General features: G+C 35.9%; 13 protein-coding genes across 14 annotated transcripts in view; 6 read left to right on the plus strand and 7 right to left on the minus strand.

Moving 5' to 3' along the window:
- The first annotated feature begins 8,348 nt into the window (after nt 1-8,348).
- On the plus strand, nt 8,349-12,230 carry LOC110922708 (replication protein A 70 kDa DNA-binding subunit A). The gene is made up of 3 exons (XM_022166937.2): nt 8,349-8,732; nt 9,681-11,850; nt 11,970-12,230. Exons 1-2 carry the CDS (start codon nt 8,449-8,451, stop codon nt 11,845-11,847), a joined length of 2,451 nt encoding a protein of 816 aa, XP_022022629.1. The 5' UTR covers nt 8,349-8,448; the 3' UTR covers nt 11,848-11,850; nt 11,970-12,230.
- Nucleotides 12,231-13,534: 1,304 nt separating this feature from the next.
- LOC110922709 (telomere repeat-binding factor 4) lies at nt 13,535-19,805 on the plus strand. Its single transcript, XM_022166938.2, has 7 exons — nt 13,535-14,139; nt 14,522-14,576; nt 18,426-18,520; nt 18,688-18,778; nt 18,873-18,956; nt 19,128-19,371; nt 19,458-19,805. The coding sequence occupies exons 2-7, from the start codon at nt 14,523-14,525 to the stop codon at nt 19,493-19,495; spliced, it is 606 nt and encodes a 201-aa protein (XP_022022630.1). The 5' UTR covers nt 13,535-14,139; nt 14,522; the 3' UTR covers nt 19,496-19,805.
- Nucleotides 19,806-44,755: 24,950 nt separating this feature from the next.
- LOC110922932 (probable methyltransferase PMT21) lies at nt 44,756-49,651 on the plus strand. 2 transcript variants are annotated; one of them, XM_022167122.2, is made up of 8 exons: nt 44,756-44,909; nt 46,198-46,482; nt 46,960-47,108; nt 47,217-47,412; nt 47,858-48,068; nt 48,235-48,910; nt 48,994-49,071; nt 49,155-49,651. In XM_022167122.2, exons 2-8 carry the CDS (start codon nt 46,213-46,215, stop codon nt 49,366-49,368), a joined length of 1,794 nt encoding a protein of 597 aa, XP_022022814.1. In that variant the 5' UTR covers nt 44,756-44,909; nt 46,198-46,212; the 3' UTR covers nt 49,369-49,651. The 2 variants fall into 2 exon arrangements, with proteins under 2 accessions (XP_022022814.1, XP_022022816.1); XM_022167124.2 differs by having other exon boundaries at nt 44,777-44,909; nt 46,207-46,482.
- Nucleotides 49,652-49,680: 29 nt separating this feature from the next.
- LOC110922933 (receptor-like cytosolic serine/threonine-protein kinase RBK2) lies at nt 49,681-53,255 on the minus strand. Its single transcript, XM_022167125.2, has 9 exons — nt 53,157-53,255; nt 52,535-52,644; nt 51,982-52,383; nt 51,614-51,865; nt 51,374-51,528; nt 51,200-51,279; nt 50,539-50,674; nt 50,310-50,459; nt 49,681-50,229 (listed from the first exon to the last, which is right to left on the minus strand). Exons 2-9 carry the CDS (start codon nt 52,626-52,628, stop codon nt 50,056-50,058), a joined length of 1,443 nt encoding a protein of 480 aa, XP_022022817.1. The 5' UTR covers nt 52,629-52,644; nt 53,157-53,255; the 3' UTR covers nt 49,681-50,055.
- A 4,959-nt stretch (nt 53,256-58,214) lies between these two features.
- LOC110923371 (vesicle-associated protein 1-2) lies at nt 58,215-61,254 on the plus strand. Its single transcript, XM_022167480.2, has 9 exons — nt 58,215-58,371; nt 58,555-58,616; nt 59,283-59,353; nt 59,434-59,515; nt 59,640-59,755; nt 59,826-60,323; nt 60,398-60,613; nt 60,763-60,840; nt 60,973-61,254. The coding sequence occupies exons 2-9, from the start codon at nt 58,568-58,570 to the stop codon at nt 61,060-61,062; spliced, it is 1,200 nt and encodes a 399-aa protein (XP_022023172.1). The 5' UTR covers nt 58,215-58,371; nt 58,555-58,567; the 3' UTR covers nt 61,063-61,254.
- Nucleotides 61,255-61,360: 106 nt separating this feature from the next.
- On the minus strand, nt 61,361-63,947 carry LOC110923372 (trihelix transcription factor ASR3). Its single transcript, XM_022167481.2, has 2 exons — nt 63,007-63,947; nt 61,361-61,854 (listed from the first exon to the last, which is right to left on the minus strand). Exons 1-2 carry the CDS (start codon nt 63,398-63,400, stop codon nt 61,484-61,486), a joined length of 765 nt encoding a protein of 254 aa, XP_022023173.1. The 5' UTR covers nt 63,401-63,947; the 3' UTR covers nt 61,361-61,483.
- Nucleotides 63,948-64,658: 711 nt separating this feature from the next.
- On the minus strand, nt 64,659-74,712 carry LOC110925596 (receptor-like cytosolic serine/threonine-protein kinase RBK2). The gene is made up of 6 exons (XM_022169513.2): nt 74,614-74,712; nt 66,059-66,168; nt 65,506-65,907; nt 65,138-65,389; nt 64,900-65,054; nt 64,659-64,820 (listed from the first exon to the last, which is right to left on the minus strand). The coding sequence occupies exons 2-6, from the start codon at nt 66,150-66,152 to the stop codon at nt 64,719-64,721; spliced, it is 1,005 nt and encodes a 334-aa protein (XP_022025205.2). The 5' UTR covers nt 66,153-66,168; nt 74,614-74,712; the 3' UTR covers nt 64,659-64,718.
- A 4,962-nt stretch (nt 74,713-79,674) lies between these two features.
- LOC110925938 (vesicle-associated protein 1-2) lies at nt 79,675-83,038 on the plus strand. Its single transcript, XM_022169729.2, has 9 exons — nt 79,675-79,831; nt 80,015-80,076; nt 80,743-80,813; nt 80,894-80,975; nt 81,100-81,215; nt 81,286-81,783; nt 81,858-82,073; nt 82,561-82,638; nt 82,786-83,038. Exons 2-9 carry the CDS (start codon nt 80,028-80,030, stop codon nt 82,873-82,875), a joined length of 1,200 nt encoding a protein of 399 aa, XP_022025421.1. The 5' UTR covers nt 79,675-79,831; nt 80,015-80,027; the 3' UTR covers nt 82,876-83,038.
- Nucleotides 83,039-83,289: 251 nt separating this feature from the next.
- On the minus strand, nt 83,290-85,477 carry LOC110925735 (trihelix transcription factor GTL1-like). The gene is made up of 2 exons (XM_022169595.2): nt 84,963-85,477; nt 83,290-83,806 (listed from the first exon to the last, which is right to left on the minus strand). The coding sequence occupies exons 1-2, from the start codon at nt 85,348-85,350 to the stop codon at nt 83,436-83,438; spliced, it is 759 nt and encodes a 252-aa protein (XP_022025287.1). The 5' UTR covers nt 85,351-85,477; the 3' UTR covers nt 83,290-83,435.
- Nucleotides 85,478-86,623: 1,146 nt separating this feature from the next.
- On the minus strand, nt 86,624-87,385 carry LOC110922988. Its single transcript, XM_022167184.2, has 3 exons — nt 87,232-87,385; nt 86,965-87,105; nt 86,624-86,882 (listed from the first exon to the last, which is right to left on the minus strand). Exons 1-3 carry the CDS (start codon nt 87,331-87,333, stop codon nt 86,799-86,801), a joined length of 327 nt encoding a protein of 108 aa, XP_022022876.1. The 5' UTR covers nt 87,334-87,385; the 3' UTR covers nt 86,624-86,798.
- A 1,378-nt stretch (nt 87,386-88,763) lies between these two features.
- On the minus strand, nt 88,764-92,525 carry LOC110922975 (AIG2-like protein D). Its single transcript, XM_022167173.2, has 5 exons — nt 92,232-92,525; nt 90,536-90,608; nt 89,461-89,553; nt 89,174-89,257; nt 88,764-89,072 (listed from the first exon to the last, which is right to left on the minus strand). The coding sequence occupies exons 1-5, from the start codon at nt 92,354-92,356 to the stop codon at nt 88,983-88,985; spliced, it is 465 nt and encodes a 154-aa protein (XP_022022865.1). The 5' UTR covers nt 92,357-92,525; the 3' UTR covers nt 88,764-88,982.
- Nucleotides 92,526-95,550: 3,025 nt separating this feature from the next.
- LOC110925875 (L-arabinokinase) lies at nt 95,551-107,863 on the minus strand. Its single transcript, XM_022169687.2, has 29 exons — nt 107,599-107,863; nt 105,890-105,997; nt 105,725-105,793; nt 105,534-105,617; nt 105,353-105,429; nt 105,140-105,206; nt 104,942-104,999; nt 104,761-104,828; nt 104,437-104,499; nt 104,300-104,353; nt 102,975-103,074; nt 102,738-102,847; nt 102,547-102,666; nt 101,642-101,698; nt 101,378-101,550; nt 100,918-101,086; nt 100,289-100,372; nt 100,079-100,204; nt 99,267-99,397; nt 99,109-99,190; nt 98,924-99,011; nt 98,771-98,814; nt 98,588-98,683; nt 98,371-98,447; nt 97,146-97,343; nt 96,894-97,059; nt 96,372-96,443; nt 96,095-96,298; nt 95,551-95,808 (listed from the first exon to the last, which is right to left on the minus strand). The coding sequence occupies exons 1-29, from the start codon at nt 107,704-107,706 to the stop codon at nt 95,686-95,688; spliced, it is 2,976 nt and encodes a 991-aa protein (XP_022025379.1). The 5' UTR covers nt 107,707-107,863; the 3' UTR covers nt 95,551-95,685.
- Nucleotides 107,864-140,407: 32,544 nt separating this feature from the next.
- The window catches only part of LOC110923602, a 4,316-nt gene continuing 1,147 nt past the window's right edge, over nt 140,408-143,576 (plus strand). The window contains exon 1 of the mRNA XM_022167669.2: nt 140,408-140,859. Coding sequence (XP_022023361.1) covers nt 140,503-140,859 — 357 coding nt within the window. The 5' untranslated portion in view covers nt 140,408-140,502. The remainder of the gene's footprint in view (nt 140,860-143,576) is intronic.

The raw sequence follows: 143,576 nt of genomic DNA on the forward strand, positions 1-143,576 counted from the left end.
AACTAAGCTAAAACGAATTTAGAAGGTTTAAGGACACTTACAAGAGTCCTAATTATGCTTAGGGACCACTAGGAATGTTGCTTGCTGTCCAGAAGGCTCCAGGAGTGAACTTGAGAGAAGTTGTGAATGCAAGTGAGAATGGTTACAACTTCCCTTCTCTTATAGTGAATTCAAGTCCCTTAGATGATGCCAAACAAGTCTATGCATGTCCCCTGATCATCACAACTGTCCCTAGTGCATGAAAACTGGTTGGGGCAGCCCCTGGTATGCAAAACAAGCCTTTAAAGTCGGTTAACAGGTCTGACTGGCAGTTGTGCACATTTTTCTGTTACTGGCACTCTGACGCGGCCCGTGTAAGGTCATAGGGGACCTTTACGTGGGTCGCCTGGACCTGCAAAACCTGCAAAACAAGTTTCACAATTTGCATTTTCGGTCCCTGGTCCTTTGTAACGTGGTTTTAAGCCCTTAATTTGCATTTCCAGCCTTCTAACTTGATTTTTAAGGGCCTTGGGACTTTTACTAACTTGGTTAAGTCCTTGACTAACCTTGTAACCACTCATAAGGCCTTAGAATTCAACGTTGACGCTTTTAACCCCTCGTACACGAATTTGATCATAACTTTCTCATACGATAACGAAACTTTATGAAATTTTAACCACATATTCTAGTGAGTACATTTTATCGTTACAAAGCTTCGAGCTGCCAAAAGGTCACTCAGAGGTATACTTTGCACATGTTGACACATTTAACCCCTGTAGTTTGTAATTCCTCACTTTCTTTCATATTTAGCTTCGTATGATCCATGATTTATTCGTTTGAAGGTATAAACATTGTGTGGGGCTATTTTTGAATATAATTATCCATCGTTGACACTTTGGACCCTTACATTTACATAGTTTCCCCGTTTGTCAACATTAGTCCCTCTAAAGTATTCTTTCACACGTTCAGAGCTTATGACACGTGTTCATACATTATTGGACATAAATTTTCAAGGTGTTACAGGGGTCTAGCTGCCTTGACTACATGCCTAATCTCTCCGATTAATCCCCAGATGTAACGAGAGATTAATACCGGCTCAGGTGATGCAAGGGTTGGCACTATCCTAGCATATTCAAAGAATGTAGTACTATAACCCTTACTATCTACCCCGGTCATTCTAAGATTCAGAAACTTGTTTGCTATCTGTTCCTTTTCATTGGGAGGGCAGAATTTCCTTTCTACCATTTTTTGAACTCCTCCCATTCCATGTTATATATCCTATCACTTCCTCTTGACTGGAGGATAGTGTTCCACCATTCTAGAGCTGAATTCTTAAATAAATTAGAAGCAAACATTATCTTATCCTCTTCAGCACATTTGCTTATTTTTAGAACCGCCTCAGTTTTCTCTATCCAGCGTAGAGCTGCAATGGGTCCTTCATTGCCCGAGAATTCTATTGGTTTACAGGACCAGAATTCTTTGTAAGAACAACCATATGGCATGGTTCCTCTTCTTTTGGGAATGCGCACTTGAAGTACCGGTCCATTGTTCACGCTGTGTTCTGGTTCAGTTGGTCGCTTACTGCTATGCTTACTTTTATTATTCGCTTCTTGAACCGTTTGAATAATAAATGGCATTGCATCTATAATTCCTTGTGCCACTATATGCTGAATGACACTATTATCCATTTGATTTCCATTGTTGTTCGGATTCTCATTATTCAGATTATCATTATTTGAGTGGTTGTCGTTCTGGATATTATCATTCTGGTTTTCCTGATTCACTTCGTTGTCCATCTGAATTTTAAACATTTACCAAATACTAATATCACAATTAATATTTGAATATAGCCAATCACATGACATGCACTTTTGGTCAAAAGCGTCGAGCATTGCGACTTTTACTCTATTCATATATTATGCATCTATTACACACCAGTACTGAAATTAAAATTACAATACCGACTGAAATGTAAAGCTACAATACTAATAGTATGCATCCGTAGTGTTTTTTTCTAACACATACACACATATATTATATTATATTATATTATATTATATTATATTATATTATATTATATTATATTATATTATATTATATTATATTATATTATATTATATTATATTATATTATATTATATTATATTATATTATATTATATTATATTATATTATATTATATTATATTATATTATTATTACTACCGTTTCTACCATCACATTCATGGATATGGATTCATCCAAAAATCCATATTGCGTTCGTCGTATTTCCATACGAGACGCTCTCCCACCTGTCGCATTCTCTCACTGCTTTCTAAAATTTCCTCACCGAAAGTCCTAAGTTCTTGTACGTTTTCTGCACTCATTGGGGGTGCAGGTTCTAGGACTGGGTTTGGAATCTGGGGTGCGGGTTCCTGGTACGGAGGTATAGGGGCTTGGTATGGGTAAGGATTTTCTAAGATCTCCCTAATGTAGGCATCACTATCGTAATAAGGATCTTGAGGATCTAATCCTGGGTAGGCTCCTAAGTTGGGTATTGGCACATTTCCTGTATCGGGTAACGTTGCACATAATCCCTAACATCATCCCACCAGGGATCGTAATTTGGGTCTAGGGGATTTGGTGCAGGTACCCTAGGTATCTCCTCCGGGTTGAAATCAGGCATTTCTATTTGGTTTTCAGGGTTTTCTATTTCCATGGGTTGATCAGGAATTGGTGGTTGTGGTTGGGGTGCTAGCATTTGTTCCAGGTTTGGGTCAGCTGCAGTGGTTGCTAAAATATGGATATTAGCTATACCCCTATTAAGCATATCCTGGGCATAGGCATCAGTTTCTCTTTTAGCTGCGGCTAACACTCGCTGTTCCTGTAACTTTTTCATACGTTTCCAACGTTCGTGTGCTCCCCTACTGAACCATCCCCTCTTTTTCTGGGGAAATGGCTCTTCAGATTGAGCCTTAAACACAAAGATTCCTTCTTCCGTATCAGCAGAGTACCCTGAGAGGGCAGGCTGAGAAGAGGAGGTGCCTTTGCTCCTAGGCGAACCAGACAATTGACGATACGCGTCAGATGGTCCTTGGTCGCTCATACGCGATTACATTTGTTTCCAAGAGATAACAATTAACATCAGTGGTACTGTCATACTCAACTTGTGGAATGTTACCACGCCAGTAACAAATTTTGTATACAAAACCCCAACATACCCACTATAATTGTATTCTTACAAATACTCAATAACTGCTTTGTATATATTTAATTTAGGGAGGTTTTGTAAAAACAGTTAACAAAAAGATTTACAAAAAGTGGATCAACTCACATTGCTGTTTTAGGGTTTTCAGTATGGATTTCCTGGGAATAATCTATAAATTACACAAATGCACGTGTGTTAGTATAATAACCCATTTTAACATTAGTAATACCCTCCCCGAGACGGCATTCCAACGACTACGTCGGGCAGAACCACGACAGCCGTTACGGAACCCTAGATCAATCGGGCAGCGTATCTAATACGTATCCAGGGGTTATAATACTTACATCGTAGCAGAACCTCGCTATTTAAGGGGTATAATACCCGAGTATTATAACTTTCCTACAGAAATTGTGATTCGAGATTGAAATTGTGAACGAACTGAAATGAAATCCGATGCCATCTATTTATACTTGCTGAATTCGACTTTCAGGCGGCCCGCGTAAGGTAAGGCGAAGCCTTACGCGGCCCGCGTCAACACCCAGTCAACATGTAGCTTAGCTGGGTCAGCGTATAGGTCCGCCAGGATGTCGACACGTGTCGGCTCAGGGTGTCTCCGCGTTTAATGATCTCTAGTGGCCCGCGTAAGATTTAAGGTGAGCTTACGCGGCCCGCCTTAACTTAAAATTTCACCGGACTAAGTTTCAGCCTTGATACCGCCCGCGTAAGGTTGAGGTGGGATCCTACGCGGCCCGCCTCAACTTAAATAAACTTGTTTTTAATTAGTTTTAATGTTATGTTATATTTCGGGCTCGGTTTTCACATACGGGGTGTATTTAAAGACATTTTGGGATATTTAAGATATAATAGGGTGTCGGAAAAGTTATAAGGGTGTCGGTTTACGTTAGGGCTGTTATAAAAAGTGGCCCACATAGGACCAGTCTAGAATTTTTAGAAGGGCCGTGAGACAGGCTCGAATTTGAATTTGATTTAATTTATTGATTATGTTTGATTTGTTTATTAAAATAAAAATGATAATCAAAACTAATTAAACAAAATTAAAACCAAATAACTAAATAAATGCGTGAATTTATTACGCTTAGGACATTTTTACGATCGAAAGAAACCAAATTAATTCACTACAATTTAGGAAACCTTGAATATTTCTGGGTTCAAGTAAAAAAAAAACTTGATAGTTTGAGCAAATCACCTATTTATATATTTATTTTACTTATGTATAAATGCACAAAGTTGTTCATACAAACAAATTTTAAGTTGATAAGTGCAATAAATCACGTAAACACATCTTATCTCTCTCATTACATCTTGTAAGCACCACATACAAATGGTTATGCAATTATTACAGTTTCGTATTTAAAATTATTTGCTTACTGAAAAAAATTCATATCTTTTATCTAATAAATGATTCTATAAAATGCACGTGTAGAAACCACGTTCTCCCCCACCCAACTTTTCCCGCTTAAGTATCATATCGGTTACATATTTACATATCTGATTACTTATTAAAACTTATTATCAAAATCAAATTTGTAACTTATTTCCAAATTCATAGATTTAAGTGCAAATTTTAAGATTTCATTAGTTTCTATTTTTTGATACTTTCCAAAAAAAAAAAAAAAATCTCAATCACATTAGTTTCAAATTTCCCACATTTTATTAGAAATCAAATTTGTAATCTATTTCTAAATTTATAGATATAAGTTCAAATTTTTTAAATTTTACGATTTCATTGGTTCTTAATTTATGATACTTTCAAAAAATTTTCTCAATCACATCAATTTCAAATTTCTCATGTTTTTACGATCGAAATAAACTAAATTATTTCACTACAATTTGGGAAATCTTGAATATAAAAATTTGGGCTCTAGTAAACAAACTTGGTAGTTTGAGCAAACCACCTATTTATATATTTATTTTACTTATGTATACATGCATAAAGTTATTTATTACAAAAAAAAAATTAAGTTGATAAGTGCAATAGATCATGTAAACACATCCTATCTCTCCCATTAGATATTGTAAACACGACACACAAATGGTTATGAAATTATTAAAGTTTCGTATTTAAAATTATTTGCTTATTGAAAAAATTCATATCTTTTATCTAATAAATGATTCTATAAAATGCATGTGTTGAAACCACATTCTCCGCCACACAACTTTTCCTGCTCAAGTATCATATCGGTTACATATTTGATTACCTATTAAATTTATTATCAAAATCAAATTTGTAACTTATTTTTAAATTTATAGATACAAGTTAAAATTTTAAAAATTTAAAAATTTCGTTATTTCCTAATTTGTGATACTTTCCAAAAAAATTCTCAATCACATTAATTTGAAATTTCTGACATTTTATTAGAAATTAAATTTGTAACTCATTTTCAAATTTATAGATATAGGTTCTATTTTTAAAAAGTTTAAGATCTCATTAGTTTTTAGTTTGTTATACTTTCAATAAAAAAAAACTCAATCACATTAATTTCAAATTTTCACATTTTATTAGAAATCAAATTTGTAACTTAATTCTAAATTTATAGATCCACGCCATAATAAATTATATATCTGACAAACAAAAAACGTGATTTTCAAAAGGGGGTGGCGGCGCAACTTGTTGCCCGACTACCTGCCATTGCTTTGTAATTGTCCTTTTTTGTGTGGAATGATATTATATTTTTGTTTGGTTAAAAAAAAATTTTATAGATACAGTTTAAATTTTTAAAATTTTAAGATTTCATTGGTTCCTAATTTGTTATACTTTCCAAACATTTTACTAGAAATAAAATTTGTAACTTCTTCCTAGTTTTATAGATATAAGTTCAAATTTTTCAAATCTTAAGATATCATTGGTTTCTAATTTTGTGATACTTTCCAAAAAAAATTTCAATCATATTAATTTCAAATTTTATTTCTCACATTTTATTAGAAAGTTATTTATTAGTTATTTCAAAAAAAAAAAAAGATTTTATTAGTTCTTAGTTGTGATACTTCCAGAAAGTTTTTTTCAATCACATTAATTTCAAATTCCTCACATTTTATTAGAAATTAAATTTTGTAACTTATTTTCAAATTTATAGATATAAGTTCTAATTTTAAAAATTTTAAGATTTCATTAGTTCTTAGTTTGTGACATTTTCCTGAAAAAAATTTCTCAATCACATTAATTTCAAATTTCTCACATTTTATTAGAAATTAAATTTGTAACTTATTTTCAAATTTATAGATAGAAGTCCATATTTTTTAAAATTTTAAGATTTCATTGGTTCTTAATTTGGGATACTTTACAAATATTTCATTTGAAATCAAATTTGTAACTTATTTCCAATTTTATAGATATAAGTTCAAATTTTCAAATTTTAAGATTTCATTGGTTCCTAATTTGTGATACTTTCCAAAAAAATTATCAATCACATTATTTTTAAATTTCTCACATTTTATTAGAAAGTTATTTATTTATTAGTTATTTCAAATTAAAAAAATTAAGGTTTTATTAGTTCTTAGTTTGTGATACTTTACAAAAAAAAAAAAAAAAAAAAAAAACTTAATCACATTAATTTCAAATTTCATACATTTTATTAGAAATCAAATTTGTAACTTATTTCCAATTTTATAGATGTAAGTTCAAATTTTCAAATTTTCATTTGTTTCTAATTTGTGATACTTTCTAAAAAATTTCTCAATCATATTAGTTTCAAATTTCTCACATTTTATTAGAAAGTTATTTATTAGTTATTTCAAATTTCAAATTGAAACATTTATAGTCTTTTGGTGAAGATAATATTAAAAATTCATTAGACGAATTTTTTAAATCAACTAAAACATACTAAAAGTATATTTAATAACATTGAAAATAAAATCAACTTTATGAAGTTCGGCAGAACTTATTAAAAGTATTTTTAATAACATTGTAAATGAATTAAAGATAAATATGAGTTATTCTAGAGTCATGTTGAATTTTTGTTCTTAGTATTTTTCAATCGAATTTTATTTTATAAACCTTTAAATTTTAAGCTAAATTAATGTTGAATTTTGTTTCTTACTATTTTTCAATCGAAATTTCTTTTATAAAACTTTAAATTTTAAGCTAAATTAGTGAGTTTATGCGTTCTAATTTGCAGTGAAGATCCTTATATGATGGTACTAACAATGACGTTATCTTTGTTTTGGAAATATAGCATTTTAGAGGGTTATTATTGAATGATTCTTTTTTTAATTGTATTAAACTTTTTTTTCTCTAAAACCTTGGTCATATCTTTTAATCAGTCTTTCTTAAATATAGTCTTTATTATTTTCGAGGTATACTAACTTATATACACAAAGTATCAAATACAAATACGTTTATCGTACAAAACGTATGAATAGCGTGGAAAAATAAAACAAAGCACGGTGATATTTTCGTAATTATTTTACTCGTAGAGTAATTATTAAAATTACTTTACAAATGATCTTGTAGGGTAATTTTATAAAATGATCTTTTAGGATAATTTGATCTTGTAGGGTAATTTTGATCTTTTAAGGTAATTTTGTAGAGTATTATAATTACTCTACAAATGATCTTTTAGGGTAATTTTGATTTTGTACGGTAACATAAATACTTTACAAATGATCTTGTAGGGTAATTTTGATAATTACCCTACGAGTAAAATAATTACGAAAATTTCACCGTGTTTGTTTTACTTTTCCATGCCATTTGTACGTTTTATACGATAAGGTTATTTGTACAAGATCTTTACTCAACTTATATATAGTAGTTAATAAAAAATAGTTTTTGATAAATTATTATTATTACTACTATTATTTTTTATTTTTATTGTTTTACACAATAAAAATATCTAAGTTATGAAACTTCTTATACACGCTATTGAATTATATAATTTCTAATATACTAACTTAGTGTAAAACAGAGGTTATATCACATATCCATAACCTCTATATTTTTTCTTTCTTTAAATAAAAGATAGTTTTTATAATTAAAATAACTCGAAATTATACATTATTATTATCTCTCTATTGAATAAAAGCTAATTTTTATAACAAAAAAACAATACAAGTGCAAAAAAGAAAAAAGATACGGGGGTTAGTTTTAGCAGATTTAGATACTACAGGTAGGCTAAGTGCAATATTCAGCCACTATAAAATAGAGAAGTTGGCGCTCACAAAACAAAAAAAAGATTCATTTCCTGTTTTCCCTCTCTCATACTTTCTCTCTCTAGGGTTTCCAGAATTCCAAATCTTCTTACACACACAACTGCAATTAACCTCCATCAATGGCGGTGAGACTAACGGCAGGCGCAATATCGGCGATATGTAGCGGAAATTGGCAAACGACGGACGCGAAACCGGTGATTCAGGTGTTGGATGTTCGGCAAGTTCAGGTGCAAACTGTTTCCGCAGAGAAGGAAAAGTACAGAGTTCGGATATCTGACGGATTGTTTCATCAGCAAGGGATGCTTGCTACTCAACTCAACGATTTGGTTAAAACTCAGCAGATACAGAGAGGCTCTGTTGTTCAATTGAACCAGTTTGTCGCGAATACGATCCGTGACCGCATGTATGTTATATTTTACTTACTTTGGTTTTGATTGATTATGTTGGTTTGAAATTAGTGTGATTGGTAGAATTGAATTAAATATTTGCTCTTAGTTAGTATGTTTATGCATGTGGTAGATTGCAATTAGGGATGAGATCAGTACTTCTACCGGTATGGAATATGAACAAATCTGCGTCCCTACTGAATATATCAGTACGGTACCAATACCAATACCGGTATCTTGGTACCTTATTCGTTTCGGTACCACTTTGTTTTTTTATTTTATCTTTTTGGCACTCTTACGTGTACAAAACAGGTAAAATTGGTACGGGTACCAATACAATAGCACGGGTAAGGTAAAATCGGAATGAGTACTAAATAGGTAAAATCAATATGAGTTCATAATACCATATGGAAATAAAGTATAGTATCAAATTCATTCCAAAATATAACTGTTGGAATTCCTTGTTTAAGTTCTGTACCAATTCCATATACTACCGAAAAAGTACCCATACGCGTAAGTATTGAATACCAAAATACGAATAACTTGGTACTGATGCATGTACCAAACAGGAAAAATCCGTACCTGTACCGGTACAGGTATGTACGCGTACCGGGTATTCAGGAAAAAAAATATCATCGCTAGATTACATTGATAAAAGCATTATGAAGAGATTCACATGTTAATTCCTGTTTGATTACTTTGCATGTTAATCGTCAAGCCACCTGCAAGAAAATTTTGGATTTGTGTGTTTTTAGTGAGGGTTGAATGATGTAACACATAATGATAAAGCATAAACATTTAAATTTGAAACAAAAAAACTGTTTATATATATGAAATAAAGCGTAAAAGTTACAATTGGTAGCCAAGATTCTGACTGTTAAATTTGGATTCCACCATTCCAGTATGAACTTGTCACAGGTCTGCAGTATATAATTTCTTCTGACATTTTTTATTTACTTTTTCAGGATTATTATAATCCTTAATGTTGATGTGATTCTGCAAAGTTGTGATATTATCGGTGATGCGAAACCATTCTTATCTACTCCTGGCAGTGACCCATCTACATTAAGGTCTCCTGCACCTATGCAGTCTAACAATCAACCAACCGCAACTATGGGTGGGCCGCAGAACTTCATGGGCTCTGTTCCACGGCCGAATCTTGCTCTAAGTTCTCCAAATTATCCACCTCGACAGGAACATAATGCAGGTGTACAATCTTATGCTATGTCACATGCACCTACAATGCTTTCACGCCCACCTGCAAACAGTTACATGCGTCCAGTTCAACCCGTTCAACCCACACATAATCAGCCTCCTCCAATGTATATGAACAGAGGGCCCACAGCAAGAAACGAGGCGCCACCTAGGATTATCCCCATTGCTGCTTTGAACCCGTATCAAGGTAGGTGGACTATCAAGGCCCGCGTGACTGCAAAAGCCGAACTTAGACATTACAACAATGCAAAAGGAGATGGCAAAGTTTTCTCTTTCGATCTTCTCGACTCCGATGGTGGTGAAATAAGAACAACATGCTTTAATGCTGTAGCCGACCAGTTTTATGACCAAGTTGAAGTTGGTAAAGTTTATTTCATTTCGAAAGGTAACATTAAACCGGCTCAAAAAGCTTTCAATCATTTGAAAAACGACCACGAAATTACACTGGATCATATGTCAACAATACAGCCGTGTTTAGATGATGACCGGTCAATTCCGCAACAACAATATCATTTCCGTTCTATTGCAGAAATTGAAAACGTGGAGAACAATACTATTTTGGATATCATCGGTGTGGTTTATAGCATAAAACCTTCGGTATCCATAACAAGAAAAAACAACACTGAAACGTTAAAGAGAAGCCTAGGTTTGAAGGACATGTCTGGAAGAAGCGTTGAGTTGACTTTATGGGGTAACTTTTGTAATCAAGAAGGTCAGAGTCTTCAAAACATTTGTGATTCCGGAACATACCCTGTTTTGGCTGTGAAATCCGCTAGAGTCGGTGAGTTTAACGGTAAAAACGTTGGGACCATATCTACAAGCCAGTTATGCATAGAACCGGATTTTCCAGAGGCCCATGAGCTCAAAACATGGTACGAGAGTGTCGGAAAAAACACTCCATCGGTTCCTTTATCGCATGATACTATAGGCCGAACCGATGTACGGAAAGTTATTTCCCAAATTAAAGATGAGAAACTCGGGACAAATGAGAAGCCGGATTGGATCACAGTCAGCGCCACTATAACGTTTATAAAAGTTGACAACTTTTATTACACAGCATGTCCGCTCATGTTGGGTGAACGAAAATGCAGTAAAAAAGTTGTAAATAATGGTGATGGAAAATGGCAGTGTGACAGATGTGATCGGGCGGTTGACGAATGCGACTACCGATATATACTTCAGTTAAATATACAAGACCAGACTGGTTTTACATGGGCAACTGCGTTTCAAGAAACCGGTGAGGACATAATGGGAATTTCTGCCAAAGAGTTGTATGACATAAAAGAGCAAGACGATGAGAGATTTGCAGAAATTATTAGGAGTGTTCAGTATGAGAAGTATAACTTCAAGTTAAAGGTGAAAGAAGAGAGCTTCGGTGATGAACAGCGTGTGAAGTCAACTGTTTCGAAAGTCGAGAAGATAAAATTTTCGTCAGACACCAGCTTTCTTCTGGATTTGATTAAAAAGGAGGACCTGAAGTTTGAAACCCCAATTGGTGCATCAGCACCTTTGAACAGTGTTGTTACTGCTAGAGGCATTGGTCAACAAGCCGGTTTACCAGCAAGTTCAACCGGTCAATTTGGGAATCATTATCAACAAAGCAGTTTACCAGCAAGTCAAATGGGTCAATATGGGAATCAATATGGTGGTTCTAGGCATGGTGTTAGCTGCAACAGCTGTGGTGGTGTGGGTCATAGCTCGATGAACTGTCCAAGTGCGGTAAATGGTTCGAGTGGAAGATTTAACAGTATGTCATCTACAGGTGGAAACAGTTCGAATTGTTATAAATGTCATCAACCGGGACATTGGGCTAAAGATTGTCCTGGTGTGAATAATGTTTCTACAGTCTATGGTGGTGGAAATGTGGCACCGGGACGATATGGGAGTGCGTCTGGTCAATATGTTGGTGGTTATTGACAGGTATAAACTCACACACAGACACTAATGATGTAGTTAGTGCTTTATTAGTGATATTTTTCTCTTATAATTGCAGTTTATTGTTGAATTTTGATGTAAGTTTGTTGACATGAATATTGCAGATTGCTGTAGCAATAGAAGGTCAACTGTCTCAGTTTTGGGTTTGACTTTTTTTTATATTAGTTTAGTGAAGAACCGTACAGTTGGATCCTTGAACATGTTTATTCTCAAGTACTGTTTTTCTTTTCTTGTTTTCGGACTCAATAATTGACTAACCGTTGTGTACATAGATCGTTTAAGCTATGTAAGTTATGGTATGTGGTTTGTATTTAACTTCTATGTTTAGTTACGGTGATTATGGGAGAAATGGTGTTCTTGGAGCTTAACTTTTATATCAGAATGTTTTGAATCTTTTTATGTTCTTGCTTGCTTCCTATTATGTCTCGCGGCATGGTCTACAGGTGTACAACCCGACAACCATACCAGATTCGGATCCTAATTCTAAATCGATCTGAATCCAAAATTTGAAACCAGTTTGGATCCAATTCGCCGATTTGAAACTGGGTAGCAGCATATGAAGTTTGAATCCAGTTTAAGAGTAGCAGCATATGAAGTTTGAATCCAGTTTGAGAGAACCGCAAATTATATAAAACAAATGATTTTCAAACTGATCCTATCGGGTAATGGTTATTCTTAGAAACCGATTCTCAAACTGAACCGCGATTTTGGTTGTTCCAGTTTTGACTTGATTGACTTGATCTGCACCGGTTATAAAAGTGATACAACTTCAACTATCAAAAGCTTATTGGTGACACCTAGTCTCAAAGGGATCAATTCTCATGGTTGCATTGTCCGGGAGTGTTGAGAGAGATGCCGACAAAGATGTCCTCGGTTGGTATAAAAAGCCCCCTTGAAGAAGAACAACATAATGAAAACATAGATCAAATACCGAGATTAAAGTAAAGAAATAATTTAATGGATTTGATTTGAACTTCTTTACGTGTGCTCACTTAGGCCCGGGTATTATACGCCGCAACACCGCCACATACTACTCCCATTGGTGCCGAACGGTATTGGACTCATATTTGTCCATTCTCCTCACGCGGTGCCGGCACCTCACTCAAGCGTATTTCACATCTTTCATCCGGCTCATGTTACATCAGATTTAGCCACGTTAAACATCCCGCGAGTATAACACATGGACTTATAAAAGTGAGATTTCATACGTAGACTCTTTTAGTTGCTCCTTAAGCAATGGCGAGCTCACCTCGGAAACTCTCACACTTAATGGTTTTATAAACAATTAAATTAAAGAGTAAAATGCCCGGATAGTCCCTGTGGTTTTGTAAAATAACACCTATAGTCCCCAACTTTTGGAAATTACATCAGTGCTCCTTGTGGTTTGACAGTTTGTTACTCGGATAGTCCCTAGAGTGGATGTCCGTTAGTTTTTTCCGTTAACTCCATGTAAAATGACCAAATTACCCCTTGCTTTATTAAAATATAAAAAAAAATAATTAATCATTTAAAATATCAATTGGGCCCCACAATTAATTATTAATTATTAAATATAATATATATAACACCTCACCCCACTCTCTCTCTCTCTCTCTCTAGTAGTCCGGCGATGGAGGTTGTGAACGGTGGTGGCCTTCAACGGATCTGGAAACGATGTGGTCTCCGGTGGTTGTAAGCGGTGGCGGCTTTCAACAGATCTAGATACGAGGTAGAACAGGGTTAGGTGACGGGGGTGTAGTGGTTGTGAGCGGCGACGACTGGTAGTTTTCTAGGTTCCGATCCCGGGTGGTGGGTGATGGCGGTTAGAGGTGGTGGAGTGTTTCTGGTGGGCGATGGAGGTTAGAGGTGGTGGTGGATGTTATCCGGTGAAGGGTGACATTGATGGCGGTTCATAAGTGGTGGTGGGTGTTTGTTATCCGGTGAAGGGTGACAGTGATGGCGGTTCATAAGGATGCCACAAATTCAAGTCAAAACTCGAGACACCAACAGTCTCCATACTCCCACTAGCACCATTTATGGACTCAACTCCACCTCCGTTCAAGATCTCATCAAATTGTGTTGCAAAAAGTTAAACCTGCTATATGTTGTAAAATGTTAAAAAGCTCTTAAAGAATTATTGTTATAGAAATTCTTGTTCCTGTGGATGCTAATTGCTAATTATTGCAGTAGGCAACTAGATGGTGCCCTTTTTCTGGCGAGCGGATCTTGGCCGGCCGGAGGATAATGTTTGGTGTTGCCGGAGAAACAGAACAGGTGGAGATGGAAATCAAAGAGGTGGGCCCACATGAATTTTTTAAAGATTAATTAAGTTTTTTTATTGCTTAAAATGTTTTGTTTTCATTAGTAAGGGCATATATGTAATTTTACAGAGACTTAACTGAATAATTTAACGTCCATCCAGTGTAAGGACTACCCGAGTAACAAGTAAATAAACCACAGAGAGTACCGGTGTAATTTCCAAAAGTTGGGGACTATAGGTGTTATTTTACAAAACCACAGGGACTATCCGGGCATTTTAGTCTAAATTAAAATTAAAATAGTTTCCTTTCATATATAAAATAGTTTCGAAAAGATGTTTGATATAAAATGAAAACAAAAAAATTTACAACTCCTAATTTCTTTGTTCAACTCCTAACTTGCTCAATATCTGCAACAGAATGCGCGGCGCCGGTGGAAGAATATTCAGACGGATCACCGTTTCTACTCTCAAGGTCTATCTCTATATATTATTAATATTATATCTTCTTTCTTTTTGCATCATGTCTTCTCGCAAGTTGCAAACCCTAGCATTCACAATTCATTTGATTGATAAACTTCTGCCGATTTTCATGCCTTTGTATGCTTGCACTATGTTATCAGTCCAATGACATCATATAATTTTGTTGATGGATGGATGCTGTGTTTTTATAGGATCATCATTCATCTATCCATTCAAGATATGAATGGACCTGAAGTTGAGGCAATTCTTGACTTATTGATATATATATTTTTAGGTTAAATATGTTAGATTCTTTGTTTTAAAAGGCGCGTCTAGGCGCAGGGGTTGTCGTTTCAGGCTACGTAAGGCGAGCGTTTTACATAAAGCGCAGGCGAGACGCGATTTTCAGGAAAAAAATGGCGTAAGGTGCAGGAGTGGCGTTCACCTCATGTGCGTGGCATTTTTTGTGCAGCAAGATGTTGTACAACAGGCTGTTTAGGTTGTAGGTAATTAATGTATTAAAACATATATAAAGCTTATTTATAGCTAATTTTTTGGTAGGGGATGCTAAAAAGTAAAAACACATGAGATACATACAAAAAAAAGTATTATAAGCACTTTGCGCCTTGTGTACCAAAAGTCGAAAAGCGTGCTGCTTTTGCGCCTCAGTTTTAGACCTTGTCGCCTCGTTGCCCTTCTCGCTTTTATAACCGAAGTTGGAATGTGTCTGTCCTGTTAGGATCAGCTCCTATTTTCCCTTTGGGTGTTATTTCTGATAATGATGAGTTGTCTGGATGCCCTACCCTCCAAAGGAGATGATGAAGTTCCTCATGAAATGCATGATTCTTAACAACTAATTATTATTATTTGAGCATTTGGAATTGAGCTACATTATTCACATGAAGTGCTTGCAAGTTTTGGCTTATCAGTGAGCGCAAACTCTTTTATAGAAATTTAAGGATCTAGAGCCTAACTATTAATCTCAGTCACGAATTGCTCCTTAACCCGCCGCAGCTTGAGTTTTAGCAAATTATGTTCCGTCTTTATCTTGTAGATGGACTTAAGAGTATCACGTGTGCAATATATATGTAGCATTTCATCGTTAAATAGAGGCATGCCTTTGAGAATAGTTGTATTGGTTCACTATTATTTAAAATGTGTTCTAAGATTCAGGCGTAAATCACTCAAGTTCTTACCCAATTCTTTATTGGTTTTCTCGTCGTCTTCCACCACTATAAAACTATAGAAAGAATTCTTTACTAGATGATGTTCTCTTATAATCCGTTTATTACTAAGGTGGTTAATAACCAGGATTCCCTACCATATACATCCACTTAGTAGTTATGGTGTTTAAGTTTGCTATACGTATGTATATATGCTATAGAAAACAAAATGTGTAATAGAATATGTGAATGATGGAGTTCGGGATGGATTACGATACATAGGGCGAAAGCTTAATTTTTATTCTTCTTATTGTTGAAATAAACAATATGCTTCCCATTAAATACAGTGTTTGGTGAAATATGAAATATATTAGCACAATGTAATACGATAGCTTAATAAATTGTAACTATTTTGCAGACAGGGGATGTAGTATCTTTATTTAATTAAACTATATCCTGTAAATTTGGAAACAGTAATCAAAACAAGAGTTATTCGACACGGTTTATGGGTGAAAAAGTTGAAAAAGGATAGTTACTGAATTGAGGATATGTCGGTGATTTTTTCATTTTTATCAATTTCATACTATTGTAGTGTTGATCTAATGGTCTGGAATGAGTCCGGAATCTAGGATAAAAAGGAGATCAACTCCGACCCTTGAATGTGGTTCTTTTTGATCCATTTCATTTATTTTGTTTGTTAGACCAAAACAATTAAAATTGTCGAAACAAGAGTCATTTGACACGGTTGTTGGGTGAAAAAAAGGGAATACCATGGTATTGGATTTGAGGATATGGTGGTGATCCGTAGCTGTCATGGAACCAGTGGTTTTTTATTTGATCAGTTTCATATGAATGTTGATCTGACGGTTGGAATAAATCCGGAATTTAGGATCCAAAGGTGATCAATTCCGATCCTTAAATGTGGTGCTTTTGATCCTCCATTACACGTCAAGCCCTTGGATTGTTAAACCACCTGCTATGGAGCCACGCCCCGTCCAGGTGGCATGGATGGCGGCGTGGTGGGGCGGGGAACACCGGCGGAAGGGGCAGAGAAGGGGCATGGGAGGGGGTCGGCGTGGAGGAGTTCACGGCGTGAAGATGAAGGGTGTTGGTGGGGCCCATGCTCATCAACCAATCAGATTTTTTTTTTATTTTACTTTTTTAGATTTTGATATTATTATAATAGGGCGTGAAAGGGGGTGTAACCATAGTAGGGGTTGGTGAAGGAAAGTGTGGTGATGTGTCAGTGAGGTGACAGTTACTTTATGATGTGGCAGTGGTGTGGAGCATAGTCACATAAATCGCTCAATAGGTCACGATATACGATCCGGAACGAGCGTACCGATTCGCGGTACGAACGCGTTCCGGGAACGCTCCAAATCGCGAATTTGACAGTGAAATTAGCATTCCGAACAATTAATTGAGTCATACCTGTTGATATAGGAATCATGAATTCCTAATTTGCGAAACACGTTTCTTGAGTATTCTGACTAGTGACTTCCCTCATTCCCATTCTCAATTCGCAATTCCGATTTTTTATTGAAATGTTGAACCATTGTATTTGGAAAGAAAACCAAAAGGTGGAATGTGGAAGGCGATGAAAGTGACGGCAGTTGTTTTTTTAGGGTTTACAATGCATCCTATCATTTCCTTTATGTTACAGTTTAATCCTTAATGTTACAGTTTTGGTCAAATTTAACCCTGATATTTTCTAATTTGTTTATTTTCTTCTTTTTTGAGTTTATTTATTGTACATATAGCTTGGTTAGTTGTACATTGAATGTTTAAAAGAGTTTTAGTGCTTCTTTATGTTGTAACCGTACCACATTATATGCTACATCGTACCGAAGCGATCCGAAATGAGCCTACCCCTCCTCGTACCGAATTTTAGGGACCTAGCGAATTGCGATCCCGTTTTACGTTCCCGTACCGGAGCGTACCGCGAACCATGTGACTATGGCGTGGAGTGAAAGGGCGTGAAACCATAGCGGATGGTCTTATTGACCCATGGTAGAATGACTTGTAGCCCTCTAGTGAGGTATTAAATAAGGGTATTCCACGACAAGAAACAGAATCCGATTTTATACGTGGTGACTATCAGACGAAAGAGAAAACCCTAGGGATTTATGGCGCCGAAGAAGTGGTGGACATCTAAGGAAGAAGAAGCCTTGAGAGCTGGTGTTAAAGAATATAAAGCAGGAAACTGGAAAGATATTCTTAAAGATCCACGATTTGCTTCTATACTGGCTAATCGAACGAATATCGATCTCAAGGTTTTTCTTTTTGTTTTTGTTACTTGCAAGCCCTTGTATATCATCGATCGTGAATCTGATCCTGCTTGTTTCTTTTTATGTGATCAAATTTGTTACTCGTGATAAATGTTGATAAGGATTGTGTAGGAAAGAGTTTCAAATTGTGATTATTCCTTTTCTGAAACCTATATTGATTTCATGATACCGATAAAAACAGATCTGGATCTACATACATCTACGTACAAACAATGAATTTTTGAGTTATTACTTATATGAGCTCTGTCTAAAGAGGGCTTAAGATACATCTTTTATAAACTTCTCAATATATAGATTTTGTAATGCATATACACATATCATGTATTTATACCTCTAAATTGTATTTAGGGCATTTGTTATACCTGTGTTTTCACATGGTATGGTTTAATTTTGTTATCATTCTATGTGCAGGACAAATGGCGAAATATGAATGGAGGTGGTTGTGTGTCTGGCGGCAGAAGCAAAGCTAGTACTTCTCGCCCGCCGGTTAAGAGAATAGACCGAAAGTATGTTTCTTTTGAACTGCTTTAATTGTATGTTTGTGTTAGTTGCACTAGCTAATTATTAGTTAATATAATTAAATATACTGTTATGAATTTATCGATCTCTATGACATAATATTGTTTTAGTTGATTGATAATATCTATTTCCATCTTTAACGCTCTTCGACCAGGTACAAGTACAATACAATGATTTACGAGTCTCTCAGATACATTGAAGATCCCAATGGAACTGATGTCGATACGATGATTAACTTTCTTGAGGTCAGAATATATTCTTTTCGTTTGTATATGTTTCAATTGGTTTGTGCAGAGGGTGATCATTTTTTAAGTTTATTGACGTTTACACTTGTTGCAGTCAAAGTATGAGCTACACAGTAACTTTAGAAAATCATTTATTGCAGCGCTTGAAGCACTTGAGGTGAAAGGATACCTTAAGAAGGTTGGTAACTCATATCCTAAGTTATATGTTTGGTTCTGTCACCGTTACTTTTACCATCTATTTTAGCATCTGCAGCTTGTAGTATTTGAGTACTTTTATTATTATAGTGCTATGACCTGTAGAAACTACTACTACTTTTTTGCAATCATATTTGATATTAATTACATGCAGGTGAATGACCGCTACAAGGTGAAGAAGGGTAGGTCTTCGGGTGCTAAAACATCCCGACAAGAGGATGTTAGGACAAATACTGTTGATACTCGAGAACATCCTGCAAGTGTTGCCATTAGGGTGGCGTTAGCTGAAACCTATGAATACAAGGTAACCAAACTTTGTGAAGATAAAAATAAGCTTGAAGAGCTGCTGGATGAAAGCGTAGCAATGTTAATGCTTGCGGAAGGACTCTATGAACAATGTAAATCACCTTACATTACCTTAAATTATTTATTTTAAAAAATCTTCTTCTTTGAAATATGACCATATATCTATTCTATACCACAGGCAAAAAATACGGATCGGTTACTTATAGTGCTGTTTAAAAGACTGGTTCCAGTGGTACTGGTAATCTGGTGGTAAAGGTTAATGATGCTGAGTTGGTGATCATGTTGCTTAATCTTTTTTTCCTTCAAGGAGAGATGTATTGTTGTTGTTTTCAACTCTTGTGGATTAGGCAAACTCAAAACTTTAGTTCATGTTTTCTCTCTTTTTTTTTTTTTTTTTTTTTTTTTTTTTTTTTTTTTTTTTTTTGGTGCTCTTATCTGGTGAATCAATGTGAAAATGTTGCAACATGGAAATTTCCCATATTTGAATAATTGGGTCAATGTAGATCACCTTATGTAGTCTTTATCACATAATTTGTTTGAACCATGACTATAATTGGGTCAATGTAGATCACCTTATGTAGTCATTGGCTTGGTTTATGGGTTCCTCGGGTTTTGCAGTCCGGTAATCCAAACTGCAAAACCCAGAAGGAAGAAAAAAATCATCATCATATATATCCAACACCTTTTAGCATTCTTGTTGGTCATTTCAAAGTTGTGTTGTTGCTTGAGGCTTGAGATATGTTTGCGTTCAAGGGTATTTATGTAAACTGGTCACTTCAAAGTTGTGTTATTGCTTGAGGCATGAGATATGTTTGGGTATTTATTTATGTTAATAAAGATAAAAATGAAAACTTAATAAATAAATATTTTGTTGCAAATTTAACAAAGACAATTTAATAGTTCAATTGTTTAAAGCCTTTTAACTTTTTAATCAGAAGGTCACAAAATATAAGAAGCCTAAAAATCAAAATAAAATATAGGAAAAAAGGTTCTGGTCCTGAACATAATAACTGCTCAGAACCCATTGGATCAAATAAGAGACTTGTTCCAAGCAACAAAGTTTTTCAAGAACTTACATTGATCGATTCGTGTCTATCAATATTGTTATCTCTAGACTAGAATAACGTTTAGCAATTAATAAAAAGAAAATCAAAATAAATATTATGAACACAAGAAATGTAATAATGAACAAAACGTGACATGTTTTTTTTTTTAGCAAAGGGAAAATGAATTTAACATAAAGGAAATATAGATAATGTTTCTTAAGTGACATCTCTATCCATGACCATCACATTCACATGAGGATGTTAATTGTTAACATGGGTTCAGGCCTACATTTGACCCATGTCACCATTACTTTTGACACTCGAATCGATACTCCTCATCTTTTTTTATTACTAAGGTTACTGGATTTTAGTAATCCTAAGCTTCATCTGTTGGTCGATAATAATCTCAACTTTAAAAATTTCTCCAAACGATCACAATTTGTAAGAATTTGGCCTCCATCAATCCTTTTCTAACTGCAGTGCACTTGAATCTATTAAAGAGCCTACACGTGCACTTGAATCTATTGAGGAGATCAAATTCTTATATGTTAGAAAAGGATCGATGAGGGCCAAATTCTTACAAGTTGGGATCGTTAGAGAGAATTTTTAAAGTTGAGATTATTATCGGCTAACAGGTGAAACTTGGGATTATTACAATCCAATAACCCTTATTATTATAATAGTTCTGGTATTTCTACCGCATAAAAACTAAAGAAATCATCATCATCATCATCATACTCAGTAAATCCCACCAATAGCAAAGCAAAGGTAGGGTCTGAGGAGGGTAAGATGTAGACAGCCTTACCTCTATCCCGTAGGAATAGAGAGGCTGCTTCCAGTGAGACCCCCGGCTCGATAGTAGTTTTGCATCAAGCCTTGGACATAAGGCACATAAAAACTAAAGAAAACTGCGTGGTTTGCCAATTATATTGAGTCACTTGTTGATATAACTTCGATGATATATGGTCGGTCACAATGTAGTCAGAAATTTTTTCCTACGGGTTCGGAAATTTTCCAGTGTTCTATTTAAAGGATTCTACGGGTTCAATGATGAAATTTCTACAGGTACGATTTCAAAATACACCTATATATAACACTAACAATTTTTTGGTATAGGTTTGGTCAAACCCATACCCTTCTATGTAGCTACGCCCGTGAGCCACATACTTGTCCAGTTAAAAAAGTTTTATAATATTTAAAAATTCATCGGATACCTTTTATTTAAGATACTAACTTGAAAGATATCGTTACATAGGACATGTCAATTTACTATATTTTAATAGAATTATTTAATTTATAGGGTTAGGATATAATAGAAAGTTTATTTGGCTAGTAAGTAATCTTGATCATCCATTTATTTAATCAAGTACTAAGATTAAATGATGGAAATTGAAGCTAAAAAAAGAGCCGCGTGGGTTTGTTTAGGGCATTCTAGTCAATCCAAGGCAATAATTTCTCTCTCCTCCAATTCCCTCCCCATTTTTTAAACGCTAATAACTCTTTCATACGACATTATTTTTTTTTTAAAAATTGCACCAAAAAACAAGCGTTTTTTATCTTTAAAAAGAGTATACTATTGCAATATTTTCGAAATTTTTTTTTGAAAACCAAATTGCATAAAACGCAATGGAAAAACCCAGTTGCGTAAAATGCAATGGAAAAAAAAACCTAAAAATGACATTTTTTCAAAAACGCAATACACCAAAAACACAAGGAAATGCCTTATTTGTAAAACGTGATGGCCAGAAAACACAAAGAAATGTCTTATTTCTAAATTTCTAAAACGCAATAGCCTAAAAACACAAAAGAAAGTGTACTTTCTAAAACGCAATGAACTGAAAACACATAAAAATGTGTTTTACCTAAAACGCAATGCACCAAAAACACAAACAAATGTTTTATTTCTAAAACGCAATGGCCAGCAAAACACTTAAAATGTCTGTTTTCTAAAACGCAATGGACTGAAAACACATAAAAATGTGTTTTACCTAAAACGCAATGCACAAAAAACACAAAGAAATGTCTTATTTATAAAACGCAATGGTCAGAAAACACTTAAAAATGTCTCCTTTCTAAAACGCAATGGCCTAAAAAACAAAAGAAAGTGTTCTCTCTAAAACGCAATAGACTGAAAACACCTAAAAATGTGTTTACATAAAATGTAATGACTAAAAACACTTCAAAAATGTGGTTTTCTAAAACGCAATTGCCAGAAAACACATAAAAATGTCTTAGTTCTAAAACGCAATGGCCTAAAAACACCAAAGAAAGTGTTCTCTTTAAAATGCATTGAACTAAGACAATAGTTTTGTCTGTGAATTGTCTGAACCAGTAAGTAGGAGATCAAAAACTGTCTACGAATGCAGTTTTCCAGAGGCAATTTACAGAAAAATAAATTTTCTGATGCATTTCTCTGCCCCTTGGATCCCGCCAGGGGTTGCCGCCCCTGGGACCCTGCTAGTCTGCTACCAGGGGCGCTGCCCCCGGACCCCCGTCAATATCGTAAAACGCAATGACTAAATCAAAAACCCAGATCCATAAAAATGAAATTAAAGAATTTCTTACATGGATCAAAGTCGGTTTCTTCAACGATTGACAAATTTTGAATGATAGAAACACTTATCAGCGATCGAATCGAACGGATCGAGTGATTATCTTCAAAATCACAGGAAAAACGAGATTTTGTATGAAATTAAACTGGGTTTTCTTCAAAAAAGTTGAAGAACACGTTGATCGGGTGTTTGATTCAATGATTGGTGACGAAAATCGCACTATAATGTAGTGATTATTGAGATAAAATAATTTTTTTATTTGATTCTCACCCTTAATTTATATTTGAACGATGTATTAGGTCGGTTGTGTGAAAATGATGATACGGACATTTGGCCATTCCAAATATATTTTAAGAAAAAGATCTTAATTTATAACATAAAAGCAAAATGTGTTCATTGATGTAGTGAGTTCAAAATAAATTAATAGCATCTATAAATTTTATTTAAATATAATTTTATCTGTAAAAGATTAAGTAATACATTTAGTAAAATATTATTTTGTTTATAAAATAGTAAAGCTAATACTGCCTCTATTTTCTAAATCCTGATTTTGATGGGTATGTTTTCTAAATATGTTTTATTTGTATATAAGTATATTTATGTATTTATATAATGTTCATGTTGAACATGATATACAAATTAATTCAATGGATATCATATGAATGTCTTTTATTATATAACTTATAGTTTTGTTATTTGTTACGCTTCACAAAATAGTTTTTGCTTCATTTTGTGTTATTAATAATAATATAATACATATATTATTTATAGCTTTGTTTTTTATTCCTTTTGGACCATGCGTAGTGGTAAGGGTGAATAATGCCTCCACCATTGGATGTTTTCCGTCAGTGGCAATATAGTCAGCAAAAGGTATTATTGGGCGTTTTTTCTAAAATGGATGTAGTGGGGATATGTACATTATGTTAAAAGGGTGTAGAGAGTTAAATAAAAATAAAAAAACCAACCAAAAAAGCTATTGGCCCAAAAAAATGAAGCTTCAATGTGATTGGTCAAACTTTTGTCCCAACGATGTGATTTAAAACACGCCAAACCAAAACAATTGGTCAAACACGCCCAGGAGGCGGTGTATGGGCGGGATCGGGCGTTTTTTTTTTGGGCAAATTTTGGAAAAACCATGCCCACTACGGGTGGTCTTAAAAGTATTCGTTCGTGATAAAGTCATTGAATCTAATTTATAATAAAAAACTCCAAATAATGCCATATGTCATTCTCTCATTCAACCTCATAAATTTTATTCATATTTATTTAATATATTTCTTTTAATATTAACAATTAATATATAAATATCACTTATCTTAATCTTTATCCTTATCTTGATCTAAGATTAATCAATAACTTCAATATATCACATGACATTTTCTCCTCCAATCTTTTAATAATATTATTAATATCTAAATCCCATATCTAATAAATTATTAATATCTCTTGAACCAATATGAAAATAATTAATTCACAAATATTAAACTAATCAAAGAATAATAAATAAACTGAAACAAATCGTGTATTATGCTGATAATAAATAAATATTTAACCATTAACTAGAGTTTACTCTATTAATATATAATATATAGTTTATTCAAGTTTTACAAATAAAATGTTTAACATTTTTTTTTTGTAATTTATGGTGTTATACATCATGTATAGGTTTTTTTTTCTTTTTTCATTTCTAACCCAAAAATTTTTTCTTTTGCAATTTAGACGCTTTTTTTTTTTTTTACTTCCAACGCAAAGTTTTTCATCTTTTGCAATTTAATCTCAACTCTTTTTTGTTTTCAATTTTGATCCACAATATTTTTCATCTTTCCCAAGTTTTTCATTTCGTTCTAAACTTTGTGAGTTAACGCACCACAACGTGCGTGTGAGGTTCAACATTTTTTTGTATATTTTTTTCCCATTTGACTAGTCCGTCACAACACATCTATTTTTCTCCATTTGACAAGTTTGTCGCAATGCGCGGGTCCTGAATTGACTTGGTTATTTTTTCTATGTTTTACGTTTCGGTTTAATTTCTCTGCAACGAGCGTGCGTGATTCAAAGATTTTACCTCTGCTTTTCGCTCGGCGTTATGTTTTTCCGTTTTTATTTATTTTGTTTTTACGGGCATTTCTGATGTTAGTGGTCGTTGATAGTGGTATAACATTGATACTACTTGACACAGTTTTACGATAACCGCTGCAACGCAAGGGCTTAATACTAGTACATTATAAACGAATCATCTAGAAGGAATTGTCACATGTTCTAAGCAAAATTGATATAATTAATATAATCATAAATATATAGATTATTAACATTTTAGTTAAAAAAAAAAATCTAAGAGTAGTGATAATGGTGATGGGTGTAGACTGGTAGTTGAGGAATGAGGATTCAATATTAAATCATCAATTCAGCTAAAGTATATATTAACTCTTGTTGGCAACTTATCATATTTTAATGTTGAATTAATTTTAGGATAATAATGTGAAACCGCATTCAGATTTAGAGTCGAAGACAAGGTGCTCAGAATCTCTGTGAAGAGCTAGGGTTGTTTGACAACTATTAAGTGCTAGTGCTGAACTAGTAAGAAGTCTGAATCATTAAGAGCTAGTATAATATTTAACTGTTCAGGGACAAATGTCTGGCCAATTCAGATTAGAAGTCTTAACCATTCAGAGGCAAATGTCTGAACCATTCAGACATTTGCTCGCGAAACAAACAGGCTGAACCATTAAGTGCTGAACCAATAAGAGGTCAGAATCATTAAGAACCCCATTAAAAAATAAACAAATAGCCCCTTAGACATCTAATAGCTTTAAAACAAGCTAGCTTTTATATTCCAGTATTCCACTCAAAACTAATCATCCAACTTGTTTATAAGTATGTCTCATTGCATGTGTAGCGACATAGAAATAGATTATTCATATATTAATTTCTACACCATATCATTGATTTTGAAGAAAAAAACAGCTGTATTTGTAATTCAGTCTTGAGAAAAACTATACACCAAAAATTACTTATTACAAAATTATAAATGAATTAATTATAGTTATTATTGATTGTATTGAAATTCTTGTAAATCAATCTTAAAAAAAAATTATAAACTAAGGTCAAAGTACTGGTAGAGATGGTGTCATACCTGTATATTTATAAAAGACTAAATTACAATTTTTGTCAAGCATAATTACGTATCAAGTCATTTAAAAGTTTTACTTCGAATCGCTATCTTTACTAATTTACCAATTCACAAAAATTCAGTTTTTATTTTTTAATTTACTTTTAATCGCTATTTTTTTATTTACCATTATATAAAAAGTTAAAAAGTACGAACTCGTATTACCTAAGTAAATTAAAAAAAATAATAAAAACTGAATGTTTGTGAATTAGTAAATTAGTTTTGTTACTAAATACAAAAGAAAATATTCACGGATATATGGGTGTGTATGTTCAAGGTAATTGGGTCGTGTATAGCCTAATATATACCCGTGAAAATTTCTAAAACTAATCTTGAATATTTCGAGGTACAAATTTTACCCATCAGGTTAAGTTTCAGTTACCATAACAGTAAGGTAACGGTAAACATAGCTAAACGAATGCATGAGAGTTTTTATAGTAGAAAACATTGTCAAAATCTTTTGAAAGTATTTTAAATTAAAGTTAGGGTATGAGATTGGTTTAGTTAATTAAAAAGCTTACTACTGTGACTTGCACTATATAAAATAAAAAAAATTGAAAAAAATGTGGTACAAAGTCTTTTAAAAAGGCCCACACGCATTCTACTTTCATATAATTCATCATTAAAGAAGTAGCAATATAATTAGGAGTAAATGGCTGTGAGCAAAAGCAATAATACAAGTTAAAAATGTTGCATTGCATCTTGACGGTACATTGTACTCATTTTGTGTGAGCAACTAGGAAATTTTCTCCCGTGGTACGGCGGTTCTTAATATAAACTAACTCGGATTTGTATGGTAAAAAAAGAATTATTTTTGAACAAAAGTTACGTCAAAACGTAGATAAACTGAAGATGTACATAAAAATAAGCACGGAAACATATTATATAATTATTTGCGAAAGAAATTTCCATCGAACACCAATCTGAACTTAGACCGACACGTACATAAAATTAGGTAAATAATTATGTTTTTTTAAGTTAAAAATGGCACCGCGCATTGTGGTAGCGCCGAAACGTAAAGTAAGTCGAATTTATAAAGTCTAATGAAAATATATTATATTTGACCTGACTTGTTGTAAATCAAAATTTATGCCAAGACGTAGATCAACTGAAAACGTACAAAAAAAAAAAAAAAAAAAAAAAAACAAACAAAAAAACATATTATATCTGAGCCTACCCATTTAAAAAAAAACGTAGTCAACTTTAATATATACCGACATGTACATAAATATAAGCACGTAAAAAATGATTGTAAAGTTTTTAGAAAATCGAAAGAATGCAAATGTCAAACTGTCAAACTGTCAATACTAAATGTTAAAGAGTAAAGGCTAAAAAAACTTGCTAAAAGACAAAAAAAAAAAATATTTAAAAAAGTTGACTAATGGCCAGCTCTCATGCAGAAGCATGGTACTAGTCATTATTCACAATAAAAATATCTAAAAACACCTAAAAACGTATCTGGTCATCCTCCACATCACAAAAACATTCATTATTCAAAAACACAAAAACTCACCTAATAATAAAAACCCAAAAAAACATAAAAAGCCATTGTCACATTGGCCCCACCACCCCACCTTTTCATATACTTCCAACCCCATAGGCCCCATCACCTGCCACTTTTTCATATTTTTTCTAGTTCTTTAGTAAAAATGTCGTTTAAAAATGGATTCAAAAAAAGGGGAAATCACCAAAATAGCCGACATTTGGTCAAAATTTCAAAAATAGCCTGTTGACACCCCATAAAATGCCGTTTCACAAATCCCCACCCGGCTCAAAAAATCCTTTCAAGCAACCAACCGTTTTTTGCCACGTATCCATTGTCCCCTAGTCTCTGAAACCTCAGTGTGTGTTTGTGTGTACTATTTGAAATTTCTGGCAATGTTTTCAGAACCGGACCGGACATCGAACCGGTTTGGTCACTGGTCCACTGGTCCGACCAGTTCAACCGGTTTGACCGGATGTAAGAACCGGCAGGTGTCTTAAAATTAATAGGGTGAAATTTGAAAAAAAAAAAATCTGAAATCCGGTTCAATCCCTTAATAACCCGGTTCAACCGGCCGGTTTTCCGGTCCGACCGCCTGTTCACCGGTTCAACCCCGGTTCGATGTAAATCCGGTCCAATATACTGAACCGGACTGGTCAGACCTCCGGTTCCCGGTCCAACCGGTCCGACCGGCCGGTCCGATCCGGTTTTCAAAACATTGATTTCTAGGACCACTTGTAAATAAAATCACGAAACTCAATCTTCTCTCTCTATTTTCTCTGAAATGGCACAAGCTTCAGTGTGTGTTTGTGTGTGAGAGAGAAACACATTCATCTCCACCGCCACCATCACCTCGACCACCACTGCTCCGCCTCCTTAACCCATACCCACCTCCACCAAAACCACCATAACACTACGAGCCGTTTCAGAGAGATCTATTAAATCGATGGTTTGCTGTTAAAATTGATAATAAAGAAGTTAAATCGAGGGTCTGAAAGGAACAGAAGCTTCTGTTGGGCTAGCCGTTTCAGAGAGATCTTAACCCATACCCACCACCACCATCACCTCCACCGCCACCATCACCGCCACCATAACCTGCAATTTAACTTCTTTATTATATCAATTTTAATAGAAACACCTACACGAGCCGGCACAGGTATGCTACGAGCCGGCACAACACAAGGTTCGAGCCGGTTCAGGTATGCTACGAGCCGGCACAACACAAGGTTCGAGTCGGTTCACCTGCTCGGAGCCGTTTCAGCTGATCCGAGCAGTTTGTCGGACACGTGTCTCCATCAGATTGGTCATCGTTGAAGGAACTCCTTGAGCCGGCACAACACAAGGTTCGAGCCGGTTCAGTTGACGGTGCCGGCTCGTGGAGCCGGGTCAGTTGGCCAAAATTGAAAAAACGGCGTGGTCAAGGCTAGTTTCGTGATTTTCCCTTCAAAAAATGAGATCCACAATAGCAAAGAATGAATGTGGTGTCCACCTAGACTTCAAAAATGAGAAAAAATAGCCTATTGGTCATGCTCTTATGTAAAGTTCTTTTTCTTACAAAAAAAAAATGTTTATAAAAATAATGAAAATAAACATTCCTCCTTGCCGGGTTTTATCTTTTTAATTCTGAAGAAGTATGCCACATCTTAGCTTCCTCAACATTAGAGTTAAGCCACTAATATCACCAAGAGAACAACAAACATAATTGTATATGAAAACCACATTGGCTCGTAGGGTGCAGATGAGTGTTGGGATATCGTACGCTCGAGAGCAGACCCACATATTAAACACCGATGAAACATGCGGCATTTGTGTGTGTTGTAAAGACTGATACTCATTTTCTAGCATCTCGTTTTAGTGAAACAAAAGTAACCATCCAATTCTAGCTAATCTTGATATAAAGTTTGATCCAAAATAGAAAGTAGACATGCACATGAATGAAAGTGAGAATCAAAGAAAATTCAACTTTATGGTCAATTATTATTTCATAAATTATCATTTCATGTATATATATTCAAATATCTTTATTTACACTTTCAATGGAAAATTCAACAAATTTAAATCACACCATAATGTCCACTCTATTTAGAGGATTTTCGCTCTATTTTTTATCCAAAGAAATGTATTTGTTATGACATCATCCAAGATTTTTTAAATTCGATGTCGATTTACTGTTAAATAACTTAATGTTATGTGCTTTCCGTATAAACCATAACGTCATCAGAAAATTACCGGTCTTCCTATTTGAGTCAGGGATTAGAAACAAAGCTTGTTCAACAATACACGTGATGGGAGGGAATTTACATGTGTTTGCAAATGGACAAGTTATTCACATGTGTTTGCTCTAACTCATGACCAAATTACTCGTTATCAAGGATAAAAGAATATCTGTAAAAATTCCAAAAAGGTTCAGGAGTTAATATTTATTTCTTTACTATATATCTTTCTAAATTGAATTAATGGATTTTAATAATCTCAACTATTAGTCATTGGTCGGAAACGGTCCTAACTTCAAAAATAACTGGTGGTGAACCCACCTTTTCACATATTGTAAACCAATGGACCTTTGCTAACAGAAAAGAAAAAAGAGACAAAAAGATCTGTTAGCAAAGGTCCATTGATTTACAAATTACAATATGTGAAAATGTAGGACTATCATTGGTTATTTTTTAAGTTGGAACTGTTGCCGGCCAGCAACTAATAGTTGAGATTATTAAAATTCATTATTCCTTCTAATTTTGTTAAGATGTTTTGGGTTATTATGTTTAGCATGTTTATTTGTTTGTATTTAGTATGTAGTTTCATTTTTAAATTTTAAAACGTTTACCTACTTTAAAAAAATACAAAATAAAATAATTAAAATGTTTAAAAGGTAATTTTGAAAATCATTACATTTCTAAAAAGGTAAAATACTAAAAATGCAAGAAATTTCAAAATCAAAACTATACCAATAAACTAGCAAATTATGACCTATAAACCTTTAACTTACTTGTCCCCTAGGAATGTCTCGCGGGCTGGCCAACATTCCGGCCAAAATCCTATCAAGAATTACTAAGGTGTTTATTTCTAACTTGCCAGAAAAATGTAGTGGCAATGATCTCTCGGGTTTTATTCGTTCGTATGGTGTTATTTATGATCTCTACATCGCTAGGAAACGTGACAAGGCTGGTAATCGGTTTGGTTTTGTTTCGTTTCTTGACGTTAAAGATAGCAATGAGTTGGTTAGATTGATTTGCAAAACTCGCATTGGAGATTGCTGGTTGAGGGCAAACATTGCTAGATTTACATTGGAGGAAGGCGAAATACGAGCGGATCAACATTTGTCTTCTAGGCAGAATGATAATATCAACAAGAACCAGAAGAACGGTGGCAGACCCCCTGTGTGGAACCCTACGTCGTTTTACAATGGGTCCAAATCCTTCACGGATACCCTTACGGGTAAGTCTAGTTCGGTGGGTAACCAGAAGTCCTTGGTGGTCAAAAACGAGGTTGAAGCATTCCGGGATTTGCATGGTAGGGCGGTGGTGGCTCGTATGATCGACCTGGATGCCCTCAAGAGTATTCATGTCATTATGAACGATCTCTGTCCAGGCATGTACAAGATTCAGTATCTAGGAGGTCTCTCCACGTTGATTTCCTTTGAAGATGAACAGAAGGCTCATTCTGTCCTTGCTGCGGCAAGGGAGGTTATTGGTAGGTTTGCAAGTTTAGACGTTTGGATGGGCCAGTCATTCAGCTTCGAACGTTTGGCTTGGCTTAAACTTACGGGAATTCCTTTGCAACTTATCTCTAATGAAGTTATTGATGTGATTGGAGGCTCTTTTGGTAAGATTGTCCATAGGACGTCTAGGTCCGATTTTGACGATGATCTTTCTTATGATTATGTAGGGGTGTTAGTGGTGAGGAGAAGAGGATTGGTGAATCGGTTTCGCTGGTCTGGAGGGATAAAAAGTTCACTATTTGGGTTGAAGAAAATGCCGGGGTGTGGATGCCTGAATTTTACAAAATCCCGTCTAAATCGGATACGGATTCAGTGCATGAGAATATGGACGTCGAGAAGGATTGTCATGACAAAGAGGAGTTTCATCCGGTGGAGTCGGATGCCGGAAATTCTGTTCCGGTAACGGAGGAGCCGGTGGAAGACGTCAACGTTCCGATGAATAGGGAGGAGGAGGTTTTTTTTGGTAACTCCCAATCAACTTAATGCTATTAATGAGATTCCTAATTTGTTAGAAAGGAATGAGGAAGTCATTAATGGGATGGAAGACTTTGTGCCTGGCAATCAATTTGATTTCGGAGAAAATATAGTAACTGAAGCAGATAATGTGGACCAATCGGGCTTGATTAACAAAAGGAAAAAGAAATCTGGGCTAGGAACTTTGGGCCGGCCCAATCCGGCATATTCTAGCAGCCTTGAAAAAACTAAGGTTGGTAAAAAGCCCAAATGCCAAGATGACTTATTTGGGTTGGATCCGTTGTTGGGCCTGGACCAAGATGGTGGAGGTGAGATGAGTGCAGCCCAGCTTAGGTCTGAACACATTGACCTTAATACTCAACCAGGAAGTGGCGATGATGTTGGGGAGGACAGTGGAGGCCAACATATGGATAATAGATCGGATTCCTCTTATAATGAAGTTGAAGTCACAATCCTTTTGGGTACCAAACTCGGCGTTAATCTTCACAACTCCAACAAGTTAATCCAGGACTCGATTGTTTTTGAAGGTGTACAAGGAGGTAAGGAATGAATTTTCTTTCAATTAATATTCGTGGGTTTGGGGGTAGAGGTAAAGCGGGTTGTATTAAGCAGCTTAAAAACGTTCATGGGATTTCTTTTATTGGAATGCAAGAGACGATGGTTAGCAATATTTCCTCCTCTTTGGTTTCTAATTATTGGGGAGGGATGGGTTTTGAATATTGTGACACCTGGGTCACTGCGACCATCAAACAAATACCAAACCAATGAGATATTGTATTTCATATTTGGGATTTGTACAAATATGTGTATCATTTGCACATATCAAGTCTTGTTCGATTTCAAACTCTACATCGCTTTCTGGAGAATTATACGCAAACTGGTGCGTAAACGTACTCAGTTTAATGCGACAAATACTCCGGAACATCAACATATACTCAACATACCTTAAATAACCTTTACATAACTTAGAAATAAGTTTTGAAGGCTTTGGTATGACAAAAACAAGTTAATTCGCTTACAGGTACTAAACTTGACAAACTACGAAAGTATGCCAATTTGAACTGTAACAAACATTCCGGAACATGTCCATAAGTTAAACATACCATAAATATCCTTTACTTAGCTTAGAAATAGGCTTTGAGGGGTTTGGTATGCTAAAACAAACTTTTGGATCATTCAGGGACTAAAAGTGTCAAAAAGTGCATAAGTTTGCACTTTCGCGCATAACTTACGTTCTGAATACATCAGGACGTCCAAAAATTTATGTAAGCATCCTTATATTATGCCTTAGTGTTTGGCATGAGAAAAATCCATTCGTCACGCATTTTGGATCGTTTTTCGCGCTTATGCGCATTCCGTCGTAATTAACCGAACATCGCATTCGTACGGCCAAACGAACCAACATCCGACATATTTTTGAGCATGTTTCATGTCCACAATGTTTAGGCATCATTTTAGGGCCTTAAAGTTGGCTTTACGGGCCTTAGAAGTGTCGGAAATAGCTTAAACATGCAACAGGGACCAAAACTGCCAATTCTGAAACTTTGTGCAGATCAGACATAGCCAGGCGGCCCGCCTGAGTTTTGTCTAATCCTGATGCGGGCCGCATGGCCCCTTCAGTAACAGAAATTTTGTTTTCTTGCTAAGATTGGCCTTTCAAACACTCCAAAGGGCAATGCCCTTTCACCATCTCAGGAGTTAAGGGCCATTTTGAGCTACCACAACTTTGTGACAAGTGTACGCATAGGATCGTGGCACGATATTCAAGAAACAATCCTAACGGCTTTACTTTTCCTATAAATACACCCCCCTTTTGGTTAAAACCCACAAAAATCTGATCAAAAGCTCTAAGTTGGAACCTTTGTTTCATACCTGAGCCATTTTGATCTAGATTAGCATTCGGGGACCCTCCGTAAGTGTTCTTTCGTTCTTTTATTCGCTTTTCGAGTCCGAAAGTCAACGTTTTGTTGACTTTCTGCGTTGACCAGCCTATGGTCAACACGAAGTTCATTGGAACTTCATAACGTGAGCGTGATCACGATGGTTATAGTCCATGGCGACTATACCTACTGATTACCACGTTATCTAGGCTCAGTGACGAGTCATAGTTTCGGCCAAAATGCGCATTCTTGCGTATTTTGTAACCAAACTACTCGTGAGCATCAAAGCCGTTTGTTTTGATGCCAAACCTGTTTTCTAAACTTAGTTAAGCATGTTCTAACATGCTTAGCTCGTCACTTTTAGTATAGTGCTTATATAGGGTCGTAAGGTAAGCGATCTAAACCATCGCTTATACTTTCGAACCCGACCCATTTGGTCGATCTTTAGGATCCGACCAAACACATTAGGTGACCATGGCTGTAACCTTCCGAGGTTCTACCTTGTGGTCACGATGTTAGGCGTTCCAAACGCGTTCTACGCGAACGACGCGTTAAGGTAGCATAAGCTACCTAAACGGGTCGTAATGGGCCGTAAGCACTTAGGTTAGGTTTCATTTTAGTATGTAGGCTTTGTTAAACCATATTACACGAGTCTCCATACTCGTTTGGTTTACGAACCCGCATACTATCCGATCCTTCCGAATTTGGTCCGGTATATTAATATAGCTACATATTAGGTACCGTTTGATATTCCGTGATCTCTAGCATTGTGTGATTATTACACAAGGACTTCTAAGCAATCTCAGGTGAGTACATTGAACCCCTCTTTTACTGTTTTCCAAACTGTGTTGGGGTGAAACACATGTGCCTACTTGTTACTTTCATGCTTTCCCGTTTTCACATTCATATACTTGCTATGTTCATTAGTACATTTATAGTACATGATTTCATTACATTTCATGCTATGTATGCCCATTATGTGCATACTTAGTACATTGTTTCACATTTCATTTTCATGCTATTTATGCCTATTGTGTGCATACTTAGTACAAATTGTTTACATCACATGCCTTCATTTTGGTATAACATTTGGTTTGTTTAACATGGAACAATACATTCATTAACATTAGCTACGCCGTTCGTTAGTAGGTAGTGGTACCATAGGAATTGACAACTCCCGTTCCTGAAATCCTGGGTTTGATTGGATTGGAAGGAATGACCGAATTCGATATACATAACTTAGATAAACCTTTAATTTATTTAAGGGTTTATCGCCACAGTCTCAAGGCTTGGATGTATGCATTTTCACAATACCGCATAAATGTTTATATCAGTAGAGCATGCATTGTTCCACAAAACATAACGTTGATTTAAACCATGTTTTACTTCAACACCTTGTTTTGTGCATTTTACATATGGTTTAGTTGATACATCTCACTTACCATACAAGATATATTTTGGGTACACATTACATGATCTACATTAAACATAAACATTTTGACATTGATATACATACTTGGTGGTTTACATTGAACATAGACATTTCGATATGGTTTACACAATAACACTTGACAATTGATTTATACATGAACAATTTACATGGTGATTGGTTTGGGCAAATGGTTTGAGTAACATGGCGTATGTAATATGGTACAAACATGGTGGATACGTCGCTGGTACTTCCTATATATAAATGCTTGTATAATATTACATATCTTCGCGTTATCTAAATCATTTCAGTTTGGACATATTACGTTTTACACAAATAACATATTCCTCACCAGACATTGTTTTTACAAACAACTATATTATGCAAACTCATTTTACTAGGTTATTCATTTAACCTTGCATTTAATTATACATATCACCTGATCTCATCGTTTTTCAAATGATTTACAAGACGAAGCAAATTACAAGGTTCATGACTAAACATTTTCTTAAACATACGTCATGAATTCTATTTTCACAAAACCTATGTATCTCACAGGCATTTTTATGCTGACGTACCTATTTTCACATGTGTTTTCAGGAGATGATGCATAGGACTTATCAAGATATATTCAGGCGGACCTGTGCCTTAGTGACTTAAAACGAGACAAGAACTAGTTAAATTATGTTATGTACTCTTTGGACCTTGTTTAATACAATGTAAACTTTCATGTTTGATTAATAAAACGAAACTTCAATTGCCATGGATTTGAAACAATTGATTCTGTTACAACACTCCCCGATGTTTCCGCCACGTTTTATATGTTCTACGTGGTCGGGGTGTGACAAATATGAGGATGTTAACGCTTGTGGTAAATCGGGTGGTATAATAAGTATGTGGGATCCAAAAGTTTTTTCTAAAGAGATGGTGAATAAAGACCGGAATTTTTTACATGTGGCGGGTACTATCTTGGCTAGGTCGATTCGTATTAATATTGTCAACATTTATGCTCCACAATCGAATGAAGGTAAGAGGACGTTGTGGTCTAAAATTTATAATTTGATGTGTGGGCATCTAGGGTGGTGGATTGTGTTCGGAGATTTCAACGCGGTTAGAGAAAGGGATGAAAGAAAAAATTCGGTTTTTGACCCGGTTTGTGCCCGTGATTTTAATAGTTTTATAGATGAAGCCGGTTTACGTGAATATTATCTGAAAGGGCTAAAGTTTACATGCATGACCACTAGAAAAGGTGTGTGTAAATTTAGTCGGATCGATCGGGTGTTGGTATGTGACAACGTTTTTAATAAATGGCCTAACGCGTGTGTCCGGGCCATTGGTAGACAGTGTTCGGATCATTCACCTTTGGTATTTTCTGTTAAAGATTCTAACTTTGGGCCCAAGCCTTTTAGGCTTTTTGACTCTTGGTTGGATAGACCGGGTTGTGTGCAGGTTATTCAATCAGTTTTTGAAGAATGGAGAGATGGAGGGAAGCCGGATTCTAATCTGCTCAACAAATTAAAAAGGCTTAGAGGATGTTTACGGGCTTGGTTCAAGAATTATAGTGCAAAAGAATTGGAGGAAGAGACTCGCCTTAGAAAAGAGAAAGATGAAATAGAAATTCAAATGGAGAATAATGCTTTGGAAGATGAAGACGTGTGGATCTGGACAGAATGCAAAAAAGTGTTGGAAGAAATCGAGTTTCTAAAGGCCCGCGACATCAAACAGAAATCCCGTGTTAAATGGGTTGCTTTGGGGGACGAAAATTCCAACTTTTTTCATAACGTGGTTAATGGGAGAAAGGCCAGAAATTCTATTCCGGGTATTATGATTAATGGGGAGTGGGTTACTAAGCCGACCTTAGTCAAAAAGGAGGTGATGCGATTCTTCAGGTGCCACTTTAAAGAAGACAATTATGATCGGCCTACCCTTGTTTGTTCGAACATTGGTTCGCTGGTTCAGCAGGAAAGCGAAGATTTGGTGGCTCCTTTTTCTAGACAAGAAATTAAAAACGCTGTTTTTGAGTGTGGCTCCAATAAGGCTCCGGGTCCGGATGGTTTTAATTTTCGATTCGTGAAAAGATTTTGGAATTATCTTGAAGGAGATTTTGAAAAGATTTTGTTGGATTTTCACGGCTCAGGTTCCATTAGTCCGGGGTGCGGTTCGTCTTTCATTACTTTGATCCCTAAGACTAAAACGCCCTTGGGTCTTAGAGATTACAGGCCTATTACTTTGATAGGTTTGATTAGTAAGGTGATTTCCAAAATCCTTGCTACTCGTCTTAAAAAAGTTATGGGTCGTATTATTTCTGAATCCCAATCCGCTTTTATTTCGGGTCGGTTCATTTTAGACGGCCCTTTAATGGTAAATGAAGTTATTGATTGTTTGAAGAAGCGAAAGAAAAAGGCGTTTTTGTTAAAAATAGATTTCGAAAAGGCATACGACAATGTCAATTGGAATTTTTTGCTTTCTACTATGTCTCAAATGGGGTTTCATCCTCGATGGTGCGAGTGGATTAATGGGATTTGTCACTCTTCTAGAGCCGCGGTTCTAGTAAATGGTTCGCCTACTTTCGATTTTAGGTGTGAAAAGGGGCTAAGGCAAGGGGATCCATTATCGCCGTTTCTTTTTTTGATAGTGATGGAAGCCCTCTCGTGGCTCCTTGATAAAGCTAAGTCTCTTGGTGTCATTAAAGGTGTTGATTTTTCGAGTGGAGATATGGAGCTAACCCATCTCTTCTATGCGGATGACGCGTTGATTATGGGAGAGTGGTCTAAAGATAATATCCAAGGTATTGCTAGAGTTCTTCGTATTTTTTACATTTGCTCCGGGCTTCGCATTAATCTCCATAAATCAAATATATATGGAGTTGGTGTGGGGAATTCCGAAGTGGACGACATGATGGGTTTTCTTGGGTGTAAAAGAGGTGGTTTTCCGTTTACCTACCTAGGTATCCAAGTGGGAGCAAAGATGTCCCGGGTTTGTAATTGGGATCCGGTTGTTGATATCATCAGTAAGCGGCTTGTTTCATGGAAAGCTAAGAATCTGTCGATTGGAGGTCGCCTTATCCTCATTAAAGCGGTTTTAGAAAGCCTTCCCGTCTACTACTTTTCTCTTTATAAGGCACCAAAGGCCGTTATTGAGTCGATTGAAGCTATAATGCGTCGCTTCCTCTGGGCGGGCGCTAGCATAGAGAAGAAGATCCATTGGGTTTCTTGGGATATTGTTACATCTCCTAAAAAGATTGGAGGTTTGGGAATATCTAGATTGCAAGATGTTAACGACGCGTTCCTTTTAAAATGGACTTGGCGATTCAAAAATGAAGATAATGGATTGTGGAAGAAGATTATTATGGGGTGTCATGGCAATAGTAGACCATGGGCGTTACTACCGTGTAGTGCTTCTTCGAGTGGGTGTTGGAAACGTATAGTTAAAATTGGAGAAAAAAAAACACCAAACGGGTCTACTTTTAATTCGCATTTCGGTGGTGATCTTGGAAACGGAAATTCTATTAGTTTCTGGGGTGACCCGTGGCTAAGAGACGAACCACTTCGATTGGCATACCCTAATCTTTTTAAAATCGAAAGAAATAAATGGGTGAAAGTGGGAGATAGAATTTCGGTTACTGGTAACGTCAAGAACTTGTCTTGGGATTGGATTTCGATACCAAATACAGCTGCAGAAGTCAATGATCTTTTTCAGATCCTTTCGGAGATCCATGATTTTAATGGAGAGGCGGTGCTGATCGATGGAAATGGAAGATTGCCGCTGATGGTCAGTTCAGTGTGAAGTCTGCAAAAAGTTTGTCGTTTGATACCAACACGGCTGGCCAAGTTCGGAAGATAAAATGGAAGGTTTGGGTGCCGCTCAAGTGTAAAGTTATGGTGTGGAGAGCGGTCTTAAATCGCTTACCTACTATTGCAGAACTGATTAAACGAGGGGTGCGACCTCAACATACAACCTGCACATTCTGCAAAGATGAAGTAGAAACGGATCTGCACTTGTTCACGGGGTGTTGGTTCGCGCAAGAAGTTTGGCATAGAATCGAGAATTGGTGCCGGTTACCTCCATCTATTCTCTTTGATGTTATGGATATTCTGCAGATCCCGGAGGCTCATATGATGTCCAAGAATGATAAGAAAGTTTTGCGAGGAATAGTATACACGACCATGTGGGTTATTTGGAACGAGCGCAACAACCGTATCTTCAACAACAAGCTTCGGAGACCAATAGAGATTGTTGAAACTATCAAGTATACGACTTTCTTTTGGATTTGTAATAGATCTAGATTGATAGATGTAGAGTGGTCTAGTTGGTATGTGTATCCTTTGGGTTGATTTGGTTTTGCAGTTCGCCTTTTGGCCCTTGTTTTGAGGACCAATTGTGCGCCTCTTGTTGAATGAAATTTTCCTTTAAAAAAAAATTTATAACAATTAAGTGTTTTTTTCAAAGTGTAAGACTTCCGTAATGCATGTCTACGCTTAAGTGAAAGAATCAGGGAAAAGTGTTAATTGACTTTGCAAACGTGGGTAGGTCCGTAGAGAAGAGATTAACTATCTGTGAGACCACCCGTAGTGGGGCGTGATTTTTAAAAAAATTTGAAAAAAAAACGCCCTAAAACGCCCTCCCCCCCATTACATGGGGCGTTTTCTAAAAAAAAATCAAAAACTTGAAGTTGGCGTTATGATAAAAACGCTGCATGGGGTTTGACTTGGAGTGCATGTGGCCAATGGGAGTGCATGTGGCAAATGGTAGTGGGTCCAAGGTGGGGGCATGGCCAATGATAAATACTTTGTTTTTTTTTTTGTTTTTTTTATTATTCTTTTTAATGATTGGAAGGGGCATTATTCCCACTACGCCACTTTTGCTATAATGTCCAACGCTGACTGGGATGCCACGTGTCGGATAATGCCCCATAGTATGGGCATTATTTTTGTTCACCACTACACATGGTGTCACACCCCAAATTTCCACGTGTCACCGGTAGGCCCGGTGGGGGTATGGTGACGTAGTTGGCATCATCATAGACAAACAACACAATATAATAATAATGCACAGCGGAAGCAGGGATAGATTCATTTCAACTTTAAATAAAATGTAATATTAAATATCACGAGTAGTTGAAACGGATCCACAGGCGGATCAAATAAAATAAGATAATTGTTTAACAGTTTTATTGTCGTCCAAGCTTGCGAGACTTATTGTGGACGCTCTAGAAGACAGCCAGCCTAGTACGTGTAGTACCTGCACTTAACCATTTGGGAAAATACGTCAGTTTACACTGGTAAATACAAATTAACTGACTCATTTTGAAAATGATTGAAAATTGATTTAAATGCACATGGCATAAAATATTTTTATAACTTGGGATAATTATGCAGTATAATCTTGTGAACGAATTACATGTTACTTGTGCGTTCAGTAGCCCGGATCTTGTCCGGGTTAAAGATCAATAGACACACCACATTAAAGAGTTATACACTGACAGGTGTACGCCTACACCTCGTGCTCTGGTCGTGGCCATCTCGTAAGATGATGCCAAGGATATCCGGGACATGGTCATTAACCCCCCAAAGGCTTAAAGTAAAACAAGACTGTTTAAACGAGCCGATCAAATTATTCAATTGAACACCCAAGGGTGCAAGATTTGTACGCTCGATCAAGCGGTATTCTATATACCGTAACCCAAGCCCGTATAGGGAAAATAAGTTAAAAGTATTTACCTGAGTAAGTATGAATCACAATTGGCAAGTGAGGGTAGCTTTTACTGGGCCTCCTATTCTGGAACAAAGGTTTATAATAACCTATTAGATTCCTAACGGGTCTTTTATTTAAGCCTAAGCTTGACCGGTTAGTTTTTAAGGACGATACGGTTCAAGCGCACGATTAAGCGAAGACCGGATAGAATGTGATTTAGACCCGACAAGTTTGAATACTTGTATAACATGGGTATACTAAATACATTCTGGATTTTGAGACAAAAATGATAACGTTTGACCCGTTTCGGTCAATTTATGCAAACTAGTTACATAAACCGAACCGAGCGCTAAAAGAGCGTTACGGGTAGCCAAAAGAGTCATATGCAAGTTCCCTGAGATAATATGCTTTAAATATGTTATAATATCAGTAAGTTATGTTCTATTATGCCCCGAATGAATTTAAACTCAATTTATGCCTTATAAGGGCATTTTGGTCATTTAAAAGATTATAAAAGAGTTAAATTGGAAATCTGAGTTACAGGTCTGGTTTATATAGTAAATACACTTAATTTGATATATTATAACAGTAGGGTATGACCCATATACAAAACTTATCATTTAAAATCAAACTATGCACCGTAGGGGTATTTTAGTAATTTCACAAGGGCTAAAAATGTCAAAACTGGAAACCTGAGTTCAAAAACTTATACTTACTGTTATTTTATAAAAATATGCTAAATACATCAGTAGGTATAATCCTTATATGTTTAATATGGGTATAACGCATACTATGCGTTAAAAACGCTTAGAAAGGCGATTTAGAGCCGTTTCCGGGTTTTCAAAAGAAAGCTGAGATTTTTATATTTCCAGAATGCTCAAAATAATTTATTTAACAAATAAAATCAGTAGAAAAAGGTTTGGGGTCAAAAGGATTTATAAAACTCATTTTATGGCTTAAAAGGTCAAAACCGGTATTAACCGAATCAACTTAGAGACCTATGATACGATCAGCCAAAAATTAAATAAAAATCTTCAAAAATCCCAAAATATTATATAACATCAGTTGGTAAAAAGTTTGGTATCAAAAAGTGGGCTTAAATAGGTTATATGCTATTTACGCCGTTTATTCAACATAAAGCTCTATATTTACGATATCGAACATAACTCTAAATCTGGACCTCCAACTGATATCAATTTTTCGGTGCAAGTTTATAAATCAGTAATAAAGGTTTCTACTCTTTCATTTTTCCAAAAATCACGTTTTATAACAAAAAGGGCAAAATAGTCAACTTTAAGCATAAATCGGAAACATGCATATGAATCGGTTAAGCATGGAATCAAGTTGTAAAATTCCAGAGAGTTAAACATAAATATAAATGGTTCAAAATAAGCTCTAATGCAGATCTCAAACATGCATGCACGGATCCGAATCGAGAGTCAAAGAAAAAGTCATTTTATAAGACTTTCGGTTCCAATCCGGGTTTATACTAAAAATTGTCGAGTTGATCATGATAAAACATATTCTTACATTCATTATAAAGTTATTTTTGATGATCAAACTGATTGCATGTTATCTACATTACCATTTATGCTAGATTTTACAAAAACAAGTTCTGTTGACTTTTTAAGAACAACTTTGACTCGACAAATAGCATGCTTAGAGTGGGAATCAAAGAATACCCTTTGAGGGTTTGTTTCCCACATAAATACCAACTTGTAGGTACTTTCAATTTGAGAAATGACTGAGCCATTTTCGTTTAATCGAAAAGTCAAACTATAACTATGACGGATTGACTTTTGGCTAATAATCAAAGCTAGAACGAATTAGAGAAGGTTATGAATGCTTACAAGAGTCCTAATGAAGCTTAGTTATCACTATGAAGGTGCCTTGTCGTCGAGGAAGCTCCAGAAGTTGCCTTGTGAATTTTTGAAGTTTCAAGTGTTCTTGTTTTCTAACTCAAGAACTCAATTGTGAAGCTTTTGATCTGATTTTATGGTGATTCAGAGGTTATGAGAGGCTCACAGGTGTCCTTACATGCATGTAAGATGATTGGTGCATTTGGGAGGTGATGCAAGCTGTCCTCAACTCAAAAATCGGACTTAAACAGCCACTGTTCGCGAATTCTGCAGCTGGGCACGGGTCGCGGCCCGCTTAAGGCTGCCCAGGCAGGCCGCCTGGGGTCTGCAGGCCCAAAATTTTGTTTAAACTTTGCAGTTTGGTCCCTGTTCTTCGTATACGATGTTTTGGCCATTAATCTTGACCCTTAGACCCTCAAATCTGATTTTTAGGAACCTTGGGACATTTACCAACATGGTAATGTCCTCGGTTAACTTTGCGCTCACCCGAAAAGTCATGAAATTCGACGTTGACGCTTTTAACCCCTCAAGTACGGTTTTGGCCATAACTTTCTCATACGATAACGAAACTTCATGAAATTTTTACCACATAGTCTAGTGAGTATATTTTAGCATTACAAAGCTTCGGGGCTGCCAAAAGATCACTCAGAGGTATAAATTCAACATGTTGACACTTTTAGTCCCTGTAGTTTGTAATTCCTCACTTTCGTGCATTTTTCGCTTCGTATGATCCATGATCTACCCGTTTAGAGTTATAAACACCATGTAGGGTTATTATAGAGTCTATTTATCCATTGTTGACACTTCGGACCCTTATATTCCATAGTTTTCACTTTTTGTCAACTTTAGTCCCTCTAAAGTATATTTTCACATATGCAAAGTCTATGACACGTGTCAATACATTATTGGACGTAAATTTCCGAGGTGTTACACATGGTCTGAGTGTAGAGTTGGTGTAACTTGTAAGGTCAATACGTTGATCCTTTTTCCTGTTAAAGATATTGTTGAATCATGTGAGCATTTTAATTTGGTGAATGAGGATAAAGCGGCTCTCCTAGGTATTAAGTTCGTGGTGGTGTATTTAGAAAGCAAGAAATAACAAGAGGTTCTCTAATATAGAAGCTAGACCAGAAGATACTTTTCAGGATATTAATCGTTCTAGAGATAAGAATTTAAGTTGGGATAGATAATGTAAATTTGATGTTTAGTTTTTTATGTGTTGTAGTTGTCTGCTGTTGCCGCCCTTGGTTTGAGGGTTTTGGCGTTGTCAATAGAAGTTTACCTTTAAAAAAAAAAAAAACCTATCTGTGAGTGAGTGAGGGGGGTCTTTGACGATTGTTAGAGGTGGTCTCCTCTTGATATGCCCAAAACTTGATATGCCCAAAACGATACCGATTATCGACACATATATTACGTTGATCGAAAACCATAAACATATCAGTAATCGATATACAAAATCACATAATTGAATATCGATACCATATTGATTTTTTCAAACGATATAATTTCAGTCCGGTAAAAGTGAAATGTCTAAAAGAATATCAAGACATGTTTTACATAAATTGAAAATGATAGAAAACGAATACTAGTACCTGTACCGATGACACGGATACCAGCAGTGATGTTGTTAGATTGGTATCGGTATCCACTATAGATTTTGATACTAAAAATACTTTGTTATGAATATAAATGTTAAGAAAAAAACTAATGAATGAAAAAAATATCAAAGAAGTCGTAGTTGAAAATTAAATATGTATACTATTAATAAAATAAGCGATGAAATTAAAACTTAAACACAACGCATCTTTTTTTAACAACTTAAATTACATTAAATTCGTCTTAAACGGGTTTCAAACCTTAAACTTAAAGGGACCAACATTTTAGCTTCAATAACTTTACGAGTTGAATCCAACCCTCACCTAATGACATCTTTTTGCGGGTCACTGTTTGTCCTTTTTATTTTGTATATGTGTGAATAAATAAATATGTATTTTTAACATTTTAATATACTCTAAATAATAATTGTAATTATTTTATCCTAAAGTAACCGTACAAAGTTAAATACTTAAATTACATCTGGGACCGGAGTCAGAAAAGTGTTTCGTAAGGTGATCATCTCTCACACATACCGACATACGTGTGTATACACATACATTCCCATCAAAACACACACTCTCACACACACATATATATATTATTATATTGCATGTGTCCATATATATCTCTTTACACCCCATCTTCATCACTCTCTCTATCTCTTCGTGTTTGCTAATAAACCCTGTCCATTCATTCAGATTCTCACAACTTCTTGCATACATCTTTCCAGGTAATATTTCAAGTTTCAACCCCTCTGTTCTGTTCTGTTCTTAATATTTCTCAAAAATCAAAACACTTTCAAAATCCCAAATGGGCTTTGTTTTTTTTGTTTTGTTTTTATTTCTAGTTGCAGATCTGGAACCAAACAATGGGTTCTCTCATTTTTAGCTCCAATATTTGTGGAACTTCTTGAAATAGAATGAATCTTTCTGTATTAACTATTATTAACCACTGATATTGTGCTTTTCCAGCTCAACTTTGAGTGGACATTGTTTGGAACTTTGTGTTTTTTTTTTTCATTTTTTTTTCATTTTATTGGATATATAATGTGCAGAACAACAAACCTGTTGATTGGGTGAATAAGGGCAACTTTTCCCTTTGTTTTATCATGAAAAAAGTAAAAAAGAAAAGTGTGAAATGAACCATCTTTCTCTCTCTTTTAGTCACTGGGTTAAATAATAATAATAATAATAATAATAATAATAATAATAATAATAATAATAATAATAATAATAATAATAAGGGTCCTCAAACCAAAAAATTTGTGAAATTGGACCAAAAGTTTGAGCAACTGCCAATGATCTCTAGATCAAGTGGTGGAGGTGATCTCTAGATCAAGTGGTGGAGGGCTTGCATTTTTCTTGAGAGATGCAAGTTCGACTCCCACTTGGTGCAGAGTGAGGCATTGGTGGGCAATGATAGGAGACCCAGGGAAACCTGGGTTGGATCCTTGAGCCAAACGGGTTTTACCGGTAATTTCACCGTCGTGCCTACGGGCGGGTGGGTTACCGGGTTTTCCCCGGAATTGGTGGTGGACTCGGGTTACTCTCGGAGTAATCCGTTTGTCCAGTGGGTGCCCCGAGAGTATTCGGGATTGAGTTTGTTGGCCGTTCAAAAAAAAAAAAAAAGTTTGAGCAACTGTTTGACTACAGTCTCAGTATGACTGTAAAGGGGTCCAATTTGCATTGTCGGCAGTATCTATTAGCTAATACTTGATTTGCCATCAGATTTTGACAAACTTTTATTTATTTTTCCACATTTTATGGCATCAGATCCGCACTGATTTTTTTTTTTTTTTTTTTTTTTGTATTTTTATAAAACTGTTTTGACCATGGTTTGTGCTCTTTAAAGTTTAAATCATATTGATCTGTTTTTCAAACTCAAGATTACAGTTTCAGTCTTCAGTAAGCTGTCTGTCTTTGAACTTGGTTTGTGTAAAAAAGAAGTAAAAATCTTTACTTTTTTACTTTAATCTTTGATGAATGCAATCAACATAATTTGAACATATTGTGCATTAGTTTGTGAAGGTAAGAATGAAGTACAAAGATGATAAACCGGGAAGACAGCCCGAAAAGAGTTCAAGGGTGGTGCCTATAGGAGTAATGTTTGTGGTGCTATGCGGGTTATCGTTTTATCTTGGTGGGATATTTTGTTCTGAAAGGAACAGAATTTCTACTGACCAGGTTTCTAAAGCGGTTGATTCGGTAGAGTCAACTGTTTCTGGCCCGATTCAGGTGAAATCGGTCTTGTTTCCTGAATGCAGTGCTGATTTACAGGATTACACGCCCTGCACGGATCCAAAGGTATGTGTTTGTTTGGTTTTTATGGTTGTTTTTGTTCAGTAGATGCATCTTTATACGCGTTTCTTGGGCTTGTTGATATTGCTTTTGTGGGTAAACAGCATAGTTGTTAATAGCGCTCATAGTGAGCGCTATAGCGAATAGCGTCGCGAAGTGGTCATTCATCGCTATTTGATTTTGGCGCCTCCATAGCGAGTAAATAGCTGGATTTTAGGGTTTTTTTTTTTTTTTTTTTTTTTTTTTTTTTTTTTTTTTTTTTTTTTAAATATACGTATGGAAACACCTATTTGGATATAACATACATATACAAAATTTCTAAAACTTTCTTCTAGTGTATCGCTATACATAAAATAGCGCCTGCTATTTCATCGATATCGCTACGTAGCGTATAGGTTGCTTGTCGCTATCGTCCACTATGCGCTAATAACAACTATGGTAAACAACACGTCTGACGATTAATTCAATTATTATTGTTAACAGAGATGGATGAAATACGGGCGATACAGGCTTACATTTATGGAGCGCCATTGCCCGCCCGTATTTGACAGGAAGGAGTGTTTGATACCGCCACCTGATGGCTACAAGGAGCCTATCAGATGGCCAAAGAGCAAAGATGAATGTTGGTACAGGTAAATGAACTGTTAGTTTTTGGTATGGGGAAACGGGTCAAGTCGGGTGGACAGTAAATCGGTATTCTGTTGGTTTTTTTTCTAACATTTTCGAATTGAACTGTCTAGGAATGTCCCATATGACTGGATCAACAAACAGAAGTCAAACCAGCATTGGCTAAGAAAAGAAGGCGAGAAGTTTTACTTCCCGGGTGGCGGTACAATGTTCCCCAATGGCGTTAGCGCTTACGTTGATCAAATGCAAAATCTAATCCCGGGAATGACAGATGGCACTCTTCGCACCGCCATTGATACGGGATGCGGGGTTAGTTTCTCAATTTATTAGAGTAAAGTACACGGATGGTACTGTGGTTTATCAAAATTTTGCATTTGGTCCCTAGCTTTCCAAAAATACACGGATGGTCCTTGTGGTTTGCATTTTGTAACGCATTTAGTCCCTAATGTTTTCCAAATGTACGTGGATGGTCCTTGTGGTTTGCACTTTGTAACACATTTAGTCCTTAACTTGGACCTGCTGAAACCTTTGGATTTATTGGTCAGGGACTAAATGCGTTACACAGTGCAAACCACATGGACCATCCACGTACATTTGGAAAACGTTAGGGACTAAATGCGTTACAAAATGCAAACCACAAGGACCATCCGTGTATTTTTGGAAAGCTAGCGACCAAATACAAAATTTTGATAAACACCAAAAGAGGTTAAGTTTTGGTGATGTAAACTTATTTCTTGAAATTTTAAATTTTCAGGTTGCTAGCTGGGGAGGTGACTTACTTGATCGCGGCATCCTAACGGTTTCTCTCGCCCCTAGAGATAACCATGAGGCTCAAGTACAATTTGCTTTAGAACGCGGGATTCCCGCCATTCTTGGAATCATATCTACACAACGTCTTCCATTCCCGTCAAATTCATTCGATATGGCTCATTGCTCAAGATGCCTTATCCCATGGACCGAATTCGGTATTTTTGTTAAATCTCTCAAATAAGTGATGCCATCATAGAGGTGACAAAATGGGCGGGTTGGATTATGGATCAGACGGGCCAGGGTCAATATAGGTCATTTTGAGCGGGTTAAAATGGGTCGGGTCAAATATTTATATGACAATTCTGATTGATTTCTTTTCAGGTGGAATTTACCTTCTAGAAGTACACCGAATCCTACGGCCAGGCGGCTTTTGGGTTCTCTCGGGCCCACCTATAAACTACAAGAGACGATGGAGGGGTTGGAACACGACAATAGAAGATCAAAAATCGGATTACGAAAAGTTAAAAAAACTTTTAACTTCAATGTGCTTTAAACTATATAACATGAAAGAAGATATAGCAGTTTGGCAGAAAACATCAGATAACAACTGTTACAAACAGCTTGATGTTCCGGATACCTACCCACCAAAATGCGATGACGGGACTGAGCCCGATTCTGCGTGGTACACCCCATTGAGACCGTGTGTGGTTGTGCCTAACCCAAAGCACAAGAAACTGAGCTTGCAGTCTGTCGCAAAATGGCCCGAGAGATTACACGAGGCCCCAGACCGGATCGGTGATATTAAAGGTAGCAGTGCGGGTGACTTTAATCGGGATGATAGTATGTGGAAAAATAGAGTGGCGCATTACAAGACGTTGCTTTCGATTCTTGGAACCGATAAGATTCGAAATGTGATGGATATGAATACCCGTTATGGAGGTTTTGCTGCTAGTTTGATTAAAGATCCACTTTGGGTTATGAATGTCGTTTCGTCTTACGCTCCAAATACACTCCCTGTGGTGTATGATAGGGGGTTAATCGGAACTTACCATGATTGGTAAGACAAACAAGCTTTAACGTTTTTTTTCCATTTTTCGTATTGTTTTCTAACAGCGTTAACGTTTTTCCATTTTTTGATAGGTGTGAGGCATTTTCGACGTATCCTAGAACATATGATCTTCTTCATGTTGACAGCCTCTTTACATTGGAAAGCCATAGGTAAAGAACTAAAAACCGTCCTTATTTCAAGTCGAATATATTGAAACGCGACATTTTGGTCATCTGAATTTGATTTTGTATAGGTGTGAGATGAAATATGTGTTGTTGGAAATGGATCGGATCTTGAGACCAAACGGGCACGCGTTGATTAGAGAATCGGGCTATTTCGCAGACGCGGTTGCTACCATCGCTAAAGGGTTGAGATGGGATTGTCATGTAAACGACACTGAAGACGGTAATAGTAAGGAAAAGATTTTGGTTTGCCGGAAAAAGCTTTGGTATTCACAGAGCTCATAGCAAGAACAAAGATGAGAAAACGCTGTCGATTTTTTCAAGAAACCAGCAGATAGTTGCAGAATCATTAAGTTGGTATTTCATAATTATATATATGACATCAAGTTCCTAAAAAAGGTAAAAAAAAAAAAAAAAAAAAAAAACTAAATTTATGTAGTATAGTGATGGACTGGTGTCTGTATTGTAGTAGAAACATGTGTTCATTTCTATTTATGTTTGTGACAAGAACCAGATGTACCTTTCATGTCTTAGTTTTGTGATATGATGTTGGTCTTGAGTAACGCTACCGAATGATATATATATATATGAAACCGATTTTGTAGCAAGAGTATCATCAGACTTCTAGTAACGAATATTTACAGGGTCTCGACTACAAACATTTACCCGTTCTATAAGAAACAGAAACATAATACAGATATCAATGATCACCTAAGAGCAACAATGATCCATAATTACATCATATTTTACCATTTTCTTCATCATAGACAATTAAACAAAGCATATAGGTGCCATGTGACAGAACAAACTGGTGATTTTTTGCCAGTTTCTCCTGACCCCGAGAGCCAACACGTACGTGCTGTACATTCTATTGTTCGAAAACGTGTGGGTCCCTCAAAGGAACTAACAGATAACCCAAGTCAACAGTATCCCACTATCCGCATGGGTTAGTATTATCCAGCAAAACAAATTCTAAAGCTCCAACGCAATTTCGTTTTGCTGAGTCAAATCATCTTGCAGCAAGTCGTCTGGATCGTAGTCTGAATCGTATAACTCAACTGATTTCCCCTTCCTAAAGGCGAGCCTCTTTTGAAACTTTTTGCTTCCATCAAGTATGGATTCTTCGCCTATTAGCATTCTGTAAACCTGCATCACATGCATACAAAAATATGATTTATAATAGATTTATTATAAGTTTTTTTTTTCCAAAAAGAAACAGATATTACCTGACTCATCTTCGGGCGTTCAGTTGGAATATGATTTATACATAACGAAGCAACTGACACAATGCAATGCAGTTGTTCCAAGTCACATGAACCAGAAAGTTGCGGGTCCAGAAGTTCATCAAACTTTTTTGAAGTGATTAAAGGTTTAGCCTGCAAATATTAAATCATAAATTTCATTTTTTTGTCATCAAAGTTTTCTACTGTTTGGTCAATATATAAAAAAACTCACCCACATAACCAGACTTTTTTGTGATTCATCTAAAGCAGGACGGCCCGTAATAATCTCCAACAATAGCACCCCATAAGCATACACATCCGTTTTCTCATCGATCAAACCGTTCATAAAAATCTCGGGAGCAAGGTAGCTATTTTTTTTGCAAAAAAAGGGGGGTCAACCAGATATAAGCATAACATGTTTAATTTATAGATGAGTAAATTGCCATTTTCGTCCCTGAGGTTTGGTCAGTTTTGTGACTTTCGTCCAAAGGTTTGTTTTTTCGCATCTGGATCCAAAAGGTTTGAATCTTGCCATTTTCATCCGGCTCGTTAACTCCATCAATTTTTCTCCGTTAAGTCACGGGAATTTCGGCCTTTTTTGTTAACTAAAGGGCATTTCGGTCTTTTTCACTTTATGTACAAGCATTTAGCATAAAGTACAAGTATTCAAAAGACCGAATTGTCCTTTAAGTTAACAAAAAAGATGAAAATACCCTTGACTTAACGGAGAAAAATGGATGGAGTTAACGAGCCGAATGAAAATGGCAAGATTTCAAACCTTTTGGATCCAGATGGAAAAAACAAACCTTTGGACGAAAGTCTCAAAACTCAGGGACGAAAATGGCATTTTACTCTTTATAGATTTATAAGCTTAATATTGTTCAAATATATACCCGAATGTCCCTTCAAATTGAGATACAGTGAGGTTCAACCATTGATCTGGAAGCCATTTTGCCAACCCAAAATCGGAAATCTACAAATTGATTACAAAATGGTTATAGATAAACAGCTAGCAGATACCATATTCTGAACATACTTAATTTATATAATTATATATTATATAATACCTTGGGTTCAAAATCTTCTGAAAGCAAAATATTAGCCGCCTTGATATCCCTATGAATAATTCTCCTTTGACAAGCTTCATGAAGATAAGAAAGACCTGAAGCAGTGCCTATGGCAATATTATATCGCGTTCCCCATTCTAAATTTCCTTTCTGACCTGAAACAAGTAAACAAATATGAACAAACAACGTTTAAAAATACGAAACGATATCATTAAAACGACAATTTGTTTAACGACTAACCACTAAGAAGGGACGCTAGGCTCCCATGTTGAGACAAAGGAAGAACAAGATGCATGCCACCTTCAACTCCGTAGCCAATAACATGAGAAATATTCGGATGTTTGACGTGAACGAGAATTCCCAGTTCCGATAAAAAATCCGAAGTCATTTCTTCGGGTGTACCCCTGATTAATCGTTTAACCGCGATAAATTGCCCATCCGGCAAATGACCCTTGTAAACTTCGGAATACCCTCCTTCTCCGATTAAGTTTTCTTCATGCCATCACAAAAGATATATATGATTATTAGTTAACCAGTAACACATGTAACTCTTTCATAAGACTTCAAAGTATGAAAGTAACATATTTAGACGATACAAAGTTACAAACCACGGCTAAAGTTGTTGGTTGCATGTTTGAGTTCTGCAAGTGAGAAATTTGTCCATGATGCTTCGAAACAATGCAATTCGGCGTCTAAATCATGAGGTAGTGCGGGTATGGTTTCGGCTATTTTCCTGCTTCTTCTTCTGGTCAGCCTTTTGATGGAATGGAGGGTGGGATGGAATCCGTGTAAGGTTGAAGTGGACCCCCTTTTGATTTTTCTTAAAAACCCATGCCATTGATGGGGATTTGGGTCGGAAACAGAATCAGGATCCATATCTCTCGGTTTGTAAGATGGTGAGCATGAACTTTCGGGTGAAGATGATCTACCGGTGTCTTTAGGTGAAGATGGTTTAGGATCAATTTCATCCTCGTCGTGATGGTCTTCATCTTTGTCTAACGACCCAAGTTCTACCATTACGATAAACAAAATACTTAAGTATATATAAGTACCAATAAGCAATAAATAATTATGACAGAATATATACAAGCGGGTGAATGAACCATATCAGGTTTTAGACATCATTATAAAAGAACTTTGTAGAGAAGAATGTCATGTTACCTTCGGCAGAAATGGGAACCGATGGATCGGAGAAAATAATTTTGTTATTCCCAACTGCGAAAACAACACTTTTCTTTGTTTCTTCTTCAGCCATCTTTTTGTCACAGGTTCTGAAGATCACCATAAACAAAAAGAATAATTAGGATATCAACATGACGCTGGAGAAGATTTCAAACGCAAACAAATATCCAAGACATTATATCATCTAAATATTATGTAGCCACGCATCTGAACCACACAAACATAAAATTTTAAAATGATCCAACCAAAATCATGCTATATTGGCCCTTTGTAAATACAGTTTGCATCACCTACATGTTATGTAGCCTTGAATCTCAACCACACAAACATATATAACGATTTAAGCAAAATCATACTATAATCTAAAACCACATAATAATATAAGCAAAATCATTAAAATATTAAATCATGCTATATTGGCTATTTGAAATAACAATTTGCATCATCGTAATTAAAAAAATGTTAATTGTGAAACAAACACTGAAATGAACGATGAATACTGAAACCAAACCCTAGAATATAGATAACGAAAGTGACGAAGATTGTGCAAATAGATCGTGACGGAACAAATTAACAATTGCAGATAGAGTAACGGAGATACCTTGAGGAATTTGAAGGTTTTGAGGCAGTGAACTGTTACGTCACGGATATTCAATACGGTAGATTCAGAATCCTGTGTTTCTGATGACGATGATGATGATGAAGATTGAAGAAGAACAAACAGAGAAAGAGAGGGAAAGAAGCAGTTAGAGAATATGGTTTTTTTCTGTAATTGTATTGTCTACGGTTTTTTTCTTTGTTTTTTATATCCCCGATTTTCATGCGCTAAAATAGGCATTTAATCCAAGCCCAAACAGCCAAGCCCAGCCTAGTCTAGCCCAACTGAGTACATCGGGTCGGGTTTTGTTTTTTCTTTTACGAGTTGTCCGGTCTGTGGTTCGGGATCATATTGTTATTTTTGTCTACCTTCTTGCTGGTTGGATTTTCTTTTTTAATAAAATAAGTATTAAGCACCTTCGTATTGTGGCGGGGCCATCAACACTTAACTTACGCATGTTAATGCGAATAACTTAGAGCGAAACGTAAAACATAGAAAAAAAATAGCTAAGTTGATCTAGGACTCGCCGCTTTGCGACGAACCTGTCAACAGGAAAAGACGGCGTAAAACGTTTAACCACACACGCGTTGCGCCGCGTTAACTCACAAAATTTAGAACGGAGCGTAGAACGCAAAAAAATTGCGTAAGATGAAAAGTATAGGAGACCAAAGAATAAAACTTTTACTTTCATTTTAACTAATTAGATTCCGTAATAGGTTTATTCATTTGAAAGTACAAAAGTTGTGAGGTTAAATTGTAAAGGATGAAAATTTGGTGTTATAAGTAAAAAAAAAAAAAACAAATAGCTTTGGGTTAAAAGTGAAACATCAATTTTTTCTCTCGAAAACCTCCCAAAGCATGAGGTACATACACATCTCGTAGGGTTGTAAACGAACCGAACGTTCAGCGAACAGTTCGTGAACCGTTAGGCGGGAAGTTCGTTTATGTTCGTTCGATTAGCTTAACGAACGAACACGAACAAAAAAATTCAATTCGGTTAGCTTAGCGAACGAACACGAACATAGGTCTCGTTCGTTCGACTGCGTTCGTGAACGTTCGGTTACGTTCGTCCGTGTTCGTTTGATTATATTAAAAAATAATAAATAATAAACCTTTTATCTAAACATATTGAAAACTTGAAGCCATATTTTTTTCTAAGTTAGCTAAAATTTCGACATGCTAATACATTTTTGGGGATAATTATGTATACGTTAGTTATGTTGATTCATCGTTTGGTGGTGTATTAGACTTTTTGTGTTTTGATTTATCATTTGATGGTTGTATTTAACTACTTATATCCAATGTTTAAAGATAACCGTATTTTTTTTCAAGTTAAATGTTCGTTTGTGTTCTTTTTTATTTGCTTGCATTCGTTTGTGTTCGCTTGCGTTTGTTTGTGTTCACTTGCATTCGTTTGTGTTCGAGACCAGTGTTCATGAACTGTTCGTGAACAACTAAATTTCCTTAACGAATGAACATGAACATAAATTTATGTTCGGTATGCGTTCGTGAACAGTTCACGAACATGTTAATTTCCTTAACAAACGAACACGAATATCGCCTTGTTCGTGTTCGTTAGGGTCGTTTACAGCCCCGATTCTCTGTGCACACAAATGTTGTAAACTAGTAATGGAACCCACACTTCGCTATGGTTTGGCTAGTTAGGAGTCAAGTGGTTATCTATTGCGAAATACGATTTCCCAAAAACAATAATTAGTTCGTGTATATACCCTTCACTCTAAGAAAAAAAAATTATGACGAAAGCTTGAATCAAATATGAGTATGACCTTTGTATGTTCTTGCGCACCAAATGAAAATAGCAACAAAGATAAAGTAGAGTGTAAAAAGTAAAATTGAAGCGGAAAAAAGACAGTGAATTCTATATAAACACGTAGCGTTGGTAAAAAAGATTTTTATAATCTTATAACTTAAAAAGGCAAACAAAATTAACAATAAGAAAGCTTCAACTAACTCGTAGTGGCGCGTTAAACTTTATAAATAAATATAATATAATGTATTCAAAACTAAAAGAAAAATCATAAAAAATATTTAGAGAAATAATACATTGTATTTATCTCTAAAAAATAATTATATAGTTTTTCTCTTATTTTAATCAAATCATATAAAATCAGGGGCGGAAACACAATGCTAGGAGCCCTAGCACGGGCTACGGCTCAACCTGTATTTGTAGTGTTTTTTCCGGTTTTATACAAAGGATACCCCTAAAAAATACGAGGATACTCCTAACCAAAAAATAGGATACTTGATATTACTAAAATCTCATTTTTGTATAAGCCCAAACATTTTACAACCCGAAAACTTCTATAATAATTAAGCCCGAATGATAAAATAAGCAAGAATTAACAATAATAAAATTGAAAGAATGCCCTAAATATAATTGATAAAGTTAGCCCAAGACCCAAAATAACATTATAATTGCATAAATGATCTTGCTTGTTTTATGGTGGAAACCGGAACACATAGTTCTTGTCCTTTAATTTATTGGGCAGTGAAGCTAGCTTTGGTTTTACAACCGCAACCGTTGAAAGATGTTTGTTTTTCTAAATTGAAACTTGTTAAGACGGATTTACGCAATCGAATGGGCCCGGAATATTTGAACAATATTATGGTTTGTGAGGTTGAAAAAGAAACTTTTGATAAAGCAAAAGACGACGATGTAATGGAACGATTTCAAGCTATGAAAAAAAAGAGAACAAATCTATGAGGTATTTGTTCTAATTTATTGATTATCGTTTTTTATTGTATGATAGATTGCACGGCAAAAAAATTCAGGATACCCATAAATTAGTGGGCTAGCTCCGTCACTGTATAAAATGACTGGTATATTGAGAGAAAATGAAAAGAGAAATGGAATAAGATAATATCATAATATTACTATAATAAAGCAGAAAACAGAAATTGTTTTATATACTTACATGATAATTAGTTTATCTTAAATTAAACATTACCTCTATATTAATTAACAAAATTAAGCCCCCTCACAATATTACTATTCAATTTCTACTTTTTTTCTATTGGTCATAACTTAATTTCTCTTTCTTTTTATTGGTGTTGGTGTTAGGATTTAATAAATGATATGATTTAGTGATATTGCACTTATATGTAAGTTGAACTGGAATTATATTTAGTTTTGGTATTGTACATGCTTACAGCTTACAAAGTGTGAATGTATTTTCGTTACTAATTATATAGAGTAAATTACTTTTTGAATCCTTGTTAATAATATGTTATAGTTAGTATATAAGTAAAAAATAGCAAATGGGAGATTGCCACCTTGTAGTTAATGTAAACTTTGACTTTTGTCAAGCTTCTTGATAGTCAGATTTTTGGTTTTTAATAAAATTTTGACCGTTCTAAAAAAATCTAAACAAATGACTTAAAACAAAATTTGAATAGCTGAAATCAAATTTGAAATGTAAGAACTTTATAAACTATTCAAATAGATAATAGTAAGCAATTACAACTACGTAACAACCCAAATAAAATTACAAGAATCACATTATCATTACATATCTATAACTCGGTTTTCACTTATATATGTGGGGTTAAGTTAATGTAGAAATGGGTCTAAACATACAAAATAATTTTAACTAGAATTACGACCCGCCGCAATGCGGCGGGGATTCTTTAGTTATAACTAAGTTAATTTAGGACCTGCACGTTTTGTTGAACATGTCAAACGGTAAAAAATAGACGATGTAAAAACGTTCACCCACACACGCACGTTGCGTCGTGTTAACTCGCAAAATTTAGAACGAAACGTAAAAACGTTAAACCAAAGACACACGTTGCAATGTGTTAAGTCATAAAATTTAGAACGAAGCATAATGCGGAAAATTTGCGGAAAATGAAAACTATAAAGGAGCGAAGTTGAAAGAAAAAAAAGTTGTGAGGATAAATTGCAAAAGATTAAAAGTTTTGGGTTAAATGTAAAAAAACAAATAGTTTTGGGTTAAAAGTAATTTATCAAATACTTTTGGGTGAAAAGTAAAAAGATCAATTTTTTTAAACCCCCAAAGCCATGGTTACAACAACCATATGCATAACCATTTTTTCTTTGAAAAACCCCCAAAGCCAAGATTACAACACTTCGCGAAAGATGAAAAGTATAAGGGACCGAAGTTGCAAAAGATGAAAAGCTTTGAGTTAAAAGTAAAAAAATCAAAGTGGTTAAATCGCAAAAGATGGAAAATTTTGAATTAGAAGTGAAAAATCAAATTAATCAAAGGGTTGAAATTGTATAAATGGAAACTTTTGAATTAGAAGTGAAAAAACAAATTAATCAAAGCGGTTAAATTACCAAAGATTAAAACTTTAAACTTAAATTGTCAAAGATTAAAACTTTAGGGTTAAAAAGGAAACAAAGATTAAAATTTTAAACTTAACTTGCCAAAATTGAAACTTTAGGGTTAGAAATGAAAATTTCAAATTTATTTTGAAAAACTCCCAAAGCCAATTGTATAAGTATGATATGCATAAGATAGTTGGTTATTAATAAGGTTTTAATGTAAGAAGTGAATGAGGGTACTCTTTTTTTTTTTTTTTTTTTTTGAATTTTCCCCTTACTTATTAAGCACGTATTTGGGGGATGTGGGGGGTTAGGTGTTTTTTGAGTTTTTTGGTAAGGTATAGTTTTTTTAGCGGGGTGGGGGTGTTTACGTTTTTGGGTTGTGGTGGGGTGCGGGTGGGTGTTTATGTTTTGGGTGGCCGTCGTGGGTGAGTTTATTTTGTTGTGTTATCTCAAATGTTTGGCTAGTCGTTTCGGTTCAGTTATTTTCGGTTTTAAATATATGATTAACCGAAACCGAAAATTCGGTTATTCAAAAAACAAAAACCGAACCATCGGTTGTTGTTTCGGTTCGATTATTCGGTTTCGATTCCAGTTTCGGTTAATTGGTTTTATGCACACCCCTTACCAGTTGTAGATAATTATATATTTACATAAATTCAGAGGGTGTAATGTGTAAAATATCATTAACGGCTGGTTACAAAATCAGGGACTAGAACGGGAATCAGGGTCAAAATGGAGGACCAAACTGTACAACATAAAAAGGGAGAACCATGCAACAAGAACATCAACGAGACGATACAAAACGAGAAAATGGTGAAACCGATTAAATTCAAATCACCAAAGAAGAATCCAATGAAAACCGGACTTTAGATTCGTTTTCTAACAATCATCTCTATCACTTAATCGGTAATTTCACTCATTTCTGTACAAATTTCCGTTAATTCTTATTGAATTTGCTCATTTGAAACCTCCTAATCTGGATTTGATTCGATCGATTTTCAATTTTCAATTTATTCCTTCTGGATCTGAAATCATTTGTTTATGCTTTTAAACTGATAATCTGAATGCTTTATGAACCTGTGTTTACAGCCGAGAAGGAAGCATGGGTGCAAAATTATTGGAAATTAATGCTACAGCAATCACGTTCATATGTAAGGACAGTTTATTTTCGGTTTGCAGTTATGAAAACAAAGTGTTGATTTACATTTTTTATTCGCCTTTTTCGGTATTGGTTTATAGGCTATAGCATCCTAGTTCAACAAGGTTATTTTCCCCAATTAGTTTGATACTTTAACATAAGAATATGAACTCCTAGGGTTTGGTAGTTAACATCTTAGAACAAGGAATGAATTTCTTAATCCCTAGATTTCGAGCTAAACGAGTGTTTATATCGCGGTCAGGGAGTATGTATGCATTTAGAGTTATGGTGTATGCATGTATTAGTGAAATTGATAATGGATTTAGGATTTTTAATATCTGAAGCTTATAGATTGAGGAGGTTGCATATTTTAAAATTATATATTGAAGTAGCTGACTCAGACGGCTTCTATAGTTCTAATACGCACACAGTTTCAGCTTATCGTATCCTATTTCTTAAATTGTCTTAATCTTCTATTGTTGTATACTTTGGCTCTGATACCAGAAACGAAACATGAGTTACAGAATATAACATGTTATTGAGAAATATGAAACCATATAGAGTGAAAGTGCTGAGTGGCGAAGATAGAGATTAGAGATCGTTAAAGAGGCAACACCAACACGATAATATCTTGTATTTCTTACACAAGAACCTAACAAGTTCCTCGTCCTCCTTGCAGGTGAGGTGAAGAAACAAAGTACATCTTCAGTTCACCTCTCTAATATATCTGATGAATATGTTGCTTTTAAGGTGCTTCCTGCTTGTTTGGTCCATCTGTCATGGTGTCATAATAACTTTTTGTCATATATACAACGTTTTTCGTGAAGCAGGTGAAGACCACATCACCAAAGAGGTTCTGTGTAAGACCCAATTCAGGCATAATTAGCCCAAAGTCAGCATGCGAGTTCACAGGTAGATGTTAACTCTACATCGAAATGTTACTGTAAATATTTTCATCAATATACACGCCTAAAATCATCGACTCGTTCCTTTTATATTCTTCAATCTTTCTGGAATAGATATTCTTTTGGTGCAGTTACTATGCAAGGTCTAAGGTCACCTCCATCTGAGGTGGAGTGCAAGGATAAATTCCTGATACAGAGCACGGTTGTTGATGCTGCGACAAAAGAAGAAGACGTGACTCTTGAATTGGTAAGTATTTTGATTTTCAGTCAAAAAATATTCGTTACTGATGCTCATTGTTGCCACCTGGCACTGGCAGTTCTCTAAAAGAAGTGGTAAGTATGTTGAAGAGAAGAAGCTCAGGGTTGTTCTAGTTGGTAAGGAAGATTCTTCATCAGAGGAACATCGAAACGAAGTATCGGGGAAAGAACCATCGAATAAATCTTCGGTTAAAGAAGAGAATGTGGTGAAGAACGAAAAGCGGGGTAAAGAACAATCTAATGAATCTTCAGTTAAAGAAGAGAATGCGATGAAAAAGGAAAAGCTCGGTAAAGAACAATCTAGTGAATCTTCGATTAAAGAAGAGAATGCGGTGAAAAACGAAAAGCTTGGTAAAGAACAACAGAATGAACCTTCAGTTAAAAAAGAGAGTGCGGTGAAAACGAAAGCGTTGGGGAAAGAACCATCTAATGAGTCTTCAGTTAAAGAAGAGAATGTGGTGAAAACGAAAGCGTTAGGGAAAGAACCATCTAATGAATCTTCAACTAAAGAAGAGAATGCGGTGAAAAAGGACGAAAATGCCCTCCAACCGCATACAGTGAGTAATAGATGTTTCCTCTTTACAAGAAATTTGCTTCAGTCTTCTTGATGGGAACATTGTTTTTCTTGCAGCAAAATGAAGACAGCAGGGAAGTCAAAGATGGTTTGACTACAAAGAACCTGAAGGCATCTGGTGATCTTGACGGGAATGAAGAGAATCTTTCCAAAAATTTAAAATCTGACCCTGTAAAAGTTGTGAAAGAGGATCCAGAAAGGAAGTTGAGGTTGTGTAATCAACTCAAGGAGTTAAAACTGAAGGAAACTGCATTAGAAAATCAACTGAAAGAGGTTAGATTGTCCGCAAATATCTTATCGTATACGAAGGGCATTTTAGTCATTGACTGACAATCCAATAAGTATATAAAACCATGTGTCAAGTAAATTGTTTAGTAATGTATTTAACTTATGATCTATTCTGGTTTAAAATCTTTTTGCAGGCCAAATCCACAATATCTAGCTTAACCTGTCAGAACAGCATTATGATTGAAGCAAAAGAGTCACTTAAGCTAGAATTGGTGAGTGCATTTCATCCCTTGTGTTAGATCCTTGTTGGTTAACTAAAAAAGGGTGTTAGTTAATAATCAAGGAAAATTATTTTCTTTTATTTGTATTTATATTATTTTATAGTTTGTTTGCTTATTTTGCAGGCTAGGAGAAGTAAGAAAGGTTACCCATTTGCATTTGTTTGCATTGTGTCACTCATCGGTTTGATAAGCGGATACATCTCAGATCCTTGAACTACATTTACATATTGTCCCAATAAATGAATGGTTGCAAAGTGCAAACCACTAGTAAATGTATATATACCGACGACAGTATATTGCATTAGGATATTCGGGATGATGTCAAAGACTTAAAGCACATTATCCTTTTACGAGAACACTTTATATACAATACATGTATGTGAGCGCAAGGGGACATTTTTTGTATCGGCCAAAAAGGTACATGGTCACAGGATGGATTGACCCAAAACACTTTTGACCCGTTCAACCCATTTGACACATGTTTGCTGAACTATTTTCTTTATTTAACCAGTCTGACATTAATATCTTACATAAAAGTTTCATAGTCAAACCAACAAGTACAGATCATTCCAAGAAAACACATCAAACTAACCTAACAAGACCGCGGACACAAAACTAGACTTCAAAATAAACCCTACACTACTGAATCAGTTTGCAATCTGCAAAGCTCATCAAGGGCGGCTGCTAGATTATCGAGACAAATACTAATCTTATCACCATTGATCCTAGTTAAATCATTTGCTCCATTGCCATTGTTAACTATAGCTTCGATCATTTCCGCATTTTCCCTCAGTTTCTCACCCATGTTATGTTCATGATCCAACTTACTAACTTCAACAAACCTTTTACTTTCATTTAACCTATGTGTGTGATGATCCACTTGGTGCTCTGAACTGCATTCCTCAATATCATTCTTCTCACTTTTCAGACTTCTTGTTGGCTTTGATTTCACTTCTGCTATATGTTTCTGAGGTGCTGTCATCTTGGACCTTTGATTCAATAGATCTAAAAGCACAGCAACATTCTAATCAAATTCAAATTGAAATTTCTGATTGTCAAATTAAAGGTAAAAGTGCAAGCTTAGAGCATAAAATAGGGTCCTACTATACGTAGTTACGTACACCCAATTAAATCTTTTGACAACCAATATACGACTCGTGTATGTGTATACAAGTCGTATAGATATGATTCGTACAGTTCATGTAAAGAAAATATAATATATGACTCGTATACTAGGGCGTCAAAAGATCCGTCTGGGGTGTGCGGTGTGCCATTATCCTGAGCCATTAAATACCAGATTGTATAATAAAAGCAAGCGGCGGCTCAGGCGGCTCCTCGGTATCAGTATCCAATATACTATATAAGTCTTGTATATGAGTCGTTAGGGTGTGCAAAAAAATGAATTAACCGACCCATAACCAAATTAACGATAAAACCGAACCAAATAAAAAACTAGTGGGCCGGTTAATTGTTTTGCTGAAAACCAAAAGTAGCGAGTCGGTTATGGTTATCAATGTTTCCATGCCCGCCTTAACCGAACCGAACCAAACCGACATATACTGAAATCTTTGTCGGATTTGAACTTTTCAACATTTGATCTTTTTGATTGAACAATTGTTTAATTTTATGGGTTATATCATATGTTTTTCATAAAAGTTTGTTTAAATTTATGAACTATATCACATCGTTTGTTTAAATATTCATAATAATCGGTATTAATATATATATATATATTGATTATATGTATTGTTTTCGTGTAATATAGTAATATATAGAAATGTGTAATAACAAATTATTCCATGGTCACAAATTTCAAGCCCAAACTTTCAAACTCAAATAATGCACAATTATTTTGTTTTCAGATAGTTTTAGCTAGGCTCAAACTCACGGTTAACCGACCCGCTTTAACCATCAAAATCAAATAACCAAAACCGCCGTAACCGATCAGTTATGGTTATGGTTTTAAGCCAAAACCCACCCATGCACACCCCTATGAGTCGTATATGCTTTGTTGGTGAGATGTCTGTGTACGACTCGTACAGAAACATACAAGTCGTACACAGTTCATGTAAAAAAAATTATACATTATACATGCCGTATGGTTCATGCCATACGGCTCGTATACAGGGTGTGCCATTATCCCGAGCTGTAAAATACCGGATTGTAGAACAAAAACAGGCGGTGCATCGGTATCGGTATCAGTATCCGCCTCAGTGTCATAACCACCGCACTCGAATTCCCTAACGTAGCGTTCGATCCCTTTGAACAATTCAGAATTGAAGCTGGCTTTCTTGGAACCGGACTGTTTAATTTTTTTGTAATCGGAGAGCAACGAGTCCCATTTTCTCCGGCAGTGGTTGAGGTTGCGATTGACGCCCAATGCATTGCAATTCTCCACTATGATCTTCCATTTCTGGAAAGAGGATAGTGTGTCGCGACAATCAGCTTCAATGGCGGTAACCTCGTTGACTAGAATTAGGGATTCCTCTACGGTCCAATCCGGTGCTGCTTTAGATCGAGTGTGGAGGCTGCTGCCGCCATCGTGGTCCATGGTTATGGTGGCTGATTTCGATCTTAATGTAGCTACAATGGTGGATTACTGGATTTCCGATTTGCATGCGAGAGGTACGGAGATTCAGTTTCTCATTTTTTTTAATGCGAGTGTCAGGGGTGGGGTGGTCACTAGTGATAGAATTTCATCACTCACACGCACCTAATCAAGTTCCGTCATGTCATCAACCATTTTTCCATCGCTCACAACTTTTTTTGGTGGCAATGGTCATCACTCACAACACCCAACAATAAACCCCCACACCCCCTCACATCCACACCCCATGACGCGTTGATTTTATCACGGAATTGAGCCTATCACGCGTTGAAGTTTTGGTGGCGGTGGTCAAATGTTTTCTCCACGCGTGAACATTCCTTTATCACGGAAAAATAACGCACCACCCCTCCTCCTCTTAGAGCCTTTCTTAAGGTTGGCGATAGGCTGGTTCAGGTCGAGTATTGGTATTTTCATATTCATACCTAGTTGTAAAATCGAGGTCTATACCTAGGTTAATACCCGTCAACTATCGGGTATACTCGTTAATTTGTTAAAAGGTACCGATTGGGATTTCTGAATACATTCTTTTTATTATTATAATTATTGTATATTTTTTTATTTATTTATATAATAATTTTTTGTTATCCTCAACTGAAGAAACACGTAACTAATTTTAGAGTTAATTAGTTTGTTTATGTTTCAACCATAAGGGTTAATCTTCTTATAACTTCCTGAGCTCCTTAATGATCCGATAATCCTGCAAAACAGAACACCGTTATCTCGTTAAGAGGGGAATATGGAGGTTTCCCTCTTAACCAGACTCCGGCGTGAGAATAAGTAACTGTTTTGAGGAGATAATTGTGTGTTAAGAGTGAGAGTAGAGAGAATAGAATGAATCAACCTGTGCATGAAGGTCTCTATTTATAGCCGGAGAGGTGTAAGAGGAGTTGGGCTGATGGGCCTTGGGCCGGAATGTGATAACTTAGAGGATATGCTCTTTGTCTCAGTGGTGTCGACCATTAGTGTTATCTAGAAGATATCCGGTGCTGGCGCACCGTGATTGGAGCCACGTGTCTCAGTTGTCGGCCTTGTTGTCCCTCTGCCATCAGCAAGTATTCAAAAGACTGAATTGCCCTTTAAGTTAACAAAAAAGACGGAAATACCCTTGACTTAATGGAGAAAAATGGATGGAGTTAACGAGCCAAATGAAAATGGCAAGATTTCAAACCTTTTGAATCCAGATGGAAAAAATAAACCTTTGGACGAAAGTCTCAAAACTCAGGGACGAAAATGGCATTTTACTCTTTATAGATTTATAAGCTTAATATTGTTCAAATATATACCCGAATGTCCCTTCAAATTGAGATACAGTGAGGTTCAACCATTGATCTGGAAGCCATTTTGCCAACCCAAAATCGGAAATCTACAAATTGATTACAAAATGGTTATAGATAAACAACTCGCATATACCATATTCTGAACATACTTAACTTATATAATACCTTGGGTTCAAAATCTTCTGAAAGCAAAATATTAGCCGCCTTGATATCCCTATGAATAATTCTCCTTTGACAAGCTTCATGAAGATAAGAAAGACCTGAAGCAGTGCCTATGGCAATATTATATCGCGTTCCCCATTCTAACTTTCCTTTCTGACCTGAAACAAGTAAACAATATGAACAAACAACGTTTAAAAATACGAAACGATATCATTAAACGACAATTTGTTTAACGACTAACCACTAAGAAGGGACGCTAGGCTCCCATGTTGAGACAAAGGAAGCACAAGATGCATGCCACCTTCAACTCCGTAGCCAATAACATGAGAAATATTCGGATGTTTGACGTGAACGAGAATTCCCAGTTCCGATAAAAAATCTGAAGTCATTTCTTCGGGTGTACCCCTGATTAATCGTTTAACCGCGATAAATTGCCCATCCGGTAAATGACCCTTGTAAACTTCGGAATACCCTCCTTCTCCGATTAAGTTTTCTTCATGCCATCATAAAAGATATATATGATTATTAGTTAACCAGTAACACATGTAACTCTTTCATAAGACTTCAAAGTATGAAAGTAACATATTTAGACGATACAAAATTACAAACCACGGCTAAAGTTGTTGGTTGCATGTTTGAGTTCTGCAAGTGAGAAATTTGTCCATGATGCTTCAAAACAATGCAATTCGGCGTCTAAATCGTGAGGTAGTGCGGGTATGGTTTCGGCTATTTTCCTGCTTCTTCGCCTAGTCAGCCTTTTGATGGAATGGAGGGTGGGATGGAATCCGTGTAAGGTTGAAGTGGACCCCCTTTTGATTTTTCTTAAAAACCCATGCCATTGATGGGGATTTGGGTCGGAAACAGAATCAGGATCCATATCTCTCGGTTTGTAAGATGGTGAGCATGAACTTTCGGGTGAAGATGATCTACCGGTGTCTTTAGGTGAAGATGGTTTAGGATCAATTTCATCCTCGTCGTGATGGTCTTCATCTTTGTCTAACGACCCAAGTTCTACCATTACGATAAACAAAATACTTAAGTATATATAAGTACCAATAAGCAATAAATAATTATGACAGAATATATACAAGCGGGTGAATGAACCATATCAGGTTTTAGACATCATTATAAAAGAACTTTGTAGAGAAGAATGTCATGTTACCTTCGGCAGAAATGGGAACCGATGGATCGGAGAAAATAATTTTGTTATTCCCAACTGCGAAAACAACACTTTTCTTTGTTTCTTCTTCAGCCATCTTTTTGTCACAGGTTCTGAAGATCACCATAAACAAAAAGAATAATTAGGATATCAACATGACGCTGGAGAAGATTTCAAACGCAAACAAATATCCAAGACATTATATCATCTAAATATTATGTAGCCACGCATCTGAACCACACAAACATAAAATTTTAAAATGATCCAACCAAAATCATGCTATATTGGCCCTTTGTAAATACAGTTTGCATCACCTACATGTTATGTAGCCTTGAATCTCAACCACACAAACATATATAACGATTTAAGCAAAATCATACTATAATCTAAAACCACATAATAATATAAGCAAAATCATTAAAATATTAAATCATGCTATATTGGCTATTTGAAATAACAATTTGCATCATCGTAATTAAAAAAATGTTAATTGTGAAACAAACACTGAAATGAACGATGAATACTGAAACCAAACCCTAGAATATGTAGGAACCGTTCGCATAAATTAAATAAAATAAACAAATTTTATTACTGATTACAATACAAAGAAAGCAGAAAAAGAAACAATACTATTACAACTGAAAAATCCAAAATACAAGAAAGGTGTAGAAGCAGAATTTGACTGAGGCACGTGTTCAACACGCTTCCCTTAAAACAAATTCCGAGTCTCCCAAGAGTACTCGTTTTGTTTCCCAGGGTACAACAGCCGGAGCAGCGTACTGCCGGAGAAAGCCTACAACCCGAAGGCTACCTTGAAGAATGCTGGAGAAGATCTTAATTTTTGTAAAGAGAAAGTTGATTGCTGTTGTTGTTGCTGGTGTCCTTCTGAAGTGGGTATGGAGCTGTATTTATACAGCTCCTAGGTTGAAACAGTCAAAATGAATTAAATGAGAGGTTTAAATTGCATTAAACGTCTTCAATGCAATTTAATACGTCATTTAATTCTCAGTCAAAGCCTATTAACTCGTCAGTTACGAAGCTGGACTGAAACTGCCCTGTCATTCAATGCTGGAAGCTTTTGCGCGCGCGCGCGGTGCGCCATGCGGCGTGCGGCCTCTTGGCTCACTGCCATGCGGCGTGCGGCCCTCTTGGCTCACTGCCGTGCGGCGTGCGGCCTCTTGGCTCACTGCCGTGCGGCGTGCGGCCTCTTGGCTCACTGTCGTGCGCGGTGCGGCTCAAGTCCGTCCATGCGCCGTGCGGCGGTGCGGCGTGCGCCACGTCACCTGTGAGTCTATACGTGCGCGCCACACAGTCGCGCCGTATTGGCTCACTCTGGTGCCCCGCACACGGCACAGTAGGACCCATGCACCATGCGCCAACCGCGCGCCTCGTGTACCCGCGCGCGCATGACTGCCACGTCATGCGCCGCATCACCTACCACTTGGTCCTTGCAACCCTTGTGCTTCACCACGCGCGCGCGGTCAAAAATACAAAGGCGGCTCTCAAGCGGCTCGCGGCGATGCGAGCGTGCGAAGTGCAAAGTGCGCCATCAAAGCGCCACATTGCGCCTCATCGCCCACGCCACGCGCGCGCGCGCGCGTGTGCGAGTGCGAGTGCGAGTTAGGGTGCTCCGCACCCTTCGCGAGGACACTAGTGAGTGCTTCCATGAAACAATAAGGATGGAGAGTTCCACCTTAAATACCCATTTAAGTTCCATCCCTCCTCCTATGTGGGACAAGGTGCTACTTTCCCTTTAGTTTCAACATTGAATGTTCCAAACACCCAACTTTGAGCATCGATATCTCATTCATCTTAGCTCGGTTTTGGACGTGGTTTAGTTCGTTGCGAAGCTCTTCCAACATAGAACACAAACCCACAAATAAATACATAAAACCCGCTCATTTTATTATATTTATTTCTAGTCCAAAATAGGAAAAAATCATTTTCCTATATTTGTGAAAAATGCTATTTTCACTTATTTTCCAACAATCCCCCACATGAAAAATGCTATTTTCATCAAATTTCCAACAATCCCCCACATGTATGGAAATGGATCTTTTCCTTACACTTTTCAACGATAAACTTCGACAGTTGAGTATTGCAAGATAGGTAGGTTGAAGCCTTTGAACCTTCTTTTGTGAAGCGCACTTAGCTTACTAGCGGTGTGTAGACGCGATGTCCTTGAACATACCCCCATTTGTGTAAACGACAATACACTTCACACAATACTCTCCCTGGTTTGGCCAACTCCTCATTTTCGTGTCCTATTATGGTCCTGGAACACTAGCCTGGTTCTGCGAGAGCTCTAGGATTTGCGCACCCCACAAATCCATTTGAAGCGACCCCACTTCTCTCTAACATAGGTGATTCCCTTGAATCATTAAAAGCATCATGGTTATTTGATTTCCCGAAATCATTAACCTTAATATGCTTAACCTCACTTCATGTCACTGATTGGAATGGACTAGGAAGTATATGTAACTCCCTTTTATTTAGTTTGGGGTACTCCCCCACAGTGACTCCGTTTTGGTAATATGATTAAGTTGTCCTATTGAACTTAGATCTTGGGATCTCCAGTCAACTAAGTTAGGTTTCCCTCATATTCCCATTAACCACGGGCTTTAGTCCCATTCCTCTTGATGACGTTTCTACTAACTCTCTGCTTAAGCCTTTTGTAAACGGGTCCGCAATGTTATCCGCTGATCTCACATAATCAATTGTGATAACACCCGTTGAGAGTAGTTGTCGTATCGTGTTATGTCTACGTCGCATATGCCTTGATCTGCCATTGTACATCAAGCTTTGAGCTCTACCAATCGCTGATTGGCTATCACAATGTACACATATGGCTGGCAAAGGCTTTGGCCATCTTGGAATATCTTCCACGAATTGACGTAGCCATTCCGCCTCCTCGCCTGACTTATCCAAGGCGATAAATTCAGATTCCATTGTGGATCTTGCTATGACCGTTTGCTTAGAAGACTTCCAAGCAATAGCAGCTCCTCCAAGTGTAAACACGTAACCACTTGTTGATTTGGAATCTTTATTATCCGATATCCAGTTTGCATCAGTGTATCCTTCGATCACTGCTGGTTGTCGGGTATAATGCAGTCCATAGTCTCTTGTGTATCGTATGTATCTAAGCACCCTCGTGATAGCCTTCCAATGATCCGCGCACGGATTGCTGGTGTATCTACTTAGCCTACTCACCGCGTAAGCCAAGTCGGGTCTAGTACATGTCATTAGATACATTAGACTGCCTATAATTCTTGAATACTCTAACTGAGCAACTCCATCTCCTTTATTCTTCTTGAGATGTTGGGAGGTATCAACTGGAGTTCGAGCGACACTCGTATCTCCCGAGTTGAATTTTTCAAGAATTTTATCCACATAGTGAGATTGACTTAACACAAGACCTTCTTGGGTTCTTATGATCTTTACTCCAAGAATCACATCCGCTAAACCCATGTCTTTCATGTCAAATCTCGCTTTCAACATGCTTTTAGTAGCTTTGATAATTTTATCATTACTCCCAATGATAAGCATATCGTCTACATAAAGGCATAAGATGACATAACCTTCATTTGTGTCTTTGAAATAAACACACTTGTCGCACTCATTTATTTTGAAACCATTGTCAATCATGACATGATCAAACTTTTGGTGCCATTGTTTTGGTGCTTGCTTCAAGCCATACAAAGACTTGACGAGTTTACATACTTTACCCTCTTGACCTGGGGCCGAGAAACCTTCAGGTTGCTCCATGTAAATTTCTTCTTCTAAATCGCCATTTAGAAATGCGGTTTTAACGTCCATTTGGTGAACTTCCAAATTTCTTAACGCCGCTATAGCAAGAACCAATCTAATCGAGGTTATGCGCGTCACAGGCGAGTAGGTATCAAAGTAATCTAGACCTTCCTTTTGTCTAAATCCTTTAATCACCAACCTAGCCTTGTACTTATCAATACTTCCATCAGTTTTCATCTTCCTTTTGAATATCCAACGATATCCAAGTGGTTTGCAACCAGGTGGAAGATCTACTAACTCCCAAGTATGATTTTGCAATATAGAATCTATTTCATTTCTTATTGCTTCTTTCCATTGAGGTCCTTCTGAAGAGGAAACCGCTTCGCGATATGTATTGGGCTCGCCCTCAACCATATAGCTAACGAAGTCTGGACCGAAGGATTTTTCAACCCTTGGCCTTTTACTTCGCCTACGATCGGTTTCTTCAACCTCATGTTGTTCATGTGTCTTATCATGAACCACCTTATCAACTGGTGTTGATGAACTTTCACCTACTTCAAAATTAGGTGTTGATGACGTTGCATGTGTTTGTCTTCTCAAAGGAAACACATTTTCAAAGTAAGACACAACGTTAGAATTCACCTCCATAATAGTGTTTACGTGTACATCAGGATTCTTGGACTCATGTACAAGAAAGCGATGTGCACTACTTTGATGTGCATACCCAATAAATATGCAATCAACAGTTTTGGGTCCTATCCTAAGAGCCTTAGGAGGTGGTACAGTCACCTTTGCTAGGCACCCCCACACTTTCAAGTATTTGTATGAAGGTTTCTTCCTTTTCCATAACTCATATGGAGTTTCGTCTCTCTTTTTGAGTGGTATCCTGTTCAAAAGATAATTAGCCGAGAGAATGGCTTCCCCCCACAGTTCGTGGCTCACCCCAGAACTTATCAACATGGCGTTCATCATTTCTTTCAATGTGCGGTTCTTTCGTTCCGCCACGCCATTTGATTGTGGAGAGTAAGGAGGTGTACACTCATGTACAATGCCACTTTTTGCGCATAACTCGGCAAAAGGTGCAACATATTCGCCTCCTCGATCGCTTCGCAAAGCCTTTATCTTCTTTTGAAGTTGATTCTCAACTTCATTTTTATACAAGATAAATTTACTTATTGCTTCATCTTTACTTTTTAGTAAATAAACATAGCAATATTTAGTACTATCGTCAATAAACGTGATGAAGTACTTATTTCCACCTGTTGTGGGTACCGCTTTTAAGTCACAAATATCAGTGTGAATTAAATCAAGGGGTTCGGTTATTCGTTCAACCGATTTTGATGATGTTCTTGTAAGTTTGGATTCAACGCATGTTTCACATTTATAGTGTGAATCAATATGGAATGTTGGTATACAATTTAAATTGATTAAACGGCGTATAGAATTAAAATTTACGTGACCTAATCTACCATGCCATTTATTCGATTCAGAAAACTCAAGCATATAAGTAGAAGTAGTAGCAATTTTATTCATGTTCTTGACAGCCATTACATTCAATTTGAACATTCCATTTTGGGCATAGCCCTTGCCTACATACGTTCCTCGTTTAGTTAGTACAAATTGATCGCTCTCAAAAACTAAACGAAATCCAAACTTGTTAAGCAACCATCCCGAGACTAAATTCTTTCGCAAGTCTGGGACATACAACACGTTGCTTAGAGTGAGCTCCTTCCCCGAAGTCCACTTCAAGATCACCGTTCCTTCACCCATGATGTCAGCGGTGGCTGCATTTCCCATATACAGCTTCTCTTCTCCAGAAAGCGCCTTGAAGGTGGTAAAGAGACTTTTGTCTGCACAAACGTGACGGGTCGCGCCCGTATCAACCCACCAACCTTTTGGAGTGTTGGTCACAGTATTGACCTCATCCATCATTGCGCTTTTGTCGGAAATCATTGCCACCAAAGGCATTCCGTCTTCATCCACCATGTGCGCACGCTCACGCTTTGGTTTCTTGCATTGGTTAGCCCGATGCCCCGGCTCGTCACAGTTGTAACAAGTCCCTTGGAACGTTTGAGGTTTCTTTTTCACAACCCCTTTCTTCGGTCCAAGGTTGCTAGCCTTTGCTTTCCCTTTCCCTTTGTCCTTTTTCCCCTTGCTCTTCGCGCCCTTAGAGGATTGCCCATGCTCAACCAGATTTGCGCTAGCACTAGTCTGCGCAATGCTGCCTTTTAGGGCGATTCTATTGTCCTCTTCAATCCGAAGACGAACAATAAGATCCTCTATAGTCATCTCCTTTCGTTTGTGTTTAAGATAATTCTTAAAATCAACCCAACTAGGAGGTAACTTTTCAATCATCGCTGCCACTTGGAATGTCTCGCTTAGTGTCATGCCTTCCGCTGAGATGTCATGAAGTATAATTTGGAATTCTTGGACTTGATTCATAACTGTTTTAGAATCAACCATTTTGAAATCCAAAAAACGGGCTACCACAAATTTCTTTGTGCCAGCATCCTCCGTTTTGTACTTCTTGTCTAATGCATCCCAAAGGTCTTTGGAAGTCTTGACGTTGTAGTAAACATTATACAACGCATCCGACAACCCGTTTAACACATAGCCTCGACAAATAAAATCCGAGTGCTTCCAAGCCTCTACCGCGCTCAGAGCCTGAGCGCTGGTCTCCCCTTCCGCAGGTTGGGGAGCGGATTCAGTTAAGAACCTCGCAAGGTTCATGGTGGTCAGGTAGAAGAACATCTTCTGCTGCCACCTCTTAAAGTGTTGACCCGAAAACTTCTCGGGTCGTTCAGCGTGATTGGCCACTGTGGACGCTCCCACAGTGGTGGCGTTAAGGGGGTTTCCCGTCACAACATTTGTGGTGTTGTTGACGTTGACAGTTTCGTTCGACATGCTGAAAATTAAAAATTTAAAGTTTAGTCCAAAAAATTCCGAGTTACGCAAAAATCAGAAGTAAACTATTAAATTTTAATTTACCACAAATTACTGTTTTGGCTTCTAAGTCCAACTTTGAAGACCAAAAAACAGAAATTTTATAATTTTTAGAACTTACTGATTGGCTTCTAAGTCCAACTTTGAAGACCAAATCAGAAAGTTTTAGCAAATTTAGGACAAGTTCGAATGTAACCAAAAATAGTTTTCAACCAAAGTCGCTCCTTTGAAGATGAAAACTAAAAAAAATCTGTTTTTAAAACACAAACTGAGTGAAATCAAAACTGGTTTGAATCACAAACAGAAAGGTTTTGATTACACGAACGGTTTTAAAAATTTGTTTTAAGATTGTAGGAACCGTTCGCATAAATTAAATAAAATAAACAAATTTTATTACTGATTACAATACAAAGAAAGCAGAAAAAGAAACAATACTATTACAACTGAAAAATCCAAAATACAAGAAAGGTGTAGAAGCAGAATTTGACTGAGGCACGTGTTCAACACGCTTCCCTTAAAACAAATTCCGAGTCTCCCAAGAGTACTCGTTTTGTTTCCCAGGGTACAACAGCCGGAGCAGCGTACTGCCGGAGAAAGCCTACAACCCGAAGGCTACCTTGAAGAATGCTGGAGAAGATCTTAATTTTTGTAAAGAGAAAGTTGATTGCTGTTGTTGTTGCTGGTGTCCTTCTGAAGTGGGTATGGAGCTGTATTTATACAGCTCCTAGGTTGAAACAGTCAAAATGAATTAAATGAGAGGTTTAAATTGCATTAAACGTCTTCAATGCAATTTAATACGTCATTTAATTCTCAGTCAAAGCCTATTAACTCGTCAGTTACGAAGCTGGACTGAAACTGCCCTGTCATTCAATGCTGGAAGCTTTTGCGCGCGCGCGCGGTGCGCCATGCGGCGTGCGGCCTCTTGGCTCACTGCCATGCGGCGTGCGGCCCTCTTGGCTCACTGCCGTGCGGCGTGCGGCCTCTTGGCTCACTGCCGTGCGGCGTGCGGCCTCTTGGCTCACTGTCGTGCGCGGTGCGGCTCAAGTCCGTCCATGCGCCGTGCGGCGGTGCGGCGTGCGCCACGTCACCTGTGAGTCTATACGTGCGCGCCACACAGTCGCGCCGTATTGGCTCACTCTGGTGCCCCGCACACGGCACAGCAGGACCCATGCACCATGCGCCAACCGCGCGCCTCGTGTACCCGCGCGCGCATGACTGCCACGTCATGCGCCGCATCACCTACCACTTGGTCCTTGCAACCCTTGTGCTTCACCACGCGCGCGCGGTCAAAAATACAAAGGCGGCTCTCGGCGATGCGAGCGTGCGAAGTGCAAAGTGCGCCATCAAAGCGCCACATTGCGCCTCATCGCCCACGCCACGCGCGCGCGCGCGCGTGTGCGAGTGCGAGTGCGAGTTAGGGTGCTCCGCACCCTTCGCGAGGACACTAGTGAGTGCTTCCATGAAACAATAAGGATGGAGAGTTCCACCTTAAATACCCATTTAAGTTCCATCCCTCCTCCTATGTGGGACAAGGTGCTACTTTCCCTTTAGTTTCAACATTGAATGTTCCAAACACCCAACTTTGAGCATCGATATCTCATTCATCTTAGCTCGGTTTTGGACGTGGTTTAGTTCGTTGCGAAGCTCTTCCAACATAGAACACAAACCCACAAATAAATACATAAAACCCGCTCATTTTATTATATTTATTTCTAGTCCAAAATAGGAAAAAATCATTTTCCTATATTTGTGAAAAATGCTATTTTCACTTATTTTCCAACAGAATATAGATAACGAAAGTGACGAAGATTGTGCAAATAGATCGTGACGGAACAAATTAACAATTGCAGATAGAGTAACGGAGATACCTTGAGGAATTTGAAGGTTTTGAGGCAGTGAACTGTTACGTCACGGATATTCAATACGGTAGATTCAGAATCCTGTGTTTCTGATGACGATGATGATGATGAAGATTGAAGAAGAACAAACAGAGAAAGAGAGGGAAAGAAGCAGTTAGAGAATATGGTTTTTTTCTGTAATTGTATTGTCTACGGTTTTTTTCTTTGTTTTTTATATCCCCGATTTTCATGCGCTAAAATAGGCATTTAATCCAAGCCCAAACAGCCAAGCCCAGCCTAGTCTAGCCCAACTGAGTACATCGGGTCGGGTTTTGTTTTTTCTTTTACGAGTTGTCCGGTCTGTGGTTCGGGATCATATTGTTATTTTTGTCTACCTTCTTGCTGGTTGGATTTTCTTTTTTAATAAAATAAGTATTAAGCACCTTCGTATTGTGGCGGGGCCATCAACACTTAACTTACGCATGTTAATGCGAATAACTTAGAGCGAAACGTAAAACATAGAAAAAAAATAGCTAAGTTGATCTAGGACTCGCCGCTTTGCGACGAACCTGTCAACAGGAAAAGACGGCGTAAAACGTTTAACCACACACGCGTTGCGCCGCGTTAACTCACAAAATTTAGAACGGAGCGTAGAACGCAAAAAAATTGCGTAAGATGAAAAGTATAGGAGACCAAAGAATAAAACTTTTACTTTCATTTTAACTAATTAGATTCCGTAATAGGTTTATTCATTTGAAAGTACAAAAGTTGTGAGGTTAAATTGTAAAGGATGAAAATTTGGTGTTATAAGTAAAAAAAAAAAAAAACAAATAGCTTTGGGTTAAAAGTGAAACATCAATTTTTTCTCTCGAAAACCTCCCAAAGCATGAGGTACATACACATCTCGTAGGGTTGTAAACGAACCGAACGTTCAGCGAACAGTTCGTGAACCGTTAGGCGGGAAGTTCGTTTATGTTCGTTCGATTAGCTTAACGAACGAACACGAACAAAAAAATTCAATTCGGTTAGCTTAGCGAACGAACACGAACATAGGTCTCGTTCGTTCGACTGCGTTCGTGAACGTTCGGTTACGTTCGTCCGTGTTCGTTTGATTATATTAAAAAATAATAAATAATAAACCTTTTATCTAAACATATTGAAAACTTGAAGCCATATTTTTTTCTAAGTTAGCTAAAATTTCGACATGCTAATACATTTTTGGGGATAATTATGTATACGTTAGTTATGTTGATTCATCGTTTGGTGGTGTATTAGACTTTTTGTGTTTTGATTTATCATTTGATGGTTGTATTTAACTACTTATATCCAATGTTTAAAGATAACCGTATTTTTTTTCAAGTTAAATGTTCGTTTGTGTTCTTTTTTATTTGCTTGCATTCGTTTGTGTTCGCTTGCGTTTGTTTGTGTTCACTTGCATTCGTTTGTGTTCGAGACCAGTGTTCATGAACTGTTCGTGAACAACTAAATTTCCTTAACGAATGAACATGAACATAAATTTATGTTCGGTATGCGTTCGTGAACAGTTCACGAACATGTTAATTTCCTTAACAAACGAACACGAATATCGCCTTGTTCGTGTTCGTTAGGGTCGTTTACAGCCCCGATTCTCTGTGCACACAAATGTTGTAAACTAGTAATGGAACCCACACTTCGCTATGGTTTGGCTAGTTAGGAGTCAAGTGGTTATCTATTGCGAAATACGATTTCCCAAAAACAATAATTAGTTCGTGTATATACCCTTCACTCTAAGAAAAAAAAATTATGACGAAAGCTTGAATCAAATATGAGTATGACCTTTGTATGTTCTTGCGCACCAAATGAAAATAGCAACAAAGATAAAGTAGAGTGTAAAAAGTAAAATTGAAGCGGAAAAAAGACAGTGAATTCTATATAAACACGTAGCGTTGGTAAAAAAGATTTTTATAATCTTATAACTTAAAAAGGCAAACAAAATTAACAATAAGAAAGCTTCAACTAACTCGTAGTGGCGCGTTAAACTTTATAAATAAATATAATATAATGTATTCAAAACTAAAAGAAAAATCATAAAAAATATTTAGAGAAATAATACATTGTATTTATCTCTAAAAAATAATTATATAGTTTTTCTCTTATTTTAATCAAATCATATAAAATCAGGGGCGGAAACACAATGCTAGGAGCCCTAGCACGGGCTACGGCTCAACCTGTATTTGTAGTGTTTTTTCCGGTTTTATACAAAGGATACCCCTAAAAAATACGAGGATACTCCTAACCAAAAAATAGGATACTTGATATTACTAAAATCTCATTTTTGTATAAGCCCAAACATTTTACAACCCGAAAACTTCTATAATAATTAAGCCCGAATGATAAAATAAGCAAGAATTAACAATAATAAAATTGAAAGAATGCCCTAAATATAATTGATAAAGTTAGCCCAAGACCCAAAATAACATTATAATTGCATAAATGATCTTGCTTGTTTTATGGTGGAAACCGGAACACATAGTTCTTGTCCTTTAATTTATTGGGCAGTGAAGCTAGCTTTGGTTTTACAACCGCAACCGTTGAAAGATGTTTGTTTTTCTAAATTGAAACTTGTTAAGACGGATTTACGCAATCGAATGGGCCCGGAATATTTGAACAATATTATGGTTTGTGAGGTTGAAAAAGAAACTTTTGATAAAGCAAAAGACGACGATGTAATGGAACGATTTCAAGCTATGAAAAAAAAGAGAACAAATCTATGAGGTATTTGTTCTAATTTATTGATTATCGTTTTTTATTGTATGATAGATTGCACGGCAAAAAAATTCAGGATACCCATAAATTAGTGGGCTAGCTCCGTCACTGTATAAAATGACTGGTATATTGAGAGAAAATGAAAAGAGAAATGGAATAAGATAATATCATAATATTACTATAATAAAGCAGAAAACAGAAATTGTTTTATATACTTACATGATAATTAGTTTATCTTAAATTAAACATTACCTCTATATTAATTAACAAAATTAAGCCCCCTCACAATATTACTATTCAATTTCTACTTTTTTTCTATTGGTCATAACTTAATTTCTCTTTCTTTTTATTGGTGTTGGTGTTAGGATTTAATAAATGATATGATTTAGTGATATTGCACTTATATGTAAGTTGAACTGGAATTATATTTAGTTTTGGTATTGTACATGCTTACAGCTTACAAAGTGTGAATGTATTTTCGTTACTAATTATATAGAGTAAATTACTTTTTGAATCCTTGTTAATAATATGTTATAGTTAGTATATAAGTAAAAAATAGCAAATGGGAGATTGCCACCTTGTAGTTAATGTAAACTTTGACTTTTGTCAAGCTTCTTGATAGTCAGATTTTTGGTTTTTAATAAAATTTTGACCGTTCTAAAAAAATCTAAACAAATGACTTAAAACAAAATTTGAATAGCTGAAATCAAATTTGAAATGTAAGAACTTTATAAACTATTCAAATAGATAATAGTAAGCAATTACAACTACGTAACAACCCAAATAAAATTACAAGAATCACATTATCATTACATATCTATAACTCGGTTTTCACTTATATATGTGGGGTTAAGTTAATGTAGAAATGGGTCTAAACATACAAAATAATTTTAACTAGAATTACGACCCGCCGCAATGCGGCGGGGATTCTTTAGTTATAACTAAGTTAATTTAGGACCTGCACGTTTTGTTGAACATGTCAAACGGTAAAAAATAGACGATGTAAAAACGTTCACCCACACACGCACGTTGCGTCGTGTTAACTCGCAAAATTTAGAACGAAACGTAAAAACGTTAAACCAAAGACACACGTTGCAATGTGTTAAGTCATAAAATTTAGAACGAAGCATAATGCGGAAAATTTGCGGAAAATGAAAACTATAAAGGAGCGAAGTTGAAAGAAAAAAAAGTTGTGAGGATAAATTGCAAAAGATTAAAAGTTTTGGGTTAAATGTAAAAAAACAAATAGTTTTGGGTTAAAAGTAATTTATCAAATACTTTTGGGTGAAAAGTAAAAAGATCAATTTTTTTAAACCCCCAAAGCCATGGTTACAACAACCATATGCATAACCATTTTTTCTTTGAAAAACCCCCAAAGCCAAGATTACAACACTTCGCGAAAGATGAAAAGTATAAGGGACCGAAGTTGCAAAAGATGAAAAGCTTTGAGTTAAAAGTAAAAAAATCAAAGTGGTTAAATCGCAAAAGATGGAAAATTTTGAATTAGAAGTGAAAAATCAAATTAATCAAAGGGTTGAAATTGTATAAATGGAAACTTTTGAATTAGAAGTGAAAAAACAAATTAATCAAAGCGGTTAAATTACCAAAGATTAAAACTTTAAACTTAAATTGTCAAAGATTAAAACTTTAGGGTTAAAAAGGAAACAAAGATTAAAATTTTAAACTTAACTTGCCAAAATTGAAACTTTAGGGTTAGAAATGAAAATTTCAAATTTATTTTGAAAAACTCCCAAAGCCAATTGTATAAGTATGATATGCATAAGATAGTTGGTTATTAATAAGGTTTTAATGTAAGAAGTGAATGAGGGTACTCTTTTTTTTTTTTTTTTTTTTTTGAATTTTCCCCTTACTTATTAAGCACGTATTTGGGGGATGTGGGGGGTTAGGTGTTTTTTGAGTTTTTTGGTAAGGTATAGTTTTTTTTAGCGGGGTGGGGGTGTTTACGTTTTTGGGTTGTGGTGGGGTGCGGGTGGGTGTTTATGTTTTGGGTGGCCGTCGTGGGTGAGTTTATTTTGTTGTGTTATCTCAAATGTTTGGCTAGTCGTTTCGGTTCAGTTATTTTCGGTTTTAAATATATGATTAACCGAAACCGAAAATTCGGTTATTCAAAAAACAAAAACCGAACCATCGGTTGTTGTTTCGGTTCGATTATTCGGTTTCGATTCCAGTTTCGGTTAATTGGTTTTATGCACACCCCTTACCAGTTGTAGATAATTATATATTTACATAAATTCAGAGGGTGTAATGTGTAAAATATCATTAACGGCTGGTTACAAAATCAGGGACTAGAACGGGAATCAGGGTCAAAATGGAGGACCAAACTGTACAACATAAAAAGGGAGAACCATGCAACAAGAACATCAACGAGACGATACAAAACGAGAAAATGGTGAAACCGATTAAATTCAAATCACCAAAGAAGAATCCAATGAAAACCGGACTTTAGATTCGTTTTCTAACAATCATCTCTATCACTTAATCGGTAATTTCACTCATTTCTGTACAAATTTCCGTTAATTCTTATTGAATTTGCTCATTTGAAACCTCCTAATCTGGATTTGATTCGATCGATTTTCAATTTTCAATTTATTCCTTCTGGATCTGAAATCATTTGTTTATGCTTTTAAACTGATAATCTGAATGCTTTATGAACCTGTGTTTACAGCCGAGAAGGAAGCATGGGTGCAAAATTATTGGAAATTAATGCTACAGCAATCACGTTCATATGTAAGGACAGTTTATTTTCGGTTTGCAGTTATGAAAACAAAGTGTTGATTTACATTTTTTATTCGCCTTTTTCGGTATTGGTTTATAGGCTATAGCATCCTAGTTCAACAAGGTTATTTTCCCCAATTAGTTTGATACTTTAACATAAGAATATGAACTCCTAGGGTTTGGTAGTTAACATCTTAGAACAAGGAATGAATTTCTTAATCCCTAGATTTCGAGCTAAACGAGTGTTTATATCGCGGTCAGGGAGTATGTATGCATTTAGAGTTATGGTGTATGCATGTATTAGTGAAATTGATAATGGATTTAGGATTTTTAATATCTGAAGCTTATAGATTGAGGAGGTTGCATATTTTAAAATTATATATTGAAGTAGCTGACTCAGACGGCTTCTATAGTTCTAATACGCACACAGTTTCAGCTTATCGTATCCTATTTCTTAAATTGTCTTAATCTTCTATTGTTGTATACTTTGGCTCTGATACCAGAAACGAAACATGAGTTACAGAATATAACATGTTATTGAGAAATATGAAACCATATAGAGTGAAAGTGCTGAGTGGCGAAGATAGAGATTAGAGATCGTTAAAGAGGCAACACCAACACGATAATATCTTGTATTTCTTACACAAGAACCTAACAAGTTCCTCGTCCTCCTTGCAGGTGAGGTGAAGAAACAAAGTACATCTTCAGTTCACCTCTCTAATATATCTGATGAATATGTTGCTTTTAAGGTGCTTCCTGCTTGTTTGGTCCATCTGTCATGGTGTCATAATAACTTTTTGTCATATATACAACGTTTTTCGTGAAGCAGGTGAAGACCACATCACCAAAGAGGTTCTGTGTAAGACCCAATTCAGGCATAATTAGCCCAAAGTCAGCATGCGAGTTCACAGGTAGATGTTAACTCTACATCGAAATGTTACTGTAAATATTTTCATCAATATACACGCCTAAAATCATCGACTCGTTCCTTTTATATTCTTCAATCTTTCTGGAATAGATATTCTTTTGGTGCAGTTACTATGCAAGGTCTAAGGTCACCTCCATCTGAGGTGGAGTGCAAGGATAAATTCCTGATACAGAGCACGGTTGTTGATGCTGCGACAAAAGAAGAAGACGTGACTCTTGAATTGGTAAGTATTTTGATTTTCAGTCAAAAAATATTCGTTACTGATGCTCATTGTTGCCACCTGGCACTGGCAGTTCTCTAAAAGAAGTGGTAAGTATGTTGAAGAGAAGAAGCTCAGGGTTGTTCTAGTTGGTAAGGAAGATTCTTCATCAGAGGAACATCGAAACGAAGTGTCGGGGAAAGAGCCATCGAATAAATCTTCAGTTAAAGAAGAGAATGTGGTGAAGAACGAAAAGCGGGGTAAAGAACAATCTAATGAATCTTCAGTTAAAGAAGAGAATGCGATGAAAAAGGAAAAGCTCGGTAAAGAACAATCTAGTGAATCTTCGATTAAAGAAGAGAATGCGGTGAAAAACGAAAAGCTTGGTAAAGAACAACAGAATGAACCTTCCGTTAAAAAGGAGAGTGCGGTGAAAACGAAAGCGTTGGGGAAAGAACCATCTAATGAGTCTTCAGTTAAAGAAGAGAATGTGGTGAAAACGAAAGCGTCAGGGAAAGAACCATCTAATGAATCTTCAACTAAAGAAGAGAATGCGGTGAAAAAGGACGAAAATGCCCTCCAACCGCATACAGTGAGTAATAGATGTTTCCTCTTTACAAGACATTTGCTTCAGTCTTCTTGATGGGAACATTGTTTTTCTTGCAGCAAACTGAAGACAGCAGGGAAGTCAAAGATGGTTTGACTACAAAGAACCTGAAGGCATCTGGTGATCTTGACGGGAATGAAGAGAATCTTTCCAAGAATTTGAAATCTGACCCTGTAAAAGTTGTGAAAGAGGATCCAGAAAGGAAGTTGAGGTTGTGTAATCAACTCAAGGAGTTAAAACTGAAGGAAACTGCATTAGAAAATCAACTGAAAGAGGTTAGATTGTCCGCAAATATCTTGTCGTATACGAAGGGCATTTTAGTCATTGACTGACAATCCAATAATTGTGTAAAACCATGTGTCAAGTAAATTGTTTAGAAAAGTATTTAACTGATGATCTATTAGGCCGGAGGGTGTGGGGGGCGCCACCCTTGCCACGTCAGAGGCTATAGCGCCCCCGGCGCTATACACCCACACCCAGCCAATTAACATGGGGCGCTATACATCACTCGCGAACATGGTAACGAGGGAGGAGGGGGTTATCAGGTGGGGCCCACTTGTTTGCACCAATCAAATTTTTTTTTTTTTTTTATTTTGCTCTATAGCGCCCCTAGGGGTTATCACCACACCCTCCATGTTAAAGGGGGGGTTATAAAGCCCCCTTGGCTGACGTGGCGCCTACGTGGCGCTGAGGTGTCCTTATAAAGCCCCAAGGGGGGTTATCCCACACCCTCTAGCCTTATGGTTTAAAATCTTTTTGCAGGCCAAATCCACAATATCTAGCTTAACCTGTCAGAACAGCATTATGATTGAAGCAAAAGAGTCACTTAAGCTAGAATTGGTGAGTGCATTGCATCCCTTGTGTTAGATCCTTGTTGGTTAACTGAAAAAGGGGTGTTAGTTAATAATCAAGGAAAATCATTTTCTTTTTTCTTTTAATTATTTGTATTTTTTATATTATTTTATAGTTTGTTTGCTTATTTTGCAGGCTAGGAGAAGTAAGAAAGGTTACCCATTTGCATTTGTTTGCATTGTGTCACTCATCGGTTTGATAAGCGGATACATCTCAGATCCTTGAACTACATTTACATATATTGTCCCAATAAATGAATGGTTGCAAAGTGCAAACCACAGGTACATGTATATATATACCGATGACAGTATATTGCATTAGGATATTCGGGATGATGTCAAAGACTTAAAGCACATTATCCTTTTACGACAACACTTTATATACAATACATGTATGTGAGCGCCAGGGGACATTTTTTGTATCGGCCAAAACGGTACATGGTCACAGGATGGATTGACCCAAAACACTTTTGACCCGTTCAACCCATTTGACACATGTTTGCTGTCATCATCATCATCATCATACTCAGTAAATCCCACCAATAGCAAAGCAAAGGTAGGGTCTGAGGAGGGTAAGATGTAGACAGCCTTACCTCTACCCCGTAGGAATAGGGAGGCTGCTTCCAGTGAGACCCCCGGCTCGATTTAACCAGTCTGACATTATATTAAGTTAATATCTTACATAAAAGTTTCATGGTCAAACCAACAAGTACAGATCATTCCAAGAAAACACATCAAACTAACCTAACAAGACCGCGGACACAAAACTAGACTTCAAAATAAACCCTACACTACTGAATCAGTTTGCAATCTGCAAAGCTCGTCAAGGGCGGCTGCTAGATTATCGAGACAAATACTAATCTTATCACCATTGATCCTAGTTAAATCATTTGCTCCATTGCCATTGTTAACTATAGCTTCGATCATTTCCGCATTTTCCCTCAGTTTCTCACCCATGTTATGTTCATGATCCAACTTACTAACTTCAACAAACCTTTTACTTTCATTTAACCTATGTGTGTGATGATCCACTTGGTGCTCTGAACTGCATTCCTCAATATCATTGTTCTCACTTTTCAGACTTCTTGTTGGCTTTGATTTCACTTCTACTATATGTTTCTGAGGTGCTGTCATCTTGGACCTTTGATTCAATAGATCTAAAAGCACAGCAACATTCTAATCAAATTCAAATTGAAATTTCTGATTGTCAAATTAAAGGTAAAAGTGCAAGCTTAGAGCATAAAATAGGGTCCTGCTATACGCACACCCAATTAAATCTTTTGACAACCAATATACGACTCGTGTATGTGTATACAAGTCGTATATATGAGTCGTACAGTTCATGTAAAGAAAATATAATATACGACTCGTATACTAGGGCGTCAAAAGATCCGCCATTATCCTGAGCCATAAAATACCAGATTGTATAATAAAAGCAAGCGGCGGCTCAGGCGGCTCCTCGGTATCAGTATCCAATATACTATATAAGTCTTGTATATGAGTCGTTAGGGTGTGCAAAAAAACGAATTAACCGACCCATAACCAAATTAACGATAAAACCGAACCAAATAAAAAACCAGTGGGCCGGTTAATTGTTTTGCTGAAAACCAAAAGTAACGGGTCGGTTATGGTTATCAATGTTTCCATGCCCGCCTTAACCGAACCGACATATACTAAATCTTTGTCGGATTTGAACTTTTCAACATTTGATCTTTTTGGTTGAACAATTGTTTAATTTTATGAGTTATATCATATGTTTTTTTATAAAAGTTTGTTTAAATTTATGAACTATATCACATCGTTTGTTTAAATATTCATAATAATCGGTATTAATATATATATATTGATTATATGTATTGTTTTCGTATTGCAATACAGTAATATATAGTAATGTGCAATAACAATTTATTCCATGGTCACAAATTTCAAGCCCAGACTTTCAAACTCAAATAATGCACAATTATATTGTTTTCAGATACTTTTAGCTAGGCTCAAATTCACGGTTAACCCACCCGCTATAACCATCAAAATCGAATAACCAAAACCGCCATAACCAATCAGTTATAGTTATGGTTATTCATTAACTGATATCTCGGTTATGGTTATGGTTTTGAGCCAAAACCGACCCATGCACACCCCTATGATTCAGTCGTATTTGCTTTGTTGGTGAGATGTCTGTGTACGACTCGTACACAAACATACAAGTGTTATACAGTTCATGTAAAAAAGATATACAATTCGTATATTTAATACAGGTCGTATAGTTCATGCTATACGACCCGTATAGCGCCATTATCCCGAGGCGTAGAATACCAGATTGTAGAACAAAAGCAGGCGGTGCATCGGTATCAGTATCCGCCTCAGTGTCATAACCACCACCCTCGAAGTCCCTAACGTAGCGTTCGATCCCTTTGAACAATTCAGAATTGAAGCTGGCTTTCTTGGAACCTGACTGTTTGATTTTTTTGTAATCGGACAGCAACGAGTCCCATTTTCTCCGGCAGTGGTTGAGGTTCCGATTGACGCCCAATGCATTGCAATTCTCCACTATGATCTTCCATTTCTGGAAAGAGGATAGTGTGTCGCGACAATCAGCTTCAATGGCGGTAACCTCGTTGACTAGAATTAGGGATTCCTCTACGGTCCAATCCGGTGCTGCTTTAGATCGAGTGTGGAGGCTGCTGCCGCCGTCGTGGTCCATGGTTATGGTGGCTGATTTCGATCTCAATGTAGCTAGCTACAATGGTGGATTACTGGATTTCCGATTTGCATGCGAGAGGTACGGAGATTCAGTTTCTCATTTTTTTTAATGCGAGTCTTAGGGCCTTTCTTAAGGTTGGTCATGGGCGGGGTTCGGGTTCAGGTTCAGGTCGAGTATTGGTATTTTCACTAGTTGTAAAACCCATCAGTTATCATCGCGCATACCTGTTAATTTATTAAAAGATACTGATTGAGATTTCTGAATACATTCTTTTTATTAGTATAATTATTGTATATTTTTTATTTATATAATAAGTTTTTGTTATCCTCCACTTTTTTGCCGTCTTCCTAATTTAACTAAAGATATATTACTACGTAAAAAGACGATTCTACCCTTCTATAAAATGAGGAAGACGACAAAAAAGGTGGATGATAACAAAAAAAATCTAACACAGTTTGCCTTTTAGATGAAAATGACATCAAAACTGAAACCTTCGGGACCCAAATATAAAATGTTTCATTTTTGGACTAAAGTGATCTAAGCTGAGGAACCATTTTGGCATTTTACTCATTAAAATATACATTATATACATGTAAGTTTCATCATAAAAAAAATAATAAGATTATAATTTTAATTTAGTTTTATTTATATACTTAACAACACAAAAAATATAAATAACATTATTAACTACATATTCCAAAAGACTTTTTCTTTCACATAATGAATTTATTGAAATAAGTCACTATTTGGTAAGGGTTAATGGAAAAAAATATATATAAATATAAATAAAAAAATTTCGAGTATATAGTTCGGGTAAACTGACATGTGGGTTTTCGCTAATCGGGTCGGGTATCGCCTAATCCCACACTCGTCCCATACTCGCGAAATTCTTAAAAATATAATCTCATACATAACACGATTCTCATAAGGAATTACTTTTAAGACCATTGTTAAAACTAGCTAAGGCATACATAACCTGATTATGATTAAATTTTACTGCAATCCCCTTTGCTTCCTTGAAGAACTTTATCCATGTGATTATCATGTTACAACAACTTGAAAATGATTTTAGGTTTAAAGTGTGTAGTTTTGATCTCATGACCATCTACAAATGTCAACATAACACATTACATGTATAGATGATGCAACTTAGCCCCCTGTGAACTCTTATCACGAGTCTTTGAGAGGTGCGACGCTTTTAAACTCTATCGTGAACCATCACGATGTATCTTGACCACGACACACACGTAAAGAAAGCATCCGAACCATATCAAAGTCAAAATAAAACACCATCATTGAGTTGCACATTAGTTTGCGTATACTGCAAAATTACTTCGAACGCCAACGAAATAAGTGGCAATAGTAACTTTAAAAACCGAGATTTGTTTACAAGGATGATAAAACCGACATGGTAAATCAAGCCATTCAATTCTTAACAACCTTTTTAATCATCTTGAGCTTTCCACATCACTTTGGTCAGGAAAAGTAACACATTTGAATACCTTGCACTTGGGACACAACACATACCCAACCTGTCATAAACGAATCGAAACAGTTGATCATCAGTTCATCACCAACGATTAACAACGAAAAAGAACCAACGACATTCCTTACCGCTCTGCAAGATGGGCATCTACGATAGATCCGATTTGTTTCAGATTTTACATTTGTCTTTTGACCTTTACAGAAATCACAAAGCAACCATCCTCTTCCTTCACAAGGCTCACATTCAATCCCAGCATCTGCTGTTATAGCCTACAAAACACAAATAAAGCTCATGGGTATTAGGATTATAATCTTTAATCTCAGTTTCTAACAGACAAGCAATTGCTATACAAAAATACCAACAAAATACACACTGTATAGACATATATGTTGTACCTGTAATTGAAGAGATGTGCAATGGGTAGGCTTTGGATTCCTGCTAGAATTCAAAGAGATAACAGGCATCAATGGCAGCTTCATACTACTCAAAAATGCCATTTTTGTTCCTTTAGAAATAGAGGATAAAGGTTTTAACTTTTAAGGGAGAAATTAAAGAATACCCACCACCCATTAAAGCCAAAATATTCAACCTTATAGTTGCCAACAAATTACACAAGGTGCCATTGTTATTTCATTCTTTTTTTTTATGAGTTAAATGCCATTTTAGTCATTTTGTCAGTTTAGTCCAAAGGTTTCATTTTTAACCTGTGGGTCCAAAAAGGTTTCACAGTTGCCATTTTAGTCCACTGGGTTAACTTCATCAATTTTTTTCTGTTAACGAGAAGGCTAATTCGGTCATTTTATATGGTTGAATTGCCCTTTTAGTTAACATAATTACATACGAAATGACCGAATTGGCCTTCTCGTTAACAGAAAAAATGGATGAAGTTAACCAAGTGAATTAAAATGGCAACTGTGAAACCTTTTTGGACCCACAGGTTAAAAATGAAACCATTGGACTAAACTGGCAAAATGGCTCAAACCACAGGGACTAAAATGGCATTTAACTCTTTTTTTATAAATGCTTATTTACTTCATTATTAGGCCGGATGGTGTGGTTTAGCGCCACCCACCACCTCAGCATATAACGCCCCAAAACACCACCCTTCCACTGTCAAAGGGGGTGCTATTGACGGCATCGCCATTGCCTTGGAGAGCGTTAAGGCTTGGATGTGTGGGGACCACTTTTCAAGAGCCAATCATATTTTTTTTTATTTTTTTTATTAATAGGTATATGGGTTTTATGGGGTTGTCCCGTTCCATGGTAGTTAAGGGTGGGAAGCTATAAAGCCCACCTGTCTACATTATTCCACACCATGGAGCCTTAGTGTCATTGTCGGAAACAAATGAAGAATGACCAACAGTCAATTCGTATGCCTCTTCCTCGCGTTTTTTATCGTGTTCTCCCTCTGGAGGTGATCAATTTTGTGACCGTGACAGTTTTATGTATCACACATAGTTATTAAAGCCACTAGGTGCACTCAAAGTGCATAGGCCTCGCCTGGGGCCTAGGTGCAAAGCGCAAAAAAAGCGAGGGCCTGAGAAAAATAAAGCGCATAATAATTTTTTTTAAATATATTATGTATTAGAAAAAGAATACCATTCTTCAAATAAAATAAGCAAAGTCTATTATGTAACACTTTATATCATCTAACTAGTACCAAAATATTAGTGTATTAGTGTAGAAAAGTAGTTTTCCTTGATTAAAAGTAGAAAATTGGCTAGAATCTTGTCGGAATTTAGCCGGAAACTCTCCAGAATCTAGGAATCTTGTCGGAATGTGCGCCTGAACCATCACCTGGGGAGTTAAAGCGCAATTTCCTCGACTTAAAGCGCAACTGCCTCGCCTCGCCTCAAAAATGGGCCTAGGCGCAAGAGGCGATGGCTTTTAACAACTATGGTATCACATTCAAAGCACCACATCCAAATGAAATCTCAAGCACAATTTCTTGCTATAAATGATCACATATTCATAATCACACAACCATGTTTGACTTTAACAACATATTATCAGTTGGTACCATAGTTTATTTGACTGCACAACATTTTGTATGGATGTAAGAATTACATAAACTATATAAAGTATCAAGATTTGCAAATAATTATAATTATTTTGTCTATGAATAGCGGTACGATTGAATCAACTATCAAGGCAATGATGTTTCTGTATCCTCCAGTTCTTTAACATAGTTCTTGGTCCTTTCCAAATAATCTTTCAACTTTGACTCTTTGAACTCCTATCAAGAAACCAACATCGAGAAAGATTTATACGCGCAATGTGTTAGAAAATGATCGCGATAAAGGGGGCCAAACAAGACCATAACTATAAGAAGCTAACCTCAAAGTCCCATTCTCCGTATAAATCAGGATCAGTACTGTTGCCCCAAACATACGCGTAAGCCTGTAAGACCTCAGAGGCATCCTGCACAAAGATTATAATTATCCTGCTATTTTTTATTTTTTTTTTGACTTAAAAGTAAAAGATTTTTAAAAACAACTTCCTATGTTCAAAGATGGCGAAAATCCGCCTAAACTTTGAACCCATACAACTCTTCTATCCATCATATATTTATGAATTTCTGCAAGTAAATATTCATCATCCACTATCTTTTTACAAAAATATACCAGCAGAGAAACATCAACGACCCGCTTGTCATACTTGTCGTCTTCATACATGTCCAAGATATCTAACTCTGTAGCAGAAAGCCCGGTTAGAACCTGCGTAGAAAAAAGTTATGATTAGAATTTAGATCATCAGTATATAATACTAAGGACAATTTATCTACTTTTATGGGCTTACATCGTGTACATATATCCATATGTGAGTATTTGGGTGGGCAGATGTGTACACACTGCCCACCCAAATACTCACGTATGATACAAGTCACAACGGACTAATCCATCTTATTATAAGTATATTTTTTGCCCCATACCTTGTTTTATAACTTATACTAAATGGTTCTTAACTAGATAAAACTCTCTCTACGGTCTATACTAAAAGCTAGGGGCGTAAACGAGCCAAGCTCGAGCTTGAAAAATTGAGCTCAAGCTCATGAGCAATTTATAACATAATATATAATTTTTAGTTACTTTTATCTTGATTATATATTTAATAGGCCCATTTAGGCTTGTGAGCCTAATTAAGCTCTGCATATGAAGCTCAGGTTCGAGTTCGTTTAAGCTTGGCTCAAATAACTTGCGAGCGGCTCGGCTCTGTATATGGCCGAATTGTCCTTCTCATTCACAGTAAAAATGACTGAATTACATATAAAATGACTGAATTGCCCTTCTCGTTCACAGTAAAAATGTATGAAGTTAACCAAGTGGACTAAAATGGCAATGGTGAAACCTTTTTGGACCCACAGGAGAAAAATAAAACCTTTGGACTAAACTGGTAAAATGGCCCAAACCACAGGGACTAAAATGGCATTTAACTCACAGAAATATTTCTGTATGCGTTTACATATCAAACTTTTTAATCATTTTCATGTAGTAAAGTAATAAAATCACTGAATCAGACCCATCCATATGGCGCGAGTTGCAAGAACATAGTAGAGATAAGAGTGGACCCTTCTTGATACTATGTTCATGCAACCCAGGTTGACAAAAACGACCCGTTTTGACCCGAACCGTGAACCAGCCCGTTTTCCCAGGCTACAAAATGGTAAATGAGAGTATATGAACTGGATAATGAACATACCCTCCCTGTCACTTTCTTGTTTTCTACAGGTAGAATTGCAGGATAATCACGCCCTTTGATGCTAAACCTGTGACTACAACAATTAAATTATCACAAAAACTTGATTAACACTATAGGCAATACAGAAAAGCCCTAAATACCTATTGATTAAAACTTAACTATAAATATCATGACTGGTGTAAGGTAACTCATGTTGCAGGCATCTAGGGTTGTAAACGAACTGAACGTTCAACGAACAATTCATGAACCGTTCGGCAGGAAGTTCGTTTATGTTCGTTCGTTTAATAAATGAACGAACACGAACAAGAAATTTTGTTCATTAAGTTAAACGAACGAACATGAACAGAGGTTTACGTTCGTGAACGTTTGGTAATGTGTTCATTTGTGTTCGTTTATTCAAAGGTTTTTATATGTTGTATTTTTTATTTATTGTTTTTTAATTATAAAATTAAAATTCTAGTTATAGTGTTATGCTATATGCCTCCCCCAACATCACTCATTTCACCATTTCAATTTCAGTTTGTGTTAAAGCTTGACAAACTTCAAAATTTTGTGCTAATCATGTTTATGATAATTATGTGAATAGTGTTCGGATAATTATGTTAAGTGCTTATTTATTTTTTGGTGGATTTTTGTAATCTTTGTGATAAGTTACATAGCCGGCCCTGAGGGTGGGCGGGGAGGACCACCGGCCAGGGCCCGATATTTTGAAGGGCACGTTATTTTAAAAAAAAAGTCCGATATTTATATATGAAGAGAGAGAAGATTGAAAATGGGTGTGGGACCGCCTAATACTCAATTTCGTTAAGGCCTAACGGCACGGTTTTTCAAGTTCGAACAGGGTACAAGAATTCTTGGGACCGGCCCTGATAAGTTACTAGATTTTATTCTAAAATGAATATATGTTTGGGGATATTCATTTGTATTCATAAACGTTGTTTGTGTTCATTGATGTTCATGAATATTTGTTTGAGTTTATTTCATCATCATCATCATCATACTCAGTAAATCTCACCAAAGCAAAGCTAAGGTAGGATCTGAGGAGGGTAAGATGTAGACAACCTTACCTCTACCCAATAGGAATAGAGAGGCTGCTTCCAGTGAGACCCTCGGCTCGATACTAGTTTTGTATCAAGCCTTGGACATGAGGCACATAACACTCAGCAATCGGGACAAAGGCCGATTTGGGCATGTACCCCCTTGTCTTTCGGCTATCAACGCCACCACATGATGCATGATTAATCGTCCGCCGCTTTTAACGTTATTTTCACGAAATTAGTAAAATAACGTTAAAATTAGTGCAATTTCACTTTTGCCCCCCCCCCCTAAGGGCCCACACAAAGATACAGTATATGCGCACACCGCAAGCATGGCGTTTTTGTTTGAGTTTATTTACGTTTGGTAAATGTTCGTGAACAGTTCATGAACACGTTCATTTCCCTTTCCTTAATGAACGAACATGAACAAGAAATCTAGTTCGGTAAGCGTCCATGAACAGTCTCATTCTTTAGTGAACGAACATGAACAAGGCATGTTCGTGTTCTTTCGGTTCGTTTACAACCCTACATGCATCATCAGTTTAACCCAATATTATTATTATTATTAGTTTATTACGAAATAAATCAATACAAATTTAATAAGTTGGATAATATATATATAATCAACAAAAGGGAGTGTAAAGGGGGAGATTTATTACTAGCCGTTAAGGATAGCAGGGGAGACTTGAGGGACGCGGTTGAGGAGGACTTGAACGACGTCGTCAGCTAAGAGACTTCCGTATACAAACACCGCATGGCTACCACCGGAAGATGCCATCGCCATTACAACTCCACCTCTCTCCACTGTTTTATCAGCAGAGAGAAGAAGAATAATATAACCCAATAATTGAGTTAGTTGATGAATTATTATTTGCGATTAATTAATGAATCATGCGGGATTCGGTCTCAATCAGTTACTTTGTTAAGCTACCGTTAAAGATAATTTAATGATATTAACACGTGTTTTATTTCATTGAATCCAAAACCGTACGCAATTGGATAATGTAGATACGGATCCGATAGGGTTCGTGAAGGAATCAACGTGTTATTGGATTATATCACTCTCAACTAATGGGTATTGGTTGCTATCATTTCTATCTATCAATTTAACTCTCACAACTCCTAACTCCTAACTCTCACTTTATGGCTACCACCGGAAGGTGAACATTTCTTAGTGTTTGACTTGTGTTATTTGTGATATTAGGTTAACACTTTGTGAATTACTAATGACTACAGGTGCATCTGCTCCTCAAAAACAAAATGGGAGCCAAAAACCACTCAACCTGAGTGACAGAACATAGAAAGTGTTCAACTGGGAGTGGTGAGAACCAAAGTGATAGTTAGGATTGACAGCAACCAATACCCAATACCCAATAGTTAATAGTGATAAAATCCAATAACTCTTAAAAATACTAAAAATATATTTTGTTCGAATACAATTCCATTTTTAACAAAATTTATACTGGATTATGTGAAAAAATAAAAGACAATTACGTATCCAGTTTTTTTAAAGTTAAAGAACACAGGTTACTAGAAAAAGTTAAAGCCATATATTGTTATTTATAATATTTAAAGTTAAATAAAATGGTTGATGTGGCATTGTGGGTAGTGAGAGCACTAATCTTCATCTTTACTATAAATAGAAATATAAATAGAATACGATAATCCCAATCCTTATATAATGGTTATATACTTCAATCACCTCTTTTACCGATCGACATATCAATCAGTAATTATAACATTGTGGTCTTGTCGCTTTAACTCGTAAAATTGCTTCGTAATGACATTATACATCCTTACATTTTCAAAGAGGATAAACAGTAACATCTAATTATACATCTAAAAATATATATTTAATTTAACTTTTGTATCAAGCAAACTTAATTAACAATAAATTTTTATTGTTATTGTTTTTTTTTTTACTTTTACTTTTAATAATAATTTTTGTTATTTTTTTCTTTAAAATTTAAAATTTCTATTACTGTAGTATTATTATTATTATTATAATATTGTATTATTATAATTACTTTTAATATATTTTGTTTTTCGTTTATATATATTTGAACGAGTCAAATATAGCCGATTTTGTTTCTTTATCGTAAGAAATTGTGCCGATACCATCTGAACTACATCGGTACTGGTACCATATTTATTTTTATAGTTTTCTTTGGCGGTATAAAGTTTGTCAAAAATAGAGTTGTGTTCGCAATAGAGTATTTTTATACCGTAGTTGTAACAATTGCCAGTATGATAACTTTAGCTTGATGAATCGAATTGTTACCAGCTGAAAAACATCGATACCGATATTGGCATTCGTTTTTATGGTTTTCTATCGATGTAAACAAGTATCAATATCTTCTTGTGCATATCTTTTTCGGTTGCTATTTTGAGTGTTGGTACTGTATCTGACCGAACTGATACTGATCAAAACCCGCTGCGAAGCGCGGGTAATCCCACTAGTTATCAACATTTGCAAAACCACCTCTCATACATGACATAATAATGAATATGTGAGGAAATATCACTCATCTTGTTGCGTAAATCATATTTGATAATCTTTGTCGAAAAAAGATCTTTTGATGATAGTTGTTGCAACAAAACCAAAGGCGACTCAAGCAGTCGATTCCTATTTCGGTTGGCAAAGGCATTTGAATATGTATCGTCTTCTTTCAAATATTAATCGAATAATCATTAACAATTTCATCTTCTAACAGTTCTTTTTTTTTCTGAATGACAAATCTGGATCACTGACGGACCACTGAAGTAATATCGCGCCATCAGCGGAACCACCCGATCAAATTCATCCACACTAGGCAATAATATCTACACACCAATTCAGAAGAGTCCCCAATAAATATCGGGAAAACCCCTTTTGAGAGTCGAACCCATAAACTAATTGTCCATAAGTCTTATCTCACCCCTAAAATATCACTGGCCTATAATGTCATTGTAAACAACAACAAACATATTTATCCAACAATTCATTTTCGTCTCGACTTCTTTAATATTGGTTTCAGTATTATTTAACGAGTTTATGAAGTCATATCGGTTTCGGTTTTCTTTGTCAAAGTATGTTTTCATCAAAGTGGCTTTCATATGCTGAAAAAATTATGATGAATCTTTATATAAAACAATAAATCTTAGATTGAATATAAATAGCATCAAAACTTAAAAAATAAATAATAAATCCTAGATATATAATATATTAATGAAAAATAAGACTCAAAACTATTGGACCATAAGATTATATTAAGTTTATTATTGTAGCCCAAATTTCTCTCTTCTTTTCTCAACTTTCAAAAATATTTTTTTTTAAATAAACATACCCAAAGTGGTAATCACCTGGTATCAGTCTGGGGATGTTTTTCGAAGCTGAAACCGAACGGAAATCGATCTTTCAAACCTATCAAGCCAATATCGAAACCAAACTGGTTTAAACCCAAAGCCGGTCTCACCAGCGACCAGTGGACAGATAAACCAGTTTGAAACCTGTTCGGGTTTTTGAAAAGAAAAAACGATTTGTGCACCTCTATATTGCATGATGATTAAAATGGTGATACTGTTACTTACTAATTTTCTAAGCTCTTAAAACATGTTTTATGTTGATGTTACACATTCACTAGGCTACTAAATTCTACCCAACTTAAATCTAATACACATGCTTATAGAAAAAAAAAAAAAAAAAAACGTTTAAATTTTCTTAGTGTATTTTATGACCATAGAAGTAAAACACGCATGTGATATGTAAGCGAGACGAATTAAACCTTGTAACCGACTATGATTGATTATGTTGAACAATAGATATTACACATGAGTAAGTACCACACATATATGTATAATTACAATGATGATCTAATATTCTCCTGCAAGTTAAGGGGAGGAACGATCTGTAGCTTGGAACGTGACGCAAAGTGTAAATGCATATTTTGTATGTATGCACTTAAGACTAGACATTTTGGTGCATCGTGCATGCACATATTACTAAACTAAACTAAACTAACTATATTAAAGTTGTCATATTCATGATCTTGTCTTTGATGGTTTTCAATATAGATAAAGTAATTTCTTTTCTCATGACAATATCCTTAATTTTCATAATAAGATAAAAATGGACTAATCTTGCATGGGAGCTACACGACGACGGATTCTCAGATGACCAAACTTTCCTGCACCTGGTGATGAACCTTCAAACAGAAACGGCATGTAACCCGTTGCATTTTTGTATCTTTGCTGAATCTGCAATATCGGAAAAATGATCATATGCATCTAGGGCAAGTAGATAAATACTTTCAATGCGCCTTCAGTCTCTAAACTTAGTTTTTTCATCATAAAATGTCTTAAATTACATAAGTGACGAAAACTTTTTTTACATGATTTAATCTTTTAACTTGTTAAATAAAAAGAAGGCATTGCGCTATCTAATCCATAAAAAAAAAAAAAAAAAAAAAAAAAAAAAAAAAAAAACACAACAACAACAACAAACAAACAAACAAGTACAACTCACTATATTTTTATTAATTACCTGAAGAATTTGTTCACTGCTTCGAAGACAATTCCTACCAATCACAGAAATGGTCCCACCAGACCCGCCACCCGTGATTTTCGCCCCGTATAACGTTCCATCTCCAGAAACCGATGCTTTTCTGTGCTGCATTTCTTGAACCAGTTGAACAAGCCTATCTGTCCCATCTGACCCTAACCCGCAATCACTATAACTGTAGTGACACTGTAAAAAATACCGCATTAACTCAAATACATCATATTTCTTAACAAAAATACTTTCCAATTTAAGTACGTACCTGATACATTATTTCCCCGAGAGCAGTGAGTTGTTCTTCTGATGAAGCAGAGGTTAATAATGCTTTAAAGGCCTGCATATTTAACTTCTTTCAGTATGCTGGTTAAGAAACTTTAAATATCTATTTTATATATAGGATTAGGGTAAAATGAAAACTCTTACGAGTTGTGAGAACTTAGAAAACTCAGCCTTACAAAAAAAAAAAAAAAAAAAAAAACCTCCCCCCCCCCCCCCAAGCTAAAATGCTAAAAACTAAACCCCCAAAAAACCTAAAAAAAATCTATTTTTTTTTTAATTTTTTTATGTTAAAATCGCTACTTTTAGTAGCCAACAAAAAACAATTTAAAAAAAAAAAAAAAATTTTTTGGCTACTAAAAGTAGCGTTTTTTTATAAAAAAATATTTAAAAAAAAATGTGTGTTTTTTAGCTATTTTTAGGCATTTTTGGTTGTGTTCACATTGGTTCTCGCGGTTCTCGCAATAAAGGGTGGTTCCTAACGGATCTTTGTCCTATATATATATACCTTCACGCGGAAATTCTCGTATATAGGATGTCGGGTAGCTGCTTTAACTCCGTATGAACGTTTCTTATCAATCACTGTTACGGGATCGTTGTGGTGATCATATTTGGTCAAAAATGCTTCGCCGGTCATTGTATCCGGAAGATTCTTGGAATATATAGCTTCAAATCTAAAGGATATGGACAAAACAATGAAATCCGCCATAAAAAGTTAATTTATATTTATATAAAAATATATGTATAATTGTTCACATACCTGTGGGGAGTGAGATTGCATAAATAATCTACAGAAGCTTCATCATGGAGCAATTCAATCCCGTACTCTTCCAACTCATCAAGATTATTTCCGTTTCCATTTGAATATGAAGATGACATGGCAGAAGCGGTGGATTTAATCATTTTTCTACCCATAAAGGCTCCTATTCTCACTGATCCATAGTCAGCACCCCCGATACTGTAGATTAGCAGTAACTTAATGATTAGCAAGTATAAGTGGCAATTTTGATTCATTTACTTATGAACGGGTTGATTCAGGTTATGTTTTATCTATAACGGGTCAAACGGGTAGAAACATAAAAATTAGCTTGAACGGAATTGGGATGTTGGTCGCCAAAAGTGTATTTATAATGCATGAAACCTCCTAAATCATTATATTCAATGAATTATATATAACTGAAACTAGTATTAAGCCCCTGCGTTGCAGTGGTTGTCATAAAACTGTGTTAATTAGTAGCAATACTATACCATTGTCAGCGACCACCAATACCGAAAAAGCTCGTAAAAACAAAAATAAATAAAAACGGGAAAAAAAAACACCGACTGAAAAGCAGATGTAAAATCTTTGAATCACACACACTCGTTACTGAGATATTAATCCGAAACGTAAAACACAGAAAAAAAATAACTAAGTCCATCCAGGACCCACGTGTTGGACGAACTTGTTAAACACAGAAAAATAGATGTGACGCGACAGGCCAGTCAAACGGCAAAAAAATATACGAAAAAATGTTGAACCTCACACGCACGTTGCGGCGCGTCAACTCACAAAATTTAGACAGAAACGAAAAACTTGGGAAAGATGAAAAGTATGGTGGACCAAAATTGAAAACAAAAAAGAGTTGGGACTAAATTGCAAAAGATGAAAAACTTTTGGGTTAAAAGTAAAAAACAAAGGGTCTAAATTGCAAAATTGAAGTTATTTATTAATTTTAGATAAAAATAACGATAAAAATAAGTGATATCTATATATTGGTTATTAATTAATATTAATATTAAAAGAAATTTATTAAACAAATATAAATAAAATTTATGAGGTTGAAGGAGAGAATGCCATGTGGCATTTTTTTGGAGTCTTTTATTCTAAGTTAGATAATATATTTATGTAATCAAATAATCATATATACTATAAAGCCGTTCAAAAAAATATATATATTATAAATTCTGTCACCACTAAAAGCAAGCAATAAAGACTAAATCAATACCTGTGTCTTAAACCAGAATCAATTCCCCAAAACCGTATATGACTAGGAATGTCCACCAACCCTAATACCTCAGCGGGCTGCACAAATATTTCACACGAGTTAAGCTACAAATTAGCGTTTGGATGTTTATGTTGTTTGAAGTTGTAAATTTTAGGATATAATCAGATATTTGAGTGTTTTTTTTTTTATAATTCAAAGTATTTAAGAAATCAATTACCTGGCAAACCATTGCAAGAAGCTTGTTAGCTTCACCGCATGCAGAAGCCATTTGATCCATCACACCACACGGAGCTCCAACAACCGAGTTTTCAACCTGCGAACAAATTAATAACAGAAAATATTAAAGTTTAGGCTACTTGCATAAAAAAAATTAAAAAAAAAATTGTTTGATTATTTATACCTTTTGGCAGAGCAAAGCAAGTTCTCTTGGACTGATATTTAATCCTGGAAAACATATAAACCGCGTTAAAAATCACAGTAATTAGCTTTATATATGTATAATTTTGAAACAGGAATATTATATATATTATATATATTATAAAAATATAATTACCATGAGCAGCAGCTATAGCCGACATGCTAGCTACTTCCACAGAGGCAGAAGAAGATACGCCTTTGCCTTCTGGAACAGCTGAAGAAACCTGTTTTTTTTTATTTAACGAAGAAAAATCTTCGTATTACACTCTAAAATTGAATGCGACATTCATCGAACAATTCAAAAAATGGATAAAATATTACCAGCATGCTAATGCTGCTTTCAAATCGGATATTTAATTCTTTCATCAAAACAAGAATAGTACCAGCAACATACGCAGCCCATCTGGAAAATAAACCGTTTTAGTATATATTATAAAACTTCATCTAAAACCCAGACACAAAATTTGAAGAAGAAATACTTTTGTGACGGATCTCGGGCAAAGTAACTTCTGGCCTTTTCATATGACATTGGCTGATCACCATCCATGAAATCTGATATGTCCATGTCGAATGTCGGCCCACGATTGCTCAATTCTGACCCATATGACACCTGATATAATCAAAGTAACAAAATAAAATAAAAATCAACTTACAGGTAGGGCTGAGCAATTTACGGTTCCGAACCGCCAAAACCGGGGAACCGAACCGGAACCGCTAGATCCGAACAGCATTGTTGTATTTAGGGTCCGGTTCGGGTTCTTAAATTTGGGTGAAAACGGTTCCCGGTTCGGTTCCGGTTATAACCGACGGGTCTGTTTAAAGAGCCGCTAGAACCGGTTTGGGTTTAAACTTTAAATTTATTATATTTTAAAACCCTATTAATGTATTGTGCCTTTTACCGAATGCTTTTAGGATTAAAGAATATAGAAATAATTTTCACATAATATTTGAATGAAGTTTTACCCTTTCTGTTTAGATATATAGAAATATGTGCTTTAGGGTTAATGAATGTCATGAATTGAAAAGGAATGTTTTTATGTAATTTTTTCAATTTGACATTTCTTTTATTTGAGTAGATTATTTTGTGTTTTAAATGGTTTTATTGTTTTAATTATTTTATTTAATTGTTAATTTTAGGATTTAATTGACAACCGGTTCTGGCAAGAACCGTTTAACGGTTCCCGTTCAGTTCTGAACTGTTGCACAGCCCTACTTACAGGGAAATACACCATTTACAGAGACTGTTTTAAAAAAAATAATAATAATAATAATAATAAAATAAAACCCTTACAATCTGAAGCACGGGTGTAGGACTTTGTCCCTTAGCCTGCTGCCGGGCCTGTGCATGCTTCCATAGCCTTTGTTTACTGGGCTCGATTTTTTGCACAGCAACATGACAGGCTTCTCTAATTGGCATCTGCAACGCGTTTAATTTTCATAGAAAATAAGATAAAAGAATAAAAAACTAAAAGTGTAATAATGTGAGTAACGAGTTGGATACCTGCAAAACAAGACTTCCAGAGTAGTCCGCGATTCCCCCAATAACATCCAATCTTCCAGGTGCACGTGCCACATATATATCTTCCTGTATTAATAGATAATAGGAGAACATGTAACTTAAAGCATGAAGTAAATATCTCAAAGAACGAAGAGTAAAATACCATTTTCGTCACTGAGGTTTGGCCAGTTTTGCGACTTTCGTCCAAATGTTTGTTTTTCCGCATCTGGATCCAAAAGGTTTGAAATCTTGCCATTTTCATCCGGCTCGTTAACTCCATCCATCTTTCTCCGTTAGGTCAGGGGTATTTCCATTTTTTTGGTTAACTTAAAAGGGCAATTCGGTCTTTTACACTTTATGTAAAAAGACCGAATACCCCTGAAAAAGACTGAATTGCTCTTTAAGTTAACAAAAAAGACAGAGATACCCCTGACTTAACGGAGAAAAATGGATGGAGTTAACGAGCCGAATGAAAAAGGCAAAATTTCAAACCTTTTGGATCCAGATGTGGAAAAACAAACCTTTGGATGAAAGTCGCAAAACTGGCCAAACCTCAGGGACGAAAATGGCATTTTACTCATATCTCAAAAAAAATAAATGAAAATGCTTGATTAAAAAAAAAAAAACAGAACCTCCCAGTTGAAAAGATTAGCAGCAGCCTTGCGTTCTCTAACATGATGTTTTTCCGTAAATTTTTCAGAATCATAAGCAACGTCCAACTCAGCCAAACTCCGTAAAAAACTCATTGTGTCTGGAAGTCCCATGACATCTCCATGAAGAATATCAAACTCCACAGCATCTCTAAACAAATTAAAAAATGACGTTAATCAGTGGCGAAGCTTGAATTTTTCGGTCGGGGGGCGAAAACGTATATACCCAAAAATTTCTATAGAACCGGGGGGGGGCGAAAACGTATATACCCACAAATTTCTATACGAAAACTACATATATAACACTACTGAGCGAAAAATTCGGGGGGGCGGGCGCCCCCTCCCCGCCCCTCTTATCCTTCGCCCCTGACGTTAATAAAACAGTATTATTGTATTAAGTATTAACATAATTACATATACTTTAGTCACAACATAAACTCACGAATTCTCGAGCACGCTTGAATTACTGTTATCAACTGAATGTGAGCCCGTGCGTAGACCAAATTCATTTTCAGCACTCGCGTACCATTCTGGGATGCTAATATCTCTTCCGGGAACTCTTTGTAATTGATACCCCAATACTATAGCATCACGTAATCTCCGGGCCCCACTAAGCTAAAGTTAAGAAATTAAAACAAGGTTTAATAAAGTAATAAGACATGAAAAAAATTCGCAACGAGAGCTAGAACAGTAAACTGTGAATTACTTTATCTGATGCGTAGTTCTTTCCGTTAGCCGTGTCTTGCAGAATACGAGCTGCGACCTGAAAACGTACCAAAATATTAAAGAATACATTAAATGAGGTTGAACACTTTCGCTTAAATTTATTTTATCTAGGAATGTTAATAAACGATAAAGTAGTCCCTGTGGTTTACCAAAATTTTGGATTTGGTTCCTAGGTTTCAAAAGTACACAGATGGTCCCTGTGGTTTGCACTTTGTAACGCATAGTGCAAACCTATGTTGTCAAAGACGCAAAGCGCAGGCGAGGCGCATCGGCCTCGCCCGGAGCCTAGGCGCAAGGCGCAAAAAAGCGTAGGTTTTTTTAAGAAAAGCGCACATAGAGAAAAAAAATATAAAAAATATGTTATGCTTTGAAAATAAATAAGATTCCACATACAAAAAAAAAAAAAAAAAAAAAAAAAAACTATTATATATGCTATTTAAGATCATGTAGCTAATGAGTTTCTGAGCTGGAATTTGGTTGAACACGTCCTGCGGACACGAATGCAGCTCCGAAAACCCGGGCCTGCATGAGGCAGTTTTAGCACGCACTAGGTTTCGTTTTTTTGTGCGTTACCTTTCTTTTTCGGCTTATGCACTGTGCCTCAACACCGTTTTTGCGCCTAGGCGCGCGCCTTTTTGCGCCTCAGCACCGTTTTTTCAAAAAAAAACCCATTTTTGCGCCTAGGCTACCACCAGGCGCTATAGGTGCGCCTCGCTGCGCCCGAGCGCCGAGGCGCGCGCTTTTTGCGCTTTTGACAACATAGGTGCAAACCACAGGGACCATCTGTGTACTTTTGGAAAGGTAGGGAACAAATCCAAAATTTTGGTAAACCATAGGGACCATCCATGTACTTTACTCTAAAAGATAATAGTAAAGTGAAAATACCTGACCACCGTTGACCCCGCCATCATAGCTAGGTTTCAAACTAGTTGCGCGTTCAAGATACGGTATCCAGTGACCCGTGAGTAAATCCCGCCTTATCATCTCAACACCACCTTGATAAAACTACAAGTGACAGTTCAGCCTTAGAAATGGGTGTATTTAGTTGTGTTAACGGGTTAAATTTAGTAATTTACCTCCAGCATATTTCTCAAAAATGGTTCTTCGTTGAAATAATCTCTGCGGACAAATACAAAGGGTAACTTGTAAGCCAAGGCTTCACTAACGGTTCCATATCCAATTTTTCCTGTAACGAAAACGAGCGTTGATGAGTCGGAAAGTTTGATTTTCTTATCGGTATTATGAAATCTATTAAATTGATCACCAAAATTATAAAGTGAGAAGAAGGCAAGATAGAACGTTTCATCACTAACCAAGCATGCAATCGGATGCTGCCATCACATCAGGGGTATACACGTCTTTTGGCAGCTTAATGAAATTGGGAGGAAGTTCCTGTTCAGACGCCCCACAAACCTGAAAAAAAATATGCAAATTAGAAGATGTTTCCGATGCATGATATTTCTTTAATATATAGGATTAACGGCCACGAGATGGCAAGTTGGGTAACGGGTCAAAACAAGTCCACTGCAATGACTTGTTTGTCCATTTTTTTATTATAATTAGCAAGTTAATTGCTATTACAAAAACACTATTACGACAGATCTTAATCTAAGTCTAAATCTTTGAATAAAACAAATTAGGTGGTTATATGCATGAGAAATAGACTTCGAACATCTTTCAATCGATTTGACTCGTTACCCTTTTCGCCAATTCTTTTTCAGTCTGTTTGGTACAGGGTAATGGAATGGACGAAGGAATGGAATGGACGAGGTAATGGAATGGACGAGGGAATGCAATGAAACATTACCATCCCATGTCTTGTTTGGTTACCATGTGAATGGAATAAATTATTATTATGTATTGTTCGGTAGGCAAGAAAAACAGAGTAATAAAATTAGCGGTGAGTGGTGGTGGTCGGTGGTAGTGATTGTGGGTGGTTATAGGTGGCGGTGGTGGGTGTCGGCGGCGGCGGCGATGGGTGGTGGTGGTGGTGGCGGCGAGTGACGGTGCAGCGGTGACGACGAGCGGTGGTGGCGACAAGGTGGTCGTTGGTGGTGGGTGGCAGCAAAGGTGGCGGTTGGTGGTGGCGGTGGTTGGTGGTGGCAGTGGTGGTGGCGTCGGCGATGGTGGTGGGCGGCGGCGACGAGTGGCGTTGGCGGTTGGTCGCAGCTGTGGGTGCTAACAGTGGCGAGTGGGTGGCGGCGGCGGCGGTGGCTGTCGGGGTGAGGTGGTGGCGGCGGCGGTGGCTGTCGGGGTGAGGTGGTGGCGGGTGGCGGCGATGGCGGCGGTGGTGGTGGTGGGGGGTTGTGGCGAAGGTCGTGGGTTGTGGTGTTGTTGATAAGTGGTGCAAGAGGAGATGGAATGGAAAAAAAACATGGGGGGTGGAAGGAATGATTTTGAGGGAATGGAATGCCTTTTGGAATGGGTGATTCCATTCCATTAACCAACCAAACACTCATTTTTTCATTCCCTCGTAATCACTCATTTCATTCCCCCTCTCATTCCTGCATACCAAACACTACCTTTATGTAAACAGTTTCTAGATACAAAAACAACACAAATCGACCCGTTCATAGGTAAATGGGTTGAAATTGCCACCTCTAGCTAGAATCTAACGGATATTCAAAAGTGAGCGTACCAGACAGAGCCAACCAGGAGGCAAGTACTCCTCTTTTAACTTCCAACCAGCTGGCTGCAAGTTTTAATACGTATAAATTATTGATCCAACGCACGTTTTTACCAAATGATATCTTCAGAATAAAATTATTAACTTACTTGTCCACCAAAATTGAGTATAACAAGCTTCACATCCTCACTAATCCCCATTTCACTCCTCACCTGCATTGCATGATAGAGAAGGTGAATATATATATATATATATATATATATAACATTGTATTCGAATAATAATGATAAGTGTAAAAAGTAATTTTGAATTTGAATTGTTTTTAACCAAGTTCTTGTGGTTTTTTAATTCGTTCTCACGGTTCTCACAATATTTAACGTTCTCAATTAAACCCTCCCCTATATACATATATATTTATTATAAATAAAATTACGATTAAAATAATAAGGGAAAAAACAAATGCTGTTACACACCTCCTTGCGAGATTTGTGCAGCCTCCTTACAACCAACGGTACGTCAATGACGTCCCTAAAAGCAGGCACTGCACAGGATATTTTTCAATGAAAATATATTACTTACAACATAAAGAAGATATTCAACCACATGATTTTTTTATAAAAAAATAAAGGAAAACGAAATGTAGAAAAAATATACTTGGGGTGTATCCAGGCAGACGAATTAGGAATTCGCAATGCGAATAGTCCTCGGCTATCTGTATTAATTATCAACGAATTAAGAAACGTTTGAAACACGGAAAAAGATAAGTAACAAAAAAATGTAGACCTTATATATGTCGTATAACATAAACACGAAAAATAAAATAATTATGATAGGACTCAGAAAGAATAATACCTGCCAAACAATAGACCTATGATGATATCCAGCAGCCATAACGTATTCTGCGTAAATGAAGTCCCAACTGCAATGATAAAATTTATAATTAACAGATAACATGAGCAATGGTAAAAAAATTTAATAAAATATTATTTTTTTGTCGGTTAATAATGGTAACTTGAAATTAGCAAACTTGTTGGATAAAGGGCCATTTTAGACATTTACGATTACCTGAAATTCGTTACACAAACCGAGCGTATACCAGCATCAGCTGCTGCACGACAAGCAACTGCAACAACATCTGAAACCTATTCCATATAACAGTTTCCAAATATGACTCTTAAATGGTTCAGAAATTAAAAAAAAAAAAAAAAAAGGTATTGTGAGCAACGGAAAGCATATTTTTAGTTACCACTAAGTCTGCCTTGATAGAATTCAGCCACTTAACTTCTGTAGCCAAAATAGAAGCACGCGGTGCAACAGCTGTCTCTGAATACTGTATTAACCAAAAAGACATACAAGAATATAATATTATATAAGAATATGACATACAAGAATATAACAAAAGCTAAAAGTAAAATAGTAATTAGTCACTTGACACACCTTTTCTAATGAGGCGAGTCGGTCCACTGTTAAAGCATCGGCTTGAACAGCACCGCAGTCCAAAACTAGCTATAATGCGAGGAAACCAAGTCAAAGAAAGTCAAAAGATTAAAAATAATTCAAAATTATTATCATATGAATTTTTAGTATATTTCCAAAACCAACCTTCCGAAGAAAAAGTCGCGGGGATTGTATTTCGGTAGTGAAGACAAAGTCCGGTGCGCCAGTTACCACATGAACATCATGACCAGCAAGAATTAGGTGGCGAACAACCTACACCGAGGTCACAAAGGAAGTGTGAACGGTAAATAAAAAATTAATAACTTATCAAAAAATGTAACTTTTCCTTTGTGAATTGATAATAAGAAGTTCATCTTTGTTAAATCAGAGAACTATTGAATAGATGAACACATGTATTCCATAACAGAACTTTATTTTTTAAATTAAAAGCTTACATTTTTCTTAAACCATGCCTACTGCTGGACTAAAAAAACACCACAAATTGCTAATCTAGTTAATTAATTTAACTGATTATAGTCATGTTTCTTACTTTTAGCACCAAATAATGGTCTTAAGACATAATTAGTTCCTCAACTATTGAAAATATATTAAAAATTGCTACTTTATTAACAATTATGCTTCTTTAACTACCAAAGATCACTTTCAAAAGACACATGCAATTGGAAATTAGCATCATTGTAGCATAAAATCAGTAACACCAAAAAAAAAGGAAAAATTACAAGTTTTGTCCTTTATCTTTATACCACTTTTCAGGCGGTGTCCTTTTTAACGAATGTTGACAGGCGGTGTCCTTTACTAGGTATTTTGTTGCAAGTTTAGTCCTTTACACCCAACCCAGTTAAAAAACCCTGTTAATTGTTGGGTGTAAAGGAGTAAACTTGCAACAAAATAACTAGGTAAAGGACTAAACTTGCAACAAAATACCTAGTAAAGGACACCGTCTGTCAACAATTAACAGGGTTTTTTAACTGGGTTGGGTGTAAAGGACTAAACTTGCAACAAAATACCTAGTAAAGGACACCGTCTATCAACACTGCCTGAAAAGTAGTATAAAGATAAAGAACAAAACTTGTAATTTTTCCAAAAAAAAAAACAATCTTTATACCCATAGTTATCAATTAACCATATACAAACTCAACTACACAAAAAGAGGTTTAAAACTTCTAATTATTAAACCTAAAACTATTAGATGATGTTTCCTACCTTTTAGCACCAAAATAATGATATAAAAACATGATTGGTTCTTTAATTACTGAAAACAAACTAAAAATTACTACTTTAAAAACAAGTATGATTCTTTAACTAGCAAAGATCACTTTCGAAAATCGAAACACACATGCAATTGGAGATTAGCATAATTCTAACATAAAATCAGTAACACCAATTAAAAAAAAAACTATCTTTATAACCATAATTATCAATCAACCATACACAAACTCAATTACTCAAAAGGGGTTTAAAACTTTTAACTATTAGATGATGTTTCCTACCTTTTAGCGCCAAAATAATATGATTTAAAGACATAATTAGTTCCTCAATTGCAGAAAATAAATAAAAATATTACTACTTAACAAACAATTATGCTTCTTTAACTAGCAAAGATCACTTTCAAAAGACACATGCAATTGGAAATTAGCATAATTGTAGCAAAAAAATCAGTAACACCAATTAGAAAAAAACAATCTATATAACCATAATCATCAATTAACCATATACAATAATAGAAACTCAATTACACAAAAAGGGGTCTGTAATTTTTAATTATAAAACCTAAAACTATCAGATCACAAACACGAACACCAACAGTAACCAAAACCAAAAAAAAAAAAAGAAAATTGAAGAAAGAAAATCACCTCAACAACACGAGTGGCATGACCAAACCCATGACCAGTAACATAATAAGCGAACACAAGATGGTTTCTGGAAGCTGAAACTTGTTCAACTCCGTCGTCAATCCTCATAGTGTACGATCAGGTGATGGAATCAAGAGATATGATTGTTATAATTGAGAGTAATGGAGCAATGTGTGTTGAAAAGAGAGCAGATAATAGGGAATAAGGGATAGATAGATGATGAAATTGATTTGGTACGAGAAAAGGACGCATAATAATAGATTAATAGAGATTAGATTTGATGATAATAGTTGCAAAATAATGATGATGGGGTGTCTGTCTGCGCTTATCCTCTTCTGTTTCAGTTATAGGGATTGTGAGGTTTGGTCCTTTAACTATATACCGACTGTCATGTTTTGCCTCAAATATTATTATCATGCTTATTTAATATAGGAGTAGACTTTTTATAAATATAGTCTATGATCATTTAAATATATCATAGTGTCACATCTGTATGATTTTTCTTTTTTACTTGTTAATTCATTCCTTATCAATATCATTTAATTTTTATTTTTTTATATTGAATTTAAGTAACCCAAATTTTTACTAATTGGTTGATAGCGCTTCCAACTTTTGATTTGTACAACATCGCTCCCAATTTTTAACTTATTTTCTGATGGCACTCCCAAACAAACTGAACACTAACACAGTTAGTTTTTTGTTGATGTGGCACTTGTGTATTGACGTGGCATCAGATGTGGTTTTTCTATGACGTGGCAGCTGATATAGCACCTAACTTGGCTTTTTTGATGACATGGTAGCTGACGTGGCATATGACTTGGTTTTTTTGATGATGTGGCAATGGTTTGGTGACGTGGCATCTGAAGTCAGCAAATTAGGTTAGGATTGAGTTGTGTTAGTTTGGGAGTGATATTAGAAAAAAAGTTGAAAGTTGGGAGTGGTGTGGTACAAATTGAAAGTTTGGAGTGTTATCGGTCAATTAGTGAAAGTTGAGCTTACTTAAATCCAATATCCTCTTTTTCTTATGCCTTGTCTTCGCGACTTGTGGTCGTCAACTTTTTTTTATAAACTTAATATATAATTGTTTTTAAGTTTTTCTCTCGACATTCGAGTATTAATTTGTTTGAAAACAGAGTTGTATTTGGAATATAGTATTTTTTTTTTTTTCTATATCTTAAGCTATATGGGTGTTGGTATCGTGAGGAACCGAATCAATTCCAATCGAATAACATCAGGATTGGTATTATCGAAACTTGTACCGACATTTGTTTTTATGGTTTTGATCAACGTAAAACACGTGCGGGTACCCAATTGAGCATATCACAACTTTAATCGTTGGGTTTTTACTTCCAGTTGTTATAGCGAGTATCACTATCGTAAGAAATTGAATCAATACCAACTGAATTTTTGTTACATCGTGTAAGGAAGTTCCACTAGTTTTTTAAATTAATACTTATTAAACCATTGTAGCTCGTTTCTTTCTGTGACGACCCGAAATTTCAAGGTCCTTTTCTATGCATAACTTGCTGTCATGATTCGTTTTATGTCGTAATTTGAGTGCGTTATGTGAATGACTGCGCCATAATTATTATGTCTGAGCTTATGATTGAATTGTTAAATGTTTCATGGTAGCATGTTTAGGTTGATATTTTGGCACGGTTACATGTTATGCTTCATTTACTTGCATTTTATGTTTCATCAGTTATTGATCATATAAACATATGTGTTGCACTAAAACATCTAGTAGTTCAGTGGGGTTGCAAGTGATGTCTTAGTAAACTGTTTATCCTACCGAGAATACACATACACACATAGTGTTGCCACCATAATCATGATTGGGCTATGTAAAGCCCAAACAATGTTGGAAGTAGGCCGATTAGGATGAAACTTACATATTCACACGCACACATTATATCTTACCTCCAATTCACATCGGCCCACACTTACTTGCTGCCAGGCCTGAATTACTTAAGCCCACTTCGGCTAAAAGCAAACCGCCCAAACCCTCACCTTGTATGAATAGGTAATATGCTCCTTGATTGGATTACACTTCAAACACAAACCAAAAACCCTATGCTTCTTTGGTATTAATTCCAATCGGCCCCAAGTCAGTTTTCTGCGTAAAATTACACTCCTAGTTCTGTGAAACTCAACCCCAGCCCAACACCACCCTTCGGCCCATCCTCTTCAAACCGCCACACCCACATATATTTTATGAGCATCTCATGCACGAATTTGGATATCCGGCCCTAACTTCCTCCCAGCTTTTCATGGTAGCTAACCATCATCGTTTCCCCTCCTGCTCTCAGTTTTGCGGCAGCCACCCACTATCTTTCCAGCCGTAAACACAGCTCCGATCGCCGGTAAGCCCCACTTATATCGTAATCTCGATTTAAGAATGCGTTGTCTCGGTTTCGGTCCGATCTTAGTCGTTTTATGCTTATGTTTTAGTGAATATACGAAAACTATATGAAACTGTTGATTGTTATTTATACGATGATATGCATATAAACTACACATGTTCGATGACATGTATATGAAATTATATGAACTTGTTGATCGGACTATACATGTAAACATAGCCGTAGGTTTCTTGAGGGTGTAGGGACGAACCGGGTTAACGATGTCGAACATATATGAACGAACTAGGAGTGTTATGTGTCCATACTTGAGTGATTTCATGCAACTGTCGAGCATACATGTTCATGATGGAAAGTTCCGATTCGATTTCGTTTCCAAGAACACGAACTCGTGTAAGATCATGTGTGTTGATTTCTAATTTACAAGGTTGTGACTGTGCGTATGTGCGTAAATATGTAATCGCATTATGAACGACATCGTTACGACTAACCGGTGGTAGATTTCGTGAAGGTGTGTAGGTTGGTATGTATACATAAGTGTTAGCTATTTGGTTCAAATGAGTGTTACAACTAATGGAATGAATATTGTTACAAGGTTTAGTTTTAGAGGTTAGCCATTTTAATAAACTGAATCTGCTGTTCTGAATGTCTGATTGTTCGATGATATGGTTTATCTTGTCTAAGAAATTTTGTTGAAAAGATGAGAATAACTATGATGACTCTAGGATAGTGTTTAAATGGCTATCTGTGTAAAGTTGTATGTACATGGTGGGTACACATCTATGTGCTTGGGGTACAAGCTAGTAATGCACTAATTGAATATGGGAAAACAATAGTGTGATGTTTTTGATTTGGATATAAAGGTCCACTTTGTCGTTTGTGGCTCAATTCAAAAAGATGAAATGATTACCATACAACTAGGAACGCACACTTAAGAGTTTTTAATGCTTGGCCTGCTTGTTTACTGAATTTGTATATAAAAATAGTTATGTTAATGGGCCGCATAGTTTTATGATGAGAAGTAATGGACTGTTGCGTGTTTATTGAACATGGACTAATAATGTGACTTAGTACGTGACCTGAATATATGCTAGGTGAATATATGATGATTATGAATTAACGTGTTGCACGAATTACTGTTGCGGCTTGTATACTGTTATGTGAAATTTATGTACGCTACAAGTGGGGTATGTGTGAGAATACGTGCTCTTTGTGGGTATGACTGATTGTTGTTGGTAACTATGTTAGGTTTTGGTTGACCAACTATAAATGTAGACGAGTAACTAACCATACCGAGCAAACCAAGGTGAGTTCATTGCATTTTCTCAAGCATGCGTCCCGGTGGTTTGGGACAACTGGTAAACATTTGGAAGGGAAAACATTGGGTAAATAACTTAATCGGTTTTGGTTATTGCCTGGAGGGCAATGGGGGTGATTAGTTGATAGCGCTATTAGGTGGGAAACCTCACACCGGGCCGTAAGGACGGGCGTGAACTAATTATCTGGGTATGGCTATGGTTGTTAGAGGCACACTCCTCGGATACATATGGGCACTCTCCCTAGGGTATCTAACGAAGGCAACATAGCAATCGGTCGTTAAGGGGTACCCACTCCCCGGATACATATGGGCACATTCCCTAGGGTATCTAACATGAACAACATCGAAACTTCGAAACATCTAACATCTTAACAACAAACAACCTATTGTCTTGTAACCTGTTCTACTCACCTGATTGGTAACACAACTTGGTAAACAAACGCAAACCTTGAACTCACCAGCGTAGTCTGACACACTTGTTTACATGCTTGTAGGTAATTACTGAAGGAACTGGGGAGCTTGCTGTCTGATGCTGCTGGAGTGGTTGTGGTCATAATAAACAGTTATTTTGATGTGCTTTTAATACATTTACACACTTAAACTATTATGCTTCCGCTCAATACTTTGGTTTTGGTTTAACTTTTCAAACGATACATTTCTTTCAATTGGGTATTTCAATACATTATAACTTGTGTTTGATATGATTGGTGGCTCTTTGTTGGATCGTTGCACCTCCATTAGGGACACGCCCTAGGTGTTAATTTGGGGGTGTGACACTTTCTCTTTTATTTATTTTCTTTATTAAAGCATCAACTCACTCATCCATCTAATTTACTCTAAAGTTCTTAGTTCACATCGAAACTTGAATTGTCAACCTTTATGAAAAAAAAGCATTATTTAGACCATGTGTAGTGGTGATACACTATAATGCCCCCACCATGGGGCGTTTAACACACCAAAATAGCCTTTGGTTTCTCTTCCATTTGTTGATCTCAACCCATCCAATAATAGCTTTTACATCTTCCAATGCATATGCTTCATTGCTTCAAACCAACCATCATATATTTTTAGAACACATAGTATTTCCAATACTTTCATTTCTTTTAGAATTATTAGTATTGATTTGTGCTCAGATGAGTTTACTTTTTTTAACGGCAAATCATATATATATATATATATATATTGATATAGAGCCAATAAGAAACTGGAGAAAGTACAAAGGCAAATGAAAAACAGAACAAAACAGTTACAGCATAACTGAAACATCAAAATTGATCCAGTTTACTCAAGAAGGGGCCATGCTATTAGCTTTGTGAGAGATCCAAACGAACGAGTCTTCCTTAAGATCTTCCACTGTCTTTTGAAACGTGATGAAGTTGCCGTCAAACACCTTTTTGTTACGTGCGATCCAGATTCTCCATAAGTGTTCGTTACTCTTTTATTTTCTAGCTTTTTTTAACATCAGATTCAACTTGATTGTATAATCATGCTACCAAGTTGGGCAAACCTAACCAAGAAGACTAAACCAATACAAATACACCAAAGTTGGATTGACAGCGATGCATCAGTATGAAAAAAAATAGAAAATATGTACGTTTTGAAAAGAAACATGTATACATATTTTTCTATACTAATAAATGAAAATCTTGTTGTACACTAGGGATGAGCAAATTCTGATCCCGTCCCGATCCCGAAATACCGACCCTGAATTTCCCCAAGACTGGGTACCGATACCGATACCGAAATATGTCGGTACGGTATCGGTATGGTATTGGTACGGTAGCTGTATTTGAAGGTAAAAGTCGGTATTTTACCGGTACCAATTCCGAAAAATACCGATATCAAAAATGCCAAAAAGTGGATACCGTTTCTGGTACCGAAAAAATTCGATATGGTGTTTTCGGGATCGGGATCGGTACGGGACGGGACCAGGATCGGTATTTGATACCAAATGCTCATCCCTATTGTACACGTGTCACTTTCTGGTGCCTCCTTACTTTTAATAATAATATTAATTAATATAGTTAGAGATAAATATATAAATTCAAATTTAATTTAATTAATAGTAATATAATATAGTATAATATTAATTAACATAGTTAAAGATCAAACATATAATTTAATTAATAATTATTTATAACTAATATAAATCTTCTAATCTTCTAATCTTCTGATACTAATAAAAAGATGTCCTTAATGCCAAATGGCTTTCTCTTACAATGAAAGATTTCATCAAAATTCCATGTGTCAATTTATCTTGTTACCTCAACACCATAATAAATAATAAGTAATTTATACAAAACTATTAAATGATTGAATTTAATATATATATATATATATAAATAATCTTATATTCATGATTATATTTCTTTGAATATTCTTATTTCTTAATAATTAATATTAGATATCTACTTACATGTACTTTAATATAATATCTCTATTTTAATAAATAAAAACATATTTATCAAAATAAGATGGAATAACCATAAATTTATATATCCATCATTATTTGACGTAACAAAAAAATTAAAACCTAATCATGTTTATAATTTGTTATTATCGTTTTCACAAATGTTAAACATATATATAAACAGTATATATATAAAATCTTCGATTATGAACTAATTCCATTTCATCTTCTAATTTGATAACAATTTTTAAAATAAGAAAATATTAATTTGAAATAAAATATACTAATTTTTTATTCAAAAACAAAATTCTTACGTCGTAAACGCATCATTTAGAATGAGTAATGTTAGTTTTTTATTTAATTTTGCATCTATAATTCATATTAGGGTTATATGTATTCATATTAAAATTTATATTTATTATTTGTGATGCAAGAAATAATATGAAATATAAAAATAATTCAAAATTTACAATCGTTATGTCCTTTAAACGCAACCAATCTCAACAATAACATATTTATTTTAAAAAACTCATTCAGGTTTATATAAATTGAAAACACATTTTTTTCCAAAGAACTCGATTAACTCCATGATTATCTTAAAGACTTTCATTTTCTAATATTCAAACCCATATAATACATGGGTCTATAACCTAGTGCATCAAATATGTAACACTCCAAAACTCGAATGTTATATTCACCATATGTTTCCATTTGGTATAACATGAAATACAATAATTAGACTATTTAACCTAGTTAAAATATTTAGCCAAAACAAATAAAGAATGAATGTTGGGGCAAGAAGAATGAATGGCAAACTTAAGGGACCATAGTTATAAAAAGGAGAACTTGATTTGTAAATAAAAAAAAAATTAGACACAACATACACATAGAGTGTGTGTGTGTTTGCGTACGGCAGGAGGGGAAGACAAGGGTGAAACCCTAGTTCAAGTTCAATCCACCAAATTGAAGCTCAATTCAAGATCCTATTTGACGCATGAACCCGATTTCTTGAGGATCTGGTACTCGTAAACATGTGGTAAGTTGTATATATTGATTTGGTGTTCTTGTATGAAATGGGTTTATGTTTAATCCATGAATTAGTATGAAATTTCGTATAATCATACACGGGTTATGTATGATTATGAGTAATTTGATGTTTGATATGGTAAATAATCATATGATTTGAATGTTACCACTCACTAGATGATTTGAAACTCATGAGGATGAGTTTAAGTTGATTCAAAACTGATGCACATAAGGTATTCGATGAAATGTCTAGGTGAAGTTAGAATGTGAGATATTTAGAAAAGATTTGGTGAAAACTAAATCTGTCCAGAAAGTTACAGCCGACTTTAATCGGCTGTAACCGGATCAAATCTTATAAGAAACCGATGTTTATTGAGTTTTTGATGAACTCCCAGGAAAAACCTTTCAAACCCAACTGGAATTGCATTTTTCGACGAAAAATGAACGTTTTATGAATTTTTCCGTATCGAAGGTTCAGGCTGCGTTTTCTGGCAGAATTTACAGCCCATTACGAATGTCATAACTCAATTTAGGGATTGAGTTGTGATCTCAAATTTTTACTGTAGGTAGCTTCAGGAGGTTATCAAAATCTCCAACTGTAATTATGTCAATCGGATAACTGGCGATTTTTAAATGGATTTTTCCGTGAGCTGCAGTCAGAAAGTGACGAATCTGATTGCTGCTTAGTAAATAATTTTTTATAAATTTTCAGTAGAGAGTTATACTCTAAAAATTTAACACAAGGATAATCCCTCCGAGGGGCACGTCACACAAAAAGATTTTAATTTTTGCAAGCTCGTAAGTACAGTAAACGGACATCCCAAAACAGCCTATTTTCAGTGAAATGAGCTATACATGTTAGTGAATGATTGATTAATGAAAGTAATGTAACTAAGTGATTATATGGTTGAATGAGTATTGTATTATGAGTATACCATATGCTTGTTAAATTGACTAATGAAAGTCGAATGTGAAATGTAAATTGGTATGATCGTTCATATGTATAATTTTGTATGCTAACAAGAATGTGGATGCAATGAAATGGAAGTATAGGGATCATGTCAACATGGATGGAAGCATGAAGGGCTAACAGGTCAGGAGGACATGAGGAAGCGAACGGAAATACGGATGCGTAAGGTAAGTAAATTCCCGGACTCCCTCTTTAGTAGTAAAGAGATTATTTGCATGATAATTGTTAGTAGTTGTGTCGAAACATGAACTTGATGATGATATCAAGTATTAGTATAAATGAGTGATTTCTGGAATCACTTCTTACTTTATTAAAGTAAGGTTATGTGTTAGTTATTTAAGTATGATATTGGAGTTTAGAAAGGTTTGGGTATGTAGAAGTGAAGGTTTCCGCTAAGTCGACCAAACGGGTCAAAATGAGAGTTAGCTCGTTACGGTATGATTTGCATAAGTTATGACGAAGGTATTATAACTGGGTAATGGATTGAATTTCTTACAAATGCGCTAACTGAGAAACGAAGACACGTGTTAATGGTCCAAAGGCCTAGTTTTGAGTTTAAATAAGAGAGTTGTTTAATAAAAACATGAACGGGTCGAATAAATGCGTATAAGTCATGTAACGTTAATGAAACTCGTAAAGATTGAGGACCCGGGGTAAAGATTGTTAGCCAATAATGTAAGGTTATGTTTTTCGGACAATAGGAACAAGTCTCGAGTGAATTGGTTGAGAAATGTTCGAGTTATGGATGTAGTAGTAACAAAAATGAAGGCTGAACTGGGCACCACCGTAGCTTACGGTGCCCACCGTAGGCTACGGTGGGTGCTGGACAATCCTTTTCCGCCATAAGGAAGTCCCAAGTCACCATAGGCTTTTGGGGACCACCGTAGGCTACGGCAGTCATCGTAGCTTACGGTGGAGGCTGTCGCGCCCCGCGAGAAAGGTAGCCAAGGCTCTCGCGGCCCGCGAGAGACCTTTTTGCTGGCAAATGGGTTGATTTTGCTTGTTTTGGTTATGGAACGTGTTTTCTATGGTTTTCAAAGCCTCATATTTATTGTTTAAGTTGTTTTTGAATGTATGAGAATGTTATGGGTCTCCGGTTAGTATTGAATGGATTTACTTTCGTGTTAGCAAAGGAAACCCATAGGTAAACGTGTCTAGAAATGAATAAGCATGTATGTTATTATGCATAGAACTTATATTATGAACAGTTGGGAATGTGTCTTGTTTAAGCGAGTATATAAGAACAAAAAGTAGTAAGCGAGAGCTCATAGTCGTGTATGCACGAATATAGGTATACATGATTGTATGTTCGTATGTAGTAACGTATGCATGTATGAAGGTGGGTTGCTATGAATATACATAGGAATGGTTTCAATACTTTGAGTATTGATAATTACTAACGATGTACCTTGAGATTGGAATTATCACACCCCGACCGCGTAAAACAACAAACCGCGGCGGAAACGTCGGTGAGTGTCGTAACAGAATCATTGTTTCACAACCATGGATTAAAAGTTTCGTTTTATTGAATTATTGAACTCATTGTTTCAGTACAAATCAGATAAATACAAATACTTGTCTCTCAAGTTTTAAAGTCGCTAAGGCACAAGTCCATCCTATGTGTAGCATGCATCAAAAATCATCACATAGCAGCACCTGAAACATATGTGAAAATAGGTACGTCAGCATAAAAATGCCTGTGAGTAACATAGGATTTGTGTATTAGATTCACGGCTTTGGTTAACACAAGAAAAGGTTTTATGTTTTCAAAAATAGCCATGAATCCTTGTAAAAGTTTTGTTTCTAAAATGCGTCGTCTTAGTAAAATGTTTATAGTATATACAAAAATATACTTTGGGTTTGAGATAAGCGGATGAGTAGTATATCTAAATATACTTTAGTTATGAAATAGTTAATAGATAGTGTATTAGAATATACTTTAGTTTCGGAAATAATAGATTCGGTAGTATATCACAAGTATTGTAACACCCGTCTCATTATTCAAAAACTAATTTATTAGAATCGCACCTTATTAAAAACCAACGCATAATTAACAAAAACTTAGTTGATAAAACTAAGGTTATATGATATTGGTGTTCTAATACAACCAACTAATAGTTTTGAAACATTTAACATTTAGTAGTGTTTACTAACAAACATCGTCTAAAACATGATTATATTAGCGCGGAAGCTTCAAAATTAGTGTTCGGTTCTTGGAATTTCTTGCTTGATCGCCATCCGGGATAAGACCAACATCACCTAAGGTCAAAACCAAATCAATTGTTAGTTTTGACAACATTAGAATGTATGAAATCAAGTTCCAATATCAAACAAGCAAAGAAAAATAAAAATTTCAGCTTTCTGGTCTGTCGCGCCCCGTGACAGATCTCATGTAAGCTTACGCGGGCCGCGAGAGGGCCCCGCGTGTCGCGACAGGTTCAAGGTCTCCCTCCGCGTGCCGCGGGGGAGACGATTTTCCAGCGGGTGCAGGTCTATTTCCTGCATTTATGCCCAGCTCCGAAAATTTACTAAATTCTAACTTTGAACCATCATAACTTTTGACTCGGGCGTCCATTTTAGCCGATTCTTTTTCCTACGCGACTGTAATTAAATTACGGACCCGTTTATCAACATTACTCGCACAAATTTTCAGCTTAAAAACAGTTGGCCTTTATTTTGGCTCTTTATTTGTTCGACCCGTTTGTGTACGAGTTCAACAACTTGTTTTATTGTCATCTTATGTCTACGACCGATTTACCCAATCCCGGTTTACCTACTTTAGCGTTTTGCTCCCTTCCAGAGGGACACTTAGACAGTAATCTTCGTGCTTGTTTTCAAGGATTTAAACATGCTTTTCTAAATCATTTGACAAACAAAAATTCCGAGTTTTAATCCCTCTACAAGGGTTCATGTTTTTGCAACTAGTTAGCGTGTCCGCTTCACGGCTTACGCTTTGTTTATGACCAGTCAACAAGTGATGGTCATTGACTTCGACGTTTACTACTCAACCTGTTTTGACCCGTTTGGTTGTCGAATGGAGTTCACCATTTCGAGACATTCAAAACTTTATTTCCAACACATGTTTTGACTCGTTTTATTTGTCTAAGGCACTTCATCACTTCCGCGACTTAACGGGTTTTCCTCTTTGGCTAATTCCAATACATCTAACTAGAAATAAATAAATAAACATAATGTACGAAACCATAGGTCGCGTACTTACATAACTCGTAAATATTGGTTTCTCACCATAAATACCCATTCCCGGGCTTGTCAACCTTAGCGTATCACTTCCATTCCATGGTTTACGCTTTATAACCCAAATTTAACAAATGATGTTTAAGTTGTTTCAAACACTTAACAATTCAACCATTATTTAAACCGTTGGGTTTGTCGAGTGAGTTGCATCACTTCATTGACATTCCAACACGGCTATTTTAAACAATGATATTAACAACATACTTATTTAACTAGTTTGACCCGTTTGGTTGTCGAGTGAATTACACCACTTCATTGACATACCAAACGCCATCATTTTCGCCATATCAATATTAAACATATCTACAACTAGGTTTATCTATATAAATGTAACGAGACAACAAGTCACGTACCTTTAAAGTGCACCCTTCAAACGCGTATCTTCTCCGGCTTGTCCACTCGACGATCCAGATTCCTCGCCTAAAGAGTTCAATTCACATTCAATTTAGAACTCTTTTCATAGTTATTACCGCATAATTTGCTAAAATAATCAAATATGCGTTTTCATCCGATTCTTAACATATCAACCCTCACTTAGACATTTTAACGAACACCTAGCGGGTCTGATTTTTATCTAACTAGAATCAAGTCCACAACTTGTTATTTTCACCTATTAATTCACAAAATTTGGTTTCATCATGTCAAGCATGCATTCAAATGTTAAATTCATCATATAGATACCAAGTAATATCACTTGTGATAGTGATAATTCTAGTATTCAGCCTATTTTGCAAAACCCACTTATTCTATGAATGGGTTCTTATAAATTTCATAATAATAATTTTTTTACATGATTTCTGCAATTATCAACTAGTATTTGTTCTTAAACTTGTTTTCATTACAAGTTTCATCTATACATCATATAACCAAGCCCAATTTCGATTTTTCATAGTTTGTCTAGAACTTGAATTGAATCAAAAACACTAAAATTTGCATACCTTATGATCCCTTCAACGAGGTGATCACGAATTTGTGCTTGGAAATCGATTTAGACTAGATTGGAGCCCTCAATTTGGTGGAAATTGCAAGACTAGGGTTTGTGGGTGAGTTGGTCGCCCCCTGTGTTTCTAGATCGATCCAGACACACATTTGTGTGTTTGGATTTTGATTTTTCTTGTTTTATTAAAACAAGTTTGATTTCTATCAATTTTGGTCCCTTAACTATTAGCCCTTTATTATTTAGGGGCTTCTAACTAAGTTTCTTTGTTACTACAAGATTCATGACTAACTAGGTTATTTATTCCTAGTTAGTTTATTATTATATATATATATATATATATATTATTTATTTTATACTTTATAATTTCAATATAAAGTTTTATATTTTCGGGGTGTTACAAGTATACTTTGGTTTTAGAATGCAAGCATCGATAGTATATCAAATACACTTTAGTTCTGTAAATAACATATCAATTATGTTTTGGTTTGAAAATAGCATATCAACTATGCTTTGGTAGTATATCAACACATACTTTAGTTTATGAAATAACAAAGTCGGTAGTATATCAACTATACTTTAGTAAATAATATCACGTTGGTAGTATGTCGGAACATACCTAAATCGTGGTTTGGTAGTATATCAAATTATACTTTAGTAAACAATAGCATATCAAATTATGCTTTAGCAGTATCACGTTGGTAGTATATCGAAATATACCATAAATCGCGATTTGGTAATACAATCAAACCTTAGTGCATCAAATTACACTTTAGAGACTATAGAAATACCACAAAGGCAAATTCTATTTGGTTAAATTTTTGGTTTCTGACATTCCATACAACACGAATGGGGTGTCTAGTCCTATAGCGCTATATCGTAATACCAATCGGCTTGATCATTGTTAATGAATGTATAAGTAACAGTATAAATGAACAAATAGTTCTAACAAACTTTGGAAATCAGTTGTTTAAACCTTGGATAATAGTTTAATTCGTCAAAAGATAGTACTATGCACGTGTAATCATATAGTCGAAATCATGAAAATAGCGTATCGGCACATATGTATCACCCCAAAACAATTGAAAACGTAAAAGAGGGGACTATGTGCTCACTTGAGATTGTAAGTATCCTTGATTAAGTGTCCTAACAAAGCTCGGAAATCAAGGAATCAAGTGGCACCTAGTATGGAATCACTACATTAAACAATCGGTATCTAAATCGGAAGATCGGGTAGAACGAGGTCTCGTAAACCAAATGAGTATTGGAACTCATGTATTGTGGTTTAACAAAGCCTACATTCTAAATCAGAACCTATCCTAAGTGCTTACGACCCGTTACGACCCATTAAGGTAGCTTACACTACTTTAACGCGTCGTTCGCACGAAAGCGTGTTCGAGACGCCTAACTAGTCCTATGACAAGTATTATATGCCCTAACATGTTTAAATATGTTGCATAATCAGTTTAAGTGACAAAATTTAGGTTACATATGCTTAAAATCAAATTATGCATGAAAAGGGCATTTTGGTCATTTATCTAAGGCATAAACTACCTATAATAGCAACTAATTAAACTAAGTGACCATAAGGTATAACCTTGGAAGGTTATTCCCTATACAACTATTATCACAATATATGCTTGGTCGGATCCTAACGATCGTCCAAACGGGTCGGGTTCGAAAGTCTAAGCGGTTGTCAAGACCGCTTGACTTACGACCCTAAACAAGCACTAGACTAAAAGTGACAAGTTAAACATGTTAAAACATTTTTAACTAAGTTAGAAAACAAGTTTGATATTTGATATCAAACTGTTTTGATACCCAAAAATAGCTTCGTTGCAAAATACGCATAAACACGTATTTTGACCGAAACTTTGACTCGTCACTTCGACCAATCGACGTGTTAATCAGTAGGTATAGTCATATGGGACTATAACCATCGTGATTACACTCACGTTGAGAAGTTCAAACGAACTTTGTGTTGACCAATTCATGGTCAAAGCAGAAAGTCAAACAATGTTTGACTTTCATGCTTGAAAAACATAAAAAGCATGAAAGAAACTTACAAAAGGTCCAAGCAAGGAAGATTTGATTCAAATTGCTCAGGTATGAAGTATAGAACTCCAACTTAGAGCATATTTTTTAATCAAGTGTGAGGAATGAATGAGAAGACCCACTTCTATTTATAGGAAATTAGGATCAAGGAGATCATTCCATGTGTTTAGAAGGTTTAATCTTGACCCTACACTTGTGGGACATAGTTTAGAATACTATGGGAGCCTAAAACCAGCTCAAGGTATTGAGAAAATTGCACAAAAGACCCTGAAATTCAAGTTGGTTGCTGAAAATTGGTTTGCTGAAAAACGGCGCTGTCACGCCACGCGCCAGGAGCACCTGGGTCTGGCGCGTGGCATGAGGGAGCCTGTTTTTGGAAAAGTTTCATTTTTGGCAGAACAGGTCCTTGCATGCTATAAAGTTGATTTTTGACACGTTTAAGCCCCGTTAACCCATTTTCAAGGCTCAATAATGAAGTTAAAGTATAGGGAACATGAAATATGCTTGAAAATATCTCGGATGTCGATTCGTTTGGTCGTACGGTTGCGTTATTCGATTAATTACGACGAAAACTCGAACGGACGCGAAAACGATCCAAATTACACTACGAATGGTATTTTTGCATTCCAATCACTAAAATAAAACATTTTAATGATTACAAAAATTTTTGGATCTCCGGATATGTTCAGAACGTAAGATATGCGCGTAAATGCAAACTTATGCACTTTTTGACGCTTTTAGTCCCTGTTTAATCAAAAAGTTTATTTTCGCATACCGAACCCCTCAAATCCTATTTCTAAGCTATGTAAAGGATATTTAGGGTATGTTTAACTTGTGATAAAGTTCCGGAATGTTCGTTACTATACGAATCAGCATAGTTTCGCAGTTTGTCACAAATAGCCTCTGCGATCGAATAAACTTGTTTTCGACACACCAAACCCTCCAAAACTTATTTCTAAGTTTTGTAAAGGTTATTTAAGGTATGTTAAGCCTATTTTACTGTTCCAGAGTGTTTGTCTCATTAAACTAATTACGTTTACGCATCAGTTCGCGTATAACTTTCCAGAAAGCGATTTAGAGCTCGAAATTGAACGAGAATTGATATGTGCAAAGGTCACATGTATTTGTAAAAATCTCAAGAATGAAACACAAGATTTCATTGGATTTGCATTTGTATGATGGTCGTAGAGACACAGGTGTCACAGTCTCCCCTACTTTAGGAAATTTCGTCCCGAAATTTAAATTTTAGGGGAAACTTGTGAAAACAAATGTGATTGTTTTGCTTTCGAACGAATCCTCCGTTCCCTAAGTAAAACTCTGGACCACGTTTGGATTCTTAGCGAATTTGTTAATTGTCAAAGTGTTGTCATTGTAGTTACAAAAACATGGAGCTTCGAAAAACGGATAGTAAAATGTTTCCTATGAAGACTATTATAGGAAACTTGTGTGTGCTCGAAATCGGAGTTGGAGAGTGTAGGATAAAATAACATTGGTCAAATTCCACGACTTCTAGTAACTTAAATAACGCTACGTTCGCAATGTAATAAGGAACACTTATATATAGGAAGTACCAGCGGCGTATCCACCATGCCCTTTTTACATTGTTCCCGTCTCGTTATTCTTATCACTATAGGTCTTAACACATGACAAAACTTGTTGTGGTTTCTGTGCACTGAATTCCATAATTATGTATGCATCCGTAATTACGTAATTCCTTCCACAGTCCGCACAATTCATTTCATAATGCGTAGTGTAAAATCAATCGAACAAACATGTAATGACTTGACTAGACCACCAAAGGATCTTTTTAACTAGATCAACGAACGGTCTTTTTAACTAGATCAACACATGATCTTCTTAACTAGACCGTCGTACAATCTCTTTAAATAGACCATTAAAGGATCTTTTTAACTTTGAATCAAATAATCATTTTGAAATTGCACTTTGGAATCCAATGTTCTTACTATTTACATAGAAAAGCCCCTTAAGGAATTTAAGATAGTACTTTGAGTATCCTTCTGAGAATCTAACATATGAAAATACGGAAGATTCTACCAGGACTTAGATAGCGAGCTTTAGAATTACACATAAACACATAATCACATAATCACGTATTCGTTAATTTAGTTATTAGCTCGTTTATTAATTTGAATCAATGGATTTAAAGTACACCAGAAACCCAATCAAGGACTTCAATTGATACTTTTAAACACCCCAAAAAATCTAACTATAAAGATAGGAAGATCTTATAAGGATTTGGTTTTGTCTTTGTCATATCGCAACATTCGTATTAAAGTACACAAGGAATCCAATCAAGGATTCATGAAAGTACCTTTAGGTATCAAATCAAGGATTTGAAATGGTATTTCAAGTATCTATTTATGAATTTGTAACTTGTACCTTGTACTTTGTCTCTTAAGAGAAATGAGTACTTAGGATTTTTAGGGAAATCACGAGTGATCATCAAATGAAAGAATCACACGAGTAGTTTGTTTTGTAAGGAACATGGTTCCTTAGTGTCAGCATCGTAGGGGTATGTCACACATACACACAATCGTATCAGTTTTGTAAAATAAAATTGAAACAACAAATTTATTTATATAACAACTGAATTGTTTCAAGCGTCAAGTGACAAAAAGGAAAATACAAAAGTCTAATTGTTCACTGCTGCATTGTCATTTGCGTTTGCCTCGTTTATGTTAAACACTCATCCACGTGCTGGATTTGCATTAACAAGTCTTGGGCAATTGTTCCGGTAGTGAGTAAGATCACCACAGTTATAGCATGATCCAGGTGGAAATTGTGCTTGAGCAGCAGCAGGATTTGCAGCAGCTTGGTTTTGGTTAGCATAACGGCAGGTATTGACCAAATGTCCCAATCGCCCACAGTGGGTACATTTGTGACACTGTGTTTGTTCCAGATGATGATGGTTGCATTTGTTGCACAAAGGTGCAGTACCAACATAGTTTTTCCTTGTACGAGGTTGTGCTGGCTGGTTTGGTGCAAACTGATTGTTCTGAGCAACTACAGCGAAGTTTTGTGAAGCCTTACACTTCTTCGACTTTTTGGAGGACTCAGTCTGTTTGTCCTTTGGTTTTTCTTGTGTGGAATCATCAGATGGTTTCGGGTCGCCCTTTCGGAAAAGCTTACCTTTCCTGATCTGGGATTCAGTCAGGGTAGCAGATAGTTCAATGGCTTGTCTGACGGTAGTAGGGTTGCTACCAGTAACGATGTCCTGAACTAGGTCAGGGAGACCATCAATGTACTTTTCGATCGCCTTATCCAAAGGCGTAACCATGGTAGGACATAACAGGCTCAGTTCCTCATAACGATCAGTGTAGGCTCGATGTTCATCGCTGTCCTTCTTAAGATCGTCGAATTCCCTTTCCAACGCCCTGAGTTCATGACGAGGACAGAACTCCTTCATCATTAGAGCTCGAAGCTCTTCCCAAGTTTGTGCCAATGCTACGTCGGCACCCCTATCCCTCATTACACTGTTCCACCATGTAAGTGCTCTTTTCTGGAATACGCTCGATGCAAACTCAACCTTTCGCTCGTTTGGGCATTGTACATGACGAAACGTGCTTTCGAGACTCTCAAACCATTGTAGGAGCCCGGTGGCCCCTTCAGACCCAGTAAATGTGAGTGGCTTAGCTGAATTGAATGTCTTATAGTTGCACGGAGCATTGTTGTTATTGTTGTTTGCTTGGTTTACTTGGGTTATCAGGTTTGGGAGTACAACAACGATTTGCTGAGTGATAATAGCTGCGAGTTCGGCGTTAGTTTGAGGTTGTGCATCACATCGAGGAGGCATATTCTAAAAGAGTAAAGAAACATGAAAAGGAAACGAGTGAGATGATATCGGACAGTAAAAATTGAATGCTTAAAAGAATATCGACAAAGTATGAAGATTGTGATCATTTGTTCGTTACCTAAAACAAACAAATGACACTGTGACTAATCAAAGTAAATGGGTCATACTAATGTATCGCGAAGACATGCTTTAGCCTATAAGTGGACACTCACCCCAAGAGTTCCCAGGTAAGAGTGACTGGTCCGATTATGTGGATTTGTACGAACACTCTAGCATTAGAAAGAAAACTCGAGGTACAGGCATCCACCCTTCCAGATTGAACGTGTTCACATTATTTAGACCCAAACTTTGACGAGATTTTGAAAACTTTGGAGGTTCAAAACCTTATAATAAATCATCCAAGAAAAGATGATTGGTTTTCAAAAACGGATTTGTAATTTGTGTTCTTGTTTTGGTTGTCACCTAAAGATAGGCGACAATATTGTTTTAAGACTAAACACAAGATAACTTGTGTTAGGGTCCTAGGAAGGTTATAGTCTAGGTCAAAGCATTACTAATAACCTAATTCCCTATAACCATTGGCTCTGATACCAACTTTTCTGTCACACCCCGACCGCGTAAAACAACAAACCGCGGCGGAAACGTTGGGGAGTGTCGTAACAGAATCATTGTTTCACAACCATGGATTAAAAGTTTCGTTTTATTGAATTATTGAACTCATTGTTTCAGTACAAATCAGATAAATACAAATATTTGTCTCTCAAGTTTTAAAGTCGCTAGGGCACAAGTCCATCCTATGTGTAGCATGCATCAACAATCATCACATAGCAGCACCTGAAACATATGTGAAAATAGGTACGTCAGCATAAAAATGCCTGTGAGTAACATAGGATTTGTGTATTAGATTCACGGCTTTGGATAACACAAGAAAAGGTTTTATGTTTTAAAAAATAGCCATGAATCCTTGTAAAAGTTTTGTTTCTAAAATGCGTCGTTTTAGTAAAATGTTTATAGTATATACAAAAATATACTTTGGTTTTGAGATAAGCGGATGAGTAGTATATCTAAATATACTTTAGTTATGAAATAGTTAAATAGATAGTATATTAGAATATACTTTAGTTTCGGAAATAACAGATTCGGTAGTATATCACAAGTATACTTTGGTTTTAGAATGCAAACATCGATAGTATATCAAATACACTTTAGTTCTGTAAATAACATATCAATTATGTTTTGGTTTGAAAATAGCATATCAACTATGCTTTGGTAGTATATCAACACATACTTTAGTTTATGAAATAACAAAGTCGGTAGTATATCAACTATACTTTAGTAAATAATATCACGTTGGTAGTATGTCGGAACATACCTAAATCGTGGTTTGGTAGTATATCAAATTATACTTTAGTAAACAATAGCATATCAAATTATGCTTTAGTAAATAGTATCACGTTGGTAGTATATCGAAATATACCATAAATCGCGATTTGGTAATACATTCAAACCTTAGTGCATCAAACTAGACTTTAGAGACTATAGAAATACCACAAAGGCAAATTCTATTTGGTTAAAATTTTGGTTTCTGACATTCCATGCAACAGGAATGTGGTGTCTAGTCCTATAGCGCTATATCGTATTACCAATCGGCTTGATCATTGTTAATGAATGTATAAGTAACAGTATAAATGAACAAATAGTTCTAACAAACTTTGGAAATCAGTTGTTTAAACCTTGGATAATAGTTTAATTCGTCAAAAGATAGTACTATGCACGTGTAATCATATAGTCGAAATCATGAAAATAGCGTATCGGCACATATGTATCACCCCAAAACAATTGAAAACGTAAAAGAGGGGACTATGTACTCACTTGAGATTGTAAGTATCCTTGATTAAGTGTCCTAACAAAGATCGGAAATCAAGGAATCAAGTGGCACCTAGTATGGAATCACTACATTAAACAATCGGTATCTAAATCGGAAGATCGGGTAGAACGAGGTCTCGTAAACCAAATGAGTATTGGAACTCATGTATTGTGGTTTAACAAAGCCTAAATTCTAAATCAGAACCTATCCTAAGTGCTTACGACCCGTTACGACCCATTAAGGTAGCTTACGCTACATATGCTTAAAATCAAATTATGCATGAAAAGGGCATTTTGGTCATTTATCTAAGGCATATAAACTACCTATCATAGCAACTAATTAAACTAAGTGACCATAAGGTATAACCTTGCAAGGTTATTCCCTATACAACTATGGTCACAATATATGCTTGGTTGGATCCTAACGATCGACCAAACGGGTCGGGTTCGAAAGTCTAAGCAGTTGTCAAGACCGATTAACTTACGACCCTAAACAAGCACTAGACTAAAAGTGACGAGTTAAACATGTTAAAACATGTTTAACTAAGTTAGAAAACAAGTTTGGTATCAAAACACTTCTTGCAAAATACGCATAAACACGTATTTTGACCGAAACTTTGACTCGTCACTTCGACTAATCGACGTGGTAATCAGTAGGTATAGTCATATGGGACTATAATCATCGTGATTACGCTCACGTTGCAAAGTTCAAATGAACTTTGTGTTGACCAATTCATGGTCTAAGCATGAAAGTCAAACAAAGCATAAAAAGCATGAAAGAAGCTTACAAAAGGTCCAAGCAAGGAAGATTTGATTCAAATTGCTCAAGTATGAAGTATAGAACTCCAACTAAGAGCAGATTTTTGAATCAAGTGTGAGGAATGAATGAGAAAACCCACTTCTATTTATAGGAAGTTATGATCAAGGAGATCATTCCATGTGTTTAGAAGGTTTAATCTTGACCCTACACTTGTGGGACATAGTTTAGAATACAATGGGAGCCTAAAACCAGCTCAAGGTATTGAGAAAATTGCACAAAAGACCCTGAAATTCAAGCCCGTTGCTGAAAATTGGTTTGCTGAAAAACGGCGCTGTCACGCCACGTGCCAGGAGAACCTGGGTCTGGCGCGTGGCATGAGGGAGCCTGTTTTTGGAAAACTTTCATTTTTGGCAGAACAGGTCCCTGCATGCTATAAAGTTGATGTTTGACACGTTTAAGCCCCGTTAACCCATTTTCAAGGCTCAATAATGAAGCTAAAGTATAGGGAACATGAAATATGCTTGAAAATATCTCGAATGTCGGTTCGTTTGGTCGTACGGTTGCGTTATTCGGTTAATTACGACGAAAACTCGAACGGACGCGAAAACCATCCAAATTACACGACGAATGGTATTTTTGCATTCCAATCACTAAAATAAAATATTTTAATGACTAATAAAATTTCTGGATGTTCGGATATATTCAGAATGTAAGATATGCGCGTAAACGCAAACTTATGCACTTTTTTACGCTTTTAGTCCCTGTTTGATCAAAAAGTTTATTTTCGCATACCGAACCCATCAAAGCCTATTTCTAAGCTATGTAAAGGATATTTAGGGTATGTTTAACTTGTGATCAAGTTCCGGAATGTTCGTTACTATACGAATCGGCATAGTTTCGCAGTTTGTCACAAATAGCCTCTACGATCGAATAAACTTGTTTTCGACACACCAAACCCTCCAAAACTTATTTCTAAGTTATGTAAAGGTTATTTAAGGTATGTTAAGCCTATGTTACTGTTCCGGAGTGTTTGTCGCATTAAACTGATTACGTTTACGCATCAGTTCGCGTATAACTTTCCAGAAAGCGATTTAGAGCTCGAAATTGAACGAGAATTGATATGTGCAAAGGTCACATGTATTTGTATAAATCCCAAGAATGAAACACAAGATTTCATTGGATTTTCATTTGTATGATGGTCGTAGAGACACAGGTGTCACAGGAATGTAATGCAGGTATGAGGTTATCGGATTCATGAGGAATTGAAGTCGATCTTGGACAAGGAGTTTAAGAGGATAATTGAATGATTCCAGATTTATATTGTGTAATGTTATACAATATTCAGTCATATAGAATAATGTTGTATGGTGGTGTCATTGGCTAACGGCTAAGTTGTTTATGATGTCCACAGGAACCACACGGATTTCCTTTTTCGCTAGTGAAGATAAGCGGGCACAGATCAAGTCAAAAAGCAAGGATTGTACGGAAAGAATGGTCACCTAGTTTGAATTATGTAACACTTGTAGTGTTATTTAAATGTGAACGTTGTTAATTCCTTCTAGTAAAAGTTTGACATTTTTGTAACCGAGCCTTCTCGTAAGTAATGTAATTAATAAAGAAAGAAATTTTAAGGCCTGTAATTTCCGCTGATTCGTTTTGAGGTTAAACATGTTAGGGCGTTACAAAATAATTTTTCATATTCTGGATATGGTTAACTTCATTTTACATGGTTTTTTTATATATTTTACATCAATCGGATATGGTTATGTTTCTTATGTATGATATAGTTGTAAAAGTTGATAACGACATGTTTGATATGCACAAATTTGGATATTCCTTGACAACGACGTCTCGCCAAATCAGCCCTATTTCTTCTCCAACCTTTTGGCTATAAATACTGCTCTTCACCAAAGGTTTAATGATCCGATTTCCTGCTTTCTCACTCTAAACACACACTTGTTTTCTTTGTTTCTGGAAAGAACAATACTTATCCACATGTCGAGTTAATGGTGTTGTTTCACACTAGGAAGATTCCATCTTACGTTGATCTAGGGAAGAGATTAAGAGATAACCCCTCGGTCAAGACATTACGAGCCTATACTCTGTAAATTAGGCTTAGTGTTTCTTCATCTTTAACAACCTATTTGATTTAATTTATATATAACAAATAATAGTTATTGGTCATAATAAGATTTTAATTACATATAGTCATCATTAAATTATAATTCTATCTATTTATTTGTACCAATATGTTATCATTATAATGTCGTCGTTTTTATTATTGGTTTCACATTGCACACACGTTTACAGAATAAATACTAACGTATATATTGGTGGATCTTAAACTTAGTTTTTGATAAAAATCAGGGGGAGGTGGACTCTCAAAATTTAATACTTACACTACATGAAAAATATTCGAAAAGATACAATTTACACTACGAAGCAAAAAAATCAGAAAACGCATACACTAATATATATATGATTAGTATATTTTTTAGGGTTAATGGATTTAAACACCCCCAACTATGGCCATTTGGCCGATGGCACTCTCAACTTTCACTTTGGCTCAGACCACTCCCAACTTAACACATCGATTGTCATGGCACCCCCTCGTTAAACATTCACTAACTAGATTAGTAAAATGAGCCTATGTGGCAATTTAATCTGATGTGGCATTTCATACGTGTCAAGTATACTCATTTACCTTCTTTAAAACCCACAATCCCTAACAAACTCATTCCGTAAACCCTAATCCTAAATCATAACAAAATCAGACGCACATTGGAGCAAATCCATCATCAACATACGATCCGGTCGATTTCCGTGAAGAACAAGCCCTAATCTTGAATCAAAATGAGCTCATCTTCTACGTCTTCATCCACAGTATCCAGAAACCCTAAATTGTTTAAGGTTGATTTGGAGGGTAATGTGTACTGTCACGACCCCCGACCCACCCTGGACGGAATCGGAAGCCGTGAGCAGCCACGTGGTACCGGTGATTATTTTGAAAAACATTGCAGCGGAAATTTCATCAGGACCGTGAGTTAGGAAAATATCAGAGTTTAGAAAACACCGGATTTTTATTTATTAAATAGATGGGATAAACCCATTTTTTATAATGGTAGCTTTAATAAAGATAAATTTGATTTACATAAAACAATATTTCTTAGTTTGATTTAATTAATAAAATAAGCCACTTCTTGAAGTCCTTCAGTGTCGGATCCAATCCTTACTCCAATCTACTATAATTACCTGAAACGCGTTTTAAAAAGGTTTTGTCAGCAGAAAATACTGAGTGAGTTCATTCAGGTTTTATACAAAAACATATTTGTTATAATTCACAGCATTGAGAGTTTTTACATTTGCTTCTTTAAGATTGGCAAAGACTCAACCACTGCTATTACAACTTTGTTATAATTTACAGTATTAAGAGCGATTACAATGTTTCTAATTATCAAACCAACTACCCACAGTACTTGTCACTCGAACATCCATCGGTAGCCTCTTTGCCCGATGGTGTCTGTGACTATGGTCATATCACTCATTGGCTAACTCGTTGTCCAATAGTGACGGTTATCAAGTAATGTATACAAAACCGCACATACCGGCTGTAACTTGGTGATTACAAAGACTTAATCCCTGTAATTATAACTTTGAAAATAACTTGGAGTTTTGTAAAATAGTTGATAAAAAGAGAATGACTCACAGTATAAGCATGCAGATTCATACAAGCAAAGTTTAGTCTACAGATAAGCCTTGATATATTGCATATTTATACAGGCAGAGCTTTAGCCTATTGATTAGCCTTGTAACCTAGTACACACGAACTAGGTAAGTAACTAATACAGCTTTTACGATAACTCACGAGATTAAAACCCTCACAACGAATGACAAAGTGTAATCACTTAAACATCCATCGGATTCACAACGAATGACAGAGTCTACCCCAAGTTTGGGCGGCACTCAAACATCCTGTCGGAATCACGATTAATGACAAAGGATAACACTTAAACATCCTGTCGGATAGTTTCAGTCGATCGGATATTGAATCGTAGCACCGATCGAGTTAATACCCGGTATCGTAGCAGTACCCCGATATCTTAAATTTGAATTTTGAATGGTGAGAATTCACTTTTGTGAATTAGTTTTGACACAGACAAACAGCTTGTGAACCAAGCTATTTATAGCTGAAAATTGACCCCCTCGCGTGACGTGAGGGGTCCCCATAGGGGCGTCGCGTGACGCAGCGGTCTACATTCCGTCATAGGCTTGCTACGTGCATTGATAGGTTAGCTGATTCGATGAAACGATAATTTCAAATTTTGACAGCAAATTTTATGGATAATCATTGAGTAGGGAATACCCCCCCCCCCTGAGTTTTAGGGCCCTGATCCTGATTCTGATTGTTCTGAAAATTTTAGGAGTTATGCAGGATTACTTGGGTGTCTTTATTAGGGTTTCTTATTGGGTAAATAAAATAATAGATATGACTTTTGATTAAGAGTTGTTTACAAAATAGAATAATAAATAATTGTTCTGGGTAACTCACAATAAGAGAATAAAACAGTGAGAAAAGAGAGTGGACCCACTGTGTAACTTTAGGGTTCAACTAGAAAATCTCTTGGTATAAATTTTGGGTATAACTTTTGGGCTATTAAAATATATAATGCACTTGTGGTAAGTATAGTACCCCTAATTTAACCTTGTCCCGAAGTCCCGAGATAGAATCCCAACAACTTAGTCGGGCAGAGCCCTGACATAAGTTATGAGGCTCAGATCAATCGGAAAGGGTAGCGGTGATTGGGGGTTACAATACTTAAAACGAAACATGGCTTTATTATTATTATAGGTGAAAATAAGAAAAGTAAAAAAAAATAGAAATTTAGAGAGACATACAGAAAGATAGCGAGAGGGATGAAGGAAAAATAGATGAAATGGAAAGTTGATGTTATGATACTATTTTGTAGTCATATTTTTACTTGAGGAGGAAGCTTTCAAAAAAAATCTTTCATCCTTGTGTGACACGTACTCATTCAAAACATACATGTCCTATATTGAATTCATTTCATTTGAATTTCAATTTGAATGTTTATTTGATATTTTATTCTATATGCTTATCTTTTAATTATTAGTAACCTATAAATAAGCAACTACTTTAAGCATAAGGTGGTTGTAACTTTGGCTTTGGAAGAGTTTCAAAAAAAAAAAGGAATTTTCCATTTTAACCTTCAAGTTTTAACCCTTGACAATTTAAGCTTAAAGTTTTAATCTTTGTTTCCTTTTTAACCCTAGAGTTTTAATCTTTGACAATTTAAGTTTAAAGTTTAATCTTTGGTAATTTAACCCCTTTAATTAATTTGATTTTTCACTTCTAATTCAAAAATTTCAATCTTTTGCGATTTAACCACTTTGATTTTTTTTACTTATGTGTTGTAATCTTGGCTTTTGGGGGGTTTTCAAAGAAAAAATGGTTATTCATATGGTTGTTCCGTTGTTGTAACCTTGGCTTTGGAGATTTTTCAAATTTTTTCGCTTCATAGCTCATTCGAAATTTTGTGACTTAACACATCGCAACGCGCGTCTTTGGTTTAACGTTTTTACATTTCGTTCTAACGCGAGTTAACACGACGCAACGTGCGTGTGTGGGTGAACGTTTTTACATCGTCTACTTTTTCCCGTTTGACAGGTTTAACATAACGTGCGCATCTTAAATCGACTTAGTTATAACTAAAGAATTCCCGCCGCATTGCGGCGGGTCGTAATTCTAGTTATTATTATTTTATTGTTAAAAATCGTATATGTAGTGATTGAAAGCCTACAACTAAAAATTAGGTTGGACACGTCCAACTTTTCATTTGAGTTATTATTATTATTTATATATTATAATTGCTTTACTTATTTGGCGCTTATAACTTATAAAATATAACTTTTTACAAAATAATAAAGATGTTATTAGAACGAGTATATTTTTATCTACATTTTGAACCAACTTTCATTAAAGTAGAGTAGGTTCAAAATACAATGTATTTTTATAATTTAATTATTATACGGTCACTAGGCTCGTCTAGGTAATTTAATTTTTAACAGTTAACTTACCCGTAATATACCTGTCTAATAATATAAGTTTTTATATACTTTTATTTTTATTAGACATGTCACCCATACATAGGCCAATTAATTGGTATAATATTTCAACCAAAAATAGTGTTTAAAACTATTTGGGTTGAATATTTATATTAAAAATAAACTAGTTACTAGTGGTTAATAAATTTAACCAAACCTATAATTTATATAAAAATAGGAATGTTACATGTACTGCCATCATGATGTTGTAGCAGTTGTTCGAGTTGTTGGACGGAAAAGTGTGCGGCAAGGTCAACAATTTTATGGATGCTCTCATTGGCCGGTATGTTCCACCTTAACTCCAAGTATTTTGCTTGAATTGAATTGATTGATTAACTGAGGTGTTGTTGGCTTTTGCAGAGATCAGACTGCAAGTTCTTCTTATGGAAAAAAGATGTTGACAAAATGTTCAACCAACATGCATCCCAGTGCAGGTTCAGTTCTGAAGACCTGAAATATGAAAACATGGTCTTACAGAATAAGCTCTTAGTAGAAGAGAATAGGTGGTTGAAAGCAAATATATCTGGAACAGAGTCGAAATGGAACAAGCAATATGTGTTAACCTTGTTTATTGGCATTAGCATAGTGTTGTATATGTTTAGGTAGTATGAATTGTGTTTTTGTTGTAATTGTACACTTTTGATGAAATTTAATGCAAAATCCTAGTCCTTGATTGTATATATCTGCACATGTATTGATATTACCAGATTAGTCAACATATCCAAACTGTATTTTGACCAACAAATGTCAAAAGTCATGATATAACAAGAAACATACCTCTAATGGGTCTGCACATATAGCTGCACATCCGCAATGCATAATGGGTCTGCACATATAGCTGGACATACAGGCCTGAATTACCAAAACTTGTAGTTTGACCAATCAATGGTCAAAACTGCAAGTGTCCAAACTGTAGTGCACAATTGACCATAACTTCAATGAGTAATGATAATAACTTCAATGTGTAATGACCATATCTCCAAACTGTAGTGCACAAAACTGCAAGTGTCCAAACTCCAAACACATATAATCTCTAATGACCAAATCTGTGTATGTTGACCAATCAGTGGTCAAAACTCCATTTGTCCAAACTGTAATGACCAAATCTGCACTGTGTAATGACCAAAACTGCATAGTATAATGACCAATCAACCAAAATGCATAAAGACCATAACCAAGACTTATACCATTACATAACCAACAGTTATAACATTACCAAAAGTTATCCTAAAGAGTTATAACATCACCACAAGTTATCCTAGAGAGTTATTACATAACTTAAAGTTGTCCAAACAGTCAACAGCACAAAAAGGTCATAAAGACCACAAAAAAGTCAAACATGTCCATTTATCACAAAAAAGTCAAAATATGACTTTTTAACTGCTGCCTTGTATGTTCCCTTTCCATTTGACAGTTGACTTGACAGTTGACTTTTTCGTTGACTTCTGGCTTGAAATTTTGCTTCCTTCCTGGGTAGATTGCTGAGTTGTTCCTTGTGAAGGTACTGGAGTAGATTGCTGAAACCTGGTGGAGCAGTTTCACATGTGGCCTCTGGATCTAGATTAATGAAACCTGGTGGAGCAGTTTCTAACCTAAAGGTTGATGATGGATTTGCTTTCTTTAGAACTTCCAGGTAAGAACTAATTTTACTGTAATGATCTCTCATTGAACCATGAAGCTTCTTGTGTGCACTTGATTTAGCCTTGTAAGCTAACCACTTAGTAATAATTACCTTAAACTTCTGTTTAACTGCTGCTTGAATCTCCTTAGCAGACCAATTTGGCTTGGCCTTGAACAAAGGAAGGAACTCATCCCCTAAGAACTTGGCAGTTAGCTGTCTATTCTTGATCATGTTTCTCTGGCAGTTGTGTTTGTTCTTCACACTTTTAATCATGTAACACTCTTTGGCTTTGTTTAGTGAACAATATAGATAGAAGGGACACCCTGGTACACACTTCACAGCTAAACGACCTTCTTCCTTATTATCACTCTTTGCAATGATCAGATTCCTGCCGTTAGTCACAGCATATCTTCTCACTGCCTCCTTAAAACTATCCCTTGATGCAAACCGTATTCCAACTTTCCGTGTAAACTTTTTCCAGTTGGTGTGTTCATTTACACTTGGAGCAGTTTCTTTGTACTTCTTACCTCTTATATCATCATCCTCACTCTCACCAGGAGTAGCAACATCACCATCATATTCCTCGTAACTATTGTATCCCTCTACATGTGCACACCTTGCATCATTAGACTCACTCAACTTACCTTCTTTTTCATAAGGTTTAGTACACTGTTCAACTAACTTCTTTTTAGCTTCAAGTTCATCCTTATTAGCTCGTTTAATGGCATCTTGTGATTGTCTCCATTCAGCATCTTCTCTGTCTGAATCTGAGAAAGCTATTTCATCATGAACCTCATCTTCATTACCATCCTCAAGAAAACCATCATCTTCATCTGAACTTGACTCTTCTGTCCCATTTAAGTCAGCTTTATAGTCACTGTCTTCACTGTCATCTTCATCTGCACACTCTTGTACACTATGCTGCTTATCAAAACCACTCCCTTCTTCCACTAAAACCTCTTATCCAATAGGCTTCTTTTGCAAACCATCTGTTTCTTTCGATACACCCTCTTGAACAATAGACTCCTCATCCAAATCAAATGCCCATGTAGCCTCTTGTACACTAGGTTTATCAGTAACAGCCTCCTTTCCTGAGGCAGTGGATCCAGATCTAGGGACCTCAAGTACAGGAGGGTTACCACTTTTGTCATATGCCCTACTCACTCTACTGACATGGACTACTTTCTTTTTGGACTGGATTACAAGTTTTTTTGGCCGGCCTCTTCGTTTAATGGGTTGGGAACTGGATTGGGCTTGTGGTTTACTGGGTGGTGAATAAGATTGGGCTTTGGGTTTACTGGGTTGGGACATGAATTGGACTTCTTGTTTATGGGTAATTGGACAGACTTGAATAAATACCTCCATGAATGGTTCAGACCATGTTAGAGCCTTTAATGCAATCTCCATAACATCATTATCATCCCCAAAAATCTTGAATTCACCCGTATCAGCATTTAATCCATACATGTAAAAATCCATACTTTCATAACACCCAGAATCTATTGTATACTCTAACAACTCAAAGTATGCAATGTGATCAACATCCATACGTATCAACTTAGATTGACCTCCAATATATTGAGGTTGATCAAAACTAAAATCCAATGTTCCACCATACCATAGCATCACATCGATAACCTCCATCAGTGCAATCAGTGAACAATACCAGAAATTTTTGACAGAAAACGTACCTCGATCAGATTAGGGTTTGATCGCCATTGATGAACTTGAGAGCTTCTGATATGTAATTTTCTTGGTTTGAGTGAAGTGTTATGTAATTTAGGGATTATAAACTTCATCGAATCATTGGTGTTCCACATAAGCTCATGTATGACACGTATGAAATGCCACATCAGATTAAATTGCCACATAGCTCGTTTTACTAACCTGGTTAGAGAATATTTAACGAGGGGGTGCCATGACAATCGATGTGTTCAGTTGGGAGTGGTCTGAGCCAAAGTGAAAGTTGAGAGTGCCATCGGTCAAATGGCAATAGTTGGGGGCGTTTAAATCCATTAACCCAATGGCGTAGCTTTGTAGGGGCGGGAGGGGGCGGCTGACCCCCCGAACTTTTCGCTCGTTAGTGGAGAGTATGTAGTTTTCGTATAGAAATTTTTGGGTATATACGTTTTTGACCCCCGGTTTTATAGAAATTTTTGGTATATACGTTTTCGACCCCTGATAGGAAATCTCAAGCTTCACCGCTGCATTAACTCTATTTTTTAACATCCTAATCACTTTATAGATATAAGCGTTTTTTTCAATACGAGTCAAAAAAAATATATCTATATCATATTATCGAAAGGCTACTTTTCTTTGACGGCTATCGAAAGACTAATCGATGTGGACGTGCCATGCTTTATCCAAGGGGTTATTCTGCTTATTAATTTTCATCACGTATGTTTGGATACGACAATGAATTTAAATGTGATGTGTTTCATTTACCCCTTTATGCTCACATGCAATGTTTAAAAACTGTTTTTTATATCGTACTAGACTGGGTTTATAAGCGGCGGTTTAATCAAGTGACTAGTCAATCTCATAATTCCATAAAAATACATCTTCAACTCAAAAAATAATCTTAAACTACATAATTTCATAATCAAAAATCAATTTTCCAATAATTATATTAAATAAAAGTTCACAATAAGTTTATAACATTGGAGTATTGAATGCATCACGTTCACAATTGTTTAAGAGACGGAATTCACTATCATCACTTAAATTAAAATTCAAAATTTAACATTGGTATAAAGCGGTTCATCGATATGCACCAGTAACACTGAATTTTTCAGCAGTTCGAAAACTAAACTAGTACCCTAATTAGACGGTGCTCTATCGTACCATTCACGTCTCCGGTAGGCAATTCAATCGGTAACACCCGCCGGTTTGAACTGGTTTGTTTTGTTGCATGTTATTTTATTTTAGAGCTATTGGATTTTAATAATCTAAGTTTCACATATTGGCCGATAATAATCTCAACTTTAAAAATTCCCTCAAACGATCCCAACTTGTGGGGCTTTGGCCCCCATTAATCCTTTTCTAACATATAAGAATTTGGTCTCCTCAATAGATTCAAGTGCACATGCATACTCCTTAAATCAATTAAGCGCAACTATGTTGGAAAACGATCAATGTGGGCCAAATTCTTACAAGTTGGGATCGTTGGAGAGAATTTTTAAAGTTGGGATTATTATTGCCTAACATGTGAAACTCATGATTATTAAAATTCAATAACCCTTTATTTTATTATTACACTTGAATTGAAATCTAACAAATCTTACAAAAAAACCTCTTAATTAAACATTATGTTTGTCCATGGCTTTACAGCCTAGTGGTATTTTGGTGGTGGGATAAGACTTTGGATCAATAGGTCATGGCTTCGATTCCCACAAGGGGGGTTTTCCCATATTTGTTGGGTTTCCTCCTGAATTGGTGTATAGATATTATGTCTAGTGGAGATGGATGTGATCGGGTGGTTTTACTGGTGGCACGATGATACTCCAGTGGTCCGTCAGTGATCCAAATTTACCGTTCAAAAAAAAAAATTAAACATTATGTTTATTTATAATTATTAGACATTCTCTTACCGCTCAAACAATAAAAGGCATATAAAAAAACTAAGGAATAATGAATTTTAATAATTGTAACTATTAGTCGTTGGTTGGCAACGGTCCCAACTTAAAAAATAACCAGTGGTGGTCCCACCTTTTCATATACTGTAAACCAATGGACCTTTACTAATAGAACCTTAATTTATTTTTGTCTCCTTTTTCTTTTAGTAAAGGTCCAATTGTTTACAATATGTGAAAACGTGGGACTACCACAGGTTATTTTTGAAGTTAAGACAGTTGTCAGCCAACAACTAATAGTTAGAATTATTAAAATCCATTATTCAAAAAACTAATTTGGTGAATGAGGATCGAGAGAACTCATTTTGTCTATAAACTCACATCCATTGTCCGTATAATCAGTTTAATTGTTACTAATAGTTGAATAGGGGTGAGAAATTTTGTATCGTATACCAGTACCAACCGGACATATATAGTACAATATTCACTTTTGAATTTAGTTAAATTTCGATACGGAACCTATACGGTACAATACCAATTCATAACTTTTAACGATATCGTATCATACCAGTATTGATCCAACATATACAGTATGATATTCGATTTTGGTTATAGTTAAGTTTCGATATCGATACGGTACGATACCGGTAACCTTTTGTTAAAATCGAAAACAAACGGGCCTGGCCCAAACACCCGCCACTAGATAGTACAAACGCATGAAATTTTGAATTCATATCGCCAAAACATCAAATACCGTTTGCAAATTTGAAGATCTGAAGGCGAAATTCAACTTTACCAGAAGAATTCATCGAGAGAGATGAAGAGGAAATCAACCAGAAAGCCATCGGCGGTTATTCCAGATCGATCACCAACCGAATCTCCACCGAAGTTCAAGTTCAATTTCAGCTGCTTCAACGACGTTTCGAACACCTACTCGTCTCCAATGAAGAAGAACAACAACAATCTGAACAAAAAATCATCTGCGGAGACGCCTACCGGAGTATCACCTGCACCGGCACTCTCGTCGCTCAGCAAAGCGCTTAACACGATCTCTGATCTGAAGCAAATGACGTCATCGAACGTCGATTCTCTCAAGCGTCACGTAGATTTCTCGCATTCGGAGATACTCAAGGATATGGAGGCTTCTCATTCACGTCTACACAAGCGGTTTAAGGTCAATTTCTATTAGTTTCTGTTTGATTTTTGCATTATGTGATTGTATAACGCTAGATTTTCGCTCGTAGAGAACATTTCTGCTTATTTGTATCGAGATAGTATATGATTAGCCTCGAATAGTTTATAATGTGGTTTTCATGAAATAGGACCGAATAATTATGAATTTTGTTGCTGAAGTATAAAGTATTCATCATCTATCGGTTTCTGTTTGATTTTTATATTCTGTGATTGTATAACATTAGGTTATAGCTCGTAGATAACATTTCTGCTTATTATGATTAGTCCCTGGTTAGCTTATGATGTGGTTTTCATGAAATAGGAATGAATAATAGTCAGATCTGACGAGTTTTGTTGCTGAAGAGTTCATCATCTATCCTTTCCTGTTTGATTCGTATATTCTGTGATAGTATAGCATTCGGTTTTTGCTTGTAGATATCATTTCTGCTTATTAGTATCGAGATCGTGTATAATTAGCCTCGGAATAGTTTATGATGATGTTTTCATGAAATAGGACCGAATAATAGTCAGATCTTACGAGTTTTGTTGCTGAAGTGTTCATCGTCTATCGTCTCTGTTTGATTCGCATATTCTGTGATTATATAACATTAGGTTTTTTCTCGTATATAACATTTCTGCTTATTAGTATCGAGATCGTATATAATTAGCGTCACTGCGTCAGAGTAGTTTATAATGTGGCTCTCATTAATTAGGACTGAATAATAGTCAGATCTTACGAATTTTGTTGATGAAGTATTCATCATCTGTCGGTTTCTGTTTGATTTTTATATTCTGTGATTATATAACATTAGCTTATAACATTTCTTGGCTTATTAGTATTGAGATCGTATATAATTAGCCTCGGAATTATTTATAACGTGGTTCTCATAAATTAGGACTGAATAATAGTCAGATCTTACGAATATTGTTGCTGCAGAGTATATCATCTATCGGTTTCTGTTTGATTTTATATTTTGTGATTGTATAACATTAGGACATTAGGTTTTGCTCGTATATAACATTTCTGGTTATCGATATCAAGATCGTATATGATTAGTCTCAGATTAGCTTGGTTCACATGAAATAGGACCGAATAATAGTCAGATCTTAGGTATACTGTTGCTGAAGAGTTCATCATCTATAATAGCCCGAATTTTTGCTTCTAGGTGTCTGATTTGCTTTTACTTTAGATGTGATGAGATATCCTTGTTTGTGGGGTGAAACTGATAGCTATAAAGCTATAGAAGGTTGATGCAATCAAAATTTTGGATCTATAGAAGTAAGCTAGATCACTGCACATTTTGAATTTTGAGGATATTCAATGCTCAAACTGGACTTCTAATGCTGTGAAGAGTGGCATATATTTGTTCTTTACAAAGTTACAAGCTAGGTTAGGAGACTTGATATTGATTGTAGGTGTTTGTCTTGAATTTTGATGTGGAAGTTTCACTTATGGTGTTCTTAACATGAATGTACAGGACGACAGATAGTGCTTCTTTGAGTAGGAAATCCTAAAATCTTCAATAGTTTTTTTGTGTGTTCTGCTAAATTATACAGAGTTCATTTATATTACTGTACATCCATTGTCCAAAATAGGGATGGGCTTTTTTTCCCAAATACCCGTACTCGTACCCGTACCGTACCCGTACCCGTACCTATACCCGTACCGATTTTAGGTATTTGGTACATGTATCGGTACCCAGTTTTATTGATTTTGGTATTCGGTACTTTCGGTATTGGTACGGGTACGGGTACGGGTACGGGTAAAAACGGGTACTAGTACCGAATTCTATGTATACCTTTAAAAGTTTTTTTGTATTATGTTTTATTTCATTTTATGGTATTTATAGTGTACTCGTATTGATTTTACCTATATGGTACCCGTATCGTATTGGTACTCGTACCAATTTTACCTATTTGGTACTCGTTCTATATTGGTACCCATGTCAATTTTACCTATTTAGTACTCGTACAAGTGCTCAAAAAGTAAATAAAAACAAAATGGTACCAAGCGGGTACTGTACCGAAAATACCCGTACCAGTACCCGTACTCGTACCCGTACCGTACCTATATATTTGGTACGGTATTTGGTACCTAGTTTTGTTCAAATTTGGTACCGGTATTTTCGGTACTGGTACGGGTATAGGTACGGGTACTGTACCAATCCCATCCCTAGTCCAAAATTCCAAACAATTAGACACCATGCTTGTAACTTCAGATCAAATACTTCTATTTGAACTGTCAAGTAGTAAGGGTTTAATCATGTTATACTGTGATAATATATTCTGGAGACCTTGTCTCTTATATGTTCTGTACAATGGGTACATTTATAGAGAACCGCATGAACACTTGTATGTAGTGTTGTTCAAAACTTCAAATATAATGGGAGAGAGAAAGAGAGGCATATACATAACCTTCTTATGTATCATACTTAAAGCAATAGGTACAAGTGTTCATGTTGTTCTCACAGTTTTCTACTTAAAATTGGTTATACATTGAACAACCCCCTCTCTCTCGCTACATATAGATAGTGTTACTTGCATAACGCCTATAAACTCTGGTTAATTCACATGCTTGTCAGCTTGTGAAACAGTGAAATTTCCTAGTTCCATTCAAATAACAAGATCATGTTGTATATGACAGAAAAGTAAACGTTGAGTATTTGATGCTAATCTAAGAACTACGATAAAGAAAATGAGAGAAAGGGTTATGTCGAA

This window comes from Helianthus annuus, chromosome 17 (assembly GCF_002127325.2).
Source record: "Helianthus annuus cultivar XRQ/B chromosome 17, HanXRQr2.0-SUNRISE, whole genome shotgun sequence".
In the NCBI taxonomy this organism is placed as follows: domain Eukaryota; kingdom Viridiplantae; phylum Streptophyta; class Magnoliopsida; order Asterales; family Asteraceae; genus Helianthus; species Helianthus annuus.

Excerpts from the sequence above, each read along its gene's own strand:
- LOC110922708 (XM_022166937.2), top strand. The coding sequence starts at position 8,449 with ATGGCGGTGAGACTAACGGCAGGCGCAATATCGGCGATATGTAGCGGA. Across the intron at positions 8,733-9,680 it reads AATACGATCCGTGACCGCAT|GATTATTATAATCCTTAATG; the intron begins GTATGTTATATT and ends TTACTTTTTCAG.
- LOC110922709 (XM_022166938.2), top strand. The coding sequence starts at position 14,523 with ATGCGCGGCGCCGGTGGAAGAATATTCAGACGGATCACCGTTTCTACT. Across the intron at positions 14,577-18,425 it reads TCACCGTTTCTACTCTCAAG|GACAAATGGCGAAATATGAA; the intron begins GTCTATCTCTAT and ends TTCTATGTGCAG. Across the intron at positions 18,957-19,127 it reads TGAAAGGATACCTTAAGAAG|GTGAATGACCGCTACAAGGT; the intron begins GTTGGTAACTCA and ends AATTACATGCAG.
- LOC110922932 (XM_022167122.2), top strand. The coding sequence starts at position 46,213 with ATGAAGTACAAAGATGATAAACCGGGAAGACAGCCCGAAAAGAGTTCA. Across the intron at positions 46,483-46,959 it reads CGCCCTGCACGGATCCAAAG|AGATGGATGAAATACGGGCG; the intron begins GTATGTGTTTGT and ends TATTGTTAACAG. Across the intron at positions 47,109-47,216 it reads AAAGATGAATGTTGGTACAG|GAATGTCCCATATGACTGGA; the intron begins GTAAATGAACTG and ends TGAACTGTCTAG.
- LOC110922933 (XM_022167125.2), bottom strand. The coding sequence starts at position 52,628 with ATGGCTGAAGAAGAAACAAAGAAAAGTGTTGTTTTCGCAGTTGGGAAT. Across the intron at positions 50,460-50,538 it reads AAAAAAGTCTGGTTATGTGG|GCTAAACCTTTAATCACTTC; the intron begins GTGAGTTTTTTT and ends TAATATTTGCAG. Across the intron at positions 50,230-50,309 it reads AACGCCCGAAGATGAGTCAG|GTTTACAGAATGCTAATAGG; the intron begins GTAATATCTGTT and ends CATGTGATGCAG.
- LOC110923371 (XM_022167480.2), top strand. The coding sequence starts at position 58,568 with ATGGGTGCAAAATTATTGGAAATTAATGCTACAGCAATCACGTTCATA. Across the intron at positions 58,617-59,282 it reads TACAGCAATCACGTTCATAT|GTGAGGTGAAGAAACAAAGT; the intron begins GTAAGGACAGTT and ends TCCTCCTTGCAG. Across the intron at positions 60,614-60,762 it reads TAGAAAATCAACTGAAAGAG|GCCAAATCCACAATATCTAG; the intron begins GTTAGATTGTCC and ends ATCTTTTTGCAG.
- LOC110923372 (XM_022167481.2), bottom strand. The coding sequence starts at position 63,400 with ATGGACCACGATGGCGGCAGCAGCCTCCACACTCGATCTAAAGCAGCA. Across the intron at positions 61,855-63,006 it reads TGTTTTTGTTCTACAATCCG|ATCTATTGAATCAAAGGTCC; the intron begins GTATTTTACAGC and ends CTGTGCTTTTAG.
- LOC110925596 (XM_022169513.2), bottom strand. The coding sequence starts at position 66,152 with ATGGCTGAAGAAGAAACAAAGAAAAGTGTTGTTTTCGCAGTTGGGAAT. Across the intron at positions 65,390-65,505 it reads AACCAACAACTTTAGCCGTG|AAAACTTAATCGGAGAAGGA; the intron begins GTTTGTAATTTT and ends GATGGCATGAAG. Across the intron at positions 64,821-64,899 it reads CAGAAGATTTTGAACCCAAG|ATTTCCGATTTTGGGTTGGC; the intron begins GTATTATATAAG and ends ATCAATTTGTAG.
- LOC110925938 (XM_022169729.2), top strand. The coding sequence starts at position 80,028 with ATGGGTGCAAAATTATTGGAAATTAATGCTACAGCAATCACGTTCATA. Across the intron at positions 80,814-80,893 it reads ATGAATATGTTGCTTTTAAG|GTGAAGACCACATCACCAAA; the intron begins GTGCTTCCTGCT and ends TTCGTGAAGCAG. Across the intron at positions 81,784-81,857 it reads ATGCCCTCCAACCGCATACA|CAAACTGAAGACAGCAGGGA; the intron begins GTGAGTAATAGA and ends TTTTTCTTGCAG.
- LOC110925735 (XM_022169595.2), bottom strand. The coding sequence starts at position 85,350 with ATGGACCACGACGGCGGCAGCAGCCTCCACACTCGATCTAAAGCAGCA. Across the intron at positions 83,807-84,962 it reads TGCTTTTGTTCTACAATCTG|ATCTATTGAATCAAAGGTCC; the intron begins GTATTCTACGCC and ends CTGTGCTTTTAG.
- LOC110922988 (XM_022167184.2), bottom strand. The coding sequence starts at position 87,333 with ATGGCATTTTTGAGTAGTATGAAGCTGCCATTGATGCCTGTTATCTCT. Across the intron at positions 87,106-87,231 it reads GCACATCTCTTCAATTACAG|GCTATAACAGCAGATGCTGG; the intron begins GTACAACATATA and ends TGTGTTTTGTAG. Across the intron at positions 86,883-86,964 it reads GATGCCCATCTTGCAGAGCG|GTTGGGTATGTGTTGTGTCC; the intron begins GTAAGGAATGTC and ends CGTTTATGACAG.
- LOC110922975 (XM_022167173.2), bottom strand. The coding sequence starts at position 92,356 with ATGGCGATGGCATCTTCCGGTGGTAGCCATGCGGTGTTTGTATACGGA. Across the intron at positions 90,609-92,231 it reads CCTGCTATCCTTAACGGCTA|TCACAGGTTTAGCATCAAAG; the intron begins GTAATAAATCTC and ends TAATTGTTGTAG. Across the intron at positions 89,073-89,173 it reads ACGGAGAATGGGACTTTGAG|GAGTTCAAAGAGTCAAAGTT; the intron begins GTTAGCTTCTTA and ends GTTTCTTGATAG.
- LOC110925875 (XM_022169687.2), bottom strand. The coding sequence starts at position 107,706 with ATGAGGATTGACGACGGAGTTGAACAAGTTTCAGCTTCCAGAAACCAT. Across the intron at positions 101,699-102,546 it reads GCGGGGTCAACGGTGGTCAG|GTCGCAGCTCGTATTCTGCA; the intron begins GTATTTTCACTT and ends GTACGTTTTCAG. Across the intron at positions 98,448-98,587 it reads TTCTTGCAATGGTTTGCCAG|CCCGCTGAGGTATTAGGGTT; the intron begins GTAATTGATTTC and ends ATATTTGTGCAG.